The sequence below is a fragment of the Salvelinus alpinus genome, chromosome 25 (genome assembly GCF_045679555.1).
Source record: "Salvelinus alpinus chromosome 25, SLU_Salpinus.1, whole genome shotgun sequence".
Classification (NCBI taxonomy): domain Eukaryota; kingdom Metazoa; phylum Chordata; class Actinopteri; order Salmoniformes; family Salmonidae; genus Salvelinus; species Salvelinus alpinus.
In genome coordinates this window covers 466,936-583,181 of record NC_092110.1, presented here as the reverse complement: position 1 = coordinate 583,181, position 116,246 = coordinate 466,936, and the positions used below count along the sequence as shown (strand labels likewise).

The 116,246-nt window shown below is 41.8% G+C and overlaps 4 protein-coding genes across 6 annotated transcripts; all 4 read right to left on the bottom strand.

Annotated features, from left to right (window-relative positions):
- Positions 1-1,304: 1,304 nt before the first annotated feature.
- LOC139553142 (GTP cyclohydrolase 1-like) lies at positions 1,305-28,727 on the bottom strand. The gene is made up of 6 exons (XM_071365106.1): positions 28,202-28,727; positions 21,631-21,740; positions 19,632-19,687; positions 7,878-7,909; positions 7,395-7,479; positions 1,305-5,518 (listed from the first exon to the last, which is right to left on the bottom strand). Exons 1-6 carry the CDS (start codon positions 28,563-28,565, stop codon positions 5,392-5,394), a joined length of 774 nt encoding a protein of 257 aa, XP_071221207.1. The 5' UTR covers positions 28,566-28,727; the 3' UTR covers positions 1,305-5,391.
- A 1,504-nt stretch (positions 28,728-30,231) lies between these two features.
- On the bottom strand, positions 30,232-74,629 carry wdhd1 (WD repeat and HMG-box DNA binding protein 1). Of its 3 annotated transcripts, none has more exons than XM_071365098.1 (26): positions 74,532-74,629; positions 73,814-73,897; positions 73,090-73,201; positions 67,921-68,072; positions 66,514-66,625; positions 66,305-66,355; positions 64,404-64,499; positions 63,882-63,974; positions 56,434-56,540; positions 53,353-53,512; positions 52,781-52,970; positions 48,787-48,971; positions 48,317-48,501; positions 47,674-47,915; positions 47,346-47,483; positions 45,073-45,229; positions 44,286-44,400; positions 43,098-43,229; positions 42,439-42,662; positions 41,214-41,353; positions 37,202-37,261; positions 36,859-36,890; positions 36,526-36,699; positions 36,168-36,310; positions 35,587-35,722; positions 30,232-31,785 (listed from the first exon to the last, which is right to left on the bottom strand). In XM_071365098.1, the coding sequence occupies exons 2-26, from the start codon at positions 73,888-73,890 to the stop codon at positions 31,600-31,602; spliced, it is 3,399 nt and encodes a 1,132-aa protein (XP_071221199.1). In that variant the 5' UTR covers positions 73,891-73,897; positions 74,532-74,629; the 3' UTR covers positions 30,232-31,599. The 3 variants fall into 3 exon arrangements, with proteins under 3 accessions (XP_071221199.1, XP_071221202.1, XP_071221200.1); XM_071365101.1 differs by having other exon boundaries at positions 52,781-52,967; XM_071365099.1 differs by having other exon boundaries at positions 73,814-73,894; positions 74,532-74,622.
- A 3,330-nt stretch (positions 74,630-77,959) lies between these two features.
- On the bottom strand, positions 77,960-86,229 carry socs4 (suppressor of cytokine signaling 4). Its single transcript, XM_071365097.1, has 2 exons — positions 85,787-86,229; positions 77,960-83,096 (listed from the first exon to the last, which is right to left on the bottom strand). Exon 2 carries the CDS (start codon positions 83,064-83,066, stop codon positions 81,873-81,875), a length of 1,194 nt encoding a protein of 397 aa, XP_071221198.1. The 5' UTR covers positions 83,067-83,096; positions 85,787-86,229; the 3' UTR covers positions 77,960-81,872.
- A 20,403-nt stretch (positions 86,230-106,632) lies between these two features.
- LOC139553138 (serine/threonine/tyrosine-interacting protein A-like) lies at positions 106,633-115,494 on the bottom strand. The gene is made up of 11 exons (XM_071365096.1): positions 115,290-115,494; positions 114,807-114,839; positions 114,603-114,656; positions 113,640-113,737; positions 113,470-113,530; positions 110,451-110,487; positions 109,018-109,057; positions 108,821-108,871; positions 108,633-108,705; positions 108,347-108,440; positions 106,633-107,211 (listed from the first exon to the last, which is right to left on the bottom strand). The coding sequence occupies exons 1-11, from the start codon at positions 115,347-115,349 to the stop codon at positions 107,138-107,140; spliced, it is 675 nt and encodes a 224-aa protein (XP_071221197.1). The 5' UTR covers positions 115,350-115,494; the 3' UTR covers positions 106,633-107,137.
- Between the last annotated feature and the right edge of the window lie 752 nt (positions 115,495-116,246).

The following is a 116,246-nucleotide window of genomic DNA, read 5'->3' as shown; positions in this document are numbered from 1 at the left end:
GCACTCTTGGATTGCATCCTATCTGGCAGGCCGCTCCTGCCAGGCATTGTGAAGAGGATCTGTGTCTGCACCACGTACTGTACTCACAACTGGTGTCCCCCAGGGCTCGGTTCTAGGCCCTTCTCTCTATACACAAAGCTACTCTGCTCAGTCATATCCCCACCAGGTCTCGCTCATGATTGCTATGCGGATGAGACTCAACTACTTCTCTCCTTCCCCCATTCTGACACCCACGTGGCGACACGCATCTGCTTGCCTGGCAGATATCTCAGCTTGGATGTCGGCCCACCACCTCAAGCTCAGCCTCGAAAAGATGGAGCTGCTCTTCCGCCAGGGCAAGGCCTGCCCGCTCAAAGACCTCTCCATCATTGTTGACAACTCCAGTGTCCCCCTCCCAGAGTACAAAGAACCTTGGCGTGACCCTGGACAACACCCACTCCGTTCTGCCACCTCTGGTCTCTTGGCAGCTCCCGCTCAGCCCAGTCCAAGCTCTTCTCTGTCCTGTCACCAGCTTCCCCCTGAAGCTAGGACAGCAGAGTCCCTGCCCATCATCCAAAAGCATCTGAAATAATCCCACAGCATCCCCTTCTCACCCTGACCCCTCCCTAAATAAATAATGCCTAACACTGCTTTTTTTTAAAAAAAATTACCCCTTACTAGCTCTGACTTTGATAGCTATTTTGAGGAAAATGTACTTACTATGACTGTGATATGTGGTTGTTCCACTTAACTATTTTAAGATGAATGCACGAAGTCACTCTGGATAAGAGTGTCTGCTAAATGACAAATGCCGATATGGGTGTCCTTAATAATAGGTTCATAACCCGGTGGGAAGGTGGTAATTACCAGTGTGAAGTCGTTTTGAACTGGGAAATACCATCAAACATGGAGGTCATAAGAAGGCAAGTGATTGTTTTGCTCTTTTGCCCATATCCAGAGCTGCTTTCACTTAAATCAAAACGAAGATGAACAGAATCAATTTTGTATCAATAATTTGTATTTTGTTCTTATCATAAACCACAACTGCTGAAGCTGCTGCCATCTACTTTCTTTTTGTTGACAATTTAGAGGTGCAAGTGAGCATGGGGATGATAGACAAGTTTACCACTTGTAATTACCAGTTGGAGGTGCGTTCAAGTGGATTTTTCCCAGTTGTATGCTGGTATATGGTGCCAACATTCTGTGATCAATCAGGTATTTTAAATAATCTACACTTTAAATGTGGGCACAATCAGAAAGTAGAACAGGACATATGTTAGTGCCAGGTATAAACAGGCTTTACAAAGAAGAGCACAATAGCCAGGTTCATAGTTCTTACATACATATTTAATTTTCTTTATTTAAAACTTTCAAATGACCACAGTAAGAAGTGTAACCTAAATGACAGTGGTGAAGGAGCCCAAAGAACAGGTCCTCCTAAAAAAGGCCACAGAGACAATGTAGGAGCTGTCTGACTATATAGCACGCACCTTCTCCCACCCCTGACATATACAACCCCAATGGCCAAATCAGATTGGTTAAAACCTACCCATTTCAGAGTATTATATATTTCCAATAAATGTACAACTATACCGCTTGCTACTATTCCTATTTATCGCAACGTTTCCATCGACAGTTTGAGAGTAAAGTCATACTGTATGAAAATAAATCACAATAGGTGTGATGGAAAGTATCGGTAGAAATGTCGAAAATTTGTTCATGGTGGGAAAATTTTTGTCGGTAAAAAATAATTATGCGACAAATGCGGTGGAAAGCCTTTATGTGCAAATATTGATTTTAATAAACCATATCGAAGTAAATTTGAGAGTCATGCGATGACATCTGTTGTACTACGACATGGAAAAACATTAGCGTTTATAGGCAGATTAAATCATTTTGATGAACTTTCATGACGGTTAAGTGATGGACGGTGATGAGCTTCATGCACATGCCCATCAAGAGTTTTATTTGAATGCTGGCTACATGAACAAAACTTGTCTGCCAATTAACAAATAAAAATGCTATTGCTCTTATCCATATTGCATCATATAACCTACCCTGTCCACGTTGTCAGCGAACTGTTCTAGACTGGAGAGCATGCCAGTGTTGCCAACTCATTTACAGGGTAAATTGCTAGAGGCAGGTTGATTTGTTGTTAAATGACGTGATGTCATTGCGTGATAACGTAAAACTGCGTCATTACGTAGAATACACAATAACGTTACTCAAATTGCCTGGCCATCTCGGAAAAAAATATGATTTGACATTTGTTCAGTTACATTCTCCCACTATTTTCTGTACTTCTGGCTGTACAATTTTGATTGAGACATGTTGATTTATGTTGTAAGTTCTGTTCAAGATCAAACATTCGTGACCAACTATATTAATTGGGGTTGGCTCGTCGAATCCGTACTACTGCTGCTGCAGTCAGCCAACAATGATTTGCAATTTGCTGAAATTGCTGCTGCCTGTGCACGAGCTGAGCGTCTGCTGCTGACGTCACTCACAACACACTTTTGCAGCCAGTCATGTGTGTTGTGACTAAGTGTGTGACAGAGAAAATCGTTTTTTGTGTCATTTAGAGGGAAAATGCGTGCATTTTAGCGTTTGAGTCACTTTTCAAAAGTTGCTAAAAGTTCCAAATACATTTTTAAAAGTAGCTAAATGTGTTGCTAGGTGCTATTTGAAAAAAAAGTTGCCAGGGTAGTCTGAAAAGTTGCTAAATCAAGCAACAAAATTGCTGAATTGGCATCACTGGAGCATGCGCCAAAACCAGATAGCGCACATTTGTTATTAACGCAACAGTTTGTGACAAAACCATCCGTAGAGTTACAAATGCAATGGTACATGGTAATTTAAACGCCAAAGTTATTTTCATGTGCACGGTCATCACACACAGCTTTTTATCTACAACAAGTCAATTTCTTGGAAACATCTCTGCTGTGATTTTTGAATATCCACATAAAAATCTTTCGCCAATTGGATGGATACCTAGCTACTGAAAATTTTTCAAATGTTACTATATTTTAATATCCCGGCTGAAGAGAGAAGAGCCTACATAACATGTTAAATATCAAACATACAGTATACGTGACATTGCAAAGAGGATTGTACTGTACTCAAGTGCAGCATATTTTGACATTTAAAACGTTTAAAAGAAATCTGAAACATTTATACACTGACATACATAGATATATTCAGATTTGACAATAGAAGGTTAACAGAGTTGATGTGCTCCTTTACCAAGAGGTGAGACTCCTACCTCTAGTCTCTTCGAATTCATCGGTTGGAAGTGAATTCTCCATTCTCCTCCCAAAAAAAAGTAAGGCTGCTCAAGATAGAGGTCAGCGGAATATATACTGGGCTGGCCCACAACAATTTTTGAAAATACACTTGTAGATTACACACAAAAATTAAAAACGCATACAGACCTACACAACTTACATATACGAAGCTAGTGGTGCCCAATAGAGACCCTAACTGAATTCTGAAATGCACACTTGGGGGATACAGAGAAAGCCACATTTGTCAATCCGTACCTTTTTCACTATTGTGATACCTACAATAGTGTGACGAATAATGTACAGTGTATGTACGGTGTCCATATTAGGCCAGCCTCCTGACAACAACTCCTGACCGGCTTGTCCTATTATGGACACCGTTTAGTGCCATCTAAATCCTCCTTCATTGCACTATCCAGTTACCATCTAGTCATTGTAACTGCACCTTTTGGAAACTTTGGTCACAGACAAATACAACAATCAAAACTAACAGCAACATTACATCACATCATTTGAACTCCAGTTAACATGTTCAGTAACCCATCATTGTTGGTTTCCTGAAGTTGAAGGGTGCAGTATACAATTAACTGGAGCAGTAGCTACCAAATTTGTATGAGTGTATGTTGCTCCCCCTTTGTGTATTAGTTAATGACAAGTACAGTAGATGGGGACTGATCCTTCTGATAGGCTGATAGATAGACCTAAGTGTTAATTGTTTGACAAATGGGTTTGAAGCATTTGGCTTGAGCGGGAATATGATGCCATGCGAAAAGGGCACTTACCACACTTGAATAGGTTTGGCTCAAGGCAAGGTTAAATACATACGATTATAGTAATCCGTGAATTGAAATTTAAAGGCAATGTTCCTGCTTTAGCGGAGATGGCATTCACGGTAAACGCTGCATAAAATGAGTGTAAAAAAACATTAAGAACACCTTCCTATTGAGTTTGAGTTTATTTTTACAGGGACAGTGCACATTAATCAATGTTTCTGTAAAAGTGCCGGTTCTAGCCAACCGGCTCATTTACAACCGCAGTCCCAGGGCAGGTTTTTAAAAACAATGACAATACAGACTACCCTAACCCTAACCCTAACCCCCCTCCCTCAGAACAGCCTTAATTCGTCAGGGCGTGGACTCTACAAGGTGTCGAAAGCGTTCCACAGGGATGCTGGCCCATGTTGACGCCAATGCTTCCCACAGTTGTGTCAAGTTGTCTGGATGTCCTTTGGGTGGTGGACCATTCTTGGAACTGTCGAGCGTGAAAAGCCGAGCAGCGTTTCCGTTCTTGACACAACAAAACCGGTGTGCCTGGCACCTACTGCCATACCCTGTTCAAAGGCACTTAAATCTTGTCTTGCCCATTCACTGTCTGAATGACACACATTCACAATTGTCTCAAGGCTTAAAAATAATTATTTAACCGGTCTTCTCCCCTTCACCTACACTGATTGAAGTAGATTTAACAAGTGACATCGATAAGGGATCATATCTTAACTGGATTCACCGGGTCAGTCTGTCATGGAAAAAGCAGTTCTTTAAGTAGTTTTTTTACACTCAGTGTATGTCGGCTCAAACGCAAAATTACCTTAATTTATATCGCGGAATCTATAATGCTTCAGCTTTACAAATATGTCCGTTTTTGAATTAAACCCTATGGTCCTAGCTTACATGGATAAAAATATATTGTAAAAATATATCAGGATAAAAGTAAAAAACAAGATTGATAAATTGTTTCGAATATTAGGATGTTGTAGGTGTAGGTGTATCTCTACTGTAATTGGTAGTTCAATCTGATTAAAACTGAATAAAAAAATAAAGGACAAAATTAAGCAACCATAAAACACTAATCATTGAGCCAGTATTTTTTTAGGTTAAGCCTGCCACCTGGCAGACAGCATTAAGTAAGACTGTCATGTACATACACGGCTATGTCATGTGACCATGTGATGATTTGGAAGGGGGTGGAGGGATGGAATAAAACGCACACACATAACGCACACACACCCACCAAGCCCGGACTCTAGGCTTTGTACAGAAATTGCTGTGTGCCGGCTGCTGCTCCAACCAGGCGACAGGGAGAGTGGATCCGAGTTGGGCTGTGCAGCAGGTTTGTGGACCGCTCGTCCCTCTCAGCTCCTGATGAGGGTGAGGAACTCATCCCGTGTCTTGGGGTCCTCCCGGAACACCCCCAGCATGGTGCTGGTCACAGTCTTGCTGTTCATCTTCTGCACCCCCCTCATCACCATGCACATGTGACTATGCAGGAAGAATGGAGGAGACAAAATGCATCATTATACATTGGTGTTATACAGTGGCAAGAAAAAGTATGTGAACCCTTTGGAAATACCTGGATTTTCTCAACACAGTGTTGTCTGTTCCTTCCAAACAATGCAACTGTAGTTTAATCTGTCCACAGAGAATTTTGCCAGTAGCGCTGTGGAACATCCAGATGCACTTTTGCAAACTTCAGATGTGCAGCAATTTTTTGACAGCTGTGGCTTCTTCCGTGGTGTCCTCCCATTAACACCATTGTTTAGTGTTTTACGTATCGGAGACTCGTCAACAGAGATGTTAGCGTGGCCTCCCGGGTGGCGCAGTGGTCTAGGGCACTGCATCGCAGTGCTATGCTGCGCCACCAGAGTCTGGGTTCGCGCCCAGGCTCTGTCGCAGCCGGCCGCGACCGGGAGGTCCGTGGGGCGACGCACAATTGGCTTAGCGTCGTCCGGGTTAGGGAGGGTTTGGCCGGTAGGGATATCCTTGTCTCATCGCGCTCCAGCGACTCCTGTGGCGGGCCGGGCGCAGTGCGCGCTAACTGAGGGGGGCGGGTGCACGGTGTTTCCTCCGACACATTGGTGCGGCTGGCTTCCGGGTTGGAGGCGCGCTGTGTTAAGAAGCAGTGCGGCTGGTTGGGTTGTGCTTCGGAGGACGCATGACTTTCGACCTTCGTCTCTCCCGAGCCCGTACGGGAGTTGTAGCGATGAGACAAGATAGTAATTACTAGCGATTGGATACCACGAAAAATTGGGGAGAAAAGGGGAGAAAATTTATAAAAAAAAAAAAAAAAAAAAAAAAAACAGAGATGTTAGCATGTTCCAGAGATTTCTGTAAGTCTTTAGCTGATACTCTAGGAATCTTCTTAACCACATTGAGCATTCTGCGCTGCTCTTACATTTACATTTGCAGTCATCTTTTCAGAATGGCCACTCCTAGGGAGAGTAGCAACAGTGCTGAACTTTCTCAATTTTTAGACAATTTGTCTTACCATGGACTGATGAACATCAAGGCTTTTAGAGATACTTTTGTAACGCTTTCTAGCATTATGCAAGTCAACAATTCTAAATCTTAGGTCTTCTGAGATCTTTTGTTCAAGGCATGGTTCACATCAGGCAACGCTTCCTGTGAATAGCAAACTCAAATTTTGTCAGTGTTTTTTATAGGACAAAGCAGCTCTAACCAACATCTCCAATCTCATCTCATTGATTGGACTCCAGGTTAGCCGACTCCTGACTCCAATTAGCTTTTGGAGAAGTTATTAGCCTAGGGGTTTACATACTTTTTCCAACCTACACTGTGCATGTTTAAATGATGTATTCAATATAGACAAGAAAAATACAATAATGTGTGTGCTATTAGTTTAAGCACACTGTTGGTCTATTGTGACTTAGATCAGATCAAATTTGATAATCAATTTATGCAGAAATCCAGGTAATTTTAAAGGGTTAACATACTTTTTCTTGCAGCTGTAGTTATTAGATGTGGGTGTATGAGAAATGTCCTGTTAGTGACCCATTGAAGATTGTCCAGATATGACCTTGCACAATATATTTGGTTTCATTTGTGTGTGTTTGTGTTTTGACTGACATTATTGCATTGGCAATAAGGTACTTTTTCCTCTGTGGATAGACTTGAACCAAATAGGGTCACCTTAAATGGACAGATATTGCCCAGAAACTACCTCTTTGGGAAGAGAAAGGGCATATTGTTTTCCTAAAACGAAGGATTTGTTAATATGAATGTGTATACACCATACAGCTAACATTCAAGCCACATTTTTCCATAGTGCATCTTTAATGTCTGTTTGTATGGGGCTCTTAATATCAGTCGGTGAGGGAAAAAGGAGAAAGAGACATACGTTGCCTCAATGACGACGCCCACCCCGGCAGGCTGCAGAGCTTCAGTGATCGCCACGGCGATTTGTTTGGTCAACCGCTCTTGAACTGAAAGAGAACAGACAGATAAACACGGTCCAAGTCAGAGAGCAAAGTCAAACATGATATCTGACATGATCGACCATGACATGGCAGGTTCATGGCAGGTTACCGTTTGTTCTAAGTAACAAAACTTACCAGGCTGTCAACCAACTGACCATCTCGAAAAAGGACAATGTGGGAATAGAAATAATGCACGATTTGAATTTTAATGCAATTAATAAATTGTTACTGTGGTAATTACAGTGTAAGTATACACAAATGACAAAGTGCAACTTTGATTAAGTCCTAAAAAAAAAAATACACAAATATTGTCTTTGAGACAGAATAAAAACTCTAGGTGCAGTTCACTTTATTGTCCATCAACTCTCGAAAGTATAAATTGATTGTTATATGTCTGGAAATACCTTGCAGTCGACGGCTGTAGATTTCAACAATCCTGGGGAGAGATTAGGGGAAAAGGCATTGGGGAAAAAAACTTTCATTACATGAGAACACCCAAGTGGTAAGATTTACAGTGAGGCAAAGAGGCTTACATTGTCAAAGAGGGATTACACATTCTTCAGGGACAGAGTGGAAACTAGAAAGAGACATGAGAGCTCTTCACAACAGAGGTCACATTTTACAGTGTCAGTCATATAGGTTGATTTGTATTGGTTTGGACAGGGTGAAGTTGCTAAGAGCTGTTGTAATTTGTGTGTTTAAAAGAACAGACTCAATCAAATCCAACACAGCATTGATTATAAAGAATTTTTGCATACACAATAACTTTGGGAAATCTTTGGATGCATCTATCAGTAATAGGAATTTATCTGCTACATTGTTTCTTCAGGACCCATAATAAATGTTGTGATTTGATATGAATATTGGGTAAAAAAAGTGCTATTTTTATTGTGTACATTCTGCAATGAGTCTTTGGTTTAAATAATCCCCAAGTCAACATACAGTTCCTTCAGAAAGTATTCATTGACTTATTCCACATGTTGTGTTACAGCCTGAATTCAAAATGGATAAATAAATGTTTTCCCCCTCAACCATCTACACACAGACAATACCCCATAATGACAAAGTGAAAACATGTTTGTAGATTTTTTCCCACAAATGTATTAGAAATGACATACAGAAATATCTCATAAGTATTCACAACCCTGAGTCAATACTTTGTAGAGGCACCTTTGGCAGTGATTACAGCTGTGTCTTTATGCCTAAGAACTTCCCACACCTGGATTGTGCAACATTTGCCCATTATCCTTTTCAAAATTATTCAAGCTCTGTCACATTGGTTGTTAATCATTGATAGACAACCATTTTTCAGATTTTGTCATAGATTTAATTCAAAACTAATTTGGCCACTACGTAACGTTCACCATCTTCTTGGTAAGCAATTCCACTGTAGGTTTGGCCTTGTGTTTTAAGTTATTGTCCTGCTGAAAGATTAATTCATCTCCCAGTGTTTGGTGGAAAGCAGACAAAACCAGGTTTTAGCCTGTGCTTAGCTCCATTCCGTTTCTTTTTTATCCTGAACAACTCCCTAGTCCTTAAAGATTACAAGCATACGCATAACATGATGCAACCACCACTATGCTTGAAAATATGGAGAGTAGAACTCAGTAATGTGTTATATTGGATTTGCACCAAACATAACACTTTGTATTCAGGACAAAAAGTTAATTGCTTTGCCAATTTTTTTGCAGTATTTCTTTAGTGCCTTGTTGCAAACAGGACACGTTTTGGAATATTTATATTATGTCCAGGCTTCTTTCTTGTCATTGTCAATTAGGTTAGCATTGTGGAGTAACTACATTGTTGTTGATACATCCTCAGTTCTCCCATCACAGCCATTAAAACGCTGTAACTGTTCTAAAGTCGCCATTGGCCTCATGGTGAAATCCCTGAGCGGTTGTAAACCAGTGTGAAATGGCTAGCTAGTTAGCGGGGTGCGCGCTAGTAGCGGTTCAAATCGGTGACGTCACTTGCTGAGACCTTGAAGTAGTTGTTCCCCTTGCTATGCAAGGGCCGTGGCTTTTGTGGCGCAATTAGGTAACAATGGGTGTCTGTTGTTGATGTGTGCAGAGGGTCCCTGGTTCGAGCCCAGGTAGGGGCGAGGAGAGGAACGGAAGCAATACTGTTACACAGCTATCTTCCTCTATGGCAACGGAGTTAGGAAAGACGCATGTGTCTTTGTAGTGACTGGGTGTAATTGATACCCCATCCAAAGTGTAATTGATAACATCACCATGCTCAAAGGGATATTCAATGTCTGCTATTAATTATTTATATCTACCAATAGGTGCCCTTATTTGTGAAGCATTGGAAAACCTCCCTGGTCTTTTAGATTAAATGTGTGTTTGAAATTCACTGATCAACTGAGGAACCTTACAGATAATTGTATGTGTGGGGAACAGAGATGAGGTAGTTATTCAAAAATCATGATAAACACTATTATTTCACACAGCATCAATCCTAGCAATGTATTATGTATCGGCTGTATCACATCCGGCCGTGATTGGGAGTCCCATAGGGTGGCGGACAATTGGCCCAGTGTCGTCTGGGTTTGGCCGGGGTACGCCGTCATTGTAAATAAGAATTTGTTCTTAACTGACTTGCCTAGTTAAACAAAAGGTTTTAAAAATGTGACTTGTTAAGCACATTTTTACTCCTGAACTTATTTAGGCTTGCCCAAACAAAGGGGTTAAATAGTTGACTCAAGACATTTCAGCTTTTCATTTTTAATTCATGTAATTTTGTATTTATTTTATTTTTTACTAAATGTAATAAATGTTAAATTCAGGCTGTAACAACAAAATGTGGAATAAGTCAAGGGGTGTGAATACTTTCTGAAGCCACTGTGCATACAGATGTAGGAACTTAATTTTAGCCAGTTTACTACAGCAGGAAATGTGCAATATAATTTAAACATTTTAAAGTAGAAATTACAAACTTTAGAAGCCTTTTTAAACATTCAATAGACTACAAGTTTTAATTTCCTGCTGAGAGATCAAATTCTGGTGCTTTTCTAGGGGAGTGTGTGGTATTCTGTGGCAGTCACACTGACAACCAGTTGCAAGTTCCAACCTCCAGTGAGTCAATCTGAGTAGCAGAGAAGTGGATCACGCCAGCCTCATCATAGCCTGACATCCCTTCCCCTTTGACCCAATGCTCTTTTACAAACATGACCTCTCCTATCCCTGCAGTTCCATCACTTGGCTCAGCAAAATGCCACAGAACAAGAGGATTACGAAGACTTTCAAATGGGCGGATGCATCGATATGAAGGCATAAAACTGTTGCATCCATCTCAATGAAGCACATTTTGGAGGTTTTGGGTGCAACGCCTTTCAGAGCTCAATTCTTATAAAAATCGAATAAAATTGTATACGTCACATGCTTCGTTGACAAAATGTTTGACTAACAGTGAAATGCTTTCTTGCAGGTCCATATCCAACAATGCAGAGTTAAAGATATTTTTTATAAAAATAGAGTCACACGAGGAATAAATACAGTGAATAACGAATAAAAATAACATGGCTATACACTGAGTGTACAAAACATTAGGAAAATGTAATATTTCCATTCCAGACTGACCAGGTGAAAGCTATGATCCCTTATTGATGTCACTTGTTAAATCTACTTCAAACAGTACAGATGAAGGGGAGGAGACAGGTTAAAGAAGGATTTTTAAACCTTGAGACATGGATTGTGTATGTATGTATGTATGTATGTCTGTATGCCATTCAGAGGGTGAATGTGCAAAAGGCCAGCATCCCGGAGTCGCCTCTTCATTGTTGACGTTGAGACTGGTGTTTTGCAGGTACTATTTAATGAAGCTGCCAGTTGAGGACTTGTGAGGCGTATGTTTCTCAAACCAGACACACTAATGTACTTGTCCTCCTGCTCAATTGTGCACCGGGGCCTCCCACTCCTCATTCTATTCTGGTTAGAGCCAGTTTGCACTGTTTTGTGAAGGGAGTAGTACACATCTTCAGTTTCTTGGCAATTCCTCGTATAGAATAGCCTTCATTTCTCAGAACAAGAATAGACTGACGAGTTTCAGAAGAAAGTTCTTTGTTTCTGGTCATTTTGAGCCTGTAAATCGAACCCACAAATGCTGATGCTCCAGATACTCAACTAATCTAAAAGGCCAGTTTTATTGCTTCTTTAATCAGAACAACAGTTTTCAGCTGTGCTAAGATAATTGCAAAAGGGTTTTCTAGTGATCAATTAGCCTTTTAAAATTATAAACTTGGATTAGCTAACACAACGTGCCATTGGAACACAGGTGTGATGGTTGCTGATAATGGGCCTCTGTACGCCTATGTAGATATCCCATTAAAAACCAGCCGTTTCCAGCTACAATAGTCATTTACAACATTAACCATGTCTACACTGTATTTCTGATCAATTTGATGTTATTTTAATGGGCAAACATTTTTTAATTTTCTTTAACAAACAAGGACATTTCTAAGTGACCCCAAACCTTTGAACGGTAGTGTATGTGTTTGGGTGTCAGTATGTGTGAGTCAGTGGAGGCTGGTGGGGGGAACTATAGGATGGGCTCATTGTAATGCCTGGAATGGAATAAAGTGCAAAAGAGAGTTCGTGCAAAAAAAGGGCCAATGTAGGCAGTCCAGGGAGCCATTTGTTTAGCTATTTAGCAGTCTTGTTTAGAAGTCTTATGGCTTGGGGGAAGAAACGGTTCAGGGTCCTGTTGGTTCCAGACTTGGTGCATTGGTAACGCTTGCCATGCGGGAGGCGAAAGAACAGTCTGTGGCTTGTGTGGCTGGAGTCTGACCATTTTTTGGACCTGTAACACCTAAGCTAAGGCCCTAACAATTTTTTAAAAATAGTTTTTTTTACCTGGCCTTATTTCTATTACAACATATTGGATGACTGATTCATATTCCATTCACACAGCTCAATGTAAAAGCGATAGGTTTAGGCTACTACACGATACTTGAATTTTCTCTATACCCATCATGAGGTTGCTACAACCTAGCTTACAAATGAAAGTTTACAACGTAGGTGCACCGGTCGAGAGAAAATCTTTTAGTAATCAAGGTGACATACAGCGACACATTCAATAATGCCTTGCACAAACTCACCTGCATTTAGCTGATCTAGGGTGTAATCATTAGTCCAAACAGTTGAAAATTCAGTTGTGTTTATTCCCATTTCGTTTGCTTTATTTTAAGAAACGTTTTTCAAAATAATTAGCAGAATGAATACACCCCTAATAGTCTACTTTAATAGCTGCCACATACAAACAGTATGATCACTTTGCTCGTCGTATAATTCCTTCTCACATCTATTCACTAGTCTGTGACCAGGCAAAAAATGTTAAATAATCCAAGCCAAACCTTCATGCCATAACCGCTAAATAGTTCACCATATTAGCTAACATCATAGTCAACATACAGTTTAAGTCAGAAGTTTACATACACTTAGGTTGGAGTCATTAGAACAAATTTTTCAGTGGGTCAGAAGTTTACATACACTAAGTTGACTGTGCCTTTAAACAGCTTGGAGAATTCCAGAAAATTATGTCATGGCTTTAGAAGCTTCTGATTGACATAATGAGTCAATTGGAGGTGTACCTGTGGATGTATTTCAAGGCCTACCTTCAAACTCAGTGCCTCTTTGCTTGACATCAAGGGTAAATCAAAAGAAATCAGCCAACAAATAAATTGTAGAACACAAGTCTGGTTCATCCTTGGGAGCAATTTCCAAACGCCTGAAGGTACCATGTTCATCTGTACAAACAATAGTACGCAAGTATAAACACCATGGGACCACGCAGCCGTCATACCGCTCAGGAAGGAGACGTGTTCTGTCTTCTAGAGATGAACATACTTTGGTGTGTTGAGGAAAAAGGGGACGTTTGCAAGCCGAAGAACACCATCCCAACCGTGAAGCACTGGGGTAGCAGCATCATGTTGTGGGGGTGCTTTGCTGCAGGAGTGGCTGGTGCACCCCACAAAATAGATGGCATCATGAGGAGGAAAATTAAGTGGATATATTGAGGCAGTATCTCAAGACATCAGTCAGGAAGTTAAAGCTTGGTAGCAAATGGGTCTTCCAAATGGACAATGACCCCAAGCATACTTCCAAAGTTGTGGTGAAATGGCTTAAGGACAACAAAGTCAAGGTATTGAAGTGGCCATCACAAAGCCCTGACCTCAATCCCATAGAAGATTTGTGGGCAGATCTGAAAAAGCGTATATGCGAGCAAGGAGGCCTACAAACCTGACTCCGTTACACCAGCTCTGTCAGGAAGAAAATGGGCCAAAATTCACCCAAACTTGTGGAAGCTTGTGGAAGGCTACCCGAAACATTTGACCCAAATTAAACAATTTAAAGGCAATGCTACCAAATACTAATTGAGTGTATGTAAACTTCTGACCCACTGGGAATGTGATGAAAGAAATAAAAGCTGAAATAAATCTCTACAATTATTCTGACATTTCACATTCTTAAAATAAAGTGGTGATCCTAATTGACCTAAGATAGGGCATTTTTACTGGGATTAAATGTCGGGAATTGTGAAACTGAGTTTAAAAGTATTTAGCTAAGGTGTATGTAAACTTCCGACTAACTGTAGCTACTAGAACTAACGTGTTAGTAAACCCGCTACAATCATGCAGTACAGTGTACAGCAAGCAGTTACACTGGCGAGCCCGGGTTCCTATAAATTAAGAACACCAAAAACTTACCTCGACTTGGAAGAGTTCCAGTGTTGGATAGTCATAGGCAGCTAGCTAACATAGCATCCCTTTCTGTTTGAGCAAGCGAAACTAGATAGCTGAATAAGTAACATTAAAGCTGCAATATATAACTTTTTGGGCGACTCAACCAAATTCACATAGAAGTGTGTGTTATTCACTGAACAAAAATATTAACGCTAAATTACTTAGTTCATATAAAAAGGTAATCAGTCAATTGAAATATATTTATTAGGCCCTAATCTATGGATTTCACATGACTGTAAATACAGATATGCATCAGTTGGTCAAAGATACTTAAAAAATAAAGTAGGGGTGTGGATGAGAAAACCAGTCAGTATCTGGTGTGACCACCATTTGGCTCATGCAGCGCGACATCTCCTTCACATAGAGTTGATCAGGCTGTCGATTGTGTCCCTTGAAATGTTGTCCCACTTCTCTTCAATGGCTATACAAAGTTGCTGGATATTGGCAGGAACTGGAACACGCTGTCGTACACGTCAATCCAGAGCATCCCAAAATATGCTCAATGGTCGACATGTCTAGTGAGTATGCAGGCCATGGAAGAAATGGGACATTTTTAGCTTCCAGGAATTGTGTACAGATGGCGGCGGATGAATGGCACGACAATGAGACTCAGGATCTCGTCACGGTTTCTCTGTGCATTCAAATTCCCATCGATAAAATGCAATTGTGTTCGTTGTCCGTAGCTTATGCCTGCCCATACCATAACCCCACCGCCACCATGGGGCACTCTGTTCACAGCATTGACATCAGCAAACCACTCGCCCGCATGACGCCACATCTGCCATCTGTCCGGTAGAGTTGAAACTGGGATTCATCCGTGAAGAGCACACTGCTCCAGCGTGCCAGTGCCCATTGAAGTCGGTTACGACGCTAAACTTCAGTCAGGTCAAGACGCTGGTGAGGACAAGCACGCAGATTACCTTCCCTGAGACGGTTTCTGAAAGTTTGTGTAAACCCACAGTTTCATCAGCTGACCAGGTGGCTGGTCTCAGACGATCCCTTAGGTGAAACCGGATCTGGCGTGGTTACACGTGGTCTACGGTTGTGAGGCCCATTGGATGTACTGCCAAATTCTCTAAAACTATGTTTGAGGCGACTTATGGTAGAGAAATTAACATGTAATTATCTGGCAACAGCTCTGATGTACATTCCTGCAGTCAGCATGACAATTGCACACTCCCTCAAAACTTGAGACATCTGTGGCATTGTGTTGTGTGACAAAACAGTACATTTTAGCATTATCACACTGTTTAATCAGCTTCTTGATATGCCACACCTGTCAGGTGGATGGATTATCTTGGCCAAGTAGAGATAACAGGGATGTAAACATATTTGTGCACAAAATGAGAGAAAAAAGCTTTTTGTGCGTATGGAACATTTCGGGGATCGTTTATTTCAGCTCATGAAACATGGGACCAACACTTTACATGTTGCATTTATATTTTTGCCCTGTATAGATCTGTAATTATCATTGAAAGCAAGTCTAAGAAGGGGTAGAGCTGTTCTATGAGCGCCATTTCTATTGCTTCCCGTTCTGAAGTTTTTTGTTGTGTCTTTTACTTTCGTACACCGAAAGTAATTGCAATTGCGCACACATTGATGTCAGACATGCACCTACTGTACCCTAATGCTCTGTTGCCGATGACTGGGATGAATGCAGGAGTAGATTTAAGCAGCAGGACAAGACACCCTTATATCAGTCAAAAAGAGGGTATGTACGTCATAGGCCTATCTGGCTTATAATGATGATGGTCATAATACATTTTATGACACTGTCAAGAAGCATTATCTTAGTCCCAGTAAAGTGACACAGGATGGTCATAATGCTTCATGACAGTGTCATAAAGTGTATTTTCTACAAGTTATTAAAAAAAAAAAAATGCTGAATATAACAAAGGATTTAAGAAACGAAAGGATACTTCTTGGCAGGGGAAAAAAATATTTGAATAAATGTGGGTTATTTATGTAGGCGTCATAACCAGCCATACAATAACGCAAAATGTAAGAACAGGGATAAAAATGGGTCATGACCATATTATGACAGGTTATGACAAGTTGTCAGCTGTTATGGTATGGTTATGACTCCCGAGTGGCGCAGTGGTCTAAGGCACTGCATTGCAGTGCTAGAGGTGTCACTACAGACCCTGGTTCGATCCCGGGCTGTATCACAACTGGCTGTGATCGGGAGTCCCATAGGGTAGCTCACAATTGGCCCAGCGTCAACCGTTTGACCGGGGTAGGCCGTCATTGTAAATAAGAATTTGTTCTTAACTGACATGCCTAGTTAAATAAAAAAGGTTAAATAAAATAAAAATGACTCTGGGTGTCAAGTAAAGTGTTAATTAGAATTTTAGCAACCAGGAAAAGGCAGAGACATTTCTGCATAGTGCATCTAAGTGAAAAATACAACGAAATATAGCTAGCTCTCTTGCTCTCGCTTCTCCTTAAATTTGTTCAAAACCTTTCAACTATTGTCTTTCTCTTTGTGTCAACTACTCAACACATGTTATGCACTGCAGTGCTAGCTAGCTGTTGCTTTCAGTACTAGATTCTGATCCTTTGATAGGCTGGACAACATGTCATGTTCATGCTGCAAGAGCTCTGATAGGTTGGAGAACGTCCTCCGGAAGTTGTCATAATTACTGTGTAAGTTTATGGAATGGAGTGAGAACCATGAGCCTCCTAAGGTTTTTGTATTGAAGTCAATCTACCCAGAGCAGGACAGAACTTTAATGTTTCACTATTTAACATTTTCAGAAATTGGTCTTGGATGAATTTGCTGATGTTATCCATGACCAGCCTTTCAAAGTATTTAATGGTATGGGGCGATTATGCTATGGGGCGATAGTTATTTAGACAGGTTACCTTGGCTTTCTTGGGCACAGGCACTATAGTGGTCTGCTTGAAACATGTCGGTATTACAGACTGGGTTAGGGAGAGGTTGAAAATGTCAGTTTAGCCACTTGCCAGCTGATCAGTGCATGCTCCGAGTACGCATCCTGGTAATCCGTCTGCAGCCTTGAGAATGTTAACCTGTTTAAAAGTCTTACTCATGTCGGTTGCGGTGAGCGTGATCACAGTCATCCGTAACAGGTGGTGCTCTCACGCATGGTTCAGTGTTGCTTGCCTCAAAGCGAGCATAGAAGACATTTAGCTCGTCTGGTAGGCGTGGGTCATTGGGCAGCGCATGGCTGGGTTTCCCTTAGTAATCCGTGCTAGTTTGCAAGCCCTGCCACATCAGACGAGTGTCAGTGCCGGTATAGTAGGATTGAATCGTCGTCGTGTATTGACGCTTTGCCTGTTTGATGGTTGGTCGGTGGGCGTAGTGGGATTTCTTATAAGCGTCCGTGTTAGTGTCCCACTCCTTGGAAGCGGCAGCTCTAGCCTTTAGCTCAGTGCGGATGTTGCCTGAAATCCATGGCTTCTGGTTGGGGGTATGTACGTATTGTCATTGTGGAGACGTCGTCGATGCACTTATTAATGTAGCCAGTGACTGATGTGGCGCTCTCCTCAATGCCATCGGATGAATCCCAGAACATATTCCAGTTTGTGCAAGCAAAACAGTCCTGAAGCTTAGCATTCACCTAATCGGACCACTTCCAAATTGAGCGTGTCACTGGTACTCCCTTTGAGTTTTTGTTTGTAAGCAGGAATCAGGATGATAGAGTTATGGTCAAATGGAAGGCGAGTTTTGTATGAGTCTCTGTTTGTGGAGTAAAGGTGATCTGGAGTTATTTTTTCCCCCTCTAGTTGCACAGGTGACATGATGGTAGAAATTACGTAAAATGGATTTGAGTTTTCCTACATTAAAATAACCGGCCACTAGGAGCGCTGCCTCTGGATGAGCATTTTCGTGTTGACTTATGGCCCTATATAGCTCGTTGAGTGCGGTCTTAGTGCTAGCATCGGTTTGTGGTGGTAAATAGACAGCTACGAAAAATATAAATAAACTCTTTGTAAATAGTATGGTCGACAGCTTATCATGAGTTATTCTAACTCCTTAATATTAGATATCGCGAACCAGCTTTTGTTAACGGACCGTTGGGGAGTTGCAGTGATGAGACAAGATTGTAATTGGATCTCAATTGGATATCACGAAAAAAATAAAAAAGACACACACACCCCAACCTTGAGTTTCCGAGACACTGCCGTTCTGTCTTGGCGATGCATAGAAAAACTAGCTAGCTTTATAATAACCGTGTCCTCGTTCAGCCACAGTTCTTCAGGTCCAGTTGATAGGATATTTTTGAACAGAGCTCGTCTAGTGTGTTCTACAGTGATTCGCAGATAGAACAGACGGTAGGGGTGGTTTATTCACTCTGCTGTAGTTTCATCAGTGCCCCCACTTCGGCCTCTATATGGAACGTCTTTTCCTCTTTCGAGTGTCTGGGATTAGGGCCTGGTCCTGGTTGAGCAGTAGGTCATTGAAGTAGAATTCTTCATCCAAATCGGAGGTTAGTGATCACATTTCTGAAGTCCAGAAACTATTCTCGGTCATAGGAAACAATGGCGGAAACATTATGTACAAAAAAAAATTAAGATTAACACAATATTTTTGGTCAGGAGCCCGTAAAACAGTTTACCGCTATACATGCCAGTGCCATTACCTGAAGTGTACTCTCCAAAATAAAATGTACTCTTTCAAAAATAAAAGTATTGCTGGTATTGTGTTTTGTATGGTGAGCACTGGTGTATCAGCGTATGTGCGTAGCTGCGTGTGGCATAGACACCATGGCCACATGGGTGGGGAAGGGAAGTATGAGTATGTATTAGTGAAAGGGGCTAAGTCTCAGGTATTGGGGTCAGATGGGATCAGAATCCTCTCGTCACATACACACTCCTAATCAGCTTAAGGTTCCACCCTGAGTGGCCTCTCCACCTGAACAGGCTCACAGCAAACACTACCGCTATGCTACACGAACGCTACACTGTAGAAGCTAATGTATAGGTAACCCACTAAACCCAGGTCCAGCTCTCTGGGATACAACATGAGTCAGCCTCTTAGTTCATCACCGTGTTGTAGTTCCTATTATCTAATAGGTGACCATATTGTACTGTATTGCCTGAAGGACCGTCTAGGAACAGATTACATATTCGTACATGATACTGCACACATGGATTGAGTCTAGGTAATCCCAATCCCTCCAATTTCCCAATATCCAACCCTATTGTTAGGATTTTTTGTCATAGGAATTCCATACCTTGGTGCGTTTCCCTGGTATACCGGCAATAACTTCAATAGCTAACGATATCCACACTGAAGAAGGCTGTTAAGTCGAAAGTCTTAGTACACTATCCCCTTTGTTGAAAATAATTTTTACTGCAATCGAAAAATTAAGTAGCTTTTTGCGACATCCATTACATTTTTTTTCATATCACAATAGCAAATACACCATTACACTTTCCATACACTTACCTGGCCAGCTTGCTGAGGCCCAGAACCCTCTTATTGGGGAGGTAGCCTATATGGACCTGGGCGAGAGAAGAGAGACCAATTCTGCCATTAATGATGGCCAAGTTCCGCATTATACCATATTCACAACAACAGACAGTAAATCACGTTGTCCCAAAGTCTGCACTGCCAAACAGACCCAGCTGGCATGATAATGTACAGTATATCTCAGTGTTTGAAGTTGGCTGGATATGACTCAATGGATTCCACCCCATGTCTTCTGTGTATAATAAGACTGTTAGCCCGCTGAGCTAAAGCCTAGGCATTAGCTCAGTGAGCGAACACATTTCTTCTCAACAAGTTCTCATCACGTGATGAAGGGAAGCTGAACATTTGCTTTCCATTCCACCTTGATGGGCTGCTGCGTGGGAAAGATATGAATCATAAGAAGCAAAGACAAAAGGCAACATTTATCTAAAGGCCATCGGAGAAGTGAAGGGGAGGTAAGGGAGTCACGTCTGCACCATGGATAAATAAGCAGCAGATGAAAGCCCCGAAGAGGATTGAGCTCTAGACTCTCCTCCCCATCCAGCTGGTGAGCCTGCTACTGCGTATAACTGGAAGGCTGAATTCCCCCTCCACCCATTCCCCACCAACCCTCCACTCAAATGTCAGCAGCAATGTGCTGAAACGGGCAGAGAGAAAGGGCATGAATGCAAGGATTTCCCCTCCTACTCTTTTCTCCCTCTCTTTATGCTAGGTTGTGATAAAATGCATTTCTGAACAGGGTGTATAAAATAAAAAATAAGAAATAAGAAACGCAATTCACTTTGAAAAAAAAGGGATTCACGTTTGATTAAAAGTGGGGTTCAGATATGGGCATCATGGTTTTTCAAAGGTATATGGTGTAAAAGTAGGCCTAACAGCATACCTCAACGAAAACAAATACCACCTTGTTGTGAGGTGATAAGAGACACTAAAAGCGTTAAAAGATGACTGACTGGACGCACAGAAATCGGTGAGTCATTATAGCGCTCGGCGATCGGCTCAGATAGATGCGCGGGGAAATATATAAGAGTGTGGATAAGAGGCGACTAGCACTTGTGATGACAACAGGGAGCCATCAGCGGGGGAATGAGGTGGACGCGAGTAATGTGGCCTTCTGACAGCCAACCGCTGACAAACAAACACACACCACAAAGACAAAAACGACCAGTGTGTGTATGTGTCCAGAGAGAGAGAGAGTGCATAACACTTGCTACCGCTATCATCACGGCACATTTGCACCGTGAAAAGGATATGAAAGGATCAATGGCCTCCCTCTTTGGTCTTAAATGGCAAACACCTGCAGGGTAAGATGAGGGGAGAATAGAGGGGAGGATGCTAGGTCTACAGTACTAAAATGTCAAAACAGGAGAATTTACAAAGGCAACCGTGTCTCACTTGAATCCCCACTGACAGGATTTCAGTTGATTTGGGATGCGTTCCAAATGGCATCCTATTGCCAATATAGTACAAGCAGTGTACTATACAGGGAATAGGGTGCCATTTGGAATGCCGCCTTGGTCAGTGCCAGTGGCCATTTTTCCTTACCAGTAGTTTAATCACAACTGGGCTCAATTACAGGCTCAGTGGACAAAGGCCTTATCAGTGCCCCTGAGGATGTCTCTACATGGGGCACTTGTTTGGGGTGGTTAGCAGTGGGGTATTACGCGTGAGAGTACAGTAGCTTACTAATTTTATTTCAAATTGTGGCATCACCTCAGCCACAGAATTAGGCCTACAACTTCAACCTCGCACACAAAAATGTATAAAAATCAACCATGCAAGCCAAGGTAATATAGAAAGTAGGCCTACTCCTTGTTGTGAACAAGATTGTCTGAGTCGCTGAGTTAAACATGTGTATAAACCTTTAACATTTTTATTGTGTTGATTTATTACAGGATCGAACCTAGAAGAGATTCCCCATAATTGGAGATTGTGCATCGTGGACTGGTGTGGGTCTGGGGAGCAAATAGGTTACCCTTCCAAAGATGGGCACCAGGTGGTGCTCGCACATGGAGAACATGTCAATGTCCTTTACGATCACCATCTCGTCGTGGTCCTCGTCAAAGATTGCGTCGTTCAGCACGTCTGCGGAAGCAAAGAGAAAAAGAGAGTGAGACGGATGAGTGCGAGGCCCACCGAGTCGACGCCATACAGCTCCGAGACACTTAACAAGACGCGCAACAGACGAGACCAGACAGCCCTCGGCAACCTAATCATTCACTCTACCTCCATTCCATAAGCCTGCTGTTTCTATCTGGCAAACATTGTAATTATATCTCGACTCCCATATAGCCCTACCGCTCTTCCTGTTTGTCATTTTATTTCATTTTCTCTCCTAGCGGAGCTCATATCATTGTTCAAATAAATCCATGGGTTTTTATCTGTTTGTGGCGATGCGCCCTCCCTTCTCCCTGACGGAGGTTTTTAATTTCCTGGCCGCCTATCTACAGCGGTTGGGTTGGAATGGGAGGTAAAGTTTCCATGGTAACATGGTTGAGTGAGTGGACTGTTTGACTTGTTGCTTTAGGGTCCTGCCTTGTTGTTTTGCCACTTGTCTGTACAAGCAGCAGCCGGTTTGGGCGCTACGGCGATGAGATCACTGGTTAAACTAACAACAACAATAGTTTCACCATAGGCTTAGTGTTTGATAAGTCAGACAATGCATGTGTAGGCCTATATGCTGATTGTCACTCTGGATAAGAGCATCTGCTAAATTAATAACATTTTAATGTATAGCAGGGGTACTTACTATGAGAAAGTCCACATCACTAAGGACTTAAAAATGGTCCACACCCCCACACAGTCTTTTCCCTCAGGAAGCTAAAAGAAAAGTTCTACAGCTGCACCATCGAGAGCATCTTGACTGGCTGAATCAATGCTTGGTATGGCAAATTCACCACCCTCAACCACAAAGCACTACAGAGGGTGTTGCGGACAACCCAGTACATCACGGGGGCCAAGCTCCCTGCCACCAAGGACCTCTATATCTGGTGGTGTCAGAAGGCCCGAAAAATTGCCAAAGACTCCAGCCACCAAAACCAGACTGCTCACTCTGCTCTGGTACTGTTTCCCGGACAGTAGCATCGGCTCTTGGACCAACATGCGCCGAGACAGCTTTTACCCCCAAGCCATAAGACTGCTAAATAGCCATAGGACTGCTAAATAGTTCATTAAATGGTTAGCCGGACTATCTGCATTTTGACCCCATCTTGCGGGCTTCTATGCCCACTCACAAGACTATATACAGTGTATACACACACACGCTGACACTCACCCAAAATACCCCACACACACACTGCTACTCAGTTTATTTATTATTATCTATCCTGCCTAGTCACTTTACCCTGCCTTCATGTACATATCTACCTCAAATACCTCATACATTGATCTGGTACTGATACTCCCTGTATATAGCTTCATTCTTGTGTACTTTATTCCTTGTGTTACTATTTTTCTTTGTATAATAATTATCACAGACAAACTGCAAAACCACAACAAGGCAGGACCCTAAAGCAACAAGTCAGACCGTCTGCTCACTCACCATGTTACCATGGAGACTTTACCTACCACTCCCACTCCAACCCAACCTCAGTAGATAGGCTGCCAGGAAATGAAAAACCTTGCTTTGCATCCATGGGAAGGGCTCGTAAGCAAGCATTTCATAGTAAAGTCTACACCCGTTGTATTCGGCGCATGTGACAAATTAAATGAGATTTGACTGAATTCCTAATAAAACAAATATATATATATATTTTTTTAAACATTTTTTTATTTTATTATTATTATTTTGGGACCCGCAGTCTGTATTGACCCTGCTCTGGGTCCGGATCTGGACCACGGTCCATCAGTTGAGTATGGCTGATGTATAGGATAAGAATTATTAGAATATCAAGTGCAGTTTCACTAGACTGGTTAAAAGACTAAATGAACAAATGCTGATTTCACATCACTGTTAGAATATTATGATTTCTTTATTGACAAGTGAAGTTGAAGAGTAGGAGGTAACGGCCTTTCATAGATTCACTGCTCTCTGAGACATTCAGTAGGTTAGAATGAGGTCACTAAGAACATTGTTATCTGTCCATTGATGATAATATTTGACCGTGCTTAAAGGAACAGTGCTACTGTTTGGGTTTCTCCACTCAAGCAGTACTCCAAATGTCTCTCTCCCAGCCCGGTATTTGTTTTTCCCGGTAAAGCTCTACTGATGAATTGAGCACCGTCCCCAGTTCATCTCACCAACCTGAGGGCAGCAGATGTTCAGAGAGCAGTTGCCCCTCACCAGTCTGGTTCTCTACAAACACCCCCACCACACACACGTGACAGGGCCACAGCAAAAGAACAGGAAATCAAATCAGCATCAACTCATCTCAGACAAAAACCACACAGTCACTATGGCTACATTACAAATTGTTAGGATGTCAAGCAGAGGGGTTGAGAGCGCTGGTGGCCAACCTGCTTTCTCTATCCCCCTCTCCCTTTTTCTCTCTTCTCTCTCCCTTCCTCCCTCACTACCTTTCTCTCAATCCCCTGTAGCAGTGCTGTCCTCCCCCTGCCCCTTCGCATCAACACCTAAATGAGAAAGAAGCACCTTAATGATTGGTTGACACATAGTGCATCCCACAATGCAGGTGATGGCTGCATGGTGCACTTGGTGAGAAGCAACCGCACCAACTCGAAGGAGACTTCATCCAAAAACTGCAAGTCTGACAATTTTATACCTATAAAGCAACACTTTGAAAGGCGGTGACCAACGATGGACTTGACAAAAGTGATTCGCTCAAACGTGACATATGCATATTGCTTACTGCCTTCAAATGCAGCTATGAAGGATATGCCATTCAGGTTTTTCTTGGAATCTCATGTGTTGATAGCATTATACATATGCCATTCATGTTTCTCTTCCTATGAATACCTTCTTTCTAATGCATAATAAGCACACAGCATAATGCATAAACGAGAAGTAACATGAACCATCTTCATAATGCATTATATGCTAAATATAAATATAATAATGCATGACATAGGTGCTATTAACTGCTCATAAGCATCTAGATAAGCAATTAATAATCAACTAGATTATGAATTATACAGCCTAGTCATAATGCCCTATGAACTAAATTTTATAATGCACTATATTAAAATAATAAGGACAATGAGCCTCATAGGGCTAGACTTCCATTCCACTACGAACCCTTTTTTTAAACACACGCCGTCTTGCGCAACAAACACGAGTCATTATTTTTATTAGCACACAGAAATGACAAAGTCTGGGTCAGCATCGAGGGATTTTAGTGGAAATTCTGTGACTAAGTGAGAATGTGTAGAAACGAAGTGTGTGTGTGTGTGTGGGTGAGAGAGACTGTCCACTGTTGGAGTTAGAAGACCCTATAAAGTAAGACCTACCAGTTCAGCCCTGGATTATTCACACTGACATCCTGTACGCCCTGGGCACTCATAAAACTAGTTACTTATTTGCTCACACAAACAGACACACACATGCACACACACACGAAACACACATGGCATGTGCAAGCAACCACACAGTCTCACACTCACAAATACACAAACGTATGTGGACACCTGCTCGTCGAACATGTCATTCCAAAATCATGGGCATTAATATGGAGTTGGTCCCCCCTTTGCTGCTATAACAGCCTCCACTCTTCTGGGAAGGCTTTCCACTAGATGTTGGAACATTGGTGCGAGGACTTGCTTTCATTCAGCCACAAGAACATTAGTGAGGTCGGGCACTGATGTTGGGTGATTGGGTCTGGCTCGCCGTCGGCGTTCCAATTCAACCCAAAGGTGTTCGATGGGGTTGAGGTCAGGGCTGTGTGCAGGCCAGTCAAGTTCTTCCACACCGATCTCGACAAACCATTTCTGTATGGACCTCACTTTGTGCATGGGGGCATTGCAATGCTGAAACAGGAAAGGGCCTTACTCAAACTGCCACAAAGTTGGAAGCACAGAATTGTCTAGAATGTCATTGTATGCTGTGGCATTAATATTTCCCATCACAGAAACTAAGGGGCCTAGCCCGAACCATGAAAAACAGCCCCAGACCATTATTCCTCCTCCACCAAATGTTACAGTTGGCACTACGCATTGGGGCAGGTAGCCTTCTCCTGGCATCCGCCAAACCCAGATTTGTCCGTCGGACTGCCAAATGGTGAAGTGTGATTCATCACTCCAGAGAACACGTCTCCACTGCTCAACCCATTTCATGAAGCTCCCGACAAACAGTTATTGTGCTGACGCTGCTTCCAGAGGCAGTTTGGAACTCGGTGGTGAGTGTTGCAACCGTGGACTGACGATTTCTACATGCTACAGCACTCTGAGGTTCCGTTCTGTGAGCCTGTGTGGCCTACCACTTTGCGACTGAGCCGTTGTTGCTCCTAGAAGTTTACACTTCACAATAACAGCACTTTCAGTTGACCATGGCAGATTTAGCAGGGAAGAAATTTGATAACCTGACTTGTTGGAAAGGTGGCAGTCAGCTCTTCAGTAAGGGCATTCTACTGCCAATGTTTCTTTATGGAGATCGCATGGTTGTGTGCTCGATGTCATACACCTGTCAGCAACAGGTATGGGTGAAATAGCCAAATCCACTTACTTGAAGGGGGTGTCCACATACTTTTGTAGTGTATATCCATATATCCACTGGCTCACTGTGACAAGGCGAATATGACACCTATTGCGGTTTTCCGCAATCTGATTAAACCTATTCCTGGACTAAAAAGCACTTGGAATGAAGATTCTCCTTTGAGATTCCCCTTTGTTTTTCATCCAGGCTTAATCTGGGTTTGTGAAACTGGCCACAGAAGTTATTCAGCTCTTCAAAATCTTCAATTCAATGACATTACACATTTAAACAAAGTGGTGGTGCAGAACAAGAGCCAATCCAAAAAGGGAGAGAATACCACTTGCTTCAGTGCTCCTGAACACACATTCGTGACTCATCGTGACTCTTCACTTTTTGCTGGATTTACTGTTTGGTTTGGCCCCTCACGTTTCCATAACACTCCCACAACACCTCAAACAGGGGGGGAAGAGAATTGAATCCATATAGACCAGACAGGGTCCAAGCCTTCTCAAGTTATCTATTTTGCATGTTTTTCAGCTAGGGAGGACGAGTGTCACTAACACATTCTCCGTGTGTCTCCTCAAACATATTACACAGAACCTCAAAGTGCTCCCCGCGAAACCAACTCCAGATGGGTTTTTGGTGGGGGGAGGGCAGGGGTTAATAATACTGCGAGGGGCAGCTCCCCAGCTCCACCACTAAAACAGTCCCAACCGTGGAGAACAGAACCAATAAAGTCTGGTAAGGATGACCAGGGGACTTGTTGAGCCTGGATATGCACGTGAACCGTTTCATAAGGATGGACAGAAATAGCAGTATTGTGTAGAAAGAGGGATTTCAGACAGATGAGTGAAAAGTGCATCAACTGAGAATATTAGAAACAACATACTTATTGTAGGGTTACTTGTCTATGAATGTACGCTGAACATTGACTGTAAATCCTTCTTTCTTGATGTACTATTTTGTACTCAACTGCTCTAAATCACATACTATGGTCATTTGAGTGAAGCCTGTCTCCAGTGCCAATGATTTCAAATGTTGTACTGCACATCTCTAAACAAGAATCTGTAGCTCTTATACTGAACATTGTTTTACAAAAAGCAATCAAGTTAATTGAATGTGTAACTAAGCATCTTCTGAAATACCTGACCATAGGCTAAGGATGTAAGAAGTGTGTATATATACAGTATCCGTCAAAAGTTTGGACACACCTACACATTCAAGGGTTTTTGTCCATCTGGTTTGCGCTTAGTGGGACTCTCATTTGTTTTTCAACAGGACAACAACCCAACACACTTCCAGGCTGTGTAAGGGCTACTTGATCAAGAAGATGAGTAATTGAGTGCCGCATCAGATTACCTGGCCTCCACAATCCAATCACAACCCAATTGAGATGGTTTGGGATGAATTGGACCGCAGAGTGAAGGAAAAGCAGCCAACAAGTGCTCAGCATATGTGGGAACTCCTTCAAAACTGTTGGAAAATTCATTCCAGGTGAAGCTGGTTGAGAGAATGCCAAGAGTGTGCAAAGCTGTCATCAAGGCAAAGGATGGCCACTTTGTAGAATCTCAAATATAAAATATATTTTGATTTGTTTAAGACTTTTTTGGTTACTACATGATTCCATGTGTTATTTCATAGTTTTGATGTCTTCACTATTATTCTACAATGTATAAAATAGTAAAAAAATAAAAACACCCTTGAATGAGTAGGTGTGTCCAAACTTTTGACTGGTACAGTATATATATATATATATATATAACAGCATAATAAATTACATATTTCTCCTCTCAAAACAGATTTCTTGATTGGAGTTCAGTAGCCTAAGTAAATGACATCTAAATGTCTATATTTCAGGTAAATTAAAAGGTTTCGTTTTAAGGTTATCCATGTCACTTTTTTTTTTACAACATAGGAAAGTGTTGACAACTTGGGAAAAGGGGCATTCCGACTGACTCACCTTTGATTTTCTCCTGGTAGCCCTTGGTGAAGAACTGCATGGCTGTCGCGGCTCTCCACGGAGTTTTTAGAAGTCCCTGTCTTTGCGGGTCCTCCCCGAGCCCCCGGAGAATAGTGGTGTAGGCAGCTGCAAGACTAGGCAAGTTCATCTCATTGTCTTCCATACTTCGGGTGCGCTCATGCTTCCAGACCTCTACCACTGAGGACCCTGTGTGCGAACTCGACTCACCGGCAGTCCCCGTCCCTTGAGATAGGCCTACCAAGATCCGGTTGTCTTTTTTTACCAAGTGTCCGTTAATAGAACTTTCGTTCGTAGTCGGTTTACTGTCAGCTTCACTGTCGTGACACTGTTTTGAGCGCTCCATAGTTCAGAATTGACGTAAGGTCTTTTCACTAATGGAGGATGCGCTTTCCAGTGTTTTCGCTTAATGGACGCAGCTTTGTTTTTGAACGCACCACCTGCTGAGTACACTGCCGTCACCTGAATGTATCAAAGTACATGAAGCACTCTCAGACGTTGGTACCCCATGGCTTTATAAGCGATATAATCCTCGTGCATTTCTATTGGTCGAGCATTTTGTGAACGTCACGTTCTGTCAGTTGTATGTAAGCCAATGGAGAACATTGCCTGTCTACCCAAACTCCTTTCTCCGGCCAAATGCTATGCCACGCCCACGGATGTTAGTTTCTTCTCTGGAATGAGTCTGGCTCTGAGTACCTCCCTGTTGGTTTTGAGAATGAAAATCTCTTCTAGACCGTCTGATTGGTCCCAGAAACCGATGGTTTGGGCGTTTTGAAAATTCGTCATTGGCTTTGGTACTCTGATTGGTTAGGGATGATCCACTCACTGATGACTGTTTTGGCCAATGCCTCTCATTTTGAGGTCACCATAAACCACTTCAATTATGGCAGTCTCTAACAAGGTTTCCATCCAACATTTTTATACTAGTAAAGTACATGTCAGGTAAAAAAATGTAGTGAAAGGCCTGATGTTAATAGAACATTTGTCAGTAAACTTTCCAAATGCGAGAAATGTCGGTGGAAACGCTTTTATGAGCAAATATGTATATAATAACAAAGTAAACTTGGAGTCATGTGATGACATGTTTTGTGTGGTCCTCCCACTATGACTTGTCAAGAGAGCATGCAGTTTATTAGGCTACAGATTAAATGCATTATGAACTTCACAGGGTGGTGAAAGTGCAAGGTGATGAGCTTGATGCTCCTTTCCAATAAATATCGAGGGTCTTATTCTGGTGACATGATCGTCAATGCTTGGCTTTCATTTGACAAATAAAAATAATCTACCGCTTTTGTCCATAATAATCTCCTTTAGGCTATATCCTCACTGTATCTGTGAGCTGTTGGCAGGAGTGCACCTGCCAATACCAGAGTGTGTACACTCCCTGTATAACAAACATTTTCGTGAGATGTTTAACTTGTATTTTTTATTCAGTACATGGTAATTTAACCACTAAAGGTATTTGTACGTGCACTAAATCATCCCGCACAGCCTTTTATCCGCAACAAGTCAATTTGATGTAAAAACATCTCTGGTGGAAAACGCATGTTTTTATGCAGAATTTAGAATATTCGCATGAACATCTGTCACCAATCAGACTGAAGTATGTAGCAAATGAAAAAGCAGTGGAAGAATTCAGTTTGAGTCGTCAGGCAATCCAGAACACTCAAATTCTGTATGGATCTGAATATGCCACAGGTAGTTCACTTGGAGGATATACACTATTCAGTGAATTTACTACATAATATGCCATCATGTATTCATTTAATAAACCATGTCAAAAGTAGATTTAAGATTACTTGAGTTGATTCATATGTCAATCTTTGGAAAAGGTGTATATTTTCAGTGGTGGAAAAAGTAAGCAATTGTCATACTTGAGTAAAGGTAAAGAGGCCTTAATAGAAAATTACTGAAGTAAAAGTCTGAAAGTCTTTGGTTTTAAATATACTTAAGTATCAAAAGTAAAAGTATAAATGATTTCAAATTCCTTACTAAGCAAACCAGATAGCACCATTTTCTTGTTTTTTTATTCATGGATAGCCAGGGACACACTCCAACATCATTTAAAAACAAAACTTTTGTATTTAGTGAGTACACCGTATCAGAGGCAGTAGATGACCAGGGACGTTCTCTTGATAAGTGTGTGAATTGGACACTTTTCCTGTCCTGCTAAGCATTCAAAATGTAACAAGTACTTTGGGTTGTCAGGGGAAATGTTTGTAGTAAAAAGTACATTATTTTCTTCAGGAATGTAGTGAAGTTAAAGTAGTCAAAAATATAAATGGTAAAGTACAGATACCCCAAAAAACAACTTAAGTAAAAATACTTTAAAGTACTGAAGTACTTTACACCACTTCTATATTTCAGTGTTTTTCCTCAAGTTTTTCATAAAAAATAAAAAGTTTGGAAATCCCAGTGAATCACAGGCTACCACAATTTAGTTATTGCATTCTAACAAAAGACAGAGTAACACATCTGTTGTAGCCTACAATGGATAAATAACTTCAACTCATTATCAATGATGTTCAATGTGTTATGAAGGTTATTAATGACGCTGCAACACTCCAAGCTCTGTTATGACTTGTTTTATAAATGCCTTATGTTTTCCCCCTTCAAGTAAATTGTTACCGTTATATTCACAATCACAACTAGTGATTGTTATAGGTCTATTCAGTCTCAACATGTTAAAAAAAAATGTGTTACGGTATTTTTAAACAGGTGTCGGTTTCCTTAATGAAACAGATACAGCAGCAGACCAAATTTGTATGTATGTTTTTCTATAAAAAGTTAGTTAAAAAATAATAATAATAATTTAAAGACTGGATGGATGGAAAATATCTATTTTTATTCAATAGTCGGATACAGTACAATAAAAAAAAACAAGTAAATATGCTATATTGTTTTCAAAACAATACAAGCTAAGAGGAAATTGGTGAAAAGGACAAACCTAAATCATGATGCTGAACAGAATAACATTTACGTGTGCCCTTATCAGTTGCTCTCTTCATGTTCTATATTTGTCACAGCTATTTCAAGTGCTCAGGATATTTCGCTTTGATGCCATCTATGAAATTCCTCTAACCCCTAGTTACATATCGGAAAAGAAATTATTCATCGACAAGGTCTGCATCACGACCATACCAAACAGTGCTAATGAAACTGTCTGGAAACCTATGAGACAGACTCCATTTTCTGATGAAATGTTATACAAAAATAAATCTAAAAAGGTCTCACAATCAGCACCAATCCACAAATGAGCATTATATAATATTTAGTTGTGACCTATAACCCTAACTAAATAGACATATGGAGCAAGTTTATTTATTATTATTTTTTTTAATTTTTTTTTTTAATCGGTCTATGATGTGATCTTATGTTTAATTTTTGTTGAAGGCAAATGCTGAGAGCTTGGCTGAGGTGTCTAAGGGCTTTTTCTTTTTGGCACTGGTCTCGTCTGCCTCACTCTGTCCGTTCTCGTCTCCCCTGCTCTCTTCTTCTCCTCTCTTTCGTTTTTTCATATCCGCCACATCTCCAGACTGTCCTTTTGCCCGCTCTGTCCAGGACTAAACAAAAAAAGAGAAAACAGGCTGAAAATCATAATAGTAATAGAAATTGTCAATATTTCTCTTCACAAGAGTCTTCAATTGGAATTCAATTGCGAACCAAATTCAAATGTGACATTTGTATCATACACAGCTTGACAACAAAGCACACGAACACACACATGGTCCCCGACTCAGCCATGCAGTTTTAAATTGCATCCTGTTATGTGCAATCACTACTGGCAGACAGGGACACTTCTTGTTCAGCAGCCCGGCAGCCTTTTCTCCTTGTGTTTCTCTCTGGGTAGAGACAAAAGGCCTGGGCAGCATCCCAAATGGCACCCTATTCCCTATATATAGTGTGATACTTTTGAACAGTGCAGTGTGCACTATATAGGGAATAGGGTGCCACCTGGAACGCAGCCCTAGACGTAAATGGAGCCGTGATGAGTCATGAAGCGGAGCGCGTGGCGGCGGGCAGGGCCCACTCTCCGCGTTCTCACAACCTCCCACTCCTATTCTTCACTCCCGACTCACTGAATAGTAAATACAAGCCTTAAATGTGCCCCCGGTCGCCTGCTGTATATTTACTGGCTAATTTACAACCATACACACCAACACACACCCTTTAGGAATCATTACCATAAGATCAATACACTGTGCCCACTACCCACAGACACACTGGGTTTCCAAGCAACAGGCATATAAAGCCTCCATCCCTCTCCGATCCCCTTTTCCCCTCCTTTAGGCTATGTGGAGTGTCATCCACCCCTCCGCTGAGTGGCTTGGTGTGTGCAGGGTCACGAACAGGTCCTCAACACAGGGGAACACAGATACAAATGCAGTGTGTGTTTTTGCAGGTTACTCTATCACAAAAGGTAAAAGGCAAGTAATAGCACTATAGAATAGACTGGGGTTTAAAAGAGGGCTAGATATGTGCACGGGGGGCGAGGGGAGGTCAGGATGGCTATAGGTGCCCAAGCACCTGCCTAAATATGTCCAACCATGACAGTGACCCTTCAGATCTGATTATATTGAAAACCTGTCTGTCTTTTAGAGAGGAGAGGGCAGGTGTGCAGGTCAGAGTCTAAATTGAGCACAAAACTGAGCAAAAGCCAGTCAGATCTACCACAAAATATATCCTAGTGAATTACATTCGAACCAAGACCTCGCACAGTGAGGTAGCAAATCAAATAAAACTTTGTCACATGCGCCGAATACAACAGGTATAGACCTCACCGTGAAATGTTTACTTACAAGCCCTTAACCAACAGTGCAGTTCAAGAAGAGTTAAGAATAGTTACCAAACAAGCTAAAGTAAAAAATAATAAAAAGTAACACAATGAAATAACAAAAACGAGGCTATATACAGGGGGTACCGAGAAAACAGTCTATGACTTGGGTGACTGGAGTCTGACAATTTTTTGGGCTACCCTCTGTAGCGCCTTATGTCAGATGCCGAGCAGTTGCCATACGAGGCAGTGATGCAAACGGTCAGGATGCTCTCGATGGTGCAGCTGTATAACTTTGAGGATTTGGGGACCCATGCCAAATCTTTTCAGTCTCCTCTTCACGATTGTCTTGGTGTGTTTGGACCATGATAGTTTGTTTGTGATGTGGACTCCAAGGAGCTTGAAACTCTCGACCCGCTCCACTACAGCCCCGTCGATGTTGATGGGAGGCCTGTTCGGCCCTCCTTTTCCTGTAGTCCACGATCAGCTCCTTTGTCTTGCTCACACTGAGGGGGAGGTTGTTGTCCTGGCACCACACTGCCAGGTCTCGGACCTCCTCCCTATAGGCTGTCACATCGTTGTCGGTGCTCAGGCCTATGATGGTGTTGGAGTCGTGTTTGGCCATGCAGTCGTGGGTGAACAGGGAGTACAGGAGCGGGCTAAGTACACATCCCTGAGGGGCCCCAGTGTTGAGGATCAGCGTGGCAGACGTGTTGTTGCCTACCCTTACCACCTGGTGGCGGTCCGTCAGGTAGATCAACAACTCAAGAGTTTTAGATGTAGAAAATAGGAGCATCACAGCTTCCTAACAATACCAACTAAAATAGCACTGGTAGTCAGCGTTACTGAGGTCTCCAACTATAAACATTAACCCCTTTCTGATCGACTTTAATAATGGACTGCTCAAATCATCACCAAAACCTCGGCCACACCAGTTGTTAAAGCACACCGTCTGGAATGTAACCTAACCATTTAGGTATTCGGTTCCAAGCCAGTAGATTGAGGAGCACAGTTTGTTTGCAGCATGCAGTGTCTGCATTCTAGCACTGTTTCATATGCTTTCAACACTTTGGTTACCATTGGAACCCCATTCCATTTGACATATGTCGCAACGGACTAAATATATTGACAAATCTTGTGGAATATATGACGGATACGCCACAGTGAATAGTGTTGTTGTGTATGTATGTATAAGCCCACACCAACACAGACGGGCATAAGTCTGTATACAGCCTGGGGTTAAGGGAGCGTTAGCCTGGGAATGGTAATTATCACTCATTCCAACGCGTTAATGGAGGGGTTTTGGTGAGGACCACTGACAGCGACGAGGGTTCTTTCATTCCATCACCTTCCAGGCAATTCTACATTTACAATATAAAACCACACCAATTTGACAGGTTGTCTTAAAGGCTTTATTTAATGGCATGGTCTTTTGGAAAAAATATTTCAATTATATTTGAGGAATCTCAATACTGTACATGCTGCAATAAAACATTTAATTGTGTTGTAGCCGGTTTAGCAGCTTCCAGGCTTCTAGCAATGTTTTGGGAATTTCCTTTCAACTTAGACCTAGACAACCAAGTGAGAGGAGTTCCTTACTAATTAGTGACCTTAATTCAACAATCAAGTACAAGGGTGGAACAAAAACCCGCAGAGACTCGGCCCTCCATGGAATGAGTTTGACACGTGGTGTAGATGAAGGAGCAGAGACAATTGAGACATGGATTGTGTGTGTGTGCTATTCAGAGGGTGAACGGGCAAGACAAAAGATTTAAGTGGCTTTGAACGTGCAATGGTAGTAGGTGCCAGGCGCACCGGAATGAGTATGTCAAGAACTGCAACGCTGCTGGGTTCTTCACGTGCAATAGTTTCCCGTGTGTATCAAGAATGGTTCACCACCAAAAGGACATCCAGCCAACTTGACATACCAGTGGGCCTTTGGAGTCAACATGGGCCAGCATTCCTGTGGAACGCTTTCGACACCTTGTAGAGTCCGTGCCCCAACGAATTGAGGGCAAAAGTGTGTGTGTGTGTGTGTGTGTGTGTGTGTGTGTGGGGGAGATGAGAGGAGTCTTCAATAGATACAGGGGGAATTTGGATTAACTGTATGGGTTTGATAAATAAGAGTTATCTAAAGGGGCATTTCTGCCTTGTCACATGGGAATAAGGGGTCTTTGTTGTGGGATAAAGATGCTTTCATTGCGTTTAAAGTGTGCTTGTTAAGTATTTGGGCAGTAAAAAAAGATGGGCTCTATACTTCAGCAATTTCGATTTGAGATCAAATATTGAATATTAAGCACAAAAACAGAATGTCACCAAATATGTGGGTGTATTTGAATTCATATGGTTTTCAACAGTGTGTTTTGGGTCATGTCTTGCTAAAAGTTGACGCTCCGCCATCACATAATGAGTCTGGAGGCATTTTCTTGTACGCGAGCAGAGGAGATGTTACTGAACACCAGGTCATTTGAATACACCACATTAATCAAGTAGATAAATAATCTCTCACAGACAAAGTGTCATAGCACCACGTGTTAATTAAGGAAGCACACACACACACACACACACACACTTGTGTAAGGTGTCTTACCAGCCGGTCGTCTGCAGACAGGGTCCTGAAGCGGCCCATGGCCTCCTTGATGACATCCGTCTCCTCCAGATCTGGGTTGTCAGCCAGGATGATCCTCCTATTCTCCTCCAGCCATAGCTGGAAGCCCGTCTTGGGCCTGACATACACACGTCGTACACATACATTTATCGTCGTACACCTACGGTCTCATTCACTCTACACCAGTTTCCGTTACGGGCTCAATACGCTCTACGCACCAAAGTACCTCGAACTACATAGAGAGCGACGCAAACGGAGCGCCGTCGCTCCATTTAGAATGGAATGAAGGTGGCCTGTGTGGTCCAGCGGTTACAGCCGCTGACCCCGGCACACATGTAAGCCAGAGTGCATTAGTTCGAATCTGGCCCACTGCCCTTTGACTCACCCCATCTTTTCAACACTTTACTAATCTCTTCAATAAAGCAAAATAATTCAAGGAGTGGAACTGCCCCACTGCTTAAAAATGAATAATAATGTAAAGAAGACTTTTTCTTATCCCACCCATTATAATTTTCATACATCTTCTCCGGTGATTGTGATTTTGAACAGTACTCATTACTCACTTCTTGTTCTCAACATTTTCTGCTGGTGAGGCTGGAGGCGGTGCCTCCGTCTGTTTCAGCCTACACACTGCCGGCTCCCGCTCCTCTGCTGCTTTCTTATTGGCTGCTTTGGGAGCGTTCATGTGCAGCAGTGTAGACTGGGTCTGCAGAAGACAACAGCGTGTTTAAGTCACCAGCAGTCCAATGCGTTGCACCGTAATGCTTAGGTCAACACTGTCAAACATGTAAACGCCGTCATACCCAGAACCATTTATTCAGACTCGGATCCATTTATTCCCACACAACTAAAAGGTTGGTGGTATTTGATCATTCACTATCCTAACATTTCTTAAGCTTCTATCTGACTATTGTGTTGTACCTTGGTCTTGGGTCTGGGAGGAAGAGGCTTGAGCACAGGTGTTTTGTTCAGTTTCCCCGTGGAGCTGCTCAGCAGAGCAGTGGGCTTCCTGCTGGACGACATCATGCTGTCCAGGACGTTTGTCACCCTGTGCTGACCCCCCGCCGAACCCGGCCTCCCTAACCCGCTGCTCACCTGAGGTCAAAACCCAAGTATGATGGGTCACATGTTAGGTATTTAGCCAGAACTCCCACATTCAATAGATACTTTTAAGCAAGAAAAGGACACTTCCTTTCTAGTAAGGCGTCTCACTCGATATTGGTTTAACCCGCCCCGAAAGCATAAGTGACTGACCTTGAAAGGGTTCACACGTCCTTCTTTGCTTACTGTAAGGAAGGAAAGAAAGAAGGCTAATGTTTAACAACGTATGATAACGTCACGTATAACAACAGTCATTGCCAAGTATATTCTTGGTGTTAACAAGCGCTTCCCTTAGGTTTTTGTCTGAAAGCCCCAACATTTAAACTGAAAAGTGTCTAGATGGGGTGCAACAGACTTAAGAGTGTGTGTAGCATACAACTATGTGTTTATGTACCTATTGGAAAACACTTGATTTTAGATTAATAAGGATGGCAGTGGACCATTGACTAGTGTATCCAGGAGAACTGAATGTCATTCCATGAATGTGTGTGCTCACCAGGTTTGGGAGAAGGTTTCTCAGGTGATGCAGCAGTCCCTTTAGACAAGGGATTTAGACCTACAGGGTAAAGACGAGTCAACGGAGATTTTTACACAACAATGCACCTAAACTCTAGGGAAACAAGCCTGAGGTTCACTGCCTTAAATTGTGTTGTGTTTAAAACACGCAATGCAGACCTGCGAACCTTGAATAATTTTTATGAGTACCACTTCAGTGCGGCACCACTGGACCCCATGACAGAACGCGTGTGACACCCACACTGCTCATTTTTATGCTGATGATACTGTTATTTACTGTTGTGCCTCATCTCTTACAAAAGCTTTCCAGAACTTGCAGACTGCTTTTTATACTGTTCAACATACCTTGTGTCAATTGAAGCTTATCCTCAATACTGCCATAACTAAACTAATGGTGTTTTCTAAATCAATAAATAGACCTCTGAACCTTTCACCTATTATTACCTGTCAGGGCAATGAGATTGAGATTGTAACCTCATATAAATATCTTGGAATTTTAATTGATGATGGCCTCTCTTTTAAATTGCATATTCAACAACTTCAAAAAAAAATTGAAGCTGAAATTGGGATTTTATTTTAGGAATAAGGCCTGTTTTTCTTTTGAAGCCAGAAGGAGGCTAGTATCAGCTACATTTATGCCTTTACTAGACTATGGTGATATTTTATATATGAATGCTTCCGCTCAGCGTTTGAGATCAATTGACACCCTTTACCATGGCACTTTGAGATTTATTTTAAACGGCAAAACCCTTACGCACCACTGCACTTTGTATACCAGGGTTGGCTGGCCTTCTCTAGTCACTCCTACGTAGGCTCAGTCACTGGTATACTTCTATTTACAAAGCCATTTCGGGTTTACTACCTTTTTATTTGGGCATTTTTATTTTTCAGAAATGTGGTGGGTACTCTCTTCGTTCGCTGGACTTTATCTTGCTAGCTGTTCCAAATGTCCGAACTGAATTTGGTAAAAAGGGCTTTTATGTACTCTGCGCCATCGTCTTGGAACGCCTTACAAAATACTTTTAAACTTGAAGAACTTGTCCCGATTGGTATTTTTAAATCACTGATGAACGATCTTGAGACTGATTCCCTGACCTGTCAATGTTTTTAATTTGCTGTTTTATGATTTTGTTAAAATGATTTTATGATTCTATGGTTTAAATTAGATTACTTGTAGTTTTTCATGTTGTTTGATGGGATTTTGTAATGACTTGGTGCTGCCTATCTTGGCCAGGACGCTCTTGAAAAAGAGATTTCAAATCTCAATGAGCCCTTCCTGGTTAAATAAAGGATAAATATATATATATATTTTTTTATAAATCCGACAAATGCACCTTTTTTTTGCCTAATAATGCTGTTGGCAGAACACTGACTCAGTAGAAGGCTATAGACTGTTGTGGGTACTTGGTAATTGGCTGCTCTTCAGTAGGTAACTAGAAATACGTTTAAAATGTACACGGGTGTGTAATCCTTAGTCCCAAAAATGCATCCCATAACATTATAACAAATAGCCAATAAAATAGCTATTATAGCCAAGATACTGCCTACAATAGCAGCCAATGTGTGGTGTTCAATGTAGGTTTACATTCCATGAGACTTCTAAAAAACATTATGCAGGGCTTGATATTGCAGGGTAGAGGTCTGCGATGGACTGATTTCCTCATCCCACCCGCAAGCGCAGCTTTTACGCATATGTGACGCAACTCACCTGCCATACATGGTCCCAACAATTTTGCATCCTATAGGCAATATCAAAATGCGTAATAATAACCTAAGAAATAGCTTCAATTACCAGAGATTCTCACATGGCCCATTATATTAGGCTATCGGTATTCCTGGGCTATATCAGCCAATATGCTCGAAGTAGTTTAAAGAGAGCAAAGTTGGAGAGACTTGCACTTTCTCTTGAGCTACGTTTTATAGCCTACCTTTAAGTTTCGAATTGGCTCATTCATCCACCCTCATCTCCCAATGTAACTATTCCCCGGGTCATTGCTGCAAATGAGAATGTGTTCTCAGTCAACTTACCTGGTAAAATAAGGGTTAAACATGATTATTATAATAATATTCAGACAAGACAAATATGGGTGATCAATATTTATTTCTAGACAATGTAGTAAACTATAGCCTAATCATATCTAGGAAGAACATTTCCTTGGAAAGATAACTGCCCCGTGCTTCTCCACACACGCATAGGCTATAGCCTACTCTATTTAATTGAGACCACACGTACACCCGATCTTGCACAGTGGCAACTGAACTTGAAGCAGCAATAATGATGAAAGTCGGACACTTGCACTTTCTCTTGCACTACATTTTGCATTTAGGAAATAGCCTACCTTTTAGGAGGAAGATTTGCATGCAGAGACAAGTAAACGGGTAATCAATAATTTTTTTAAATGAAAGGCCGCAATGCTCGCTCCCCATGGTAGCCTGTGTGCGCGTTGTGCCTTTTCCTTTTCAATGATGATCTCATTTTTTGATTGTACCTCGACTCACATTGGTTGAGCGGCCTCCACTTCTTTCCATTATCAATATTTATTTAAAGACACTGTAATAAACTATAGTTGAATCATATTTAAGTTACTTTCCTTGGAAAGATGCTAACTTGGAGAGGAGAGGTGGAATACTGAAGTTGAAGCAGCAGATTTCTGAGTGTGTGTGAATAATGTGACAAAGATGTGCTTTTAATACAACAGGTAGCCTGACGCGTACAAAGCAGAAAGATGACCGTTTCCAAATAATGTGCAGGACAACTCAAATATTTTAATCTGAAAGTGTCTGTGTGACTGCCCGCATGAAAAATGCAGACCGCACCGCAATGATCCCTGTTGGGACCCGCAGGTCCCACAGGCATCCGCAGGAATGCAGCCCTGATATAACCTGTTTAGTCACTTGTCCTTCAGACAGAGGTGACTGAAAATGTTGTATTGTTTGATGCAAGAAACCACATTTTTATTCCCAAACCATTATTATTACAAAGAATCAGACAAAAATGTATGGTACCCTCTGCCTATTGGCTTCTTAGCTTATTCAAGCCCGTCTCAAAATACAACACGGCCCCTTTTAAAAAGCTCTTTACCTGACTCGCTTTTCAAAGAGGTCTAGAAATGTATGCCTACATGTTTTCTGCTCTTTTAGCAAGCAATCACTCCCCCATCGCTGACCGGATATTTGACATAATTTACATAATAACTCACTAACTAGCAAAAAACATGACCAAATGTGCACACGCAGCAACGTCTTTTATCACTCGTGCCTGTCAATGCAAGAGTCCTCCTCCAATGCACTCTGCCTAATCTTTAACAGTCGAACATAACTTTCTGTGAAGGACTGTATTAGCGGGACAACTCTCTTCGCCATGTCTGTTTCCATCCAGGCATCCACCGCAAATGTTTCCTGTCAATGCGTTTGCGACTACTACCGTTGCGTAGCTCTAAGCATGTGCAGGCAAGAAAGTGTTCTTGCTTAGTTATAGTGGACCAAACGCTGTAGCTAACTACCGTCGTAGTAATGATGCCTTAGCTAAGGAGACAACTAGGAAATAGTGGTTGTGCTTAACACATACAATTTTGGAAAATGTATTTGGCAAACAGTTTGTTCTCTATTTTCCCTACCCTTTTCCCTCACATCAGTGGTGTTAACGGACAAAGTGGTGCGCTGCAATCCAGCTTGAAAACAGTACTACGACTACGTGGGGCGAGCAGGAGTGGAGAGCTAGAGATTTTTTTGTCCTCTGATTGGCTCAGCGCCAACTTCAGACGGTTGAGTCAAAAACCACAATGTGTCAACTAGAAGCCTATTTTTTTGCGTATTTTGAGGTAGTTTTTCGTACCCGTGTACTTTGACCTCAAATTGCATGCATGGTACGCAAAATGCGTGCAGGTTGGCAGGTCTGCAAATGGAAGAAACTGTGAAGGATGTTGATTGTTTTGACATGCAGGAGATGGCAGGGGTGGGAGAGGAAATGGAGAGAGATTCCCTCGACTTACCTCGTCTTTTGCTCTCCGCTACATCCCCGTCATCTATATGTTCTTCCTGACCCTCCTCTTCATCCACCTCTTCCTCCTGTGCTTGTCTGTGGCTGCTGTGTTGGCGATCCGCACCCATCTCACTGCTGCTCTGGCCGTACCTGGAGTAACAAACATATATTATCATGAATCCCAACATAATTCCTTATCTACACAGAATTTGATTTCAACTCATACAAGTGGCGGTAAAATGGTGCCGGAAGAAATGGCAGCAGTTTTACGGGCGCCCAACCAATTGTGCTATTATGTGTTTTTTTCCGCATTATTTGTAACTTATTTTGTACATAATGTTTCTGCAACCGCATCTTACGGCAAAAAAGAGTTTCTGGATATCAGGACAGCGATCACCCGGAAGCTTACAAGAAATCCTGCTATGCCCTGCGACGAACCATCAAACAGGCAAAGCGTCAATACAGGGCTAAGATTGAATCATACTACGCCGGCTCCGACGCTTGTCTTATGTGGCAGGGCTTGCAAAATATGACAGACTACAAAGGGAAGCACAGCCGCAAGCTGCCCAGTGACACGAGCCTACCAGGCGAGCTAAATCACTTCTATGCTCGCTTCGAGGCAAGCAACACTGAGGCATGCATGAGAGCATCAGCTGTTCCAGGCGACTGTGTGATCACGCTCTCCGTAGCCAACGTGAGTAAGACCTTTAAGCAGGTCAATAGACACAAGGCTGCGGGGTCAGACGGATTACCAGGACGTGGTCTACACCTGTTGTATTCAGCGCACGTGACAAATAAACTTTGATTTGAAGTTAGCTTCAGAACAGATTTCTGGTGCTTCATGCAAATTATTAGGGCAGTGTTCAGATGGGAGAAAACATTTTTAAACAAAGTGAAACTGAGTTTCTATACGAATTTCCCCAGTAAGAACAGATTGTCATTTTCTGTTTCGCTACAGTTTGCCCTACTGAACATGACCCGTTGGTCATGCCCAGGTACACACTTAAATGTATTGGTTCCTATTTTCAAACAAGGATACCAATTCAACCCTCACACACTGCTAAGCCAGTTTCAACCAACGCATCCCAACATCATCTTAAAACCAAAAATTATTTTGATTTATCATCACTTAATCTGTCAACCATTTTATTTTGCCTTTTTCATTATATGACAATCACCAACATATGGTATGTATGTTTTCAAACATACAATAACACAAACACAAATGTACTTACCCAGTGTTCCGTCTGGTGTACTGGAGTGGCTCCTCCTCTTCCTCCTCCTGTGGCTCCTCCCCCTGCAGCTGATTGGCCTTCTCCAGGGCCAGATCGCTGAGGCGCTGGGCCAGAGCCATGCGGCGGGACCGCGAGGCGTAGCGGATGGCCAGGGTCACTACGTTCTGGGTCATCAGCTCGGCCAGCTCCACGCAGCGGAACTCCCTCTCCAGCTTACACGACAGCTGCAGATTGAAACACCCAATGTATGGATAATTAATCATAGTTAGTAAAATACCTTGGTTAAATTACTGTATTAAGGTAACACATACATTTGGTATGCATTCCAAAATGTTGGTTTTAATTTGTAACCTTTATCACATCAAAATAAAAGCCCTTCGACGTGTGTAGGACTTATTTTGATGTGAGGACCCAATGCTGAGGAAAAGTATTTTCAATAATCCTTTCCTGTGAATATGCCTGTAATTTTGTGCTGAAATGAAACCAAACCCACAAAGTCCCAACAAAATAAAACAAAATTGGATAATATTCTATTGCTCTGGAAAGGTTTATGAGATATCCAATGTAAACAATTCCAAATTCTAATCCCAAACTACGCTATGGATCTAAGGAGGGTTTCCAAGCTCGGTGGACCCATGAGTTGCTGCTACTGTACTCACGGCAAACATCTTCATGAGCAGCTCCTGCTGGTCTTTCTGGGCCTGGCTCTGGCCTTCCTCGTCTATCTCGTAGCCGCTGGACGACAGGAAGCCGTAGTGGTTGTGGAGGAGCACTGAGCGCCAGTACTGCTCCTGGAAGGAGAGAGAGGGACAGAGACAGTGAGTGGGGCTTTCCCATCTGTATGGCCTATGTACAGGTACCTACCAAAATAAAGGAAACACTTGAGTAAATGAAGGTTCTGGCAGCTCTTATGGTGTGGGTTGCATTTCCCTTGGAGTGGTTTCTTCCAGGATGACAATGCCCCCATCCACAGGGTAAGGAATGGTTTGATGAGCACGGAAACAATGTAAACAATATGCCTTGGCCATCTCAGTAACCAGATCTCAACCCAATAGAACACTTATGGGAGATTCTGGAGTGGCGCCTGAGACAGCGTTTTCACCACCATCAACAACACACAAAATGATAGAATTCCTCAAGTAAGAACGGTGTCGCATCCCTCCAATAGAGTTCCAGACACTTGTAGAATCTATACCAGGGAGCATTGAACTAGTTCTGGTGGCTTGTGGTGGCCCAACAAGACACTACATTGGCGTTTCCTTTATGTTGTCAGTTACCCATATGTGTATGTATACAGGGTCATATTTCAGAGATATTCAAGGACATTTCTGTTGAAAGGCTATTTGCAGGTTCTAAATAGCTGCAATGGTAGCTCAAGCATTGACACTCAAGCAACCCAATAGATCAACTATAAAGCTCTAGGTAGGCAGTGTCTCTCCAAAGGCTGAGCTGACTGGAATAGCATAGCATGGACTGTATAGGTTGGCCTTACTGACCTCCATCTGGCCCTTAGCCTTACTGACCTCCATCTGGCCCTTAGCCTTACTGACCTCCATCTGGCCCTTAGCCTTACTGACCTCCATCTGGCCCTTAGCCTTACTGACCTCCATCTGGCCCTTAGCCTTACTGACCTCCATCTGGCCCTTAGCCTTACTGACCTCCATCTGGCCCTTAGCCTTACTGACCTCCATCTGGCCCTTAGCCTTACTGACCTCCATCTGGCCCTTAGCCTTACTGACCTCCATCTGGCACTTAGCCTTACTGACCTCCATCTGGCACTTAGCCTTACTGACCTCCATCTGGCACTTAGCCTTACTGACCTCCATCTGGCACTTAGCCTTACTGACCTCCATCTGGCCCTTCTCTGTGGTGGTCTGACAGAAGGGCAGCTTGAAGGGAAGGACGGCCACAGCAGGCCTGGGCAACGTGGGGGGGTACCGAGACCCTTTACATGGGATACACCTGGAGGAAAGACGATGAAGAGATGGATTAACTATAGAATTTACACCTCTTAATTTTCTATTACCGGGTCTTCGAGGGCCAGAGTCCTGCTGTTTTTCATTATCTCTCCATCTCATCAGGGCAATCAGTGACATAAATTGATTAATTAGTTACCAGGTAGAAAAGAAAACAACGTGGCCTAGGATGGTCTACCAGTCTAAGCCGCTGCCCCTGGCACACGTACAGTACTAGTCAAAAGTTTGGACACACCTACTCATTCATGGGTTTTTCTTTATTTGTATTATTTTCTACATTGTAGAATAATAGTGAAGACATCAAAACTATTGATACACATATGGGATCACGTAGTAACCAAAAATGTGCTAAACAAATCAAAATATATATTATATTCTTCAAAGTAGCCACCCTTTGCCTTGATGACAGCTTTGCACACTCTTGGCATTGTCTCAACCAGCTGCATGAGGTAGTCACCTGGAATGCATTTCAATTAACAGGTTTGCCTTGTTAAAAGTTCATCTGTGAAATTTCTTTCCTTCTTAATGCGTTTGAGCCAATCAGTTGTGCTGTCACAAGGTAGGGGTGGTATACAGAAGATACCCCTATTTGGTAAAAGACCAAGTCCATATTATAGCAAGAACAGCTCAAATAAGCAAAGAGAAACAACTGCTTTACCTGAGCTGCTGGGGATTCTCATGCACTCCCACCACCCAGTAGTGGTCTGACTTGCCCTTGCAGTTCTCCCTGGTGTTACACACAGGTGTCCACATGTTTCCCAAGGAGCGGTTTAGCAGGCGCACCACGCCCTCAGAGTCGATGAAGCATGGGGTTCCTGGAAAACAAGTGATGAATAAGTGATGTGCAAGAGTTTGGAGAATGAAGTTGGCTCTGTACAATGATCAGTTTGGCATTTTTCCCCACTGATGGTTAAGGTAAGGATCTGGGGAGAGCAGGCTGTTCCTAGATCTGTGCCTAGGGCTGTTGCTGTGATCGTATTACCACCACACCGGCAGTCATGATTCATGGACATGCTTCGTCTTTGGTAACACCCAACTTTCAAACGACTCAGGGCTCTATTGTCCCTCTAACATCAATGCAAATGCAATCGAAAATCACAAACACTTATCATCAAAACAGTATCATGCTTTTAAAACGCGCCACACTGACGATCAATTTGAAGAAAGGAGTTCAACAGCAGGTTGAAACGGAGTGTAAAACATGGTCATTGTAGATGTTTCAAAGCCTAACAATGAAATGGACAGCTTTCTAAATTGATGATTAATTCAAAAACACCCATATGCATATTACAGCTTACAGTATGCATACACATAGGCTTATGAGCCCAAGTCCCAAAAAATTATCTGAATTAAAATGATGATTGAGCTGTTATACAGTACATAGACTACAGCATATTATGAATGGTAGAAAAACAAAACTGATTTATGATGTCGTCGATAGATAATTGGTCTAGCCTTTGATTGTCGACTGTATTAATGTGCATACTGGATGGACTGGTTACCTTATGCTACGCTCCAAAATGTCTATCCATGAGTCTGGGAGAGAACGTTTAGCCCTAGGCCATGCTGTTGGTTCAGGGTTGGAGAGCCCGTGGCAATACAGAGTTTGGGCAAAACGTCAACTGTCGCACAGCGAGAGCATGCTCCTCAAAAAGTGGTTGATAAGTAGAGTGAAATAAGCGTCCTTATATTTCTTAGCTACTCATATTCATTTGATGATCCTCTGTCAAACCGAAGTAGCCTACCCATCATTGAAAAACGGACGCAAAAATACAAAATATGCATATGTGAATAGCTGCATGCATGAACCAGACATATCAATTCTGGCTTTATTCATAGCCTACATTAGACCAATCATCACAACGTCAGCCACCTACCATATTTTGCCTACTCAACGTAAAGTCCCTAATAGAAAACGTACTTGCATGACTTCTATAAACTGCATTGCTGACCATCATATAGGCTATACGCGACCTCTCAATGCAGTTACTGTAGGCAATCTCCAAGTCACATTCACCAATCTCCAAACTATCTTTGTGGAACTGGCAGAGGCTCAAAATGTCAACCGCAGCTACTCGCTGTTAACAAAATGGCTGGTACATTGTGTCCACAGACACGCTTGAGGAACTAGAGACATTTGAAACACCATGGGACAATAATAAAAAGGAGGGCACAGGCTTGACTCGCCAGATTCCCCGGGGACTTGATCAACCGCGGTGCTATCCATGGTGCTATATCTCCGCTACTAGGCCTATTTGCTTGTCGGTTTGTTTAGCGGAGAATCGGATATGTTCCCCGTGACAAAGTCACCACAATAAGCGGTGAAGTAAAAACAGCCACAACCTTCCGAAATCCCCCTGATAGCCAGGTGCAAGGGGAGAGAAAAGGGCCAACAAGCTGGCTGACTTCTTTCAGCCAAAGGTAAGCGAAAACAAATGCAATTTTCACTAGGCTGTAGGCTAATAACCTCGTAATATTTTAAGTCTACATTTAAACTAGGCTACATCAACAAATTGTGTGTCGACTTTGACAGAACTTTGTGTTGATTAAATTGTGACAAATACAACAAGAAACCATAAAGCAGATTCCTGTCCGTATTTCTCCATTTACAGTGGTATAATTATGTCCGATTTTCTTTGCTGGTATTATTTGCTTTTAAAAGCATTTCTGAATTGAGCAGGAATACCGGGATATTACCCCGATTGTTGCAATTTTCTCGGGAAGGAAAATGTGTAGACTTCTGGGAAAATATTACGCCCTAATCCTTACCTTAACCATCAGTGGAAAACGCCAAACTGATCTTAGGTCAATGTACAGAGTCAACTTCAATCTACAATCTTTTGCACATTTTTCAAAGAGTCTCCCGTTTGGTGTCTACTGAACACGCCCCAACAGCAGCCAGCATTTGAGAGGAGGCGTGGCCTGACTCACCCTCGGCTGTGAAGCCTAACCATGATAGGTGAGATTTGCGGGAGAGGGGGAGGGGCTCCCCGTGGATGACCTGCCGTCTCTTGTGTCCAAACTGCAGCAGCTGGACCCCTAGGGCCTGTTCTCCGTCAAACCCTGTGCCTGAGGACAGAAAAACACAATAGCGGTTATATACGCCTTATCAGAAGTAGAGCTACATTGCCCATCATTACCCGTCATTATGCTTCTAAGAGGATTGGGACTCTGTTTTGCATCTGATGCTTGTTTTCTCTGTGCATTTGTATGTGAGGGTCTGTCTGTGTGTGACAGCAAACATGCACACGTGTCCTACCTCGGTGGTAGACGACGAGCAGTTGCTCCCCGTGCCCAGCCATGCAGACCACGGGTCCGGGCAGGCTGAACAGCTCCCTCTGCACCCCTCCGATGGAGAAGAGGCGCAACATGAGGGCACTGGTGGCAGCCGCCGCCCAGCCCTGGCCCAGGCATAGGGCCCGCACGTCCTCCCCCTTGGGCAGATCCACCATCCACTCCTTGTTGGTATCCCACGATGAGAAGTGAAGGCACTGGAGCTTACTGTGGAGGGGAAGAAGGGAGGGGAGAGAGATACAGTGAAGCGGCTTAGGTTCCCGTTTGAAAAAAATGGGTAATCAATTTCAGTGTCTTCGCTAGATTGTGGTGCCAATAGGAAGAGGTCTTTCACGAGAGACTTGGGAACATCGAAATTGATTTCCCTTATTAATCCACCAGTTTGGCTAATAAAACTCAGGCAAGGCTCATGTGTGAAAATGTCCCCAGAAACATGAATAGCTAATATCTAAATATCCCAGTTAAGACCATTAAAAACTTCACGCAAACATAACGTCGTATACAGTCCGTTCTAAAAAGTGAGCCACACAAAAGTACGTAGAAATACGTGTGGAAAAGGATGCCCTGTCTGTTTGAAGTGTGTAGCGGCCTTTAGATATGTGGTCTACCTGGCGAGCTCGTCGGTGCCGGGGCAGGCAAGCAGCACGGCCTCCTGGGAGAGGTCTGCCACGGTGTGGCCCAGGGAGTTGGTGAGGTGCATGGCATGGTGCACGGCTGTGTCGTGGAACTCCACGTCAATGGCGTTGTCCTGGTCGTCATTGTAGCCGCGCACGATTCCCACCGAGTTCCACATCTGACAGAAGGAGTACAGAATACATTATCTCTGGGTTAGACGGCTTTGTGGATAACTCACATAGACTACTTTTGAGGTCTGAAACCATCCGACAAACAAGTTGATTTTTGGATTGCAATGTCCCTTTAATAGGGCATGTAAATACATCTCTAGACAATTCATGAAACTTATTATTTCCTATATTTATACAAAACCATCAACTTAAAAAATAAGACAACCTGAAACATCATTAATATAAACCTTTCAGGCAAGACTAAAGCCTGAGTTGTGTGGGCTGGCTCTCACCATGAAGCGGTGCATGAGGTGTGCTGGGGTGGATCCTGGCTGGAAAGCCTTCTGTGGCAGGGTGGGCATTGGCCCGTCATAGACGGGCCGGAGGGGAGCAGCCACAGCAACGGGGGGCACTATGGCGCTGCCCGCGTCGTCGTCATCAACAAACTTATCCAGCCCCAGTTTGAGCGAGCCTGTGTCTGTGGTAAATGGGAACACATGCAATACAGCTCAGTGACTTTGTTTAAGCAATCCCAGTCTTGAATTAGGATGACAAGGAAAGAGAAATGTATGTGCTTGTTAACAAGATTCAAGAGTACTTTGGTAAAATTAATGGGATGTATTGTTTCTCAGTGACTTTCCCACAATTAAAGCTGGAATCCTTAAGTGTGAAACTGCCACGTCCGTTTGGGATATTACAGCAAAAAAATAAGTTAATGCAAACAACAAACACATTTTCCTTCCCCCTAAGACATCATTGCACTGCATTAGAACAACAGAATACGTAGTGCAATATTTTTACCCTGCTGATGAACTCAGTTTCGCCAACAAAACAATAACAAAAGTGCCGGGGGGCGAACAGTGGTACCATTTCCACTATCTTTAAATTCTATGGCAAAGCCCTCATGGGATTGTTTCAATGTCACATGCACAAGTACAGTGAATATGCCTTTCTTGCCAACTCAAAACCCAACAATGCAATAACAATGTATTACTAAAAAAAAACATAAGAAATATGAAATACGTAAAGTAAGTAAGCGCAATATATACAGGAAATATTTAAATTCAGCTCCAATACCATATTTACATGTGCGGTGATACTGGAGTGATGAGGTAGATATGTATAGGGTTAAGGGGACTAGGCAACAGGATATAAAATAATAAAGTAGCAGCAGCTTGCATGCGAGCGGGGGTGCAAAAGTGTAGTCAGTATAAATGTGCATATTATGTGTGAGTGAGCAAATGATGGAGTGAGTGTTGGATTAACAGTGTGTGTGAGTGTGTAGGGACCTGTGAGTGTGAATAGAGACAAGAGAAAAGAGTGCAAATATTGAAATAAAAGGTCAATGAAGATATGAAGTAAACTCTGTATGTGTAGCTATTTTGTTAACTATTTACCAGTCGTATTGCTTGGGGATAGAAGCTGTTCAACAGCTTCAATAGAGGGTTCTTACAACTCTATTGTATCTGTGTGAACTGAAAGTGGGCCTCGGAGATTTAACACTGACAGGAGATTTACGATGTCTTTGGGTGATACCACATTCCAGAGCATGAGTTAATGTTTCTGTTCTATATGGTACCAGGGAGACATGGCTCAGGGCCAGACTCTGGTTTCTACACAATGAGAACATTTTTTAAGACAGATACTGTCTGAATTATAAGAATCTTTCATACAAATCTTAACCTTGTGACCCATTCCATACATCTGTTGTTCATCATATAGACTGAAGGGGGTGTATCTTTGCTATAAAATACCTTTGTACCTTTGTCTCGGGGCTCTTAACGAATCATCTGAGGGTGATTCGTCGACCTGCCATCACTCAATCGATTCACTTTGTGTGTGTTGTATTGACCTGCTCCCTTATTAATAAGTGAAAAAAGATTTAGTTGAAATATGACTCTGACTTGTGTGATATGTTTGTCTCTCCTCATTTGATAGTAAAGAAATGAACCACCACAGAGAGGCACTGTGTCTCACTTTTTTTTTTTTTTTTTTTATCTCTAAGGCTTTTGATACAGTTGATCATGCTATACTGAGACAGAGATTGTCAAGCGTAGGTCTTTCGGAGCATGGAGTTGCATGGTTTGCTAACTATCTGTTTGATAGTGCACTCAATTTGATGGGCTTATTTCTGTTAACTTGTCTGTCTGTAATGCTGTGCCCCAGGGCTTTGTACTTGGTCCCCTCTTATTCACTATTTATATAAATAATTTAGACAAATTGGCAAAATGCACAACCTTAATTTTATGCTGATGATACTGTTATTTATTGTTGTGCCTCGTCTCTCACAAAAGCTTTTCAGAACTTGCTAAATGTTTTTTGTACTGTTCAACATACCTTGTGTCAATTGAAGCTTATCCTCAATGCTGAAAAAACTAAATGGTGTTTTCTAAAGCAAGAAAAAGACCTAAACCTTTCACCTATTACTACCTGTCAGGGCAATGAGATTGAGGCTGTAACGTCATAAATATCTTTGAATTTTAATTGATGACGGCCTCTTAAATTGCATATTCAATAAATTACAATTTTTTTTAGGCTGAATTAGGGATTTTATTTTAGGAATAAGGCCTGTTTTTCCTTTTGAAGCCAGGAGGCTAGTATCAGCTACATTTATACCTATACTAGACTATGGTGATATTTTCGCTCAGTGTTTGAGATAAATTGACACCCTTTACCATGGCGCATTGAGATTTATTTTAAACTGCAAAACCCTTACGCTCCACTGCACTTTATATACCAGGGTTGGTTGGCCTACTCTAGTCACTCGTAGGCTCAGTCACTGGTATACATTTATTTACAAAGCCATTTTGGGTTTACTACCATTTTTATTTGGGCATTTTTATTTTTCAGAAATGTGGTGGGTACTCTGTTTGCAGGAACTTATCCTGCTTATTGTTCCAAATGTCCAAAATGAATTTGGTAAAAGGGCTTTTATGTACTCTGCACCATCGGCTTGAAACGCCTTACAAAATAGTTTTAAACTTGAAGAACTAAAATCGAAGTTTTTTGAGGCTGATTCCTTGACCTGTCAATGTTTTTAATTAGCTGTTTTATGTTGTTATACTTCTGCGATTTCTATGTTTTTTACTAGATTACTTGTAGTTTTTCATGTCCGTCTAATTGTGTAATGACTTGGTGCTGCCTATCTTGGTCAGGACGCTCAATGAGCCCTTCAGGGTTAAATAAAAGGTTAAATAAATAAATACAAATAAATCGTTGGGCAGAGCACGGTTGGGTCTTCCTTTGTAATCTGTAATGAACTGTAGCCCCTGCCACATGCGGTGGGTGTCGGAGCCTGTGTAATATGATTCCACCGTAGTCCTATATTGTCCTTTTGCTCATTTGATGACTCTGTGGAGGTCATAGCAGGCCTTCTTGTACTTATTCCTGTCTTCGATCATAGCATCAGGGTGCTGTATGCGGTAGCCCTGCTCTTTAGTTTAGCGCCAACCTCAGTGTTAATCCAGGGCTTTTGAATGGGAAAGGCGCAAACCCTCACCGTGGGTACAACTTTGCCGATGCATTTTTTCAAATGTAGCCGGTGATGGAGGTGAAACATAGCAAAGCAGTCCTGTAGGATACTCTCTGATTCTGGTGACCATTTCTCAACGGAGCGAATCGCGTGTACTTTCTGTTTCAGCTTCTGCTTGTAAACAGGAAGCAAGAGTACGGAGTCATGATCTGATTTTCCAAATGGCGAACGAGGGAGGGCCTTGTATGCTTGCTTGTGGGTAGACTAGCAGTGGTCTAGGACTATCATCCCTAGTGGCATTGGAGATGTGTTGATGGAAGTTGGGCATCACGCCAGCAACCAGAAAGGTAGCCTCCGGGTGTAGGGTTTGCTGCTTGTTTATAGCCTTGTACAGTTCGTTAAGCGCCAGCTTGTTATTTTTATTGTCCTAAGGTGGAATGTATACAGCAGTCACAATAACAGCTGAAAACTCCCTTGGGGAGTAGAAGGGCCGGCAATCGCCTGTCTTCTTGACAGGCGAAGAGTGGGACGACACTTCCACCGCACTGGAATTAGCACACCAGTTGGGAGTTCATGAAGAGGCAAACCCCTTGAAAGACAGAGTTAGAAAGTCTACGGAAAGGGCCACATATCTGAAGAGAATTGTCTGTCTATTTAATTAATTAAATACTGTAGCCATGCATGGTTTACTGCAGTGTTTGGTTTTATCTAAATGAAACCCAGAGGTATTTATCAGCTCAAATAATTGCTGTTATAGAAGACGAGCCAGCTATGATACTTTGATCAGCTATGTACGACGCACATCGCTTTCTCACCCAGTGAGTTCTCGTCGTCGAGGAAGGCACTCCTGTTCCGTGCTCGCCCCGTGGCAGGCATGAGGTCGTCGTCATCGTCCTCGTCCCCGGGGTTCTTGGCGGGTGAAAGGGCGCCCTCGCCGATACCCTCGTCCATGGGTCTGTCGTCGTCATCGTCGTCGAAAAGATCGTCGTAGCTGGCTGGAGCCTGCTAAAGTAGAATAAAGCTCACTCCCAAAGACAGAATGTTATCGGGAAAGACAACCTGTTCTCAATGACTTACTGACCTGGTTCAATCACGGTTTATAAATAACATAGAACTGTGGAATGGACATCAAGATCTCTATTGAAATAGAGGTGAACGAAGCAAAGAAACATGGCAAATACTAATAGCATCAACGTTGACCCTAGCTCTGTAGACTAAGCAGATCGAGCACAACATGAACTGGTCCAAGAAGACCATGCTTGGGGTCAATTCTGCAAACAAACAGACAGTATTAAAGTGTACCGATCCCAATATTGGTTTAGAAGTGAGTTAGCAGTGGCACATTTGGGTGGGATAGAGAAGCCTCCATGTAAGACCAGAGACTCACCTTGGTACTCTTTGCAGCCGTAGTGGAGGAAGAAGAGGATGAAGAAGAGGAGAGCCCATCCAGCACGCCAAGACAGCCCTCTGTGTCGGTGTAGGCTATTTGACCGCCCGAGGGATGCCAAGCCAGTCCACACACGGTGTAGCCCTTCTCATGCGTCTGCCTACCGAATGGACAAAAAAATCCATGTCAGTGGATTCCACTTTCAATTACTTGAGCATCTGATTTAGTTCTACCTGGAGTGTCAGATGTGTGGTGTGGGGGGGGGCCCCCCGGTGATTGGTACTAGGGATGTTAACGGTTAACCATTAAATAGGAAAATACATTTGACCGATAATGCTTATCGGTCTATAGATCATTTGCATAATTCAATTGGCGCTTGTGTATTTTTGTTAGTTGTCATGTATCTTATTTATCACACGCGCACAGCATACAGAGAACCTAGTTTGAGGAGCGGAATAGCCCATCACCGGTCAGACAGCACAAGAGCACCTCTTCAAAAACCTGGTACTGGAGTGAAACGTGCTTTTACAAGGCGAGTCATTGCCCGTTGTGCAACAATAGCTGCTTTATTACAGGAGAATGTTCAATAATTGGCTATAGCCTTTTGACTGTAAGACGATAGAAACATGCAACAAGAGCAAGCCTATTCAAGTGGAACAGAGTTTTAGCAACATGAAATCTTATTAAAATATGTACATATTTACCCCCAGGAAGAATTACATTATCTGACAAGTGAGCACTTAGCTATATGGTCATCACTCACCCACTCCTCCAATGACAAGACTTCCGTGTTTTTTAGCTTGCTAAATAAATAACTAGCTACATAAATAGAAATGCTAGCCCATGTGTGTCAAACTCAAATCAGCGCACGGGCCATATAGAAAAAGCACAATGAATTCGTAAGCCAGACATAGCCTAGAAAAAAACATGCAACTGCAGCCCAAACTGGTCAAACTAGAAGTTCAAATATTAAAACAAAAAGGAGATCATATTTGCAGATCTGTATAATATTCTGCTACCATAATCAAAAACTAATTTTATAACTCCAAATAACAAAAATGTAGCTATAGGTTGTTGTAACATTTAAACATATGTTGCATTGCATGGATCACCGACTGCTGAGGGGAGAACGGCTCATTAGGACAGAATGGAGTTAATGGAATGGTATCAAACACATGAAAACCATGTTTTCGATACCATTCCATTCCAGCTTTATTATGAGCAATTCTCCCCTCAGCAGCCTCCACTGCTCAAAATGTATTGTAGTTGAGCAGCCAGCCTAGGCTACTGCAAACGTTGCTGTAATAGGCCTACATGTTTCTTCTTTGCATGGTGTTTGGTTGCAGGTTTTGTTTTTTGGTTGTTCATTGTCACACTTTAAAAAACCAAAGCAGGACTGCAACATTTTAGTAGCATAGTCTGACTGTGGCATTTGTCTGTACACTTTCCCTCTGCTGCACGCTGTAAACAGCACACACGAAAGCAGCGCCATTGTAGTTGAATTCAAAGATGGGAGCGCATCAGACTGTAACTTCATGAAGTAGATGACTCAACTGTTGACTCATTTATACCACCTACTGGGGAGCCAGGCCCAGCCAATCAGAACGAGTTTTTCCACACAAAAAAGCTTTATTAGACAGAAATTCTCCTCAGTTTCATCAGCTGTCCGGGTAGCTGGTCTCAGACGATCCCGCAGGTGAAGAAGCCGGATGTGGAGGTCCTGGGCTGGCGTGATTATATGTGGTCTGCGGTTGTGAGGCTGGTTGGATGTACTGCCAAATTCTCTAAAATGACATTGGTAGAGAAATGAACATTCAAATCTCTGGCAACAGCTCTGGTGGACATTCCTGCAGTCAGCATGTCAATTGCACACTCCCTCAAAACCTGAGACATCTGTGGCATTGTGTTGTGTGACAAAACTGCACATTTTAGAGTGGCCTTCTATTGTCCCCAGCACAAGGTGCACCTGTGTAAAGATCATGCTGTTTAATCAGCTTCTCGATATTAAGGGCCTTGGTCAGGAATGTGACCAAGAACCTGATGGTCACACTGACAGAGCTCCAGAGTTCCTCTGTGGAGAAGGGAAAACCTTCCAGAAGGACAACCATCTTTGCAGCACTCCACCAATCAGGCCTTTATGGTACAGTGGCCAGATGGAAGCCACTCCTCAGTAAAAGGCACAACAGCCCGCTTGGAGTTTGCCAAAAGGCACCTAAAGACTCTCAGACCACGATAAAACAAGATTATCTGGTCTGATGAAACCAAGATGAAACTATTTGGCCTGAATGCCAAGTTTCACGTCTGGAGGAAACCTGCCACCATCCCTACAGTGAAGCATGGTAGTGGCAGCATCATGCTGTGGGTATGTTTTTCAGCAGCAGGGACTGGGAGACTAGTCAGGATCGAGGGAAAGACAAATGGAGCAAAGTAGAGAGAGATCTTTGATGAAAACCTGCTCCAGACTGGGGCAAAGGTTCACCTTCCAACAGGACAACGGCTTTGTCATTATGGGGTATTGTGTGTAGATTGATGAGGGGGGGAAACTATTTTATCCACTTTAGAATAAGGCTGTAACGTAGCAAAACGTGGAAAAAGTCAAGGGGTCTGAACACTTTCTGAATGCACTGTAAACAAATGTGTACACAAATATGGAAAATTTCAGGGACATGGGACCAACACGTTTCTATTTTTGTTCAGTATAAGTAACTGTCAGTTCCGCTTTAAACTCTTAATGAAAAGTGTACTTTCCTTGTATGCATGCATGCACGTAATATTACTGTTTGGAAAAAGTTAACCGTTTGTTGACCGGTTAGTTGGCACCAAAATGAACCCAAATTTGCATTTCTAATTGGGAATATTGCATTGTTTCCATTGTGCCAGGCAAGATCAGTCAAACCCAATCAAGTATTTGAAAAAAATACACTATTGAACTTATATTGAACCCAGCTCTGCACAGTTCCACTCAAATGCTTCAACCAAAGCAAGGAGAACCACAGTCAGTCGAGTTGAAATATTAAATTAAATCAATTGAGCGAATCGAATATTGCTTTCTAGGAGTTTCAGTGTGATTCTGTCTCATACCTTTCCACACACAGCTTGCTCTCCACGTCCCAGACCGTCAGCAAACCCCCGATGCTCCCTGTAGCCAAGAACTTCCCACAGGGCGACCATGCCACGACGTTTATTGCCTGGTGGAAGGAGCAGGGAATGGAGAAAGATGGAGAGAGGAGGTGGAGGTGAGAAAATGACTCATTAAAGATGGAAAACCACCCTTTTAAATGGGAGCAACAGACCATTTTCCATATCGTTACCAATGTATACCAAGTGAAGTGTGGGTGAGGTGGTTTATAGGGCGTGCAATGCTTTTCTAATGAAATAACACATCAGTTTCCAATAACTGCTGTGAAATAAAGTTACAGTTCAATTAGTGCTACGGATGAACAAACCTTTAATATGTTTCATGCCAAACTTGCATTAAGTTAAAAATCAATGGTTCAGGTTATGGTGTTCCTGTAGGTTTACGGAGTGTAGGGCTAACCCTAATTAGTCGACTGGTCGATTGTTTGGCGTTAGGCTGTTGGTCGACCGAGATTGTTGTTTCAGTCGAGCAGTAACAGACACATACACAAAAGTTTGGACGCGCCTACTCATTCAAGGGTTTTTCTTTATTTTTTACTATTTTCTACATTGTCGAACAATAGTGAAGACATCCAAACTTTGAAATAACACATATGGAATCATGAAGTAACCACAAAAAGTGTTAAGTTGAGGACAGAGGGCGCTGTTTTCACTTTGGGGGAAAATCGTGCCCAATTTAAACGGCCTCGTACTCAATTCTTGCTCGTACAATATGCATATTATTATTACTATTGGATAGAAAACACTCTCTAGTTTCTAAAACCGTTTGAATTATATCTGTGAGTAAAACAGAACTCCTTTTGCAGCAAACTTCCTGACAGGAAGTGGAAAATCTGAAATCGATGCACTGTTCTAGGGCCTGCCTATTAATGTCCTTGATATTTATTAGTATAGATGCACTTCATACGTCTTCCACTAGATGTCGACAGGCAGTGAGAGAAGAAATGGAGTGTATAACTTGATCTGGGGTCGAATAATAGCTCTCGGCATGACGTGTCACCAGTTTCCTGTTTTCTGGAGAGCGCGTGAAGGGACCTGGATTTGCCTTCTGATAAGCTGTCGTTATGGACGACTAATATCTCCGGCTTTGATACATGTGACAATATCATCGTAAAGTATGTTTTTTCAATATAGTTTTATTAGATTATTGAAATTTATTCGGGACGTTAGGCGTGTTGCGTTGTGTGCCTTTGTTCAGGAAGGAGAGCTTAGCGCCACTTTGCTAGCTTTCTGTGCTAATTGACTGGAGAAGAGGACATTCTAAATCCAAACAACGATTGTTCCCGACAAAGGACCCCTTGTACAACATTCTGATGAAAGATCATCAAAAGTAGGACCCATTTTATGATGCTATTTCATATATCTGTCGAACATGTTGTACTAGTCGTTTGCGCCCAGATTTTGGGTACTCTCTCGCTATACCTAAGCTGGATGTCGTAATGAAGTTATTTTTAGAATTCTAACACGGCGATTGCATTAGGAACTAGTGTATCTATCATTTCCTATACAACATGTATTTTCTAGTAACGTTTATGAATAGTTATTTGGTCAGAATAGTTGGAGTGTCATAAAAATATCCGCACATTCTGGGAAAAAGATGCTACGTTAGCACAATGTATAACCACTGATTTCAGCTCTAAATATGCACATTTTCGAACAAAACATAAGTGTATGTATAACCTGATGTTATAGGACTGTCATCTGATGAAGGTTTATGAAGGTTAGTGAAAATTAATATCTATATATATATTTATTTATTCCCTATCGCTAACGTGCCTATTGCTATCGCTAACGTGCCTTGATGAATGAATGCGGTAGTGTGGTAGGCTATTGTAGTAAGCTAATATAATGCTATATTGTGTTTTCGCTGTAAAACACTTAAAAACTCGGAAATATTGGCTGGATTCACAAGATGTTTGTCTTTAATTTGCTGTACACCATCAATTTTTCAGAAATGTTTTATGATGAGTATTTAGGTATTTGACGTTGGTGTCTGTAATTACTCTGGCTGCTTCGGTGCTATTTCTGACGGTAGCTGTGATGGTAGCTGCAATGTAAAACTGATTAATACCTCAAATATGCACATTTTTCGAACAAAACATAGACTTATTGTATAACATGTTATAAGACTGTCATCTGATGAAGTTGTTTCTTGGTTAGTTTGGTTGGTTCTTGGTTAGTTAGGTTGGCTTTGTGCATGCTACCTGTGCTGTGAAAAATGTCTGTCCTTTTTTGTATTTGGTGGTGAGCTAACATAAATATATGTGGTGTTTTCGCTGTAAAACATTTTAAAAATCGGACATGTTGACTGGATTCACAAGATGTGTATCTTTCATTTGCTGTATTGGACTTGTTAATGTGTGAAAGTTAAATATTTCAAAAAAATATCTTTTGAATTTCGCGCTCTGCCTTTTCAGTGGAATGTGGGAGGAGTTCCGCTAGCGGAACGCCGGAGCCAGACAGGTTAAACAAGTCCAAATATACACTGCTCAAAAAAATAAAGGGAACACTTAAACAACACAATGTAACTCCAAGTCAATCACACTTCTGTGAAATCAAACTGTCCACTTAGGAAGCAACACTGATTGACAATAAATTTCACATGCTGTTGTGCAAATGGAATAGACAAAAGGTGGAAATTATAGGCAATTAGTAAGACACCCCCAAAAAAGGAATGGTTCTGCAGGTGGTGACCACAGACCACTTCTCAGTTCCTATGCTTCCTGGCTGATGTTTTGGTCACTTCTGAATGCTGGCGGTGCTTTCACTCTAGTGGTAGCATGAGACGGAGTCTACAACCCACACAAGTGGCTCAGGTAGTGCAGCTCATCCAGGATGGCACATCAATGCGAGCTGTGGCAAGAAGGTTTGCTGTGTCTGTCAGCGTAGTGTCCAGAGCATGGAGAAGAATGTGCAGAGCATGGAGGCGCTACCAGGAGACAGGCCAGTACATCAGGAGACGTGGAGGAGGCCGTAGGAGGGCAACAACCCAGCAGCAGGACCGCTACCTCCGCCTTTGTGCAAGGAGGTGCACTGCCAGAGCCCTGCAAAATGACCTCCAGCAGGCCACAAATGTGCATGTGTCAGCATATGGTCTCACAAGGGGTCTGAGGATCTCATCTCGGTACCTAATGGCAGTCAGGCTACCTCTGGCGAGCACATGGAGGGCTGTGCGGCCCCACAAAGAAATGCCACCCCACACCATGACTGACCCACCGCCAAACCGGTCATGCTGGAGGATGTTGCAGGCAGCAGAACGTTCTCCACGGCGTCTCCAGACTCTGTCAAGTCTGTCACATGTGCTCATGTGCTCAGTGTGAACCTGCTTTCATCTGTGAAGAGCACAGGGCGCCAGTAGCGAATTTGCCAATCTTGGTGTTCTCTGGCAAATGGCAAACGTCATGCACGGTGTTGGGCTGTAAGCACAACCCCCACCTGTGGACGTCGGGCCCTCATACCACCCTCATGGAGTCTGTTTCTGACCGTTTGAGCAGACACATGCACATTTGTGGCCTGCTGAAGCCAATCAGTTGTGTTGTGACATGGTAGGGGTGGTATACAGAAGATAGCCCTATTTGGTAAAAGACCAAGTCCATATTATGGCAAGAACAGCTCAAATAAGCAAAGAGAAACGTAAGTAAATCATTACTTCAAGACATGAGGACCGCCACAGAAAAGGAAGACCCAGAGTTACCTCTGCTGAAGAGGATAAGTTCATTAGAGCTACCGGCCTCAGACACTGCAACTGAATGGGAACTTTCCTGCCCACCCATTTGATCGATGTCAAATACATTTGATTGACAACTACGAGATGAACAACTGTTATCCACAGTTAGCATAAGTTCAGCATAGCTAGCAGCCCAAATAAATGCTTAACAGAGTTCAAGTAACAGACACATCAACAGCAACTGTTCAGAGGAGACTGTGTGAAATCAGGCCTTCATGGTCGAATTGCTGCAAAGAAACCACTACTAAAGGACACCAATAAGAAGAAAAGACGTGCTTGGGCCAAGAAACATGAGCAATGGACATTAGACCGGTGGAAATTGTTTTTTTGGTCTAATGGGTCCAAATGGAAGATTATTGGTTCCAACCGCCGTGTCTTTGTGAGACGCAGAGAAGGTGAACGGGTGATCTCCGAATGTGTGTTTCCTCAACGTGAAGCATGGAGGTGCGATGGTGCTTTGCTGGTGACACTGTCAGTGATTCTACAACGATATGCCATCCCATCTGGTTTGCGCTTAGTGGGAGAATCATTTGTTTTTCAACAGGACAATGACGCAAAACACAGGCTGTGTAAGGGCTATTTGACCAAGAAGGAGAGATGAGTGCTGCATCAGATGACCTGGCCTCCACAATCACCCGACGTCAACCCAATTGAGATGGTTTGGAAAAGCAGCCAACAAGTGCTCAGCATATGTGGGAACTCCTTCCAGACTGTTGGTAAAGCATTCCAAGTGACTACCTCATGAAACTGGTTGAGAGAATGCCAAGACTGTGTAAAGCTGTCATCATGCAAACGGTGGCTACTTCGAAGAATCTCAAATATTAAAATATAATAGGATTTTTTTAACACTTTTTTGGTTACCGCATGTTTCCATATGTGTTATTTCATCGTTTTGAGGTCTTCACTATTATTCTACAATGTAGAAAATAATCAAAATAATGAAAAACCCTTGAATGAGTAGGTATGTCCAAACTTTTGACTGGTACTGTACGTACACACACACACAGAGTATATATTTGCGCCCATCTCAGTGAACTAATCCATTCCGGAGGGCTAGACTAAAAGCCAATTCATGCTTGATTGGAAAATGTGGTAGAAGGCTCCATATGGAGGGTGTGAAGCAATCGCAGAGCCTCCAGAGGCATGCAGAGGCCAAATCGAGCTCCGTACCGCAACGCCATGCGCCTCCCAAATTTTCTAACAATGCAGAAGGAAGGCTCTGTATAGCTCCGTATTGACATGATTTGTTGAATGTAGGTGTGGGTTGTACATGCTGTTTAAACAGAAACTCACTTCCTTGACAACAGCTCTGCACTGCTCTGTGAAGCGCAAGAAGTATGAATGCCCTGACTTCTGCGGAAGCTGTATCACCATAAATACCGCATGGCCAATGCAGACGTCGGATTGACCAAGCGCCCAGATGCACAATGCACTTCCCTCTCCAGAATGCACATTCATTGTTTCATAACAATTGTGTGAATTGTTTGCGTTTGATTGTTAGTGTATATCAATTCCCCATTACATATATCACCAGTAATACATTTACCAGTAATTCCTAGTCTGTTTGTTACTTTGGTTACAGTAATTTATTTGAATGCATTCAATATTATTATTCCAGTCTCCCCTCAATGTCAGACAGGACACATTGTTTGCAGAGTGCACAACCATTCTATTTACGAGTTTTGTCAATTTAGTTATCTGTCTTTTGTTTGGAGCGCTCCTGGCAATGTTGAGTAAGGACACGCATAGAAGTAGGCCTATAGGCTACCTGGCCTACGCACAAATGTAGGCATATAAATGTGCCCATTTGGGGATCTGATAGTATTTCTGATTGACTTAACGCACCACCATTAATGACCTGTGGAGCTTCTCAAAGTAATGTTTTCTTCCCCTCAAACAGAAAGCAAACAAAGTCTGTTTTACATCCATTGAGAATTACAATACTTCCTCAATGTATTTGATCAAATCTTTCCAGCGCTCTCCCTTTCGATAACCAGTCTGCGTGAAAGGGAAAGATGTCATGCTCTGATCCAATTGAAACGTAATGAAATAGGCCTACCTGATTACTTCTTATCAGTGCTCGACTTGGACTGAAATAAGCTCCGGTACCCATTTTGGGTGCTGCTACTGTTTATATTTAGGTCCAGGAGCTCCACAATACTTTTTAGCTAATATTCTATAAGAAGAACAGGAGCTCAAGCAGCAGAACATGTGAGGTGGCGGAACTCAGCTCCGGTGAGCTCGTGCCCAAGTCAAGCACTGCTTCTCATCCCTTGCGCAAATAGCCTACAACTGGGTCTGTCCCGAGCTCACTGGCTAAGGAAACTGAGAGCCTAGAATATTTTATACAATGTTGGAAGTTGGCTAGCACAAGCTTTGGGCCAGACCCAAGTTAAATAGTTTGTACAATGTTTCAAGTTCGTTGCAGCCATGTGTAGCCAATGTGATTTATAGGATATTTATTTTTATATTTTCTACCTGCATACTGCAATGTTTTTATTTGTTGGCTTTATGTAGGCTATTTTTACATAGTTGGCAATGGCAATAGAAGTTCCCTTTTAGGCTTTTTAAATTTTTATTTAGATTTGGATAGGATTTTGATTAACCACATGACAATGATTTTGAGATATGAAGACATGAAACTGTTTCACTAACATTTGCATATGAAAACCATAACTGGCATGCAGATTGGTACGTAGAAATGGTAAGATAAATTGGCATTCCACATGAGAAAGGTTGCCGACTCCTCGTGTAGCCTATTACCGGCAACTTCAGGAGAGTAGTGGCAGAATCTGCAAAAGCCAGCAGGAGCAGGAGAATAGTTGGGTCATGTTTTTTCAAATCGAATCTAGCACACACCGATTAAAACACCTGGTTTTCTGAGTAATCTTTCAAATTATTAGCACATGTAAACACCCAAATCGTCATTCCAGCTGTGTATTTGGTCTGCACATGTGCTAGCACCAGCCGAGCGAAACTCCCTCTATAGCCCGAGTGAAGTGAGTTAGGAACAACTGAATGCATGAGTCTTAGAAGTAAGTTTTACATCAACTTTATATGACCAAACTCAAATATCCTTCCCAAAAATATCACGGTAGAACATTTATTTTGATTGGTGATTTTCTGCATTTATCAGAGTGCCATCAGATAGCAGCATGATTTCAGATGTGTCCATGTAATTAGGAATATAGGGGAAATAGTCATTCTTACAAAGCATGTAAACGTTTTGATCAAACGAATATATTAATCTATTCATCCACAATAACCGCATTGTGTGCACGTAACCGTACTCATCGACAGATTGCAAAAAAGCATATAATTTCACAAGCCCTGAATTCATTAGATCATTGCTGTCCATTTGGAAATTAAGTTTATTTGACCTTAAAAATTGTACAACAAAGCTTATTTTGAGAAAAAAATATGTATTCAAAATCTAGATATATTGTGAATCACCTATAAATACAATCTGGATATGATTTTTTGCCCATATCGCCCAGGCTTTCAGTGGAGCTGTGCATGGTGGTGTTTAATAGGTAGAGGAGAAAACATTGTGAAACAGAGTAGGCCATCCATGAAGAACGCTTAATTTTGTTTTCCGTTTCAAACCCTTTTGTAACCTTACTGAACATGCCCCCCAGGTGTCCACTTTACCCATTGACCTCACCTGTGTGCCAAGGTCATCGGAGAGTGTGCCCACGTGGGCCCAGGAGTCTCTCTGGTACAGCTGCACCGTTGTCTCCACGGGAACGGCCAGGAGCTAGACACACACACACACACACACACTATGGAAACCACTGGGCGCTCTGACATAATGGATTAAGTGTCACTAAGTGGATCAGGATCTGTCTTGAAAAATATATCCTATCTCGATGAGACTAACCTGAATAAATAATAATGGTGCATAGAAGAGGTACTGAATACATGAAAGAGGTACTGAACAGGTGAAAACTATAGGTCAACTTAAAGCAGGGGTTCTTAAACTTTTTCGGCCTGGGACCCAAATTAGAAATTCTGTGTTTTCCTGAGACCCAAGCTAAGAAAAATATGCAACTATACATACATATCAGTACATTTCATTGCCCTTAAGCCTAAAACAAATGCAGTATAGAGAAAAACAAAGAGGTTGCAATAGCATATTTCTTTTTAACAGTCTATAACCTGAAAGTAGAGGTAAGTGAGTTAGTACCTTAGCGGCCTTGGGCTGCCAGGCCAGTCGGCACAGGGACTTGGCATTGATGACATCATTGGACTTCTGCAGCAGCGGCCAGCTGGTCACCTGAGTCTGAATGAATCCAAAGCAGGGTTTCTCAGATCACTCTTAACGCAGGGTTTCCCAAACGCGGACCGAGTTTGCTAGGGCAAAAACCAAAACGTGCACCCAGAAGGAGCCCCAGGACCGACTTTGGGAAACCCTGCTCTAATGCAATAACACGGCCATGTTCATTAGGAAAGAAAACTGACAAACTGGGGAGGGACTACCTGGACTTGTTCAATAAGAAAGACACATTTTCATTTAACGTTGCAAAACGCTTTAGTGTTAAACGACCCAGATATAATTTTTAAATCTACTTTCAAATGGCAGTTGATAGAGCAAGAGCAGAAACAATATATTTTATAGTTGAGATGCTTCACAGTAGCCACCCTTTGCCTTGATGACAGCTTTGCCAACTCTTAGCATTCTCTCAACCAGCTTCATGAGGTAGTCACCTGGAATGCATTTCAATTAACAGGTTTGCCTTGTTAAAAGTTCATTTGTGGAATTTCTTTCATTCTTAATGTGTTTGAGCCAACAAGTTATGTTGTGACAAGGTAGGGGTGGTATACAGAAGATAGCTCTATTTGGTAAAAGACCAAGTCCATATTATGGGAAGAACAGCTCAAATAAGCAAAGAGAAACGACAGTCCATCATTACTTTAAGACTTTGAAAGTTTCTTCAAGTGCAGTTGCAAAAACCATCAAGCTCTATGATGAAACTAGCTCTCATGAGGACCGCCACAGGAAAGGAAGACCCAGTTACCTCTGCTGCAGAGGATAAGTTCATTAGAGCTACCAGCCTCAGAAACTGCAGCCCAAATAAATGCTTCACAGAATTCAAGTAACAGACACATCTCAACATCAACTGTTCAGAGGAGACTACGTGAATCAGGCCTTCAAGGTCCAATTGCTGCAAAGAAACCACTACTAAAGGACAACAATAACAAGATGAGACTTGCTTGGGCCAAGAAACACGAGCAATGGACATTAGATCAGTGGAAATCTGTCATTTGGTCTGATGAGTCCAAATGTGAAACTTTTGGTTTTAACCGCTGTGTCTTTGTGAGATGCAGAGTAGATGAACGGATGATCGCCGCATGTGAAGCATGGTGTGTGATGGTGCTTTGCTGGTGACACTGTCCGTGATTTATTTAGAATTCAAGGCAGACTTAACCAGCAAGGCTACCACAGCATTCTGCAGAGATACACCATCACATCTGGTTTGCGCCGAGTAGGACTAACATTTGTTTTTCAACAAGACAATGACCCAACACACCTCCAGGCTGTGTAAGGGCTATTTGACAAAGAAGGAGAGTGATGGAGTGCTGCATCAGATGACCCTACCTCCCCAATTGAGATGGTTTGGGATGAGTTGGACTGCAGAGTGAAGGAAAAGCAGCCAACAAGGGATCAGCATATGTGGGAACTCATTCAAGACTGTTGGAAAAGCATTCTAGGTGAAGCTGGTTGAGAGAATGCCAAGACTGTGCAAAGCTGTCATCAATGCAAAGGGTGGATACTTTGAAGAATCTCAAATATAAAATATATTTTTATTTGTTTAACTATTTTAGCTACTACATGATTCCATGTGTGTTATTCCATAGTGTTGATGTCTTCACTATTATTCTACAATGTAGAAAATAGTACAAATAAATAAAACCCTTGAATGAGTAGGTGTGTCCAAACTTTTGATTGGTACTGTATACATATATTGTTTACACTGTTTGGATGTAGGCATCCGGAAAAAAACCCTTAGGCGGCCCACCCAAGGATTTCAATGACAATGAGCTAAACAGAAGAGTAGAATATGAGGTGGGGTGATGGCTTGTTACCTGGTCCTCAATCTTCCACACAGCTACAGTTCCATCACAGCTAGCAGAGGCCTGAGACGAGAAAGGTTTGACAACTACTTTTTTCTTGTAAGAATAAAGCATTCTAGTCTATTCCCAATGCACAATAACAGTATCTAGCTAATTAGTATCATGTCAAAATCTGTAAAATTAGTGGTGGTAAGGGTAACGTTGTAGAGGATTCCTCCTACCAGGAACTCATCCTTGGGGTCAAAGGTGACACTGAGGACGGGGGCAACGTGTCCCCGCAGGGTCTTCTGCTGACTGCTGTCGGACATCTCCACTACCTTCACCATGAAGTCACTGAGGGAGGAACACACACACACACACACACACACACACACACACACACACACACACACACACACACACACACACACACACACACACACACACACACACACACACACACACACACACACACACACACACACACACACACACACACACACACACACACACGTGATCAGAACAAAGGTAATCAAGGAAATCATTGTTTGGTCTAGGGGTATGTCCGATTTAATGATATATGAATGGATAATTTCATTAAAGCAAGAATTCTTGATTGGTCAGGAAAAACCTCATCTCTGGGGAGTGAGTGAATGAGTGTGGAAATAAAATGATTGAAGGCATGAATTAAGGAATGAATGAATAAATCATGCAAACAATCAATTGAGTAGTAAGTGCTCTGCTTCCAACTTTTACTTTGTATCAGACACATACAGTATTACATATCTAGATCAGTTAGATCTGCAGAAGGAAATAGACGCAAGAAACTAATTTCCTCAAATCAGTGGTGGATGTCATACAGATGCCATAGTTTAATTTGATCACCCTATTACACAGCAAGAAATGCAAACTTGTAATGTACTCAAGGCTTAAAAACACTTCCAAAGTATATCATTTCCACTTTAAAATGTCAGACTTGATTGATCATCCCCTACAAAAATGTCCATTAACGATATTCCACATAATAATTCAACTTTTCCTGCTGTAGCAAGCTGGCTCAAATTAAGATCCTACATCTGTAGCCCTCAACAGGCCTCAGATGCCTGTGTTGATCAAGTCAATATTCAAACGGATATTAGCCACGTGAAAATGGCCTAATCAATCCAGAGATATGGTCAGAGTCTTCATTTCTGTGATACACCTGTTTAGAGAATCAATGCGTACAGCAAACTGCTATTGACTTACAGTCTAGACTAATCAGAAAGGAATTGAAAGCTGTTTCGTGTCTATTTGGTCAAAAGTCATCCACGCACGCTGTGTTCAAGCAGTCATTCTACAGTGTAAAGATCCTATATTCAAAACCCTGCCCATTGATTCTTAAACCGGAATTATCCCACTAGAAGTCCAATGTCCAATAACTATATTGGGATCATTAGTATAACCATCAAATCAGAAACACATTTTTATGACAAGGAAATAAATGTAGATATCTGCACTGCCGAACTGATTGTAAAGGAGGATAATGACATGCAGAATATAATTTATTCAGCTTCTAGCAATTTGCTCTGAGCTCTGCAAATCGGCGTGGTAACACAGAAATGACATTATATTCTAGTCATTCTATTTCTATGGGTGTCCGTCTACAGTACCTGGATCCGGCAGCGACTCTGGAGCCGCTGCTGTTGTAGGTGACGTGGGTGGCGTTGGTGGTAAAGCGGGTGAGGATGCCATCTGGGTCACCCTCAGGGAACGTGTGGATTTGTACTGTGTTGTTGGAGGCTGCTGTGACCAGCTTCCCATTCTATTTATTATGGGAAGAATTGACAAAATTAGATAACAACCATATAAGAATTTCATTGTACACTCACTGTATGCCATGAATATGACAAATAAACCTAGATTTGTAACGGGGAGCAGATATATCGAGCCATAGCACTGTTTGAATATTATCATACTCCATGTACAACTTGACTAAGTATGTAACCTTAGAAACAAGGTTCATGAAATCAATAACTTGCTAACATCGGATAACATTCATATACCGGCCATCTCTGAAACGCACTTAGATAATTCCTTTGATTATAAAGCAGTAGCAATAGAACGATATAACATCTACAGAAAAAACAGGAATGCCTATGGGAAGGTGTTGCGGTATACGTTCAGAGCCATATTCCTGTAAAGCTTATTGAGGATTTTAGCGATATTATTAGAGGGGTAAATATTTTAAAAAAACATTGGGGGCACCAGGCAGGTTTTAACCCTGCCGAAATTTAAAAAAGTAGGCTAGATGGAATACCGCTACCAGACACACACATCAGCAAAAGAGACTGCCTAGAGTGTAGCCTGTTTGCCAGAGGAGAGAAAAGATAAGACACACCACATAATACAGTTCTGGTCAAAAGTTGAGAATGACACAAATATTAATTTGCACAAAGTTTGCTGCTTCAGTGTCTTTAGATATTTTTGTCAGATGTTACTATGGAATATTGAAGTATAATTATAAGCATTTCATAATTGTCAAAGACTTTTATTGACAATTACATGAAGTTGATGCAAAGAGTCAATATTTGCAGTGTTGACACTTATTTTTCAAGACCTCTGCAATCCGCCCTGGCATGCTGTCAATTAACTTCTGGGCCACATCCTGACTGATGGCAGCCCATTCTTGCATAACCAATGCTTGGAGTTTGTCAGAATTTGTGGGGTTTTGTTTGTTCACCCGCCACTTGAGGCTTGACCACAAGTTCTCAACGGGATTAAGGTCTAGGGAGTTTCCTGGCCATGGACCCAAAATATCGATGTTTTGTTCCCCGAGCCACTTAGTTATCACTTTTGCCTTATGGCAAGGTGCTCCATCATGCTGGAAAAGGCATTGTTCGTCACCAAACCATTCCTGGATGGTTGGGAGAAGTTGCTCTCAGAGGATGTGTTGGTACCATTCTTTATTCATGGCTGTGTTCTGAGGCAAAATTGTGAGTGAGCCAACTCCCTTTGCTGAGAAGCAACCCCACACATGAATGGTCTCAGGAAGCTTTACTGTTGGCATGACACAGGACTGATGGTAGAGCTCATCTTGTCTTCTCCGGACAAACTTTTTTCCAGAGAAGGGGATTCGGAAAGGGGACTCAGAGAAAATGACTTTACCCCAGTCCTCAGGAGTCCAATCCCTGTACCTTTTGCAGAATATCAGTCTGTCCCTGATGTTTTTCCTGGAGAGAAGTGCCTTCTTTGCTGCCCTTCTTGACACCAGGCCATCCTCCAAAAGTCTTCGCCTCACCGTGCGTGCAGATGCACTCACACCTGCCTGCTGCCATTCCTGAGCAAGCTCTGTACTGGTGGTGCCCCGATCCCGCAGCTGAATCAACTTTAGGAGACGGTCCTGGCGTTTGCTGGTCTTTCATCTGCGTGAACATGCCTTAGGCATGCTGCAAGGAGGCATGAGGACTGCAGATGTGGCCAGGGCAATAAATTGCAATGTCCATACTGTGAAACGCCTAAGACAGCGCTACAGGGAGACAGGATGGACAGCTGATCGTCTTCGCAGTGGCAGACCACGTGTAACAACACCTGCACAAGATCGGTACATCCGAACATCACACCTGCGGAACAGGTACAGGACGGCAACAACAACTGCCCGAGTTACACCAGGAATGCACAATCCCTCCATCAGTGCTCAGACTGTCCGTAATAGGCTGAGAGAGGCTGGACTGAGGGCTTGTAGGCCTGTTGTAAGGCAGGTCCTCACCAGACATCACTGGCAACTACGTCGCCTATTGGCACAAACCCACCGTCGCTGGACCAGACAGGACTGGCAAAAGGTGCTCTTCACTGACGAGTCGCGGTTTTGTCTCACCAGGGGTGATGGTCAGATTCGCATTTATCGTCGAAGGAATGAGCGTTACACCGAGGCCTGTACTCTGGAGCTGGATCGATTTGGAGGTGGAGGGTCCGTCATGGTCTGGGGCGGTGTGTCACAGCATCATCAGACTGAGCTTGTTGTCATTGCAGGCAATCTCAACACTGTGCGATACAGGGAAGACATACTCCTCCCTCATGTGGTACCCTTCCTGCAGGCTCATCCTGGCATGACCCTCCAGCATGACAATACCACCAGCGATACTGCTTGTTCTGTGCGTGATTTCCTGCAAGACAGGAATGTGTTCTGCCATGGCAAGCAAAGAGCCCGGATCTCAATCCCATTGAGCACGTCTGGGACCTGTTGGATCGGAGGGTGAGGGCTAGGGCCATTCCCCCCAGAAATGTCCGGGAGCTTGCAGGTGCCTTGGTCAAAGAGTGGGGTAACATCTCACAGCAAGAACTGGAAAATCTGGTGCAGTCCATGAGGAGGAGATGCACTGCAGCACTTAATGCAGCTGGTGGCCACACCAGATACTGACTGTTACTTTTGATTTTGACCCCCCCCCCCCCCCCCCCCTTTGTTCAGGGACACATTATTCCATTTCTGTTAGTCACATGGAACTTGTTCAGTTTATGTCTCAGCTGTTGAATCTTGTGTAAATATTTGTATGAACATAACATGTTAAGTTTTCTGAAAATAAACGCAGTTGACAGTGAGAGGACGTTTCTTTTTTTGCTGAGTTTAGTTTATCAACATTAAGCTAAACATTCTGATCTGTTGCATCATCAATAGAATTGGTCAACTTTTGTACTATGGCGGATAGTGCTTTTACTGTTCATTAGACGTATTCATCTTGTTGGCTGACGAAAAGTAGGCTACATGTGGACAGTTCTGACATCTTTAATATGCGCCTCGGAATTCGATTAGAGGGATGCACACAGTTGCATCCCGATGTGTCTCTCTTCATTCACTTGTAGCCTACTTCTAAAAATCTAAACATATAGCCCAACGTTTGTATCACATTGCATAAATAACTCTAAATTAAGAATATAGGAGGACCAGTTTCTTTGTTAAACGGTCAAAACAGAATATTTATGAAGCTGTGTTCAATTGTATTCTTCATACTATAAAATATTTTTTTTAACAATTCAGCAGGGCCTCCCGAGTGTCGCAGCACCTCAAGCATCGCAGTGCTTGAGGCATCACTACAGACCTGGGTTTGATCCCAGGCTGTGTCACAACCGGCCGTGACCGGGAGTCCCATAGGGCGGCGCACAATTGGCCCAGTGTCGTCCGGGTTAGGGGAGGGTTTGGCCGGGGAGGCTTTACTTGGCTCATCACGCTCTAGTGACTCCTTGTGGCGTGCCGAGCGCCTGCAGGCTGACTCTGGTCATCAGTTGAACGGTGTTTCCTCCGACACATTGGTGCAGCTGGCTTCCAGGTTAAGCGGGCATTAAGGTGCGCGGTTTGGCAGGTCATGTTTCGGACGACGCATGACTCGACCTTCCCCTCTCCCGAGCTTCTTGGGGTGTTGCAGCAATGAGACAAGATCGTAATTGAAATTGGGAGAAAAAAGGGGTAAAATAAAAAAATTATGCCACAGCAAATCTTTTCTGCTAAATGAACTAGTGTAGCCCACAGCCATATGGCATAGCCATATCAGGGCCTACATAAGGACAATGCAGAGTATGCTTTTCTGTTCCTCTGAAATGGACTAAATTTACTTCATATCATGTTTCTTTAGACCCGTCTAAAATAAATGATGGATTTATTGTGATGGTGTAGGCTATATTAAATGGATTTATTTGACTTTTTAAAATGTAGATGTTCAAAGGTCTGCATCAGTGGCTTGTAGGCTATGCATGGAAGCCAGGAGATGCTAAACGTGCTTATGTTCATGTTAATTACCGTCAATTACCGTGAGACCGGCAGTTATTTGCTTGACAATCACTTGCTGACAAAATTTCATGACTGCCACAGCCCTAGCCATGATTGCATGGAACTCCCATCTCAAATTACTCAAGCAAACAGCAAAATTATCTTTAAAAAAAAAACAGATTAAACATCTCATGGAACAGCAGGGACAGTGAGGGGACATTGTGTACCCTCTCTCCTTGAATTTTCTTTGCGTCTCAGCCATATTTCTGTCGAAATCTGATGGTTTTTTTGCAAATTCTTTTGATTCGACAGAATTGGCTGTAGAGCAAACTATTTTTCAAGGGAAGTGGGTGACAACTGTCAGCCCTCAACAAACTGTTACGATCAGTAGGTTTCCTGTAAAGATCAGTGTATAGAACCCTCCCTAGGAGAGGGGGTGACCTTGATAATTTATTGTTAAAACGAGAGGCTGCCTGGATCTTTAATTTAAAGACCCTTGCTCCCTTCAGTCTCAACGTAGACTTTGATCTGAAGCCATTCTTGTGATTATTGTGACTTTGCCATTGTAATTGTTTGTAAGCTTGTGTAGTCTAAAATTAATCTATGATCGTATGCTATCCATTTCTTTTTTGTACGCTGTTGTTTGTATGCCATTTTAATATCTGAGAATTAACCGATGATATTAGGCCACACTTGGCCATGATTACAGACACCTGTGTGTCTTTTGACACTATAAAAACGAGTCATCCCGAGTCATCCCCTGATGAAGACAGCTTGGCTGTCGAAACGTTGGTAATTACATTTTTGCATCTGAGCTCCTAGTGTGCGGCTCTCTTTTTTTCTTCAAGTTTTCTACTCCGCTAGCCAGCACCTCGCCTTAATAGGTGTGCGTTTCTTTTTCTTCTATAGAATTGACATTAACCACATTGGTAGACCTGCGATATGGCTGTAGACTCCTATGGGATCTAAGAGTCTACAGCCATGTCTCAGGAGTACCTCATTGGCAACCACATTGAGTAGGCTTATTGCATATTTGCTATGCAACACATTTGTAACAATGGCAGACTGGTATGAGACTCACCTTCAAGGCTAAAGAATAGGCCTTCTCCCCCACGTTGATGGACTTGGGATCGTCATCATCCAGACTCTCCCATATTCTCACATCCCCATCACTTCCACAAGTGACTATATACCTGAGAGAATGTCAGGCAAGAATAATATCAGCGACTGCCTCTATACTTATATTACTACCTGGACAATATTTATTAGTGCTGAGAGATTAGCGCTTTTTGAGGTCAGTTCGATTATAAAAAAAAATATGCTTTTGATTATTATTTTTTTTAAACATTAAATGCACTATGGGTTGAACGCTCTAACACAGCATAAAACAATAAATAAAAGTCCCATGATGGTAGTGACTGCCATTAGTGCTTATCACTTATTAATCATAATCAATTCACATTACTTTAAACAAATATTTCAGTTGTGTATATTACATTTGTTTTATGCCTATTTGATGACCAGGGCCTAACATTTACTTTTTGGTCAACCAGACACTGTGGTAGGTACAAGTAGATGGAAAAATCTACCAGCCACTCACATTTTTTTACCAGCCAAAATATTTTTTTGCCTGATGACCATGCTTAATGTTTTTAAAACAAAAAAATGTATAAGTAAGAAGTAATGTGATATATTCTTTTAACCTAAATATCAGATGAGACATGTTCAGCTGCCACTTTATGAGCGGGAGGTTACGCTGGTAGTGAATATGTTCCAGCTGTCAAGGCTGGTTCAGTTAAACTTACTTTCCAGTGTCATCGAAGCAAACATCAGTGTGTCCCTCCGAGTGGCCGTAGCGCATTGGCTTTCTTTCACAGGGCATTGCTCTACTGAAATGATAGGATTATCAGAGAATGAGAGGTGATGCAAATGTGGAAGTGGCATGACATGTTCCCATTTATGTTGTACATACACATGAACTAGCTAACATACTGAATTCTTCTCCTCGAGTGCCACTTCACTAAACAGTATTGATGCGCTGTTTATTTTATTGTTGTCTGCTTATTTTATTGTTGTCTACTGTCCACTGTCGTGTAGCTAAGGTTATTGGCTGCCTTGGTGCCCGTTTGACTCACTTCTATTAACTAGCTACCTACCTAATTTCCCCTTGAGGATCAATAACACAGCTACAGTATCGTTCATCTTATTTAATAACGAACATTGCATTTCACTATCTATGACTTAGTCAAGTTATCTAGTTAGTTAACTACTTTTGCAGCCAGTCTTTTTTTGTGCAATTCACTTTCTTTGAAAATGTATTCTATTGTGTCATATGTACGAAGACGTTTGAACCACGTAACTAGCTAGCGTTAGCTAAATGGGGCAGAATAACAGTTCAAAATAGCTAACTGGCTAAAAACACATTACAAAATCACGTAATCCTTCAAAACGTTTGAAATCTTCTCTTTGAATATATCATGTTGCAGGAGATTTGTGAAACAGGAATCATAAAACCAAACTTACTGTAGAATCCTCTTTATGTGATGGCAGAAACTCCCGCGCTGTTGAAAACAAGGAACCAAAAGAGCTTCAGGATTCCCGCCAGCGACGTCAAGCCTCACCACTCCCTCGACTCCTCCTTTGCTCCTCCCATGTGCCCAAAAAAGATGAGCGCCAGCAAAAATCCATCTACCTAACTTTGTCAAGTAGGCAGGCGGTAGCTAGCTATACAGTAGATATGCAGCTCTGTATGTTTTCAAATATAAATTATAAATGAATTTCAATCAAATCATCCATAATTTCATTCTGCTCAAAACGAATTCAACCTCTCAATCTAACTTCCAGTATAGGCTAAGCTCCTTGCATTCATTTTCAAAGAGTTGTATGTTTATTCACATCATTGTTAAGAGTTAAAATGATACAAAAAAGTATTGTATACACAAGAGACTGGGCAACGAAATAAAATGTGTATCAAACAACAATATGTGAGTACCACAGGACCACAGCACCTTAATTGGGGAGGACTGGCTCGTGATAATGGCTGGAGCGGAATAGGGGGAATGGTATCAAATACATCAACCCCATGGTTTGATGCCATTCAATTGGCGCAGTTCCAGACATTAGTATGAGCCATCCTCCCCTCAGCAGCCTCCACTGGTGAGTACCTGTCCTCTCTTTCCAAACCCATGTGGCCCAGATGATCTGATCTTGGTATACTTTCTATTGGCTGAGAGGTGTCTCGCTGGAGTAATTTCATAAGCACAACAGGAAATAGGCTGCTGCAGACAGCTGTGTCTAAATATTACTGCAATGAAATCCAATAGTCTCCAATAAAGCCTGGGTGTGTGTGCTTGTGTGTGTGTGAGTATGTGTGTGGGTGTCTGTGGGTGTGTAACCTGTGCAACGTGTGTGCTTGCTTGTGTGTGTGCCCATGTTGACTGATTACTGCAAATGAGCCTAAACCAAAGACATACAATCCCATCACAGAATCGTCTGTGATTTAATGAATTCTGTATATAATAAGATACCTTATACAGTGTTACAATGTTAAGCTCTGGATGGGGTCTGACTGCAATGATAACTGGATAATCTGAGACACATTCATATTTAATTTCTGTGGTATGGGCAGATCAATAAAAGTATGGCTCCTGCCTCTGTCCATTGAGGAACCGTATTTATTTTCCTCATCATCTAGACACATTGTCTGCGTCACGATTCTCCACACTTCACCCAAAGTGTGCACTTGCACACTTCCCGTCACAGGTTTAAAAGCAATAGATTGGTGTTATCATTGCCGGGGGGAGCTTTTGCCATTGTTAAATCCATAATGGGAATTGTGCTTATGGAAAAGGGCGGAGAATAGGGACGCTGCCCATGACTGAATTTAAATGTTTTTCCATGATTTTCTATTGGTAGATGGTTAAAACATTTTAAAAAGTAGACACTGAATATCCCTTTGAGCATGGTATAATTACACTTTAGATGGTGTACCAATACACCCAGTCACTACAAATATACAGGCGTTCTTCCTAACTCAGATGCTGAAGAGGAAGGAAAATTCTCAGGTTTAAAAGCATGGATTGGTGTTATTATTGCCAGGGGGAGCTTCCACCATTGTTAAATCCATGATGGGAATTGTGCTTATGGATAAGGGAGGAGAGTAGGGACGCTTGCCTTGACTGAATTTCAATGTGTCTTTCCATGATTTCTCGCATCCTATCTCCTTACCTCTTTTTCAACCATATTGGGTCCCTCCCCTCGCACTTTCTTCTCCAATGCATTTTAAGAAGGTGGTGAGGATCAATCTAAACGCCAAATGGTTGTCAACGCCAAACATCAAGGCGGTGACCCGTTCCTGTAGGTTCATGCTCTACAACATTCGCAGAGTACGACCCTGCCTCACGCAGGAAGCGGCGCAGGTCCTAATCCAGGCACTTGTCATCTCCCGTCTGGATTACTGCAACTCGCTGTTGGCTGGGCTCCCTGCCTGTGCCATTAAACCCCTACAACTCATCCAGAACGCCGCAGCCCGTCTGGTGTTCAACTTTCCCAAGTTCTCTCACGTCACCCCGCTCCTCCGCTCTCTCCACTGGCTTCCAGTTGAAGCTCGCATCCGCTACAAGACCATGGTGCTTGCCTACGGAGCTGTGAGGGGAACGGCACCTCCGTACCTTCAGGCTCTGATCAGGCCCTACACCCAAACAAGGGCACTGCGTTCATCCACCTCTGGCCTGCTCGCCTCCCTACCTCTGAGGAAGTACAGTTCCCGCTCAGCCCAGTCAAAACTGTTCGCTGCTCTGGCACCCCAATGGTGGAACAAACTCCCTCACGACGCCAGGTCAGCGGAGTCAATCACCACCTTCCGGAGACACCTGAAACCCCACCTCTTTAAGGAATACCTAGGATAGGATAAAGTAATCCTTCTAACCCCCCCCCCCCTTAAAAGAGTTAGATGCACTATTGTAAAGTGGTTGTTCCACTGGATATCATAAGGTGAATGCACCAATTTGTAAGTCGCTCTGGATAAGAGCGTCTGCTAAATGACTTAAATGTAAAATGTAAATGTAAAAATGGCAATAATTAAGAGTGTGTCAAATAAATGACTTGTAAATGAACAAATGACTTCAAAATCTGAATTAGTCTTGCATAGAGAGGAAGAAAGTGCCTTCTATTTCTTATCTCTCCCACTCTTTGGAAAGCAATAACATTCAAAGGTGCTCTTTGCAGAGAGCACTTTGAATTGTTTTCCCACATTTGAAAGGCAAATATTACCATACTATTAAGTTATTTTACAGAGCAGCGGTAAGGGCATGGTTAAGTGTAATGTGAACAGTGCTTTTCTACTAGAGCAAGGATGTTTGCTTTGTTGGTGCGATAACAGGTTCTGGATTAGAAAACAAAGATAGTCAGTCGAAAATAAGATATTATATATTTCTTGACCATCTGTTCTGCATGGAAAATAATGTCACAGAAAAGAGCTATGACAATGGAGCATTTATTGGTTGTATTTGGAAGTAGCCTATAGTATCCATGTAGAGAAATTGGAATGAATGTTATTAAAGGTTGTTTGGGTGGTTGAGAATTTGAGCATTTTGAGGAATATTAAGAAGACCATAATTCAATATATCAGAATAATGAGGTATCTGGCCTCTCTAGAAAGTGCTAACATGAAACAGTATCCATTTTACAGTGCCTTTCAGAAAGTATTCACACCCCTTGACTTTTTCCACATTTTTTTGTGTTACAGCCTGAATTTGAAATGGGTTATCTTGAGATTTTGTGCCACTGATCTACACACAATACCCCATAATGTCGAAGTGGAATTATGTTTTTTTTAAATAAAAAGCTCAAATGTCTTGAGTCAATAAGTATTCAACCCTTTTGTTATGGTAAGCTTAAATAAGTTTGGGAGTAAAAAGTCACATAAGTTGCATGGATTCTTTGTGCAATAATAGTGTTTAACATGATTTTTTAATGAGTACCTAATTATTATATATTCTTTTAAACCTTTGTTTAACTAGGCAAGTCAGTTAAGGACAAATTCTTATTTACAATGACAGCCTACCAAAAGGCAAAAGACCTTCTGCGGGGACGGGGGCTGGGATTAAAAATGTTAAATAAAATAATTACATATAAATATAGGACAAAACACACATCATGACAAGAGAGACAACACAACACTACATAAAGAGAGACCTAAGACAACAACATAGCAAGGCAGCAACACATGACAACACAGCATGGTAGCAACACAACATGACAACAACATGGTAGCAACACAACATGATAGCAGCACAAAACATGGTACAAACATTATTGGACATTATCTCTGTACCCTACACATGAAATTAGCTGTACAGTCCCTCAGTCGAGTAGCGAATTTCACACACAGATTCAACCACAAAGACCAGGGAGGTTTTCCAATGCCTCGCAAAGAAGGGCACCTATTGGTAAATGGATCTGCCACTTTTTTCTTTTCTTTTTTGCCTAAAATGACATACCCAAATCTAACTGCCCGTAGCTCAGGACCTGAAGCAAGGATATGCATATTCTTGATACCATTTGAAAGGAAACACTTTGAAGTTTGTGGAAATGTGAAATGAATGTAGGAGAATATAACACATTAGATATGGTAAAAGATAATACAAAGAAAAAACATGCTTTTTTTGGAGCATCATCTTTGAAATGCAAGAGAAAGGCCATAATGTAGTATTCCAGCCCGAGCACAATTTAGATTTTGGCCACTAGATAGCAGGAGTGTATGTGCAAAGTTTTAGACTGATCCAATGAACCATTGCATATATGTACAAAATATTGTATCAAGACTGCCCAAATGTGCCTTAATGGTTTATTAATACATTTTCAAGTTCATAATTGTGCACTCTCCTCAAACAATAGCATGATATTCTTTCACTGTAATTGCTACTGTAAATTGGACAGTGCAGTTAGATTAACAAGAATTTAAGATTTCTGCCCATTTCAGATATGTCTATGTCCTAGGAATTTTTCATGTTATGTACAACCTCATGGTAATCACATTAGCCTACGTTAGCTTAACCGTCCCATTGGGGGGGGCAGCGATCCTGTTTAAAAAGTAGACATTGAATATCCCTTTGAGCATGGTGAAGTTATTAATTACACATTGGATGGTGTATCAATACACCATCCAAAGATACAGGTGTCCTTTCTAACTCAGTTGCTGGAGAGAAAGTCAACCCCTCAGGGATTTCACCATGAGGCCAATGGTGACTTTAAAACAGTTACAGAGTTGAATGGCTGTGGTAGGAGATAACTGAGGATGGATCAACAACATTAAAGTTACTCCACAATACTAACATAAATGACAGCGTGAAAAGTAGGAAGCCTGTACAGAATAAAAATAAACATGCAAAACATGCATCCTGTTTACAATAAGGCACTAAAGTAAAACAGCAAAACATTCGGCAAAGAAATACACTTTTTGTCAAGAATACAAAGCATTACGTTTGGAGCAAATCTAACACAAAACATCACTGCATACCACTCTTCATATTTCAAGAATGGTGGTGGCTGCATCATGTTAAGGGCATGCTTGTCATCGGCAAGGACTAGCAGAGTTTTTTAGGATAAAAATACATTTAAGGGCCTCCCGAGTGGCGCAGTGGTCTAAGGCACTGCATCACAGTGCTAGCTGTGCCACTAGAGATTCTGGGTTTGAGTCCAGGCTCTGTCGCAGCCAGCCGCAACCAGGAGACACATGGGGCGGCGCACAATTGGCCCAGCGTCGTCCAGGTTAGGGGAGGGTTTGGCCTGCAGGGATGTCATTGTCCCATCGTGCACTAGCGACTCTTGTGGTGGCCCGGGCGCAGTGCACGCTGACACGGTCGCCAGGTATACAGAGTTTCCTCCGACCCATTGGTGCGGCTGGCTTCCGGGTTAAGTGGGCATTGTTGTCAAGAAGCAGTGCGGCTTGGTTGGGTTGTGTTTCGTAGGACGCACGGCTCTCGGCCTTCGCCTCTCCCGAGTCCGTGCAGGAGTTGAAGCGATGAGACAAGACTGTCACTACCAATTGGATACCACGAAATTGGGGGGAAAAAATGTAAATAAAAAAATTTATTGTTTTGTTTAGTGTTGTGTTGTGTAGTGGCTAGAATAAATCCTGGTTCAGTCTGCTTTCCAACAGACACTGGGAGACAAATTCAACTTTCAGCAGGACAATAACCTAAAACACAAGGCTATACACTGGAGTTGCTTCTGAGTAGCCTAATTACAGTTTTGACCTAAATTGGCTTGGAAATCTATGGCAAGACTTGAAAATGTCCATCTAGCAATGATCAACAACCTACTTGACAGAGCTTGACGAATGTTTTAAAGGTTAATTGGCAAATATTGTACAATCAAGGTGTTCAAAGCTCTTAGAGACTTACCCAGAAAGACACAGCTGTAATCGCTGCCAAAGGTGATTCTAACATATATTGGCTCAGAGGGTGAATACTTACCTAATCAAGATATAGTGTTTTATTGTCCATTAATATAAATATATATACACAACCGTTCAAAAGTTTGACGTCACTTAGAAATGTCCTTGTTTTCCATGAAAACATACATGAAATTAGTTGCATTTCTCAGAACAAGATTAGACTGACGAGTTTCAAAAGAAAGTTCTTTGTTTCTAGCCATTTTGAGCTTGTAATCGAACCCACAAATGCTGATGCTCCAGATATTCAACTAGTCTAAAGAAGGCCAGTTTTATTGCTTCTTTAATCAGAACAACAGTTTTCAGCTGTGCTAACATAATTGCAAAAGCGTTTTCTAATGATCTATTAGCCTTTTAAAATGATAAACTTGGATTAGCTAACACAATGTACCATTGGAACACAGGAGTGATGGTTGCTGATGATGGGCCTCTGTACGCCTATGTAGATATTCCATTATAAATCAGCTGTTTCCAGCTACAATAGTCATTTACAACATTAAGTGTCTACACTGTATTTCTGATCAATTTGATGTTATTTTAATGGACAAAAAAAATGGCTTTTCTTTCAAAAACAAGGACATTTCTAAGTGACCCCAAACTTTTGAACGGTAATATATATAATTTCTCTTCCACTTTGACATTACAGATTATTTCAGGTAGATCATTGACAAATAAATTAGAATTAAATCCATTTTAATCCCACTTTGTAACACAACAAAATGCAGAAAAAGTCAAGGGGTATGAATACTTTCTGAAGGCACTGTATGTACTTTTCTGGGACTGAAAAAAAAACATTAAATGTTGTGGCAACCAAGACAAACCCACTTGTAATGCATCTGTAAACATACCATTAGTGTGAATAGTGCATTTATATTGCCATCTTGTGGCCTCAGATAAGACTGCAGCCCTCTGCATCCTCTAGTTAAGAGAATGAAAATCCCCAAAAGTTCTGTATAAAAACAAGGACTATGTGTTGGAGGGCCATGTAACCACTTTTAAACTGTCCTCACATATTGCATTAAATGTGTAATTGTACATACTAAAAGTGTTTCTGAGTGTTATCGCTCATTTAGTTACTGTAAGAAGGCAATAGGGGAGGCAATGATTATTGTATTGAGACGTTACATTTGTCCAGATGAGATCGCTTTTAAACAAGATGCGCACTTCCTCATAGCTTCTGTAATAATGCAATCATTCACTGTGACATTCATTCAAATCATCTCACTCTCCCCCACCCATTCAAGTCTCTTGTGTGTCCGATTAAACTTTTCCACAAGGAAATAAAAAAGTCTACAAAGCACCCATTGCAGTCAGGATCTTCACAAGTCTCTGAAAACTGATAAATCATTGTCAATATGGAAGAGTAGTAACCCTTGGGACAATAATGATAGTCAGCAATTATAATTGTTCTATACTGCACAAGCCCCATTGCACTTGTAGTGGTACTGTCTAAGATAGTACCTGAGCTGATAGGGCAGTGGAAGGATCTCAATGCCCTGGTACGTAGTGCAGCTACAGATCACGGCGCGGCACAGGTGCTGCAGGGTGAAGGGGAAAGTCCGGGGCAGGGGGAGAGCAAGGAGGGGCTCGAAGAAAAGGCATGTGGCCGGGTCGCTGTAGTGCCGGAGCAGGCCCGTGACACTTGGGTCCCGGTACATGCACGGGTCGCGTCCGTCGAAGCTGAAGCGCTTGCCGTTCTGCTCAATGCGTGCATGGAGGGAGCGGCTGTAGCGGCGGAAGCTGACTGAGAAGAGGAATTCGTCCTGGGCCGAGTCGCGCAGGAGGAAGGTGCCCTCTGGCTGGCCCTCCAGGAGCTCCTCGGCTTCGAAGCGGTCAAGCACGCCCCAGTAACACGGGCTGTTGTTGATCTGGAGGAGGTCCGGGACAAGGATGTAGTCGGTATGGCTGTCACCATGGGCTGCTCCACCTTGTGGACAGGACGGCTCCCAGTCCTCAAGGCTCAGGGGCCTACTTGAGCAGATGCCCTCGCAGGAAAGAGGCGTCGAAGGCGGAGACGAGGACGTGGAAGGGAATTGTTCTTTGCTGGCAGCCTGGGAAGCCTGAGCAGCTTGGGCACTCTCTAGGCCCACAATGGTGCTGGGGTGGATGGCGTGCTTCTTGATGAGGTGCCAGCAGTGGGCCAGCTCCGACTTGGGTGAGAAGGGACACTTGTCTTGCATGAGCTCCGAGACGTGGATCTTGCGCTTGGACCAGAGGAGCACGGAGAAAGCCCCCCTGGAGGCCCCTGTTGGGTGGCCGTGGTGGTGACGGTGGCTGTTGCGGATAGGGAAACACTGACCCACCGCATCCTGGAACTTCTGCCGGAGGGAGCGTCGAGAAAGGGCTTTTCGACAGGGGACGTCCGTGTCGATTTCCCCCAAGACGGTGCAGCTACACTTCCTCTCTCGCCGTTGCCATGGACACGAGGTGGAACGCAACCCCTGCTCATCCATCGGCCCCTCCCCCTCCGGACCCCAAAGGCCGGGGTTGTTCCGGGAACTCCGGGAGCGTTTCTTGCTGCTCCACACGTAGCTGTCTGCACTCCAGCTGCGGATGCCACATTTGGGACGGGTGTCTGAACTCCAGGATTTCTTCTCAGACATGGTCCTCCCTCCTCTTCATACAGCTCTGTGCTACATCAATGGACAGAGATAAACAAGTAAATATTTGGATTAAGTAACGATCACAGATAAATCAATGGGATTGTTATCAACAAAAGCTTTGAAATAAAATTTCAAATAGTACGAGTAGATGGCATATCATGTTAGTTTAGAGAGGCAAAGCTCAGATTCCACACAGGTAGGCTAATACTAATAGGCTAATACTAGGCTCCCACTGGGCACAGATGTAATTTAATCATCTAGTTTTGATTTAATTTTGATTGAGTTGTCAACAAACGTGAATTCAACACGAAATCAACTAAATATGTCACCTTTTCATTGGATTTAGGTTAAAAGTTGGGTTAAAAGAAGACTAAATTCCCTTATGTTGATGACTTTTTGAAAATCCAATCAGTTTTCCATGTTGATTCAACATCATCACATATAACTTTTTTGTTTAAATGACATGGAAACAAAGTTGATTCAACCAGTTTTTGCCCAGTGGGCTAATACTGTAATGGTGTATTTCCATTGAGAACTTAGCCCAGTGTTTTACCCAAAAAGCTCAGACTTTTCTGTTTCCATCTACACAGGTCCAGAACCTGTGTCTCACTGGGCGATGGCTCCGGATGACCTGCTCTAACTTGGGACCAAGCCCAGGCCACTGGTACTTTTCAGCTTTCATTTACATAGCAATGGCTAACTGTGAACATGGGTTAACAACTTCCATTGTTAGCACCTTCTCACAAAGAACTGTCCTAATGATGCAGAGGTTGTTAAAACCTTGTATCGGACCCTTTTTTTCAATTTTCGCCTAAAATGACATACCCAAATCTCACTGCCTGTAGCTCATGACCTGAAGCAAGGATATGCATATTCAAGATACCATTTGAAAGGAAACACTTTCAAGTTTGTGGAAATGTGAAATTAATGTAGGAGAATATAACACATTAGATCTGGTGAAAGATAATACAAAGAAAAAAACATGCTTTTTCAAAGAAATCTAAAAGTCATAATCTTTGAAATACAAGAGCAAGGCCATTATATCACTTCGGAGTCTAAGCGCAATTTAGATTTTGGCCACTAGATGACAGCTGTGTATGTGCAAAGTTTTAGACTGATCCAATGAACCATTGCATTACTGTTCAAAATGTTGGTACATTTTCAAGTACATAACTATAGAGAACATACACAATATATATGGTAATAAAACATTTAAGTTTACACACTCCCAGGAATGTCATAAATGATGGAAAATGTGCTTCCCTACAGAAAAGACACTAACCTTTACACATCTAGATGGGGGGGGGGGGGGGGGGCAGACACGCAGGTAGAACCCAGAACTCAGTTACAACATTTGAATATAAAGAAAGATTTTTATCAAACAAAACTATGCTACATTTTATCTATGGGACCCCCAGGATGACAAATCAGAGCAAGATTACTGAATGTAGTAAGTACATTATTTACCATCAGAGGTGAATGTATCAAACCAGTTGGCATGATAACTGGGGTGGCTGGTAGCCTAGTGGTTAGTGTTGGGCTAGTAACCAAAAGGTTGCTAGATCGAATCCCCAAGGTAAAAAAATCTGTCGTTCTGCCCCTGAACAAGGCAGTTAACCCACTGTTCCTAGGCATCATTGTAAATAAGAATTTGTTCTTAACTGACTTGCCTAGTTAAATAAAAATATACGTTTTTTGTTGTTGTGCACTCTCCTCAAACAATAGCATGGTATTTTTTCACTGTAATACTGTAAATTGGAAAGTGCAGTTAGATTAACAAGAATTTAAGCTTTCTGCCCATATAAGACATGTCTATGTCCAGGGAAACATTCTTGTTACTTACAACATCACGCTAATCACTTTGCGCACGTTAGCTCAACCATCCCGTAGAGGTTAAATCTGCTCTTCACAAGTCCTATGTCATCCCTATCTATATGAAAATACAGTTCCCAAAAAACAACACTAAAGCGTTCATTACCATAATCACTGGTGAGTCATGACAAACTGGTGCTGTAGCCTAATGGAGAAACCCGTTAGTGAATGGTGTTTTTATCGACTTCCTTTATAGTAGGCTGACCTCTGACAAGGAGAGTTCCAGTAAAAAGCCCATATCACTGGTTTATGACAAATGACAACAGAAATAAATGAATTATCTTTATAAACTACTTATACACATTATTATATAATTTATTAACCACTTAATTATATAAAGCCTGCTGTACAGGTCCTATTTATAATGTACAAATGTGTTTTAATGTTAGAAATATATGCGCAAATTGTATAATAATTTACCAACAGCCATCTTTAATCCTGGTTTATAAACAGTTTATAAGAAGAGCAGACCCTCAAATAAACCTACTATTGGTATTGTTATAGACTGCTTGCCTTCTCACTAAAACATGTCCAGGCATGTAGGAGGACTGGACAAAGTCAGTGTAATTTCAGAGGCAAGACAATTCATGACGTTTGAGAGTGCCCCACAGAATGATATCCAACCAATTATATAAAAGTACACTTACTATACAGTTCTACAATGTTTAAATATGCATCCGTACATACCAAAGTATTTTTTTCTGAAAAGAGATATAGACACAAAACAGTAGCCTAATTAAAACCTAATTTAATATATTTTTAAAGAACATTCAATAGCGAGTAGCCCCCCCCCCCTAATCTTCTAAATTATTTAACTGTTGATTACGTTTGTCTAGAGACTGTCTTACCTTTCAAAATCGTTTTAGAGAGTCAACATAAATGTTTCCAAATTATATTATAATCTCTCCATTTGAGACGAGGAACGAGCGTTCGGTCCTCTGTCCAGAACCCATCTCCAGTGTGTAGACTAGTTCCGCGCTCTTTATAGACAAATCCTCTTGGGATTTGATCGTTTCCTCATTTGTTGGGGATGGATGTGTGAGTGAGAATGCTGCATCCTTTCCTCAGTAGCCTCGCAGGCATGTAATGGCTACAGCGCAAAGCGCAAGGTCTCACAACCAAAAGACTAGGCCTATTGTTTTATTAAAACTATAATGATAGACCTACAGTATATTTCATACCGGACACCTCTGATTATATATTTTTGGGATATAATTTTGCCTAGAATTTTATTCATCTAGCCTATTTATTTCAGCAAACAGAGCCTGTGTGCACAGTGGCGACCCGTCATTCAGGGCAGGTAGGGCAGAGCAAAAAAATAATATATATATATATATAAATAAATAAAATTGCATGTTATTTTGGCATTAATACGGGTCAGTTTTCAAAAAATGTAAAAAAAAATATATATATATAATTGAGTTAATAAAACCACATACAACCATGGTCTCTTTTTTGTTTTCTTGAGTAACGGAGCTCCAAAATGCAGGTGTTTCAGCCAGTGCTTTCTGTGGTGGTAGGGCAGGCCAGCAGAAAATAGCAGCATTGCTCTGTGATTGGCTCAGTATTCTGTCACTCATGGGGACATTGCGCAATCGCCTAGCTTCTGTCCTTAAGTAAGGCTAGACATCCAAGAAGGCTCAAGGTCATTGGCCACAGAAATGAAGTCAAATCACGTTATATGTACAGTAGCTCTGATTGGACTGAACATGTCCACGTCTTACTTTCACAATCTTAGCTAGCAATCATCATCGTGAATCAAGTCTACTGGCAAATCCTTTTTAATCTTTGTCAACAAAGAGAAAATATAAATAAAACGTATCGGTGCTCATCGGTCATTGGACATAAACATCACACAATAAGTTGGAAATCGCAAATTCAACAATGAGTTGTTTGGAAGGAATCGGTGACTGTGGCTAACTGCAAGCATTGCAACTGGGAAGTCAGACTGGGAAAATACGTTTTGAATGGTCATCCAACTCGGAATTGTAAATATTTTTCTTTGATGACAAAATTTGCCAACGAAGGACCGCCGCACACAACAAGGTCCAAAAGTCAAAAAATGTCTTATATGCTGCTAAATAAATGATGTAATATGCCAGGGAGATATGGTCAGCCATATCAGCTATGTTTTTAAAAAAGGCAGTAAACGAGGCTGAATGAACTGTTTCGCTGCCAGACATGGCTCCGCTGATAGCCAGGTGTAGCGGTGGTAAGGATTCACTCCATGGTGCTGGAATGAAAGCTCTGCTGTTGGGATAGCTTTATGTAGGCTCTAAATGTTTGTGGGCACCGCTTGTTGCCGTTATAGTGCAATTCATGTTTTGTTTAGGGCCTCCCGAGTGGCGCAGTGGTCTAAGGCACTGCATCGCAGTGCTAGCTGTGCCACTAGAGATTCTGGGTTCGTGACCGCGAGACCCATGGGGCGGAGCACAAGTGGCCCAGTGTCGTTCGGGTTAGGGAAGGGTTTGGCCAGGGATGACCTTGTCCCATTGCGCACTAGCGACTCCTGTAGTGGGCCGGGCGCAGTGCATGCTGACACGGTAGCCAGGTGTACGGTAAAGTGAGCATTGTGTCAAGACGCAGTGCGGCTTGGTTGGGTTGTGTTTCGGAGGACGCACATCACTCGACCTTCGCCTCTCCCGAGTCCGTACTGGAGTTGCAGCGATGAGACAAGACTGTAACTACCAATTGGATTCCACAAAATTGGGGAGAAAAAAATACAATTAATGTTTAGTGTTGTGTACTGGCTTTGCTGGGATGCATCTAAAAAACATTTGGGGGGGGGGTTGCCCCACCAATATTTACGTGCTAAAACATAAATACATTTGCTCAATGAGCACTTATTGCCTCTCAAATACATTGTTACATTGTTGTTGGTTCTCAAGCTAGCGAATTCTAGCCATATCAGCATTGACATGAAATCAGTCAAAACACCTCCAAACAAGACATGGTATCAAAAACAAGATGAAACGAGCTGAAACGAGTCATTTAGCCTACGATTCCCCACATAGCAGTTTCTTGTCATTATTTCTTGCTAGCAATCTGGTCATCCAGAATCACAACAACACGCTGACTTCTGCCCCATGGAAGCGCGCACATCGTTTTCGTGACATTGTCAGCTCCCCATCTATTATGCCATTTAATATATTTAAAGGTGCAATCTGGGATCTGGGAATCTGTTCAATGGTCATGATGACACCCATTGAAACTTGAAGAATATAACTTATAAATGCCTCATGAGCTTATCACAACTGTCTCTTATCCTATTATAACCCAAAATATAAGGCTTACTTAACCTACTCCATTGTTTATAGGCCCATTTGTGTGGTCATCAGTAAAAACAATGTAAGTATTATTGTCTTTACATTGACTGTCATCCCTTGTGTCCATATAGACTAGCTGTGTCTATGAATGTGATATTGGTTTAATTTATCCATCCCCGCCTCTGCTTTATTGCAATAATTGTACCTTTAAAGAAATAACTGTAGCCTATATTATTATTGTTCTGAATGCCACCTGATGGTAGGCCTCCCCACACATTAACAACCTCCTAAATATAATTAGGTGACAATAATAGCCTCTGTCTGTTAATCCATTCAACCTTGTTAGAGAGGAAATGGCCTGGCTTTTAGATCGCATCGAGCACATGATTTATTGATTGGATAATCAATATGAGTCTTCCGACAGGTTTGTCTGCTTCCAGGGTCTCTTCAAGTTGCTCCAAGTAAAAACACAGGTTATTTTGACTGTGATTCTACACATACATGGGTTCAAATACTATTTGAAAACATTATAAATACTTTGATTGAATTTACCTCTTGCAATGGAACCAATAGAAAAGTCCCAAAACTGTCCATCTGGCACTGCAGGAAGGCTATGTATTCCATATGCCATTCCCAGTTTCCCCAATGATTGTCTCTAGAAAACCTGTGGTATCAGATATCAAAAGAAGCATTTGAAGGCTGGATTTAAAGGGACTAATCACTTTTAGGCAAGTCAGTTAAGAACAAATTCTTATTTACGATGACAGCCTACCGGGGAACAGTGGGTTAACTGCCTTGTTCAGGGGCAGAACAACAGATTTTTACCTTGTCAGCTCGGAGATTCGATCTAGCAACGTTTCGGTTACTGGCCCAACGCTCTAACCACTAGGCTACCTGCCACCCAATAACTAAGGGTGCGTTTGTAAATTCATTCTGGAGTGTCAGAGAGAGCTCAGCTCTCGTAAATTCAGAGCGTTGTGAGATTGTCGTTGTAAATTCTGAGCATTTCGCTCTCGAAGTGTTCAGAGCGCACACTGGACGCTCTGGCCAAGGACTTGGGTTGATCCGAGCGTCCTGAGCGTTCTGACCTCACAACGGCAGTCAACCATTTGATTGGCAGGTAGCCTAGTGGTTAGAGTGTTGAGCCAGTAACCAAAAGGTTGCTAAATCAAATCCCTGAGCTGACAAAATTAAAAATTGTTGTTCTGCCTCTGAACAAGGCAATTAACCCACTGTTCCTAGGCTGTCATTGTAAATATGAATTTGTTCCTAGTTAAATGATAAAAGCTACTTCTAGACATAAATGATAGGACACCTCTGACCATTTTGCTGGTTAGGCTGTTTATGTTATCCAGAGCGCTGGTGACTAACTGTGCTGCTGGCAACAATTTAAATACACTTCTTTGCCAATGTTTACTGACACCTGCCATATTCAACGGGTGTTGAGCGTTCATAAATTCATCAGTTATTCTGTGCTCTGAAATTGGAATAGATCGCCAGAGTGAATTTACGAATGCACCCTAAGTGCCCCTCCTTTGTTGTCATTAATGAGCTGATGTCATGTCCATGTTTAACAGGTCTTGCCTATTAAGCAGACGATGACATCTTGACTGTATGTATTATTCATTTAAGTGAAACCATTACATTTATCCAAAATACTCAATATTCCAATGAGACCTAATTGGATTTAGCGTGTGTGTGTCCGTGTGTGTGAGAGAGATAAAGAAAATCAGTCAGTCTATAAAACTTCAGGTAATTTAGCGACACTACTACTCCTATGAAACAGCAATTTAATATTTGATGAGTGTCACCATAAAGTCCAAATAGTGTAATAAATCTCTTCATGTAGTACAAAATGTTCAATTAATTAGGCACTGGGGCATAGGCTTTATCGACCACCAACAGAGCAAATGAGTAATCGAACCAGTTAGTAGTTGGTTCCTGAGTCAAATGATTTGTGTGATGATTAATGAATTACTAGGATGACTCCTCTCCTTCCCTCTTGTGTCCCCCTTATATGGCCAGAACACACTCGTCCCTTTTGTCCCATTTCAGGAAGTCTATTGAATATGATTCTATTCCCCGGTAGTCTTTTCACAGCAGTTGGTTCAATCAATAGAATGTCTGGCTTTTGTCAAGTTAAAGGTAGGCCTTCATGGCATTCTAGCATTCAATAGCATTCACAGCGACACCAGAGACTTGCACACTCTTTACCGCACTCAAACACAAATTACCGCACTCTTACAACCTTTACCACACTCATACAACCTTAAAGAGAATTCCGCCACTTTTCAACCTCCTATTCGTTAACTCCAGCACCAAACCAGTGTTTAGGTATGTGAAAACAGCGTGTATGTGGTTAAAAAGATAAGGTCCTAAAAAAGGCTTCTCTGTGACATCACAGGGTAAGATAAAAAATTAGAAAAACAGTGATTTTCAAATCCTGTAATGAGTTTCTAGTTGCTCCCCATGTCACTGCAAATCTAATAGTTTTTGAAAATCACTGTTTTTAAAATGTTTTAACTTTTGATGTCATCTGATATAACCTTTTAACTTTATATTGTTTTCACATACAGTATGGTAGACATTGGTATTATGATGAAGATAATGAAAATGAGGTTAAAATGTTTTTATTATAAAAAAAATGTTTTACATCTAAATATTGCCCCCCAGTGTTGATCAAAGCTCAGAACGCTTAGGCTATATTCTTGATCGGACAGTTCTAATCGTACCTGCCTCTTTGCGAACGAGTGGAATCATAAACATTCTCCCGGATTTGCCTTTTTAGCAGCACATTTACAACTCTCTCAAACGGCTAACTCTGCTCTCTCGCGGCACAGGCCGAGGGCCTGAGACGTGAAATGAACTACCCCAGCTCGCAGTCGGCTCACGTAGGCAACAAGAGACGATGCTGACAAGCTGCAATGCATGCAGGAGAAAGAAGAGGAGACAGCAAAAGAGAGGTTAGGACAGTGGCTCCCAAACTTGGGGTTGGGGCCCTATGTGGGGTCCACAAAGAAAATCTGTTCTCATCTAATCAGACAAGTTAGGAACTTTAAAAAATAAGATATGTTTCAATATGAACATCTCAACATGCCCCATCTTCCTTATAGGCCTACATTAAAATGCAACCAAAATGCAAACAATACAGTTCATTTTGTTGCTGATGTGAATCATTTGTATAACATTACAATTAGATACTGAGTGTACAAAATATTTTCTAATATTGAGTTGCAACCCCCCTAAAAAAAAATCACATATGCAATCCATGTCTCAATTGTCTCAAGGCTGAAAAACCTTCTTTAACCTGTCTCCTCCCCTTCATCTAGACTGATTGAAGTTGATTTAACAAGTGACATCAATAAGGGATCATAGCGTTCATCTGGATTTACCCAGATGTCTATGTCATGGAAAGAGCAGGTGTTCATAATGTGTTATACACTCAGTGTATAGTTAATAGGCTATGTGTTTGTAGCTCGAACTGAGGTGAATGAACCTCAGTTTGCTTGTTTTTGCTGTTCGCCAAATAATGGGGGGGGGGGGCTTCTGGACTTCACTAAAACTCAAGCCCTGGTTAAGGCCCTGCCCCCACTGACGGAAAGGCTTTTAGTCGCCTGTATTGACTTCCATCAATAGAAACCGGTCAATAGTGTGTGTGGGGGGTACGGCGCTACCGGTGTTGCATGCGTGAACCACACACTACTTGAAATGTACCATTTCACTTCATCCTCACTCACTCACTCACTCACTCACTCACTCACTCACTCACTCACACACACACACACACACACACACACACACACACACACACACACACACACACACACACACACACACACACACACACACACACACATGCATGCGCGTGCACACAAGCCCTGTCAAGGTGAAAGTTGGTAGAGAACACAACACAAAGGGAGTATCAGGTAGAGCGGGAAGACCCTGTGAAATAAACAGGAAGCATAGAACATAATAGAACGAGATAAAATGACCTTATGTCACCGTTAAGGAATTCGAGAATGTCTCTCTCTCTGTTCTTAATACACTGTCTGTGTCACAATTCTTCGGCAGTCTCAATAGGTCTGCCATGTCTCATGAAAATAATATAAAAACATGAAAAATGCTGAGTTAAGGATTCAATCTGTTACCCTGAAGTGTTACGGATTCCGCAATAGAAATGTGAAGGTAATTTCAGATTGAGCCGACATATTCAGTGTTTACCGTTAATGCAGTCTCCGCTAAAGTGGGAACATTACCTTTAAATTTCAGTCACGCTGTAAAGCTGAACATTCGCAATGCGGATTGAATAGAGACCTGAAAGTAATTTTATCAAAATGTTTGGCTTGATTCTAGTACACGGACCGGAGACCATGAGGACATTAACTACAATTGAAGTCAGAAGTTTACATACACTTAGCTTGGAGTCATTAAAACTCGTTTTTCAACCACTCCACAAACTTCTTGTTAACAAACTATAGTTTTGGCAAGTCGGTTAGGACATCTACTTTGTGCATGACACAAGTAATTTTTCCAACAATTGTTTACAGACAGATTATTTCACTTATAATTCACTGTATCACAATTCCAGTGGGTCAGAAGTTTACAAACACTAAGTTGACTGTGCCTTTAAAAAGCTTGGAAAATTCCAGAAAATGATGTAATGACTTTAGAAGCTTCTGATAGGCTAATTGACATCATTTAAGTCAATAGGAGGTGTACCTGTGGATGTATTTCAAGGCCTACCTTCAAACTCAGTGCCTCTTTGCTTGACATCATGGGAAAATCAAAAGAAATCAGCCAAGACCTCAGAAAATAAATTGTCGACCTCCACAAGTCTGGCTCATACTTGGGAGCAATTTCCAAACGCCTGAAGGTACCACGTTCATCTGTACAAACAATAGTATGCAAGTATAAACACCATGGGACCATGCAGCCGTCATACTGCTCAGGAAGGAGACGCGTTCTGTCTCCTAGAGATGATCGTATTTTGTTGCGAAAAGTGCAAATCAATCCCAGAACAACAGCAAAGCACCCTGTGAAGATGCTGGAGGAAACAGGTACAAAAGTATCTATATCTGTCATGACTTCCGCCAAAGTCAGTTCCTCTCCTTGTTCGGGCGGCGTTCGGCGTTCGGCGGTCGACGTCACCGGTCTTCTAGCCATCGCCGATCCACCTTTCATTTTCCATTTGTTTTGTCTTGTTTTCCCACACACCTGGTTTACATTCCCTCATTACTTGTCGTATATATAACCCTTTGTTCCCCCCATGTCTGTGTGTGAAATTCATTATTGTCAGGTTGGTACGCTTCCGGCTGGTGTACGCCGGGTTTTGTTTGGTACCCGTGCTTTGTGGCAGCCGGTACTTTGTACTTGGTTGTGTGTACCTTGTGCCGCCTCACTTGTTCTTTGGGCATTTGTTTTTTTGTGACACGGTTGCGTCCTGTTTTAATAATTGCCTGAGTAAAGTGCTTTGTCCACTTATCTCTGCGCCTGACTTCCATGCACCAGCTACACCCATCCTCTGACAATAATGAGTCCAATATCGACATAACCTGAAAGGCCGCTCAGCAAGGAAGAAGCCACATCTCCAAAACCGCCATAAAAAAAACAGACTACGGTTTCCAACTGCACATGAGGACAAAGATCATACTTTTTGGAAAAATGTCCTCTGGTCTGATAAAACAAAAATAGAACTGTTTGGCGATAATGGCCATCATTATGTTAGGAGGAAAAAGGGGGAGGCTTGCAAGCCGAAGAACACCATCCCAACCGTGAAGCACGGGGGTGGCAGCATCATGTTGTGGGGGTGCTTTGCTGCAGGTGGGACTGGTGCACTTCATAAAATAGATGGCATTATGAGGAAGGAAAATTATGTGGATATATTGAAGCAACATCTCAAGACATCAGTCAGGAAGGTAAAGCTTGGTCGCAAAATGGGTCTTCCAAATGAATAATGACCCCAAGCATACTTTGTGGCAAAATGGCTTAACGACAACAAAGTCAAGGTATTGGAGTGGCCATCACAAAGCTCTGACCTCAATCCTATAGAAAATTTGTGGGCAGAACTGAAAAAGCGTGTGAGCGCAAGGAAGCCTACAAACCTGACTCAGTTATACCAGCTCTGTCAGGAGGAATGGGCCAACATTCACCCAACTTATTGTGGGAAGCTTGTGGAAGGCTACCCAAAATGTTTGACCCAAGTTAAACAATTTAAAGGCAAATGCTACCAAATACTAATTGAGTGTATGTAAACTTCTGACCCACTGAGAATGTGATGAAAGAAATGAAAGCTGAAATAAATCATTCTCTCCACATTTCATTCTTAAAATAAAGTGGTGATCCTAACTGACCTAAGACAGGGCATTTTTACTACGATTAAATGTCAGGAATTGTGAAAAACTGAGTTTAAATGTATTTGGCTATGGTGTATGTAAACTTCCAACTTCAACTGTATATTTAATTTACAGCATTAAAGGGGCAATCTGTGATTGGTACATCCATTTTTGGACTTTTGAATCAATGATACATAGCGATTGATTCTTGAAGAATATAACTTATAAATGACTCATGAATTTAGCTCAACCGTTTTGTTGTTTGAATCCCAGATTGTCCCCAAAAAGGTGCTTGATATACCTAAACATTTGTGCAAAGTGCACCATTTCCTGGATACATAAAACAATAACAAAACTGAATAGTTAAATTATGTATCCACTTTTCACAACCTATTGAGTGCAAGTCAACATATGTGTTATTGCAATTTGCCAGGCTTGTATAGCACAGCCTGTATCTACTCACCAGGGTACAATAGCTTCGCCCAGGATGTGTGTGGAAAGTGGAAACCCAGTATGCCCATTAATATGCCCATTAAGCAGGCACAGTTTATCATGGCAGCACAGCACAGGGACCGGACCAGGGGCGGAGGGGCTCATATATGCCCCATATTACAGTGGCTTCGATCTGAGTCTGATGAACAGCACAAATAACAATGGCCTCTATAAATAATTGATGCGCCTGTGTAGATGAATCGGGGGGGGGGGACGACAATATAAGGGGTTTATACAAGTCTTACAATTCATTTTAACCAGTAGGCTTTAAGTAAAGTGTCGCAGAATCAGGGATCTGTCTATTTTAACCAGAGTATGTAACGTCCATTCCGAATTCACATACACTACTATTATCAATACTACTCTGTGTGGGAGATGTTATCACTGAGCATTCGGTAATGGGCAGAAGGATGGAAAGAAGGACAGAAAGGAAGGCAGCAGTAGGGGATAGTCAGTGTGTTGCCTTGCTTTGTGAATTATACAGAGAGTTAAATTGAATCATAGAGGAAGTCTGGCTCCATTGATCTTCACTCTTCTGCTCAGCTCTCTCTCTCTTTCTGCCTCTCTCTTTGCTCAGTCTCTCTCTCTTTCCGTCAATTGATCTGTATCAGATTGCACGCCAAATTGCAGCAACTGCTGCGGCAACCAAGATGCTTTGGACAGTGTCACGGCATCAATGGTCAGACTGACATGATGCACTGTTAGTCGTTAGGAGTCAATGCTATGGTTAGGATAACTGTGCTTGACGATGAGTCATTGAGCATTGTCTTGCCTTTTAATAGGCATAGTGTCCCAAACTTGTTCTTCTCCGAGACTAGTTGTCGAGTGGATGGTGTCATTCAGTGAATTCCTCACTCTTACTTTGCACTTCCCTTCACTTGCTTTGCAGTTCACCTGTTTATTGTGCAGCTAAGAATGTGACAACATTCCAAGGGCAAACACTAACACACAAACAGGATGTTGTTATTTCCTTTGATTCCTAGAATGCATTTCCTGGAATTCAATGGGCCTGTGTTTAAACTGAGGAAATATTTTCCTTTGATTGGCTTCAATGTCTCAGCTGAATGTATCGGACAACACATGGAGTGTCCTGCTTGCTTGCACAAAGGAGAACCACAATGGACTGTGTAACAGTCTGCCATTTGCGTACTATCCTTGATGATTTGGAACTTCTGTAAGATCATACTGTATGTCAGGAGTGAGAGAGACCTGGTTTAAAAAATATCCTAGTATTGGTTTTGTTTCTAAATACTAAGCATCTGATTGAGCATGCCTGGAGTGCCAGATTGAACGGATTCACAATTTTGGAACTATTCCATTGGTAATATTGTGCCTTGCATGTTCAATCAAGCGTAACTTACAGATGTAGGATCTTAATTTCATCACTCTTTTGTTGATGAACATTTTCCTGCCCAGCAGGAAATGCTAACTTATAGTATATTCAAGGTTTAAGAAGGCTTCTAAATATTGTAATTTCCACCAGACCTGGGTGGAAAATAGTTGTATTTTGTTGTGTATTTCAAAATACCAACTTTTCAAATACTCAAGGTAGTTGAATATACTTTATATAGAGTTTCAATTAAAAGAAAACTATTTTATTTATATTAAGATAGAGGTCTCAGAAAAACAAGTTGGAGATTTGCAGAGTCAACAGTCTTCCCTATATCATTTATATACAGTGTAAAAAGGATCGGACACACTGTTCTGTCAAAGGTCGTTTTGAAACCAATCCAATGCATCAACACTTAAATCAACCTTTTTAGTCTATACAACAGCAGGGCATGTCAACAGTGTCGAAGGCCTTCGATAAGTCAATAAAAACACAGTGATTTTTAACAAATCTTACTTTTCAATGTTAGTCAGAAAGGATCTTGTTCAAAGCACTTTTTTTTAATCAGTGCTGGATTATGGTGATATTGTCTATATGCAGGCCTCAGCAAGTACCTTAACTCAGGACACAGTGTATCATGGTGTTTTAAGATTTATTACAAATGCTAGATCACTCACCCATCACTGTAATCTGTATACTATGGTGCAATGGACCTCTCTCTCCACTAGGAGGCTAAAGCACTGGAACACTTTTCGTGTACAAAGCATTGATGGGACAACTCCCTTTGTATCTCTGTTCTTTACTGACCAGATCAGACACTCAATAAAGTCTTTGTTCACAATCGCTGCTGTCCTTGTCTGTTCCTAAGGCTAGAGCTGAGAAGGGGAAACAATATTTTTCCCATAATGCCCCTTCATCCTGGAACATGCTTCAAAAGTTAGTGGAGTTAGTGTCCTTGCCTGTTTTTAAGACTCTGATCGACAACACTGTTTGTGATAACTGCAGTTGTTTCTAATCTTCAATTGTATCTGTAACTTGTGACACATTGTCTTTTGTGTGTATTTTGTATTTTTTCTGTAATATTTTATGGACACGCTGCTATTTCCCTGTTTTGCCTTCATGCCAGGTCGCCCTCGCAAAAGAGGTTTTTAACCTCAATGGGTTTTACCTGGTTAAATAAAGGTTAAATAAAAAATATATAAAAAATACTTATGCTAAAATGTTAAACATTTTACTGAGCTATTTACTTTATGTTTATCTTATTTCTTATGTTGCATTGCCGAGAAGGAACCTGCACGTAAGCATTTCGTTGGACAGTGTATACCATGTGTATCCTTTACATGAGACTAATACAAGTTTCAACTTGAGCTTTCTGTAGGTATATCTTTTTTTTTCTTCTACAATTTTTTCTTCTCAACCAGCCATTGTGAGGCATAGGCCTATAGGCCTAAACTTTAATATTTTTATTGTATGACATTACATTTACTGTTGGATGAATACATGGCTACTAGCAGTGGTTAGTTTATTTCTAATTAGCCTAGTAAATGCTCATAAAACATTTTAAATTCTGGAGTCCTATTTTGACAGTAAAATAAAGCAACCATAGTCCTATTGTGAACTCAAAATGCATGACCATCACTGAATAAGGTTGCAAAAAACATCTTGAGTCATGCATTCCTGCTCGGATGTGTTAGATGAAACAACTTTTTTCTTGAGTACCTCAGTAGTCTATGAATTACACTTCTTAATAAAGCACTATGAATTACTTTATAAGATGATTACTCATGATTTGGGTTGGTGCCACCAACTCTAAAAGTTAGTGGCACTAGTGACACCTTGGGAAAATATTAGTCTGGAGCCCAGTAATAGTAATTAACACTTTAGGGTAGGTGTTGATTCATGGGAACACATGACAGGCCCTAATTTGCAATATAGCTTAAATTGTTAGCTTGGCTTTTATAACGTATAGGGCTTAAAGCTATAATTGTCAAGCCCTGACCTGAGATATCTGTTTTCTTTATATGTTGGTTAGGTCAGGGTGTGACTAGGATGGGTACGCTAGTTTTTTGTATTGTCTAGGGGTTTTGTATTGTCTAGGGGTTTTGTAGGTCTAGGTGATTTGTATGTTTATGGTGGCCTGATATGGTTCCCAATCAGAGGCAGCTGTTTATCGTTGTCTCTGATTGGGGATCATATTTAGGTAGCCATTTCCCTTTGGTGTTTGTGGGATGTTATTCTATGTTTAGTTGCCTGTCTGCACTATTCATATAGCGTCACGTTTTCGTTCGTTTTGTTGTTTTGTTAGTTTGTTCAGTGTTCTTTCTTTAAATGAAGAAGAATGTACGCATACCACGCTGCACCTTGGTCCGATCTTTATGACGATTGTGACAATAATACGTAACTTTTTGTGGGACCTGACCAAATTCACATCGAAATGTGAATTATAGATCTGTCACTGTCATTCTCATTGAAAGTAAGTCTAAGAAGCAGTAGATATGTTCTATGTGCACACTTTCTATACTTCTCACTCTTAAATTTTGTTTTTGCGTCTTTTACTTTCGGTTTTGTACACCAGCTTCAAGCTACTGAAAATACAATATATTTCACAATGGTTTAGATGGTACAATGATTCTCTACACAATGACTGCTTGTTTTGTCAAATAAACTGAAATCAGGCGAACTATTAGAATTTTAGCAACCAGAAAATGGCAGAGCAATTTCTGAATATTGCACCTTTAAGCAGACAGGCAGACAGCCATAAAGAGAACAAAAGAAGCACAGAGTGACATCAGAGAAGATGCTGAGACAGATAAGACAGATAAGACAGGCACAGTTATTGTGGTGAGTTGTATCTCCAGTGTGTTTTTACATATTGTAATTGTTTTAAACACGAGCTGGTTAATTAAGTAACCTTTTACTGCAGTGGGCTAAATCAAGGTCACACAGAGTGATTCTTGGTAGTCTTAAACAAATCTACTTTGAAACAAAAGTATACACCTCACACACATGGTTATTGCCCCCTCCCAAAAAAAGACACCTGCACCATGTCAGATATAGAGTTGAAATGCATTCCATTTTGAGTTTTCATCCCCATATTACACATTATATACATCACAGTAGGGTCAGGATGTAGTGTCTATGTGTGGGGATGGGTTGGAGGTTGGCGGCCAGCCAGGGTGGTGGTGGTGGGGATGGTGCAGGGTGGGGGGGTGTAAGTTGGAGGCACAGGCAGTTATGTGGGCTAAAAGGCCAAGGATGAATTCTTGCCACAGTCCGCCCCTGATTCTATTTCTATGGAATAAACCATCAGATTCTATGTTTAGCAGAGATCTTCTGTGTATAAAGTGACGAGGGAGGTCAAAAAAGCATCTCACGATGCACTTAGCTCTTCTATGAGTGGTCTGAGGCAGGCGTTAGATTACGAGCGTTTTCAAGTGCAACGTTGATAACAATGGTTTAGGGAAACAGCTTGGAGATTTAATAATGCTCCTATGAAGGACCTTCATGTCTTAAAGTAATGATGGACTGTCGTTTCTCTTTGCTTATTTGAGCTGTTCTTCCCATAATATGGACTTGGTCTTTCACCAAATAGGGCTATTTTCTGTATACCCCCCTACCTTGTCACAACACAACTGATTGGCTCAAACGCATTAAGAAGGAAATAAATTCCACAAATTAGCTTTTAAGAAGGCACACCTGTTAATTGAAATGCATTCCAGGTGACTACCTCTTGAAGCTGGTTGAGAGAATGCCAAGAGAGTGCAAAGCTGTCATCAAGGCAAAGGGTGGCTATTTGAAGAATCTCAAATATAAAATATATTTTCATATGTTTAATACTTTTTTGGTTACTACATGACTCCATATGTGTTATTTCATAGTTTTGATGTCTTCACTATTATTCACAATGTAGAAAATAGTTTTTTATTTAAACAAACAACCTTGAATGAGTAGGTGTTCTAAAACTTTTGACCGGGAGTGTATATTTAAGTCATTTATATGTATGTATATGTGTATATGTATATGTATATATGTAATGGGGAATTGATAGTTAGTGTCTATCAAAGGGCAAACAATTCACACAATGAAGTTATGAAACAATGAATGCGCACAAATTGGCGGGAGAGAACACTTGAGCATCTTAGCAACACTCAACATTTAAAACTATACCCAAGACACATTATCTTCACATACTGTAGGCCTAAGGAATACTCTCACAAACAGTAGGAGGTCCAAAGCAGTAGCTTTTTATGGAAAATCAATGCAATTATTTTCAACATTTTATCAAATTGCTTGGCGTGCCAAAGCAAATCTGGAAGGATTCCTGTCTTAGAGTGATGGACTGTGCCATCCCCACTGCCTCTGCAATGGATTAGTCCACTGAGTCAGGCGCGAGTCAGACAGATGTCTCCTATGCCATGATTTTTTTTTTTTTTTTGCAACAGCTTCACAAAATAAATCTCTATCAACTAAACAACCGACCAGTCGACTAATGGGGTTAAATACATGAGGGACATGGAATCACCTCAACATTATAGTAGACCACTTTTGCAACTTCAAAATGACTAAGAAATATATTCTCATGAGTGAGACATAAGGTAATACGCTACACTTGACATCAAGTTATTATACATGTGTAGTAACTTTGATTATTACAATAACAACATTGTTGTTACATAGGACTTTGGAAATAATTTTATAATTGCATAATAATGGAGTTATTACATAAGTGGAATAAAGAATAGTCATTATTCCTCATGTACAGTAGATACAAAAAACGAAATTTATTGCGATGCAATTACCAATGTATTATATAACAACATGTAATGCTAAATGTTGCTCCAAAAGTAATTACGCTTTTATTACAGAGGCACAAGAGCATTTTAAATGTTAAGTGCTTCTGAGAATCCAAACAGTAAGAAAATATGGCTATTAAGTTTGGAAAGGTAACTAAATATCCCAAACTGCCTTCTTGAATCAACTACAGCCAAGGTAGGTGGAAAATCATGTTAGTTTCTGTTCTAAGTAAACTATCCCTTTAAAGATGGTATAGTGTGTGTTTGAAACAAGAACATATACCTTCAGATGGACAAAGCAAGTTGGATTTGCTAAGCATCCAACTTGCTGTTTGCAATGTTTGCAAATGGTTTTGAATTACTCTGCAGTATTTTCAGGTTTCATCAAATATATTGCAGCTTTCAACCTGTTCAGTAGCATGTTGAAAGAGTCATACAGTAGTTGAGCATCACAACTTATTTATACTTATCTGGACAAATTATAATTGGTTAACTGGTTTGACTTGATTATGTCAACCTGGGGCAATGGATATTCAGGAGCATGGACATTTACAAAATGTTAAAATAGAAATGTATTGTGTAGATCCAATATGGCTGTCAAATATATTGGAATAGTATAGGAGGTTGTGTATGCTATTAATTATATTGCTATCATCAACATGCAGTTCCAGATACAGCCCTTCCAATAGTTTAGGTAACCAATCCAATAGTTTTGAAAAGTATTCACTTTCTGAGATCTGTATTCCAATAGTTGTAGTCACCTCCAAAGTAACTATTTGTTCCCCCGGAAAAATAGTTACTTCCCAAAGATCATAAATTAAAACTATTGTTATCCCAGGTCTGATTTCCACTTAAAAATGTCAGACTTGATTTGCAATAACAAAAAATGTATCAACCCCTAAAATAATTATCTATTAATGACAGTATAATCCACATAATAATTGATATTTCCTGTTGCTGCCGGATGATTTTCCTGCTGTTGCAAACTGGATCAAATTAAGATCCGACATCTAAGTATTTGAAAGCGAACAAGCCCTTTTTGAACCAAGGTCTGGTAGAAAATGTGTATATATGTTACATTTTAACTTGTTGAAGTAAACTAGCAACACTCCCTGCTACACCTCCAGGCCCCATCAATTGGGATCAGCCTGGATGACTCACTACTCTCCCATTCCAGCATATGGCCATAGCCATTAATACACAGACAGACTATCTCTCCTCAATATGTATCTCCCACTCAATGCACTGATCCGTCGTGCTGGAATCATGTAAACCAGTGTATCAGTTTTCCGCCCCCCATTTCCTGCAAGCTCCATTCAATACTAAGCTCTCCCTCTCCAATGTGTCGCTGGCTAACACATTAAAGACTGGGGTTGTTCTTCACCAGTAACTGGAGATGGCTGAAGGTGGCTGGAGCATCATTGTCCAGTGGCCCTTGTCTTGTACATATTGTACATTCATGTGTGTTACTAGAGTGTCTGCAGTTGTACAGTATAGATACTACTGTCTAGGGGCAATGGCCTATAAGCTAGATGGAAACTGTTATCAGAGTACCGTGACAGTTCTTTTCTGAATATTTGTTGATTTGTTGTCTGAACTTATGTAATTGTGTCTTCTGGGTGTGTTTTATTGCCTTGGTCAGGTCGTTATTGAGAATTTGTTCTCAACTGACCACATGCTTTCCAGAAAGGTATTGTTTGGCCACAGGATTTTGGGGATTTCTTGCACTGAAATGCATCACAGGAGGGCATCCTTAGATTGGTATGTTAGTGGTAGCACTCAGACTTACAGTCAAAATGACTGTTAAATGGAAATAATACTGTAATAACACATGAATGACTGTTGCTTTGGGATTGATTAAAACAAACACCTCCAAGTTGTTATTGATAATGTTACCAAAACTACCGCAATTGATACATTATTTCCTAGCAAATATACCAGTGGAATCATTACTGCAATATTTAAGTGCCAATCTGTTGAGTTCCGAATACAACAATCAACATGTCACTGAATACAGTTTAACTACCGTATACAGCTATGATAATCCATTTTTTCCCAAAGAGCATCGAGCTAAAAAAAAGCCGATCTAGCACTTGCACATCCACTTCCTTAGCCTAACACATTACCCATCTGATCCAGAGTTGTCAATAACAGCTCCAGAGACACTGAGGAATCACTGAGGGCCATTTCTATCTCTGAATCCCCCCCATAGTTGACTTATCTACCTCCTCACGTCCTCTTCCTGTCTCCTGACCTCTAATGCATGGAGGATAAAATCATTAGAAATGGCTTGTATGTCTCTTTTGTTCATGTAAATGCCCCCGAAAAATCAATAGGAGGAGAGGAGACAAATTCCAGTAACTGTGTGTCCATGCTGCTCCTTACAAAGATAATCTTACAAGGCAGGCGTGGACCTGGGAGACACGGTAACATAGTCAGAATGCTATTTATTTTTTATTTTACCTACTACTAACAATTGGATACCACGAAATTGGGGAGAAAAAGTGGGTAAAAATTCAACAACAACAAAAAAAAGAAAATCATTTACTGATTCTTTATGGGAATAATTAATTTATCTATTTAATTTGGTTATCCTATCGAAATTAATCTAAGAAGGGCATCATTAAGGGTATTGATATAGAGAGAACCTTTGAATTAACTTTATCAGTAGTTATCATTAACCGTCATAATTCATCCTAAATCAACAATAGTCTTAATTAATCAACAATCAATTTACTATATTATCATTCTGAATAGTCGTCAAGCTCTCAGACTTCAAGAACCCAGTTGCTCGATATGCACTTCGATGCAGATCAATTGAATCGGCTTATGTAGCCTACTCACATGCAAATATGATAACACTTTAACAGGACTTTGGAGAATTGGAAATTATTATTTGTGAGAACAGGAAAAGTGAAGGAGAGACTACATCAGTATAGTTTCACAGCCGTGAAACTATAGGCTCCCTAACTAGAGGTAGACCAGCCCGGTTACAGATTAACACCCACTGTGGACAGTGTCAGGACAGTATTGCTCATTGATATGTAATTCCAACTAAAAGTCTTACAATAACCAGTTACAGCCACCACTTTTACATAGACACAACGAGATAAAGTTTGTTAAGGGACTAGGGTGCACTGGAATGTTCGGGTCCCCTTAGGTAAAGATAAAACTTAGTGGTTCGACGTGAGTGAGAAGAGTGTGTTGTTCGGCAAAGTTCCTCTCAGGTGAGTTGGATAAGGCTTCCTCGATAAGTGTTTTTGGCTTCTAAGGAGATGGGATCATTCGTCCCACGTGCGTGGCCTCGCCTTGTGGAACTTGATCTAATTTCTGGTTAGTAAGTCCTCTAATTTATAGGGAGACTAACAGAAGGTGGGCTCTAATGGCCGGACAGTGTCACTCCGTTGATTGAAAGGATTCAGCATAGCAATATTCACATGATATAAACCTGAGACTTACTCATAAGTGTTCACAGCATGTTTTTCTTGTCCGGAAGACAGTTTCACATTCCCCATGATGAAAAACATAGACTGTAGAGTACAAACATGACCATGGTTACCTTTACACACTGTATGTTACAGCAACATCCACATTATACCCCATTTTAATGCCAGAAGTTACAGTATATCAACATGTCATCCATGAGTCCTTCGGTTTTAAATGTCCTTTTGCACTCTAGGCGCCATTTTATCTTTGTCAATATTTGCAGTGTTGACCCTTCTTTTTCAAGACCTCTGCAATCCGCCCTGGCATACTGTCAATTAGCTTCTGGGCCACATCCTGACTGATGGCAGCCCGTTCTTGAATAATCAATGCTTGGAGTTTGTCAGAATTTGTGGGGTTTTGTTTGTCCACCCGCCACTTGAGGATTTACCACAGGTTCTCAATGTGATTAAGGTCTGGGGAGTTTCCTGGCCATGGAAATATCTATGTTTTGTTCCCCGAGCCACTTAGTTATCACTTTTGCCTTATGGAAGGGTGCTCCATCATGCTGGAAAAGGCATTGTTCGTCACCAAACTGTTCCTGGATGGTTGGGAGAAGTTGCTCTCGGAGGATGTGTTGGTACCATTCTTTATTCATGGCTGTGTTCTTAGGCAAAATTGTGAGTGAGCCCACTCCCTTAGCTGAGAAGCAACCCCACACATGAATGGTCTCAGGATGCTTTACTGTTGGCATGACACAGGACTGATGGTAGAGCTCATCTTGTCTTCTCCGGACAAACTTTTTTCCAGATGCCCCAAACAATCGTAAAGGGGATTCATCAGAGAAAATGACTTTACCCCAGTCCTCAGGAGTTCAATCCCTGTACCTTTTGCAGAATATCAGTCTGTCTCTGATGATTTTCCTGGAGATAAGTGGCTTCTTTGCTGCCCTTCTTGACACCAGGCCATCCTCCAAAAGTCTTCGCCTCACTGTGCGTGCAGATGCACTCACACCTGCCTGCTGCCATTCCCGAGCAAGCTCTGTATTGGCGGTGCCCCAATCCCGCAGCTGAATCAACTTTAGGAGACGGTCCTGGCGCTTGCTGGACTTTCTTGGGCGCCCTGAAGCCTTCTTCACAACAATTGAACCGCTCTCCTTGAAGTTCTTGATGATCCGATAAATGGTTGATTTAGGTGCAATCTTACTGGCAGCAATATCCTTGCCTGTGAAGCCCTTTTTGTGCAAAGCAATGATGACGGCACGTGTTTCCTTGCAGGTAACCATGATTGACAGAGGAAGAACAATGAATCCAAGCACCACCCTCCTTTTGAAGCATCCAGTCTGTTATTCAAACTCAATCAGCATGAGAGGGATCTCCAGCCTTGTCAACACTCACACCTGTGTTAACAAGAGAATCACTGACATGTCAGCTGGTCCTTTTGTGGCAGGGCTGAAATGTAGTGGAAATGTTTTTTGGGGATTCAGTTCATTTGCATGGCAAATAGGGACTTTGCAATTCATCTGATCACTCTTCATAACATTCTGGAGTATATGCAAATTGCCATCATACAAACTGAGGCAGCAGACTTTGTGAAAATTAATATTGGTTTCATTCTCAACTTTTGGCCACGACTGTACACCGGTTGTATCCGGCGCATGTGACAAATACAATTTGATTTGACATGGGTTGCATCAGCCCTCAGGAAGTTTGTAATCAAGAGGAAATTCTGTCGCATAAAATACATAGCTACAGTACATTTGGTATCAGATATCAAAGAATTGCCATGTATATTTGTGTGGGGTAAATTAAATGTAATTGTAGTGAAAGCTTATTTATTCAACCTTAGTTTTTAAAACTATTAGTCATAACTGGAGACATTTGTATTTGATCATTTAATTATAAGAATACATTCTATGTAAAATGCAAATAAATACTTTAACATTCGACTGGTTGTTACTTTGTCTATTGCTCGAAATACAAAAACCTGACTTACACTACTTGGGTGCATTGACTTTTACGTTAACTTGATAATCTAGAAATGACAGTACAACAGACATGTTAGCAGTCTGTTTATTGAGCAGTGGGTCGTTAATTCTCTGGCAAGCTTTCTCTCCCTTTCACTTAAATACCATCACATTTTAAGCCTGATCTCTGTCCAACACTCCCAAATCCCAAATGTGGGCCTCCATCTCTCTATAGGGCATTGACATTCTATTACTGTCCCTTACGCCAACTGCCACCTTCTGGCGAGAAATAACAATTCAAGTATCAAAAGTGCATTATTGCAATACTGTCCCGCTGAAAATGCAAAATGCTTTAAATAGTATAAAACTGCAAAAAACATCAGTGCATACAGCAAAAAATAATCACTTATGAAACTGTACCCCCCTCCCTTTGGTCTCAGACGTCAGGAAGCGAACCCAATCCCCCACCCTTCCCCGTTAGAAAAATTGAAATATTTACATTTTTAATCCCAATAAAAATGTTTGTAAAAAAAAAAAGAAAAAAAGAAAAAAGAAGAGTGCACTGTATGCAAAGACACCGCTATCTGCATAATAAACCTATCCGTTCTGTGCAGCAGTGACCTGCATTCCCCCGAAGTCCTCGTCTTCCTCCAGGCTTCGTTTCAGGCTGCCTGCGAAGTACAGACATTCACAGGGTCAAACATCCAGAAATAAAGAAAGGGAAAGACAGCAGTGACTGGTGGTGAACTTAAAAGGGATACTTCGGGACAATATGCTACCTTAAATTTTTTTCAAACTGCACGCAGAGCCATAAAAATGGTATCTGTGAGTTTGTCTGAATCTGGGTAAGTAGGAAATTACCGAAGTATCCCTTTAATAAACTTTGTGTAAACACCTGAATTTCATGGGAAAGAACCACTTGTTTTTGGGCACTTTTGAGAGCATCAATTCTGCTCAGTTGCTGATCAACTTCTTTCAATGCATATTGTAACATGGGGATAAAAGTTGAGCCTACATGTCGACTGCATAAACCACATGATTGGCGGTGATGCCGTTTTGATTTAAGTTTTGATTCAAGTCTCTGCAGTTGCTCCTCATCCACTGCACCCTGCAGCTATTGTGGAAAGCACAATTGTCCCCCAATCATTAATTAGGGTGTTTAGCTTGACCTACGTGAACCTGAATAAGAATAATTTGCCACGATTTATAAGCTGTAGTGCCCCCATATACTCTACTGGCAGACCGCAGTCGGACTTCAACCCGATATCATATAAACTCTCATAGGGCATGGAAAATGTGTAGAATTGCGGGAAATTAGCTTTAAAATGAAAAATTCTATCTCCGCCAAGAGGGCTGTGAACAGTTTGGGTCAAATGGGTTTCGAGGTGGGGGTCTGCCACCTAGGAAAGGTGTGTGACCGGAACTTCTCAAATAGTACTTGAGTACCCCTGCTATAGTGGATCCAAACGAATGTGATATTTGAGAGACCTCTCACCGCAATATGATATTTCGTTTGTGAGTGTTTTTAAATGTGTTGTTGGACGATGTAGGGTGGTAGAATGTCACAATAAACTCTTCTCTAAAACGGTGGCTATTTTGATGGTGCCCTGTTGCTATATGAGCTTTGCGGTTGGAAAACCACTAAATGTGTTGTCTGTACACAAGAACCTCCGCCGACTGCAATCGAGGGCATTCTAGGCCGTTGGTAAGTCATCTTAAAATGCACCCATGGTGACACAAACGTGTCTGGTAAGCGTGGAATGAGCCCAGGTTCCTGTAACCTGAATGGAAGATGCACACACTGACCTGGCATTCCAGCATGCAGGGAGAACGATCTGCCCAGCTGTATTGGTGACATCATCTTGATGGTTAGTTTAGCTGAGTAGATCGCTTCATATTCCTAGAAAACCCGTCATCAAGAGATGGAGAGCGCAGCATTTACAAACCATTCAGACAGAAATGTCTCGTATCAAGCAGACATCCATCTGCCACATTTGTAAAGTTGAAAACCATTGAATATGCCTCATGTAATCTCAGTGATCAGAGCTGTTTGAAAGATTATGAGTTCACGACTTGATACACAGGACCCTACCTGTAATTGATGCACAAAGCCCACGTTAGGGTTGATGCAGAATCTCCTCTCCTGAACGTGGTTGAAAGCATCCCTGTAGAAGAACCAGCACATTTCAGAAGGACATTTTACTAGATATTTGGTCACAATGCATCTGGACAGTGTCTGTGCAATAAATTATACCTGCTTGGTTGGTTGAATGGTCTTACCTGTACTTTATGCCAAATGTCTCCATAAGGTATGCAATAACTAAGGCAGCACTGAAAGGACAAGACAAGTGTGATTGAGAGTAATACTGGTCTAACAGGAAGATCAAGCATGATCAATAGACAAGCAGGCAAGAAGAGTATTTTCAAACACTATGGATCTATTCAAAATCAAATCGATAACATGAGATGTGACAAACCTTCTTGATATCCCTGCGTTTCCATGAACTAGTACCTTTCCTATGTGAACAAGACAAGGACAGAGTCAAGATATAAGTGGGGTCACTTATAAATTCCCTTGTTTTTGAAAGAAAAGCTCATATTTGGTCCATTAAAACAACAAATGGATCAGAAAGTGTAGACATTGATAATGTTGTTATTGACTAGTGTAGCTGGAAACAGCTGATTTTTTATGGCATATCTACATAGGCGTACAGAGGCCCAATATCAGTAACCATCACTCCTGTGTTCCAATGGCATGTTGTGTTAGCTAATCCAAGTTTATCATTTTAAAAAGGCTAATATTGATCATTAGAAAAACACTTTTTGCAATTATGGTAGCACAGCTGAAAACTGTAGTTCTGATTAAAGGAGGAATACAACTGGCCTTTAGACTAGTTGAATATCTGGAGCATCAGCATTTGTGGGTTCGATTACAGGCTCAAAATGGCTAGAAACAAATAACTTTCTTCTGAAACTCATCAGTCTATTCTTGTTCTGAGAAATGAAGGCTATTCCATGCGAGAAATGGCCAAGAAATTGAAGAGCTGGTACAACGCCGTGTACTAGTCCCTTCACAGAACAGCGCAAACTGGCCCTAACCAGAATAGAAAGAGTGGGAGTCCCCAATGCACAATTGAGCAAGAGGACAAGTACATTAGAGCTTCTAGTTTGAGAAACAGATGCCTCCCAAGTCCTCAACTGGCAGCTTCATTAAATAGTACCCGCAAAACACCAGTCTCAACATCAACAGTGAAGAGGCGACTCCGGGATGCTGGCCTTCTAGGCAGAGTTGCAAAGAAAAAGCCATATCTCAGACTGGTCAATAAAAAGAAAAGATGGGCAAAAGAACACAGACACTGGACAGAGGAACTCTGCCTAGACGGCCAGCATCCCAGATTCGCCTCTTCACTGTTAACGTTGAGACTGGTGTTTTGCGGGTACTATTTAATGAAGTTCCCAGTTGAGGACCTGTGAGGCGTCTGTTTCTCAAACTAGACACTAATGTACTTGTCCTCTTGCTCAGTTGTGCACTGAGGCCTCCCACTCCTCTTTCTATTCTAGTTAGAGCCAGTTTGCTCTGTTCTGTGAAGGGAAAGGTACAGCATTTACAACATTAACAATGTCTACGCTGTATTTCTGATCAATTTGATGGTCTTTTAATGGACAACATTTTTAGCTTTTCTTTCAAAAACAAGGACATTTAAGTGACCCCAAACTTTTGAACGGTAGTGTATATTGTAAAGAGTTCAAAAGTACTGTATAGTACTGCAAATTCCAACAATTCTCAAGGTGCAGGGTACAAGAACTGTAACATTGAAGTAAAAGTACCCGCACACAGTTATACGCACACAGTTTATTGCAACTAAATTCTAAAGACAAGATACTATTCAATTAAAGAAATGTTTATTACCTCCACTGGCTAAACAGCCATCAATAAATTCTTTAATCTGTGGAGAGAAAAATATATACATTTAGGCCTTTAACAATAACATGACAGGGCAGGGCAGGCAGAGAGAACAGTCTATGACTAGGGTGGCTGGAGTCTGACAATTTTCAGGGCCTTCCTCGGACACCGCCTGGTATAGAGGCCGAGCAGGCCATACCAGGCAGTGATGCAACCAGTCAGGATGCTCTCAATGGTGCAGCTGTAAAACTTTGAGGATCTGAGGACCCATGGTGTGTGTCTTGGTGTGTTTGGACCATGATAGTTTGTTGGTGAAGTGGACACCAAGGAACTTGAAGCTCTCAACCTGCTCCACTTCAGCCCCGTCGATGAGAATGGGGGTGTGGCCGGTCCTCTTTTTCCAGTAGTCCACAATCATCTCCTTTGTCTTGATCACATTGAGGGAGAGTTTGTTGTCCTGGCACCACTCGGCCAGGTCTCTGACCTCCTCACTATAGGCGGTCTCATTGTTGTCGGTGATCAGGCCTACTACTGTTGTGTCATCGGCAAACTTAATGATGGTGTTGGAGTCGTGCCTGGCCATGCAGTCATGAGTGAACAGGGAGTACAGGAGGAGACTGAGCACGCACCCCTGAGGGGCCCCCATGTTGAGGATCAGCGTGGCAGATGTGTTGTTACCTACCCTTACCACCCGGGGGTGGCCCATCAGGAAGTCCAGGATCCAGTTGCAGAGGGAGGTGTTTAGTCCCAGGGTCCTTAGCTTAGTGATGAGCTTTGAGGGCACTATGGTGTTGAACGCTGAGCTGTAGTCAATGAATAGCATTCTAACATCAGTGTTATTTTTGTCCAGGTGGGAAAGGGCAGTGTGGAGTGCAATAGAAATTACATCATTTGTGGATCTGTTAGGGCGGTATGCAAATTGGAGTGGGTCTAGGGTTTCTGGGATAATGGTGTTGATGTGAGCGATGACTGGCCTTTCAAAGCACTTCATGGTTACAGACGTGAGTGCTATGGGTCGGTAGTCATTTTGGCAGGTTAACTTAGTGTTCTTGGGCACAGGGACTATGGTGGTCTGCTTGAAACAAGTTGGTATTACAGACTCGGGGAGAGATTAAAAATGTCAATGAAGACACTTGCCAGTTGGTCAGCGCATGCTCGGAATACACGTCCTGGTAATCCGTCAGTACGATTCGATCTTATTCCAGTATTGACGCTTTGCCTGTTTGATGGTTCTTCAGAGGGTATACCGGGATTTATTATAAGCTTCCCGGGTTAGAGTCCCACTCCTTGAAAGCGGCAGCTCTACCCTTTAGCTAAGTGCGGATGTTGCCTGTAATCCATGGCTTCTGGTTGGGGTATGTACAGTTGAAGTCGGAAGTTTACATACACCTTAGCCAAATACATTTAAACTCAGTTTTTCACAATTCCAAATCCTAGTAAAAATTCCCTTTCTTAGGTCAGTTATGATCACCACTTAATTTTACGAATGTGAAATGTCAGAATAATAGTAGAGAAAGATTTATTTCAGCTTTTATTTCTTTCATCACATTCTCAGTGGGTCAGAAGTTTACATATACTAATTGAGTGTTTGGTAGCATTGCCTTTAAATTGTTTAACTTGGGTCAAATGTTTTGGGCAGCCTTCCTCAAGCTTCCCACAATAAGTTGGGTGAATTTTGGCACATTACTCCTGACAGAGCTGGTGTAATTGAGTCAGGTTTCTAGGCCTCCTTGCTCACACACGCTTTTTCAGTTCTGCCCACACATTTTCTATAGGCTTGAGGTCAGGGCTTTGTGATGGTCACTCCAATACCTTGACTTTGTTGTTCTTAAGCCATTTTGCCACAACTTTGGAAGTATGCTTGGGGTCATTGTCCATTTGGAAGACCCATTTGCGACCAAGCTTTAACTTCCTGACATGTCTTGAGCTGTTGCTTCAATATATCAACATAATTTTACTTCCTCATGATGCCATCTATTTTGTGAAGTACACCAGTCCCTCCTGCAGCAAAGCACCCCCACAACATGATGCAGCCACCCCTGTGCTTCACGGTTGGGATGGTGTTCTTCAGCTTGCAAGCATCCCCCCCATTTCCTTCAAACATAACGATGGTCATTATGGCCAAACAGTTATTTTTTTGTTTCAACAGACCAGAGGACATTTCTCCAAAAAGTACGATCTTTGTCCCCATGTGAAGTAGCAAACCGTAGTCTGGCTTTTTTTATGGTGGTTTTGGAGCAGTGGCTTCTTCCTTGCTGAGCGGCATTTCAGGTTATGTCGATATAGGACACGTTTTACTGTGGATATATACTTCTGTACCCGTTTCCTCCAGTATCTTTACAAGTTCCTTTGCTATTGTTCTGGGATTGATTTGCACTTTTTGCACCAAAGTACGTTCATCTCTAGGAGACAGAACATGTCTCCTTCCTGAGCGGTAGGACGGCTGCGTGGTCCAATGGTGTTTATACTTGCATACTATTGTTTGGCACTGAGTTTGAAGGTAGGCCTTGAAATACATCCACAGGTACACCTCCAATTGACTCAAATGATGTCAATGAGTCTATCAGAAGCTTCTAAAGCCATTACATCATTTTCTGGAATGTTCTAAACTGTTTAAAGGCACAGTCAACTTATTGAATGTAAACTTCTGACCCACTGGAATTGTGATACAGTGAAGTATAAGTGAAATAATCTAATCTGTCTGTTAACAATTATTGGAAAAATGACTTGTCATGCACAAAGTAGACTTGCCAAAACTATAGTTTGGAGTGGAGTGGTTGAAAAACTAGTTTTAATGACTCCAACCTAAGTGTATTTAAACTTCCGACTTCAATTGCACTTATTGATGAAGCCAGTGACTGATATGGTGTACTCCTCAATGCCATCGGAAGAATCCCGGAACATATTCCAGTCTGTGCTAGCAAAACAGTCCTGTAGCTAAGCATCTGCTTCAGCTGACCACTTTTTTTATTGACCGACTGCAATACCATGTAACATTATCCACCACACTCATGCTGAAACTCACCATAGGGAAATATCGAATTATGTTTTCCACAGGATTGTCAGCAATATCTAAAACAAGGTATCTAAAAACAGAAGAAAGCAGGCCACATTAATTAGCTGATATATTAAGTGAGAGATGTCATTGGCTGAGTTATAAACACCACAAGTACCTGTTCTCAGTTTGTCGCTTACCTAAATTTATGTGGGAAGTTGGGCTTTATAAAATTGGCCTCGATATCTTGGCGGACACACACCATGTGCGTTATCCCCTGTCTTTCAAGGACGGAAAGCTAAAAGAGAACAAAAGAGTTGAGTTCACTTTTTGAGATTCTACAGTATGTTGTTATTTTATAGTCCAGGGCCCGGTTTCCCAAAATCATCTCTCTAGGAGCTGATCCGTCGTTAGTATTGTGGAATAATTATAATTTCATGGTAAGATTTGAATGGAGAAGGCTGATCAGAGAGCAGCCCTGCCTTTCTGTCGATCCTATCAGTATCAACACATGCTCCAACGACACACGTAATTTGTTATTCGGCCGTTGTAGGATCATTAAAACACTCGTAAGCATTAGTTCCATCGCTATAGGAAAACTGTGCTGAGGACCTTCAATGGTTCGATGACCAACGTAGAGGGCCGGTGTGGGTTCTGGCTTTTGATCTAGCCAAGCAGAAACACATCTGCTTCTAGTAATCAACTAAACCCAGTCTATAGTCAAGACTTTGACAGGTTGAATCAGGGGTGTAATCATTACGCCAATTCTGTTGCAAAACGTTTTGTCTATTGCAAATTAGCGTTACTTGTGGCGGAGTGGACTAAGACACTGCATCTCAGTGCAAGAGGCGTCACTGCAGTACCTGGTTCGAATCTAGGCTGCATCACATCCGGGCCGTGATTGGGAGTCCCATAGGGCGGCGCACAATTGGCCCAGCGTCGTCCGGGTTCGGCTGGGGTAGGCCGTCATTGTAAATAAGAATTTGTTCTTAACTGACTTGTCTAGCTAAAAAAAGGTTAAATATTTGGGTAGTTTCATTCCGTTTGGTTCTTAAACAGTAAACGGTTTCCGCATGACTGGTCTGGAACAAATGCCTACACCCACACCTGCCCTCAGCAGATAAGAATAGCCACCCCAGCAGATTTACGGGATACCAAATTACCTTGCTTTTCATAGCAGCTGAGTAGGGACCTAAAAACAGACCTGGTAGAATCTCCTAAAACAACAGATGAACAGGTTTTAGGTACATTATTATGAGATTACATGATTTAGCTATTATAACTAATATCACTCAGCAGCAGTCACTTTTGGTGCCCCTTACAATAATTCCATTTTGGGGACAAAAAGGGCAACTAGCTAACGGTACCTGCATCTCTCTTCTCATTGGATACGCCCAGTCCTGTGGAATAGATCAGAAAATCAATGGAATGTGTTAACTGACTGGTTAGTTCGTTCTCTTAGCCGGTCAGTAGTCATCTGCCACAAGATACCCCTACCCGGATGTGTTATTGTAGCGAGCATAAGCTACACTTGCCAATAGGACAGCTAGCTGAACTCTTTCGACTGGCGATATGTGGTTAGGTAGTTAGCAAACTAGCTAGGTAAATTAGCTAGGTAGCTAACGGAAAACATAATTTGATCAGAAATGTGATTCAAGAGAATTTGAAAAATGCTTCAGACATGATTACATTTAGCTAAAAGTCCGATTTAGCGAGTGAGATTACATTTTATTAGACTAAGTTGTTCATGTTAAGGGCTGTTTTTGAGTATACTCGCAAGTTAGCTAAGTTGTTCATGACATTTGCTAGCTAACCAGAAAGATTTTGTTAGCTTGCATGCTAGCGCTTACCAATAGGTCATCCTTTGACGCAGGAAGGGACGGGAACTGAAGTTTATTATCCTCGTCCATGTTGCAGTGTACTCAGGCGGACGTGGCCTAGGCCTGTCGCACGGTTTTCGTGGTTTGCTAAGTGTATAATTGCAGGAGTTTGTTTTGAGGTTGCGTATATATGTCCGCCATGCTGCTCCTTCGGAGGAGTCACGTGACCAAAGACAGTAACGTCATAAGTTACGTAGATGTCGTTCGTCACTAGTTACCACATCCACAAAGTCATAAACCATGCCTATTTCTACAATTTATCTTCTTAAAATGGGATTTTAAACCTATCCTTCAACCTAACCACGCGGCTAACCTTATGCCAAAACATAAACTTAAATTAAGACTAAAACTGGTTGTTTTCATGGTAACTAGTGGAAACCATTCTTCTTCTCCTGTGATGTTTTAGGGCAAACGGTGTATTGCCGCCCACTACTGGATGCTGGAAATTAGAAAAGGTTCCGTGCTATCTGGTTCATTGGAACGTCCCTACACTCACTGAATTTGAAATTGAAAAAGGTTAAGATTAGGGTTAGGTTTATGGTTAAGGTTAGAGTAGGGATGTCCCAATGATCCCGGATGACAAATAAAAAAAGGGATATCCAAAACGTAAAATGGAATTCACTCAAATGTCCCCAAAAAACTAAATACAAAACAAAAACGTAAAACCCTCAGTCCCTCAAAACACACTCAGAGCCCTACTTAGGCCTGATTGTCCATTCCATATTTTCCATTTTACTTTGACCTGTCCTGTTTTTAGGGTGTGTTGTTTGTTAACATGTCAGCACTTTTTTATTTGATGGGCGCCATTTAGTTTAGGCTATTTGATCAGAGAAACCTGCGTGATGTAAAAACTGTCTGTCTCATTACATTGTCATACATTTTATCTACAGCCTGTAGGCTACAGAAAAGGCCACATACTCTTTCTAC

Coding starts and splice junctions, on each gene's coding strand:
- LOC139553142 (XM_071365106.1), bottom strand. CDS start 28,565: ATGGAGCGCTCAAAACAGTGTCACGACAGTGAAGCTGACAGTAAACCG. Junction 7,910..19,631: donor GGCCTCAGCAAGCTGGCCAG/GTAAGTGTATGG, acceptor ATCTCTCCCCAG/GATTGTTGAAATCTACAGCC. Junction 5,519..7,394: donor GGCGTCGTCATTGAGGCAAC/GTATGTCTCTTT, acceptor CTTCCTGCATAG/TCACATGTGCATGGTGATGA.
- wdhd1 (XM_071365098.1), bottom strand. CDS start 73,890: ATGCCCTGTGAAAGAAAGCCAATGCGCTACGGCCACTCGGAGGGACAC. Junction 73,202..73,813: donor TGCTTCGATGACACTGGAAA/GTAAGTTTAACT, acceptor ACATTCTCTCAG/GTATATAGTCACTTGTGGAA. Junction 47,916..48,316: donor GGCACCGACGAGCTCGCCAG/GTAGACCACATA, acceptor TCCCCTCCACAG/TAAGCTCCAGTGCCTTCACT.
- LOC139553138 (XM_071365096.1), bottom strand. CDS start 115,349: ATGGACGAGGATAATAAACTTCAGTTCCCGTCCCTTCCTGCGTCAAAG. Junction 113,738..114,602: donor CAGCTGCTATGAAAAGCAAG/GTAATTTGGTAT, acceptor GTTCTCTTTTAG/CTTTCCGTCCTTGAAAGACA. Junction 107,212..108,346: donor CCTGCATGCTGGAATGCCAG/GTCAGTGTGTGC, acceptor TGTACTTCGCAG/GCAGCCTGAAACGAAGCCTG.
- socs4 (XM_071365097.1), bottom strand. CDS start 83,066: ATGTCTGAGAAGAAATCCTGGAGTTCAGACACCCGTCCCAAATGTGGC.